Raw genomic sequence first — 144179 nt, 5'->3', positions numbered from 1 at the left:
TTGGGGCTGGGCGCGCTGGGAGCCTGGCTGTGCGTCACAGGCTCTGGCGTCGCAGCGCCCGACCCGATGCTGGTAACGCCAGGAGTGGAGGAAGGAGCGGAGGACGCGAGTGCCGTGGATGGGTGGGATGCGGTGGCCAAGCCCGCCTCAGTGGTGCTGCTTCGCTGCGGGCTGGGAGTCGCAGCTGAGGAGCCCGCAGGAGAGGAGGAGGAGGAGGAGTGGCTCGTCGCTGCTGAGCTGGGCGTGGGAGACAGGGAGGCAGCAGTGCCACTCGCTGTGCCCACGCCGGTGGCAGCGGCGTGAGGCCTCGTCGTTGGGAAGGCGGGGCTCGTCGCCTCGCTCCTGGCAGACACCCCGAGTGAGCTCCCTTCCTGAGTTGGCGTCGCCGGCGCAGTCTCCGTCCTCCGCCCTCCGCCCACCATCGTCGTCGTGGAGGGGGTCACCACCGATGTGGCAGGGAGGGAAAGGGACGTCTTGGCGTTGGGCTCAGCGGTTGCGCCGCTCCCCGTGCTCGTGGTGGGACGTTCGCCTTCGCTGGCAGGCGTCACGGCACGGGTAGCCGCAGAGGCCGTGTCCGCGGCAGGCGAGGGGCTCCCTGTGGAAGATGAAGTGGCCCCCGCCTCCGCCGTGGCCTGCCCCACCGTGAGGGGTCTGGAGGTGAGCCACGCTGCCTGTGTCTCCACACTGCTGGCCAGCGTGGAGGAAAGGCTGGCCTCGGTGCTACGTGAGGCGGGGGGCGTGCCGGAGGTGGATGCCGGTGGCTTGGGGCTGGGCGCGCTGGGAGCCTGGCTGTGCGTCACAGGCTCTGGCGTCGCAGCGCCCGACCCGATGCTGGTAACGCCAGGAGTGGAGGAAGGAGCGGAGGACGCGAGTGCCGTGGATGGGTGGGATGCGGTGGCCAAGCCCGCCTCAGTGGTGCTGCTTCGCTGCGGGCTGGGAGTCGCAGCTGAGGAGCCCGCAGGAGAGGAGGAGGAGGAGGAGTGGCTCGTCGCTGCCGAGCTGGGCGCGGGAGACAGGGAGGCAGCAGTGCCACTCGCTGTGCCCACGCCGGTGGCAGCGGCATGAGGCCTCGTCGTTGGGAAGGCGGGGCTCGTCGCCTCGCTCCTGGCAGACACCCCGAGTGAGCTCCCTTCCTGAGTTGGCGTCGCCGGCGCAGTCTCCGTCCTCCGCCCTCCGCCCACCATCGTCGTCGTGGAGGGGGTCACCACCGATGTGGCAGGGAGGGAAAGGGACGTCTTGGCGTTGGGCTCAGCGGTTGCGCCGCTCCCCGTGCTCGTGGTGGGACGTTCGCCTTCGCTGGCAGGCGTCACAGCACGGGTAGCCGCAGAGGCCGTGTCCGCGGCAGGCGAGGGGCTCCCTGTGGAAGATGAAGTGGCCCCCGCCTCCGCCGTGGCCTGCCCCACCGTGAGGGGTCTGGAGGTGAGCCACGCTGCCTGTGTCTCCACACTGCTGGCCAGCGTGGAGGAAAGGCTGGCCTCGGTGCTACGTGAGGCGGGGGCGTGCCGGAGGTGGATGCTGGTGGCTTGGGGCTGGGCGCGCTGGGAGCCTGGCTGTGCGTCACAGGCTCTGGCGTCGCAGCGCCCGACCCAATGCTGGTAACGCCAGGAGTGGAGGAAGGAGCGGAGGACGCGAGTGCCGTGGATGGGTGGGATGCGGTGGCCAAGCCCGCCTCAGTGGTGCTGCTTCGCTGCGGGCTGGGAGTCGCAGCTGAGGAGCCCGCAGGAGAGGAGGAGGAGGAGTGGCTCGTCGCTGCCGAGCTGGGCGCGGGAGACAGGGAGGCAGCAGTGCCACTCGCTGTGCCCACGCCGGTGGCAGCGGCGTGAGGCCTCGTCGTTGGGAAGGCGGGGCTCGTCGCCTCGCTCCTGGCAGACACCCCGAGTGAGCTCCCTTCCTGAGTTGGCGTCGCCGGCGCAGTCTCCGTCCTCCGCCCTCCGCCCACCATCGTCGTCGTGGAGGGGGTCACCACCGATGTGGCAGGGAGGGAAAGGGACGTCTTGGCGTTGGGCTCAGCGGTTGCGCCGCTCCCCGTGCTCATGGTGGGACGTTCGCCTTCGCTGGCAGGCGTCACAGCACGGGTAGCCGCAGAGGCCGTGTCCGCGGCAGGCGAGGGGCTCCCTGTGGAAGATGAAGTGGCCCCCGCCTCCGCCGTGGCCTGCCCCACCGTGAGGGGTCTGGAGGTGAGCCACGCTGCCTGCGTCTCCACACTGCTGGCCAGCGTGGAGGAAAGGCTGGCCTCGGTGCTACGTGAGGCGGGGGGCGTGCCGGAGGTGGATGCCGGTGGCTTGGGGCTGGGCGCGCTGGGAGCCTGGCTGTGCGTCACAGGCTCTGGCGTCGCAGCGCCCGACCCGATGCTGGTAACGCCAGGAGTGGAGGAAGGAGCGGAGGACGCGAGTGCCGTGGATGGGTGGGATGCGGTGGCCAAGCCCGCCTCAGTGGTGCTGCTTCGCTGCGGGCTGGGAGTCGCAGCTGAGGAGCCCGCAGGAGAGGAGGAGGAGGAGGAGTGGCTCGTCGCTGCCGAGCTGGGCGCGGGAGACAGGGAGGCAGCAGTGCCACTCGCTGTGCCCACGCTGGTGGCAGCGGCGTGAGGCCTCGTCGTTGGGAAGGCGGGGCTCGTCGCCTCGCTCCTGGCAGACACCCCGAGTGAGCTCCCTTCCTGAGTTGGCGTCGCCGGCGCAGTCTCCGTCCTCCGCCCTCCGCCCACCATCGTCGTCGTGGAGGGGGTCACCACCGATGTGGCAGGGAGGGAAAGGGACGTCTTGGCGTTGGGCTCAGCGGTTGCGCCGCTCCCCGTGCTCGTGGTGGGACGTTCACCTTCGCTGGCAGGCGTCACGGCACGGGTAGCCGCAGAGGCCGTGTCCGCGGCAGGCGAGGGGCTCCCTGTGGAAGATGAAGTGGCCCCCGCCTCCGCCGTGGCCTGCCCCACTGTGAGGGGTCTGGAGGTGAGCCACGCTGCCTGTGTCTCCACACTGCTGGCCAGCGTGGAGGAAAGGCTGGCCTCGGTGCTACGTGAGGCGGGGGGCGTGCCGGAGGTGGATGCCGGTGGCTTGGGGCCGGGCGCGCTGGGAGCCTGGCTGTGCGTCACAGGCTCTGGCGTCGCAGCGCCCGACCCGATGCTGGTAACGCCAGGAGTGGAGGAAGGAGCGGAGGACGCGAGTGCCGTGGATGGGTGGGATGCGGTGGCCAAGCCCGCCTCAGTGGTGCTGCTTCGCTGCGGGCTGGGAGTCGCAGCTGAGGAGCCCGCAGGAGAGGAGGAGGAGGAGGAGTGGCTCGTCGCTGCCGAGCTGGGCGCGGGAGACAGGGAGGCAGCAGTGCCACTCGCTGTGCCCACGCCGGTGGCAGCGGCGTGAGGCCTCGTCGTTGGGAAGGCGGGGCTCGTCGCCTCGCTCCTGGCAGACACCCCGAGTGAGCTCCCTTCCTGAGTTGGCGTCGCCGGCGCAGTCTCCGTCCTCCGCCCTCCGCCCACCATCGTCGTCGTGGAGGGGGTCACCACCGATGTGGCAGGGAGGGAAAGGGACGTCTTGGCGTTGGGCTCAGCAGTTGCGCCGCTCCCCGTGCTCGTGGTGGGACGTTCGCCTTCGCTGGCAGGCGTCACAGCACGGGTAGCCGCAGAGGCCGTGTCCGCGGCAGGCGAGGGGCTCCCTGTGGAAGATGAAGTGGCCCCCGCCTCCGCCGTGGCCTGCCCCACCGTGAGGGGTCTGGAGGTGAGCCACGCTGCCTGTGTCTCCACACTGCTGGCCAGCGTGGAGGAAAGGCTGGCCTCGGTGCTACGTGAGGCGGGGGGCGTGCCGGAGGTGGATGCTGGTGGCTTGGGGCTGGGCGCGCTGGGAGCCTGGCTGTGCGTCACAGGCTCTGGCGTCGCAGCGCCCGACCCAATGCTGGTAACGCCAGGAGTGGAGGAAGGAGCGGAGGACGCGAGTGCCGTGGATGGGTGGGATGCGGTGGCCAAGCCCGCCTCAGTGGTGCTGCTTCGCTGCGGGCTGGGAGTCGCAGCTGAGGAGCCCGCAGGAGAGGAGGAGGAGGAGTGGCTCGTCGCTGCCGAGCTGGGCGCGGGAGACAGGGAGGCAGCAGTGCCACTCGCTGTGCCCACGCCGGTGGCAGCGGCGTGAGGCCTCGTCGTTGGGAAGGCGGGGCTCGTCGCCTCGCTCCTGGCAGACACCCCGAGTGAGCTCCCTTCCTGAGTTGGCGTCGCCGGCGCAGTCTCCGTCCTCCGCCCTCCGCCCACCATCGTCGTCGTGGAGGGGGTCACCACCGATGTGGCAGGGAGGGAAAGGGACGTCTTGGCGTTGGGCTCAGCGGTTGCGCCGCTCCCCGTGCTCATGGTGGGACGTTCGCCTTCGCTGGCAGGCGTCACAGCACGGGTAGCCGCAGAGGCCGTGTCCGCGGCAGGCGAGGGGCTCCCTGTGGAAGATGAAGTGGCCCCCGCCTCCGCCGTGGCCTGCCCCACCGTGAGGGGTCTGGAGGTGAGCCACGCTGCCTGCGTCTCCACACTGCTGGCCAGCGTGGAGGAAAGGCTGGCCTCGGTGCTACGTGAGGCGGGGGCGTGCCGGAGGTGGATGCCGGTGGCTTGGGGCTGGGCGCGCTGGGAGCCTGGCTGTGCGTCACAGGCTCTGGCGTCGCAGCGCCCGACCCGATGCTGGTAACGCCAGGAGTGGAGGAAGGAGCGGAGGACGCGAGTGCCGTGGATGGGTGGGATGCGGTGGCCAAGCCCGCCTCAGTGGTGCTGCTTCGCTGCGGGCTGGGAGTTGCAGCTGAGGAGCCCGCAGGAGAGGAGGAGGAGGAGGAGTGGCTCGTCGCTGCCGAGCTGGGCGCGGGAGACAGGGAGGCAGCAGTGCCACTCGCTGTGCCCACGCTGGTGGCAGCGGCGTGAGGCCTCGTCGTTGGGAAGGCGGGGCTCGTCGCCTCGCTCCTGGCAGACACCCCGAGTGAGCTCCCTTCCTGAGTTGGCGTCGCCGGCGCAGTCTCCGTCCTCCGCCCTCCGCCCACCATCGTCGTCGTGGAGGGGGTCACCACCGATGTGGCAGGGAGGGAAAGGGACGTCTTGGCGTTGGGCTCAGCGGTTGCGCCGCTCCCCGTGCTCGTGGTGGGACGTTCACCTTCGCTGGCAGGCGTCACGGCACGGGTAGCCGCAGAGGCCGTGTCCGCGGCAGGCGAGGGGCTCCCTGTGGAAGATGAAGTGGCCCCCGCCTCCGCCGTGGCCTGCCCCACTGTGAGGGGTCTGGAGGTGAGCCACGCTGCCTGTGTCTCCACACTGCTGGCCAGCGTGGAGGAAAGGCTGGCCTCGGTGCTACGTGAGGCGGGGGGCGTGCCGGAGGTGGATGCCGGTGGCTTGGGGCCGGGCGCGCTGGGAGCCTGGCTGTGCGTCACAGGCTCTGGCGTCGCAGCGCCCGACCCGATGCTGGTAACGCCAGGAGTGGAGGAAGGAGCGGAGGACGCGAGTGCCGTGGATGGGTGGGATGCGGTGGCCAAGCCCGCCTCAGTGGTGCTGCTTCGCTGCGGGCTGGGAGTCGCAGCTGAGGAGCCCGCAGGAGAGGAGGAGGAGGAGGAGTGGCTCGTCGCTGCCGAGCTGGGCGCGGGAGACAGGGAGGCAGCAGTGCCACTCGCTGTGCCCACGCCGGTGGCAGCGGCGTGAGGCCTCGTCGTTGGGAAGGCGGGGCTCGTCGCCTCGCTCCTGGCAGACACCCCGAGTGAGCTCCCTTCCTGAGTTGGCGTCGCCGGCGCAGTCTCCGTCCTCCGCCCTCCGCCCACCATCGTCGTCGTGGAGGGGGTCACCACCGATGTGGCAGGGAGGGAAAGGGACGTCTTGGCGTTGGGCTCAGCAGTTGCGCCGCTCCCCGTGCTCGTGGTGGGACGTTCGCCTTCGCTGGCAGGCGTCACAGCACGGGTAGCCGCAGAGGCCGTGTCCGCGGCAGGCGAGGGGCTCCCTGTGGAAGATGAAGTGGCCCCCGCCTCCGCCGTGGCCTGCCCCACCGTGAGGGGTCTGGAGGTGAGCCACGCTGCCTGTGTCTCCACACTGCTGGCCAGCGTGGAGGAAAGGCTGGCCTCGGTGCTACGTGAGGCGGGGGGCATGCCGGAGGTGGATGCCGGTGGCTTGGGGCTGGGTGCGCTGGGAGCCTGGCTGTGCGTCACAGGCTCTGGCGTCGCAGCGCCCGACCCGATGCTGGTAACGCCAGGAGTGGAGGAAGGAGCGGAGGACGCGAGTGCCGTGGATGGGTGGGATGCGGTGGCCAAGCCCGCCTCAGTGGTGCTGCTTCGCTGCGGGCTGGGAGTCGCAGCTGAGGAGCCCGCAGGAGAGGAGGAGGAGGAGGAGTGGCTCATCGCTGCTGAGCTGGTCGCGGGAGACAGGGAGGTAGCAGTGCCACTCGCTGTGCCCACGCCGGTGGCAGCGGCGTGAGGCTTCGTCGTTGGGAAGGCGGGGCTCGTCGCCTCGCTCCTGGCAGACACCCCGAGTGAGCTCCCTTCCTGAGTTGGCGTCGCCGGCGCAGTCTCCGTCCTCCGCCCTCCGCCCACCGTCCTCGTCGTGGAGGGGGTCACCACCGATGTGGCAGGGAGGGAAAGGGACGTCTTGGCGTTGGGCTCAGCGTTTGCGCCGCTCCCCGTGCTCGTGGTGGGACGTTCGCCTTCGCTGGCAGGCATCATGGCACGGGTAGCTGCAGAGGCTGTGTCCACGGCAGGCAAGGGGCTCCCTGTGGAAGATGAAGTGGCCCCCGCCTCCGCCGTGGCCTGCCCCACCGTGAGGGGTCTGGAGGTGAGCCACGCTGCCTGCGTCTCCACACTGCTGGCCAGCGTGGAGGAAAGGCTGGCCTCGATGCTACGTGAGGCGGGGGACGTGCCATAGGTGGATGCCGGTGGCTTGGGGCCGGGCGCGCTGGGTGCCTGGCTGTGCGTCACGGGCTCTGGCGTCACAGCGCCTGACCCGATGCTGGTAACGCCAGGAATGGAGGAAGGAGCGGAGGACGCGAGTGCCGTGGATGGGTGGGATGTGGTGGCCAAGCCCGCCTCAGTGGTGCTGCTTCGCTGCGGGCTGGTAGTCGGAGCTGAGGAGTCTGCATGAGAGGAGGAGGAGGAGTGGCTTGGCATTATTGTGGTGGCAAACACCTTGATTTTAGAATTTATGTTTGTGTATATTTGCCCTGTTATTTTTTGCAATACTTTCATACTCTACCATGGATACTTTTTTTCTTCTTCAAAGTTTTGGTTTATCTGTCTAATCTTAATTTTTTTGTCTTCCCTCCTTATTTTCATTTACATACTTTATTTGCTTATTCTTAACTTCCATGAGAGTTCTCTGCTATTTCCTTTTGCATTTGTGTAGGTTTAAGGAGCTCTTTACCTTACTGATTTCCCGATAATAGTTTTTTTTTCCTGTGTCATTTTGGAGATTCAAGTTACCTTATTGTATGTTTTGCTCATACTAGTCCAGATAGTGTTTCATTTTTCATTTTCTTTTCTTGCTTTAAATATGATTTCTTTTGCACTTAGTGACATGGTTTATTGGTGGATTTGGCAGTTTCTGTTTATGGTTGAACTCAGTGATCTTAAAGATCTTTTCGAACCTAAGTGATTCTGTAATTCCTTGAAACTATGATCTCTCTAAACTAAAATTTCTAGAGAATTATCAAGAAAAATTAATAAGCAACAGAATGCATTTTTTCAGCATCATTTTCTCCTCAGCTCTTTGTATATATTTAATTTTTTTATTTTTCAAGTCAATTATGTCTTTCTTATTTACTGCCTCTTTGGCAGCAGAGAAAGCTTTTTCTGTGCATATCTTTATGTTGATGTCCTAAATCATAATATTCATGGAAGATAATTAATTTCTTTCCTGTGTTTACCTGTATTTCAACTATGAATATACCATAACTACTTTAGTTCACAAGTATGAAGATGACAACTTTTCTAACACTCCCGAAATTTCTTTAAAGGGAAATCTAATCCTTTTTCCATTGTGATTAAATACTCGGGCTAATTCGGCCTCATTCCATTTACTTGCTCAAGTAGTTTAACTTTGATTTTCAGGAGCGGTTTTGTTCCTACTAAAACCACAGACATAGTCTTCTGTCTCATGTTAATATTACTCCTTAGCAACACTTAGTTATTTTCCTGGGTCTTTGGTTTGGGCTATAAAACGTAGTTATAAAACTTTGGTTATAAAACTTAAAGGATTCTCAGATAGGGTATACTGGAGTAGCTCTATCAAATTCTTAAGAACAACATTAATTAACTTCTTTTGACTCTACTTACCTGTAAAACCAAAGTGGTATTTTCATATCATTTGGTGTATACATAAAAGCTTGTAATATAACAATACATATATTGCAAAATTCCTCCTACAGACTGATCCATTTTCTGCACCCCAATACAGGTTGTATTGTAAGACCGTGTGCTTGCATCCCTTGGAATATTAACAGCAAGTACTGATCGCTCAAGAAACTTACATTCATCTGCATTGAATTACTTGAAACTAGACAGTAAGAACAGAATAAAGCAGCACTCTGAATTTCTAGATATCGTTTCAAAAAATTCTTGCAGTACAGTGAGAACCGATCATAATTAATACAACCTAGTCCATGCTTTCTTATGAGTCTTTTCCTAAAGAGTCTCTCATGGGAGAAAAATTGGCAAAATAGATCATTAATTAGTCTCATAACTAAGCTTAAGGCTAAAAAAAGTCATAAAATCTAGTCAGACACTGCATGTTTCATCTTTTAGATGAGAGTTTTTCAAATACTTTGCTCTCATTCTTTTATCTACTTACAGCTTCGTGTCCCTAATAAAATACCTGCTGAAATACTATGCATTCAAGAGAAATTAAAAAAAAATTTTTTTTCATTGTAAATATTACATGTTATTGCAATTTACCCTGATTTTTAGCCATCCAGGCCCCCCTCCCCAGATTACCGTTTCAAATGTACCTCAAGGACACCATCTAAATATATAGCAATGGTAAATAATCAAATAGATTTTAACTTACACAGAAAAAAAGAGAAAATGAAATGCCAACAGTAATTCCAAGTCCCCATGTTGAGTTTTCACCTCCTTGCAGTACTCTTTCCATTTGTGAAACTGACATTTTGAATTGAAGACTTCAGTAATTTAAACAGGGGTGAGGCTGCATTGTTACGTCTCAGCCTCAGCTAATGCCTCACACAAGTGGGATCACAGCCAATGTAATGAAATTCTCACACCTGGCCTGCACTATAATAAATTCCAACGTTTTCTTTTGAAGTATGCTTGCTTTTCTTTAATGGAACAAAGTCCATTAAATGTGATCCAACTGCTAGTGAGTCAAAAGGAAAGACAGACAGAATTCAGTGAGCAAGGCATCACACCTGAACATCTTTTTGTTCAGGATATTCAATAAGCAAAATATTTTAACAACCTTGGGCCTGGGCAATGCATGACTAAGATACGGAACCGAGGAGACTTGAGTCCAAAAGTCTTGCCCTAATCAGGAGATACAACTTTTTTCCTCCACATTTTCTTGTATTATTAATTATTTAGGAGTAAATGTTTAAGTATTCAGTTTTAACTTTTATTTTTATTGTATTAGAAAGACAAATTGCTAGAAATGCACCTAACAGACATCAGCCTTTGGTTCTCCAATACTGTGAAGAAGATGGAGTGGTTGTAAATCTCTGCTACTTCACCTCTTTGAACTAGGTGGAAAATACTGGATAACCAGGCCTCTCATTCTTAGCTCAGTTTATCCACATTTTCTTCAGCAGATAAGCTCCTGCTAAATATAGGCAGTTGATACAGACAGTCACTGCTGTTTGCCTGCTTTGGGTGACAATTTTACCCCAATGATACCATACCCATCTTCCTTCTCTTCAGTGACAAATGATCATAGAAACTCCAGGCCTCTGGGTGCCTATGGGCTCATCAATGACTTAAACATTTACACTATGTCATATTTTTAACACCCTTTCCTGCCTGAGGTTTATGCTGATAAAAGCCGTCATTAAATCATTTTCAGTGAGATTTTTTTTCAGCCACACTGTGTGCAGAGGAATGCTGCTAAACACACAGAGCACTTGTGGTCCTTTGCAAAGGAAAAGGGCTCCCTCTTACTCTGCAGCACACCAGGAGTGCTCGCACAGCAAGAGCAGTCAATGTACTTAAATTTCCTGCACTCCCTGTCTGGAGTGGAGTGAGGTGGACTGAAGGGGAGCAGAGTAAGGCCTGAAGAAGGAAGACCATTACTTATCTGAAGTTTTTTCAAGTTTTTTGTAGATATGCCAAGACCTGGCGTATCTATAACTATATGAATTCTAGATTTTGCTCCAGCAGTTATGTTTTCTAAAATTGGTTTCCTTTTGGTTTTACTCTGACAGGGAAGTAAGATGAAGGTAAATAGTCCTTAAAATGAACCCAAGAAAGGGTATTGTTATTCTCTGGTGTCAGGTAGCAGATTTCAGCTTTGTGCTTTGTTTGATGTAAGAACTCCTGATGCAGTCAGATGTTTTCTTAGCAATCACTTGTTTACAGCTTTAACTGAAATGTTTAAAGGCGGCATATGAGCTATTTCTTCTTGCATAAATCACTGGAAATCCCATCTTCCTTTTACTCAGGAGGTCAACGTCTTCAGGCTCCTCTCTCTCTTGGATTCCCATTAGCCTAACACCAGTCTTTAACTCATACTCAGCTTGGGTACTTCTGGTGGTACCATTCCACACACGTGGGTAGTGTTCTGGACCTAATCCCCTCTCATGACCTCTGCAGGTCCTACTCATCTGTGAGCAATGTACGAGTATCAGTGCTCTTGCGAACCAGAGCCTTCTGTCCCTATCAAGGAAAGTGCGGGATATGCCACTCCCTACCTTTCTTAACCACAATCATCATCTATGAAATGACAGCCATAGAAAATTGGCTGCAAAGTCTATTAAGTCAGGTTTTTAACTACCGTAGAAGAAGCACTACTGTTTTTCAGTGTACAATGATGCTTAACTTGTATGAAAGAAGTCTTTTATGAACCAAAAGAACAAACCGAGTTCAAAGTTAGTAGCATAAGCCCATTTTTATTAACATACAGCAATGACATATTAACTTAAAAAAAAAACACAAAACACACCAACTTCTCTTTTTTCAGGGGAATGGATACAGTAAGGTGGCTGGTTGTTTCATTACAGCCTGTCACCAGAGCTGAGGTTCAGGTAAGCCTCTTTGTTAGGCAGCCTTGATTCCACAGTTTCTCTTTTTACACCTATGACAATCTATGCCCCAAAAGCAAACTAACTTCTGATTCAGCTTGCCATGTATTTTACCATAAAAGTTGCTTTCTGGCAAATGCAGAACAAGTTTTACCACATGCCTTAAAGATATGAGGGTTCCCAGCATCAAATTGGTGACCCTTTTCAAATTTCTTAAATGCCTTTTGACTCATCTCACCAACCTATAAACTCAAGATTTGACTGACAACCTACTTCTTACATGTATCTTTCAAAGCTTGTGAGGAAACTCAGGTTACACCTAGAGGTAGGAGGTGAAGATACAAAAGGAAATAACAAGATAGAAATGCCATATAGTTCACTTGGTAAAACCTTGGCATTCCTTTGGGATGCTCAAAGACTCTGGACTTTACATTGCAAAAAAAACCTTAAGATATTAATTTCCATCTGCTTAAGAACATGTTGTTAAAAGACCATGTTTACCAAGGCCTTAGCTTCTCAAAAAAAAAGGACAAAGCTGAAAGAAATACAGAGGGCAGGTGAAATGGCAAAGGCAGTATCTTTTATTAAGTCAAAGAATACGATGTGGAGAAAAACAAAACTCTTGTGGGCATCTAAGCCTCTCAGCCAACCTGAATCACAAGCAGCAAATATTGGGGAGAAATGCTAGTTACTTCACAGCTAAAAGACAAACAACCCATTTTGAGGTACTCTGTTTTCTAAGGCTCCCTCCTGCCAGCCATCACCAAACACTTCCAGACTCTCACTTGCCCATTTATTAGTCAAAGATGGAATTTCCTGGGGAAATCACAATTCAGGGGAAGAGGATAATACTGGTTTTAACTTCTTTTATCATGTTATAGCAGCAAACTAACATACATAAGAACCTCCAAAAACATATCAGTACCGTCAGTGAGGATGTCTATTGCTCTGTGGGTGTTGGGAGTAAAAGAAAAAGGTTTTTTTAGGTAGGAACTGTACTTTCCACGTGTATAAGAATGTCTGTGAGGCCACGTAACTGTCATCATTGTTAAAAATCAAAATCTGTTCCACCATCTTAGAATAACACAAAAGGAGCTCTGTAATCAACTTGTTCCCATACACTAATGCCTGTAATTGAAACAGCCTTAGTTAGAAGCAGAATGTACCTGCACTGTTACAAAGTGCATCCACAATATGGATTTCAGACATTCAAACCCTCCTGCCTTCTGTGATGACTCCAGAGATTTTTGCTAGAGGGAGAGATTTTTTTTTTTTTTTTTTTTTTAAATACTAGCTGTGGATCAGTGACATTTCCAGCTGACATTCTGTATCATTTACAACTACACTTGCATAAATGTCCTATCACTGAATTTTCTCTTCAATTACTTAATGTGTGAACCTCATTTCAGAGAGTATAGCCCACCTGAACAACGTAAAGCTGTATTATTCAGAGGAAATCACTGAGTTTGTTCCAGTATCAACCCATCATATATTAACTTAGGACTGTCACTTATGTTTTTATTTTTTGTTTGCCTTGTCATTAATCATGAACAGAAGTGAGGTTCTTCCTTGTCCAGAACTGCTTCCAGAAGAACTACCTTCTCATTTTGTAATTTTAGTGTCAGAGAGAATGGGTTTTTTCCAACAATTCTCATTTGCAACTGATTCATGCATTTCTAATTCAGCGTGATTCCAAATAGCACAGATATGACATGTATTTTCTACTTGTCACAAAAGTCCAAAAACATTCAAAAGTGTATCGGTTTAAACGTGCACTCAAAATTGGCCATGAGGCTTTAAAGTGTTCCAGAGAAAAAGTAATGCTGAGGAGCATTAAAAGTTAATCAGATATAAGGAAATTACATTATATTAGCACTAGGCATTCAAATAGTATAAGCTGTCTTGGCCAGAGACCTAAACAGCACACCATGTTCCATCAGGGTCCCTGCTCCCATGTCATCCATACTGAAGACCGGGTTAAAACAAGCTGGATTTCCCCCTTGCCTCTTAATATTTGTTGAGAAAGCAATCTGAGGGAGGTACAGGAGTATTACTGTCCCTCACCCCAATAGGAAATCAGTGTACAGGGGGCATTTAATGGAACATGGGAGCCATGTATCTCCCCCACTATAGATATTGTGCACATGGGTACTGAGACAATGCTGAGAAACTACTTGCTTTTTAGCACACCATGTGAGCTATGTGTTGCAGAACCTCTCTTGTATATGAACAAACTGAGGGCTGGGGGCATTTATTTATTCACAGCATGATTAAGATAAAAATTTCCTAACTGGCAAGCGCCTGAACAATCCAGTTGGATAAGAAGGAAGGAAATTTTTCCTTTGTGCTACACAGGACTTACAGATACCTTTAGAAGGTTCCTGTTCACTAAGGCTCACCTATACTTCACTAAAGACACGCCTGGGCCTGCTGGCCTCCTGCTCACGCGTGGAGGAACTACAGAAAAAGTCATTTATGAGCCCTCGTGCCATAAACCATCCTACCATTTCTGAACTGATCAGTCAATACTCCTTGGTAACGAATCACAGCGGGCTTTATGCACAGCCCACATCCATATTACATAGATGGTGGGACAATTCTAAAGTATGCTTTGTGAAGACAAAGACCCACTAAAAAGCAGCTTATTGCATGCATCTTGGCCATTTGGGGCTCAGTGCAATATGGAGGGAGGGAAGGGGAAGGACACTGCCAGGTTGCTAATACTCTTTTATGGCCCCCTGACCACAAAATCACAAAAAAATTAACTAATTCAGAGAAACAATTCACAGGAGCCTTGAACTCTTCTGACTTCCACCTCCCTATGCCTAACTAGCCAAAGCTCAGCCCAATCAGGCTAAGGAAAATCATGATTTTGACTTGTAAAAAAAAAAAAAGAGAGAGAGAAACAAACAGGAAACAAACAAGGGCAAGAGGGTTTTTTGCCTCCTAGATTTGGGGAACTTTAAAGTTCATGTTAAGATACTTTTTGCTGCATTATAATGATTGGAAATTTAGGACAGAAGAACTAGGAATGCTGAAGCCCTATATTCCTATGGGAGCTTGAGGCTTTAAAAAAAGAAGTGTCATCAAACAAGAAGTGTCAGGCTTGCAGTGAAAGAAAATAGGTTTCCTAGAAACTATTCCTGCTTAAAGTTGGCAAAGCATAGTCCCTTTTGTGGAGGGCTAATGAGGCATGGTGTTGAGTAGAGAGCCGCAGAGGTAATGAGCGTGCTTTAACTAGCTCTGATGAGATGAAACACATTTTCCTTCCCAAACTTGCATTGCATTATCCTGGGAAGAACAAACGGAAGAGAAATTAAGTACAAAATACCAGGACAATAGCGAAGAGCACAGATAAAGAATCAGAGATACAGCTGAAACAAATCAATACCCAGAGTTCACAATCTAACTTGGAAAATCTGCAGCTTCCAAACAGACATCTCACGGATTTGTCAAAATGCTCTACTCTGGAAATAAGCATAGCAGAAAATAGAGAGAAGCTTTCTGTGCAGGAGAGCAGGTATGTCTTCTGGAAGAGGGGAGGTATGTTCTGCATTTGGGCAGGGCACATAAAAACAAAAGCACACCATCACCAGAGACTCTGTCTACCTCACTCGGTAGCACTTCACAGAGAGATCCCTGAGATAGGACCAGCCAAGGTGGCTCTAGAACCAGAATCAGGAAAGCCCAACTAATCTTGATGTTCAACTACAGATAATTAGTCCTGAAAAAAAAAGGTAGCACTATAATACTAACAAGACTATGCTGCTTCTGTGACTTCATTAGCAAGTTTTCTTGACTTTCTTCTGTGCTGTGCAGATGCATCAGTTTGGTTATAGCTATATCAGGGAATTTCTAACACAGTACTGCATAAAGCTGTGTAGAAAAACTGTCCCCATAGGCCTGGAAAGGAAAAGGAGGAAGAGAAGATTACTCCAAACCCGAAAGTCCAGTTCTCCACCAAGCAGCATCAATGACACAGCATTTGCTTCAGAAACACATTCAAATAGCCCACTGCCAGAGAAAAAATATCCATGTTAATCATAAACTACAAATGAGAAAAGAAATTAGCTGTGGGTTCCAGGGCAGAATTCAAAAGACAGCACTCAGCCAGGGATTATTGCCAACAATAACAATATAACTTCATTACATAGAGCAGATATCCAAAACAGTGACTCCCAGGGAAGATCCTCCTGTCTTGGAGGCTTGCTGCATGAGATCTAACGCCTTTCTCACATCTAACAGAAATATGATGGTAGACAGAGAGATCGGGCTGCTGTCAGTGTGGCTACTGCCACCCATTGCTCCGACAGCTCTGTTTCCTTCTTCACGTTTCATTCTCCTAATTCTGAAATATTTTCTTTTTTCTCCATAATAGGACTTCCTAGCATCACTGAAATGTTTCCCATGTGTAGAAGATCTACATTCTGTAGCATAACAGCTGTAACTCTATGTAGCATGTCAAACCTCCTACAAACGCAGAGACATAGCTGTCATGGAGAACCTCAGAACCACCTCTTGATTAAAACATCACACTGGCCCTCTTTGAAAACAGATTATTTTCCAGGTCTGCCACAACCATCTTTTGAGACCCTGAACGTATTGTCTCATCCTCTATTTGCAAAATGAAGATTTACTTTCTTTACATGGGCTATTTAAATTGCTATTCTTTGAAGAAAAGACAGCTGCTGGGACTAATGCTTACATGAATCATAGAATCGTTAAGGTTGGAAAAGACCTTTAATATCATGGAGTCCAACCATTAACGTAGCACTGCCAAGTCCACCACTAAACCATGTCCTCGAGCACCACGTCTACCCATCTTTTAAATACCGCCAGGGATAGAGACTCAACCACTTCCCTGGGCAGCCTGTTCCAATGCCTGACTGCCCTTTTGGTGAAGAATTTTTTCCTAATATCCAACCTAAACTTCCCCTGGCGCAGCTTGAGGCCATTTCCTCTTGTCCTATCACTTGTTACTAGGGAGAAGAGACCGACCCCCGCCTCGCCACAACGTCCTTTCAGGTAGTTGTAGAGAGCGATAAGGTCTCCCCTCAGCCTCCTCTTCTCCAGACTAAACAACCCCAGCTTCCTCAGCCACTGCTCATAAGACTTGTGCTCTAGACCCTTCACCAACTTCGTTGCCCTTCTTTGGACACGCTCCAGCACCTCGATGTCCTTCTTGTAGTGAGGGGCCCAAAACTGAACACAGTATTCGAGGTGCAGCCTCACCAGTGCTGAGTACAGGGGCACTATCACCTCCCTGGTCCTGCTGGCCACGCTATTCCTGATACAAGCCAGGATGCCATTGGCCCTCTTGGCCACCTGAACACACTGGTGGGCTCATGTTCAGGCGGCTGTCAACCAACACTCCCAGGTCCTTTTCAGCCAGGCAGCTCTCCAGCCACTCCTCCCCAAGCCTGTCACATTGCATGGGGTTGTTGTGACCCAAGTGCAGGACCCGGCACTTGGCCTTGTTGAATGTCATACAGCTGGCCCCAGCCCAATGATCCAGCCTGTCCAGATCCCTCTGCAGGGCCTTCCTACTCTCCAGCAGATCGACACTCCTGCCCAACTTGGTGTCATCTGCAAACTTACTGAGGGTGCACTCAATCCCCTCATCCAGATCATCAGTAAAGATTTTGAACAGGACCGGCCCCAATACCGAGCTCTAGGGAACACCACTTGTGACTGGCCACCAACTGGATTTGACTTCATTCACCACCACTCTCTGGGCTCGGCCGTCCAGCCAGTTTTTAACCCAGCACAGACTGCACTTATCCAAGCCATGAGCAGCCAGCTTCTCCAGGAGAATGCTGTGAAGGACAGTGTCAAAGGCCTTACTAAAGTCCAAGTAGACAACATCCACAGCCTTCCCCTCATCCACTGAGCAGGTCACCTTGTCATAGAAGAAGATCAGGTTAGTGAAGCAGGACCTCCCTTTCATAAACCCATGCTGGCTGGGCCTGATCCCCCAGTTGTCCCGCACGTGCCACGTAATGGCACTCAAGATGATCTGCTCCATGAACATGTATATGTTCATATGCTCTATGAACATGTATACATCCTAAGCTTGTGGCTTACCACTCATTGGGGAGCAGTTGTTTTATGCTGCTAAGATTAGCAAACAGAGAGGAGATTGCTTACATTTAGCCTGTGGTTCAATGCTACAGCAAAGCTGAAACTACTGCTGAAAGGGGCTGTATGCTCCCCTGCTGATTTTGCATTAGTTGAATAATGCAGCCACAAGAGGGAGTTGACCAAGTTAGTTAATCTATCAGAAAGCTCCTTTTCACAATTTTTCATCTTTTTTGAAGGATCCATTTTAGCAGCTGAACTGACTCTCCATCAGGCCACAGAATCTCAGAATTTGAAACAACTGCTGGGCATATAAGGCATATGGCTAGAGAAGAAGGTGGGATGGCCCTTCTTGGCAGCTGCCGAGACAGGGCTGTCATGTCATGTTGTGGCTTCAGTGTCTTCTGTGAAACAAATCTTGGTGTAAAACCAGCAACTGTGCAGAAACATTTTGAGCTAGTTCTAATTGTTCCACCAACATAGACCAAAATCAGAACTCTGATACTCTATATATCTAGCCCCATGATCAATTCTTTTATTTCACCTACTGCATATTGGAACAAAGAACTCTTTCAATAAGCACCTTTTTGCTACAGATAGTGTTTCACAATGTTTTTAAGAAGGGTATTTTATAATTCACTTTCTCCTCTTGCCAGCCTTATTGCATAGAAGTCAGCCACACAATTTTGAAAAGTCTTTGGGCTCAGCATTTCCAAAAGTGCCAGCAGACATGAGAAACACAGGAATGTCTGTGTTGTTTTGAGACTTTGAATTTTTACTTCATATTGACTCATGACTCAAAATGTTACCTCTTTCCAGAAAACTTGTGATACAAAGTGTACTGAAGAAAAAATTTCAGTCTTAAGGAAACTTTTGATTGCAGTAAGGCCGAATGGTTTTGTTTTGACTCTGATAAGAGTTTAAACACTTTGATTTCCCAACTGTATTAAGTTGCAATGTTATCTAAAATGCAAAATTATAAAGGCAAAATAAAACTGATTTGACAGTATTTTAGAAAGAAGGGTTGTGATAACTTCTCCCTGGTAATTTCAGTAAAATTAGCACACTTCTCAGGGAGAGCTTCTTTCCACATAAACAGAGGTTTTTTCAACAGTTCTGTTCTAAAACCAGCAAAAAAAAGTTAAAGACCTTTCAGTGGAGCAGTATTTTTGCCAGGGACTCCTCTATGCTGATCATTTTCTTTTACATAACTTCAGTAATGACTGTGCAAGAAAACCTTGCTCCATCTTAGCTTACCCTTTTTCATACCTACACACCTTTCATTAGAAAGCATTAGCTCTGCTACAAAACAACGCAGAGAATACCAGCATGGCCAGGATCAGGATTCCAGCCTTCCATTGCCTTTTTCCTAAAGAGCTGTGATTAGCTTCATGTTGCTGCACAGAAGGCACAAGGTCAAGGTTTTGCAGCAAACGAGTCTGTTTTTCTAGAAACAAGAAGTGAAAAAGAAAGAGAGGTGCCAAAAGATCACCATCAACACAAATATTGCTGAATAGAAGCTATGGGCTGCTCCTAGACCCCAAGGCCAGAGGCAACAGCTGGCTCAAAATTACACTGCTTAGAGCTCATCCCTCTAAAACAGATTTGTCTTGGAGAGAACCAGGGTGTGAGCTAACAATTAAGTACTGTGAAGGATCAGAGGTTTAGTGAGTCGACTCTCTCCCTGACCCACTTTTATGTAGAAGCATAGATGTCACTGGTGAAAATGTGTTATCTCTTTTTGTCCAGAGAAGATGTTTGTGGAAGCTTTTCTCTGATTTTTGCAGGGAAAGGCTCCAATCATGCCTTTTTCATTGTCTCACCGACATGTGCAAGATCTAGAAGATTTCAGGGCCAGAATCAGAAGATGAGACCATAATGAGTAAAACATACTCATGCTAAGGGTATGAGGGGATTTCTTTTGCCTGAGGACTAAATGCTGACCATTAATTAGTTGCCATGTTACATAAGTGATTTCTTTCCAAGAAGTCACTCTATACCTTTGGCTTAACCAACTGTGCATAGCAGCTAAATATTCCCTGTTTGAACACCCCTGGAATTCAGCTGAGTTCTTACAGTCTGGGTTGGATCCTGCCACACAGATAGCTGCATGGAGCTGCTCCCTGCTAAACATTCAGGTAGAGTGACTGACACTAGTCCAGCCTGTAGAGGAATCCACAGGCTGTTAGTTTAAATTTTCTTTCACTAGTTTAATTTTTCTTTCACAAAGAATTATTACTTTTGCTCACTAGCAACAAGACAGATACAGCCTTTTTTTCTAGACAAGTAGTCCTTATATAGAAATCATGCCAGGGAAAATCTCTGCTCCTTCCTCCTTATCTACAGTAAGTAAATGAAGGCATAGATCAGGTAAATGACAACATAATGAACATCTTCAAAGGAGTGAGCATATGCAAAAATAAGTGATTCATATCATTATATGAATATAAATATTACATGCATTATAGCATGTGTTACCCTGAAGGTGTGCACAACATCTATATAAATATACTGTATGATTCTCCCATCTCTCTGCCTATTCTCAGTACCACAACAGAATGTCAATGCCAATTACTATAATTAGTGACAAAGTTAATTCCATGAGTATGTGGATTATTGAATGCTTCCAGCTGCTTTTTTACGCCCTATGAAATAACAGTCCCAAGCTTTGTGGATTTTGAAAAAAATTAATTGCCTGTAATGACTGCTCAATGTACCTGGCATGGCAGCACAATCCCTTTTTGTACTCCAGAGCTACACAAAAAATGACCCTATGCAACACAGCTGTGGGAACAAGAAGTCAGTGACATTTGTGAATAGGATACAGATAACTTAAACAGCCTTGGCTTGCTACCATCCCAACCAGGACAATTTTTTAGTGCCCTGCATAAGTTCATGAAGGACAATTTAGCTTAAGGAATTACTTTTGATTTGCCTGCGATGTTGCTCTGGGGCAACTCAAAGCTGTCAAGGTCCTTTCTAGGTTAATATAACTGCAAGGCAAGGGCAGCTAGGCTTCCGCTATTTGGGAGGAACCATTTTGAAAGCCAGATATGACAACAGCAAGGGCTTAGCTGGAATGCAGATTACTCTTCTGGGGCCTGCCAGAATTAATGGGAGGAGGATGGGACTCATATTCTTGGTTTGTTTAGTTTCAGGATTGAATATAATGGAAGGCTTTGTTTCCTTGTTATCGTCTTCCTCTGTAGACTCCAGCAGGAGATCAATGACTAAGATTTGTCCATTGCCGTTATTGCTTTGTTTCTCAGTTATTTAGAGTGCTCTTGTCTTTGCTCACTTCCTTTAATTTGGTCTCATTTGCTTTCCAGAGGAATATTAATTTAATAAATTTCTAGCCTACCTTCTGACTTTGGAGATCTTCTCCTCCACCAGCCTCATCTGTCGATAGCTTTCAAAATACACATATAACAGGCTAGCATCTTTATCTGGCAAGGATATTCCCAGAAACAGTTGATGCTGTAAAGGGATCTTATTCTAAGCAAATTTAGTTAATGATCCTTCTCTAAAGCATCAATTCTTTCAAAAAATTTCTTCAAATTCCTATATGAGCCATGCAAAGGAAATAAGCCTGAGAAACTACAAACCAAACATCAGACACAATACCTGAAACTTTTCTTCCGATTGCATTTTTGAATCTAGTTATGGCTACAGACCTCCTCTTGAATCCCTCAAATATTTAAGCATTTTGCTCCTTTTTGAAACACTGGTACATTAGCAGAAATACTGAATGCCCTGTGCTCACTGTTATTGCTAGGACTTCGAAAAGTCATACCAGTTTACTGATAATGCCACAGCCACTTCACGGACCTAGATAACCTGCATGGCAAGACATTGCTGATAGTGAGGATCACAGCTTAGCAAGGCACTGGAGTGTTTAAGTAAGGAGGAAAGGCTATAAGCACGTGTTTACAATCAAGCAAGTACTGCTGGATTACAGCTTGACAACAGAGAACTGAGTCAGGAAAACATTTCAAGTGTAGAATGCACAGGATAACAAGAGTATCTGTGATCACCAGCAAATAAAACAATATTAAAATCATTAAAAATATTAACAATTAGCAGAGCAAACTCTAAGCCCTCCAAGCCAGTGCTGACATTGGCAAAGTCATTTGACTTCAATGCCTAAGGACTGTGAAACACAACCTTAAAGTTTGCATCTCTCTAGCACCTGCCATTTGATATTTTCAGAATGTTTTACAAACATGATTTGGCTACATTTCACAATGCATCTGCCCCAAGGGTTTCTCTAAGCTTCATTTCCCTGATTTTATTAACAGAGAAACTGGGTGGTTAGATATCTGGCTCAAAGTACTTACACAAAAGAATTCCTGAAGACTATGAATACCACTACTTAGAGGCTAGAAATCTGTCCACTTCTGCCAAGGATAGCTTTCAAACGAATGAGTACAGCAGAGTAATTAGTACTACAAGAGGTGAAGAACTGCTATGTTGAAATTTCAAACACTTGGAATACTTACCATTTCCCTGAAGAAAGCTTAAAAGCCAAATACATTTAAGTGATTAAACAATGTGAGGATATGTATCCTGTTTGTTTACTTCTACAATAGGAACACAAGTTGAGGAGAGCTGTAGGTAGAAATTCTTACTATGTGGTGGGTGAACAGAAATAGAGAAGCTTTGGGAATAATACTATATTCCTATATTAAGAAAATCCTGTTTGGTTTTCAGAAGAAAGCTGCAACACTTCCTGATGATTTATGCGTTATAGTCATGTGACTTAATAAGAAGTTCTGACAACTGCCTTTCACTAAAGACTCTGAGATGAACCCCTCCTCTCCAGATGGATTAAAAAGGGAGTGATGTACCTATAGGGGGAATGAATCATAAATGCTCCCTCAAGAAAGGAAGAAAAGGTTACCTACTGATAACTAGAGTACTTCAAGATGCATTGTCCATGCATACATTTATTACTCATTCTCCACCATCTGTCTCTCTGATCAACAGGTTTCTGCAGGTGAACAGAAACCAGACTGTGTAAAATAGATTGGGTGGAGGGCGGTGTATGCCCCTTTGTGTGGAACGTAAGGGGAGGTGGGCCCAGAAGTTGCTGAAATGGAAACGCCTCAGTGCTAAGGTCTTTACGGCATATGGCATGTGTGTCTTTACAGTATGCAAGTACATAGGAAATATATAAATATATGCACATATGAAATAGAAACCACAAACACTAGCTATTGATAAGTAACTTCATTTTCTATGATGTGACATATATTACTGTATGGGACACATTACTGTATGGCTTAAAAATAAACATAAATCTTTTTTAGATCAGGGACTGGGTATTTTGTCTAACATTTATTTCTTCCACTGTCACTTTTTACACTGAAACCTCTTTGGAGAAGGGACAGTCATGTCTTACAAAGTGTCAGCACCAAGCACAGCGACTCTACAGCCAATCTGGCCTCCTTGCTCTACTGTAACACAAATTAGTAAAAAAAATTGTTTACATTTCTATCAACCTTTTCTTCTAGTTACTGTTGAAGACACAGGAACTGTGAACTCAGTCTCAAGAAGCAAACAGTGGCTGCACAAACCAGATGATTCTGAATTAGTCTTGCAACAAGCTGCTGACAGCTCCCTGTTCAGCTCTGCTAAGTAACAGGGGTGGGGAAATTTACACTGGTGGGTGAGGTGAAACGGAACGGGGAGACAAGCCAAGGAAGGAGCCTCTCCTTCACTGTATAATCCTGTGTGTACACCTGACTTTACAGTGCTAATAGTGAGGTGGAAACTGCCTTCTAACCTCCACTTATCCTGTTAGCAACTCAAACAACATGTGAAAAAAATTCACGGAGAAAAGAGTTATATACAAGTGTAAAAGAAAAGTACACACCCAGAGTATTTAAAGAAATACAATAATACAAGTACTCTTGAAGTATACTTCTTCATAGGTTTTTTCGTTAACTGCAGGATTTTCTGGCTGAGTGAAAGTATTTTTATAAACCTGACTCCAATTTTCACTATATGGGCTGTCCAAGTAAGCAACACTACCTGAAAGTTAATGTCAAATCTACAAAATTAACCTACAAAAGTCAGAACCTGCATTCATTTAAGGAGAAAAAAAATGTAGGTGCCAGTTCCGATCTTATCATTGCAAATCTGTGTTTGTTTTTTCTTCAGTGCATTCTTTTCTACTTGCTCTTGGAGCTGAGATGTCCCTCATGGCATAGCTTGACAGCAGGATTGTTGAGGGCTTTTCCCATCATCCATTACTATGGTGGTGTGTTGTGGCTGACTGCACTTCATTGACACAAGGTACACGAGGGAGGAAGGAGAGGACCAAGACTGCATTACCTGAGAGGAAGTTTGGGAAGAAACCATGGCTCAGTCACAGCCCAACTCCTCCAAGTACAAGAGGGTAGATCTCGACTAGGGACAAAACATGCCCCACTGGCATGTTCGGATCACGTGTGTTCTCTAGAAAGTGGTATCAAGCAAGACAACATCATTCTCTACCTCTTCCCTCCAAGTGTTACCAGACACCAAGCTAAAAGGTGTCACAGCACTGTACTACAGACAAAACCCTGAAACTATGCCCGAGTGCTAAAATTTGTCTTTGCTCTAGCGTCCTGGTTTTGGCTGGGATGAAGTTAATTTTCTTCCTAGTAGCTGGTATAGTGCTGTGGTTTGGATTTAGGTTGAGAATAATGTTAATGACACACTGATGTTGTAGTTGTTGCTAAGTAGTGCTTACACCAGTCAAGGACTTTCCAGCTTCCCATGCCCTGCCCGGCGCACAAGAAGCTGGGAGGGGGCACAGCCAGGACAGCTGACCCAGCCTGGCCAAAGGGGCTATTCCATACTGTATGATGTCATGCTCAGTATATAAACCAGGGGGAGTCGGCCGGGCAGATCGCTGCTTGGGGACGGGCTGGGCATCAGTCAACGGGTAGTGAGCAATTGCATCATGCATTACTTGCTTTGTATATTGTTATTACTACTACTACTACTACTATTATTATTATTTTACTTTATTTCAATTATTAAACTGTTCTTATCTCAACCCCTGAGTTTTCTCATTTTTACTCTTCCGATTCTCTCCCCCATCCCACCGGGACAGGGGGAAGTGAGCAAGTGGCTGTGTGGTGCTTAGTTGCTGCCTGGGTTAAACCATGACAGTCATTTTTGGTGCCCAACATGGGGCACAAAGGGTTTGAGATAATAACAGATTAACCAGAGTGTATTAAGAAATGTATATCTGTTAACAGTTGCCAGTCACAATATTGATTCCTCTGTTCTCAATATTAGCATCTGATCTGCACCACGCTCTTGTTTTTGCTGTACATGTTAAAGATTGGTGCTGTTTTTTGCAGTTTGCTGTGCTCTGCAGCAATTAGTGATATTTTGGCTGGGAGATTTGTTATTAAAACAATGACCTTGAGCTTTATCCAGTATTTGGGTTTTGTACTGAAGCCATTACTGTACTGCGGGTACCGCCTCACGGAGACAATTAGAAACTATACTTCTTCCTCTTAGACATTTTTTATGGAGTAACCACAGAATGGCACCTTTGCTACCTTCTTCCTTCATTACAAGAACTTTTCAGTATCTTGAACATCCTTGGGTAATTAAGATAAACCTGTTGGTATGGCTTGGGAATACTGTTTTGGTTTTGTTTAAGGTTAATAAGCAATTTATGAATATCATCCAGAGATGTGCCCCAAGGCTGGATAGTTATGAGTGGCAGGGCATGTGGGATAGCATGGGCAAACGCCTAGGACAGTGGGCCACTCCAGTATTTTGGAACTGCACCCCTGAACAAGTGCAGAATCCTGAAAAATTAGTAGAATATTTAGAAAGAGTATGCTCTCACCCTGGCAATTCTAGGGAGACACAAATCACTGCAACATGCTGGGGCCTGGCCCATGCCTACCAAGCCCTGTTCAACACTATTCAGTACCCTCAAGGGGAAGAGAAGGTCTCGACCTGACAACAAAATGAGAGGCACTGCAGCTACTCCAGCCCTGGCGAGAGGTGCTGTGGCTGAACCAGAGAACCAACCTGTGCCAGCATTAGTCATCGCTATACACAAGAATACACAAGAAAATCAGCTCATTTAGTAAGGGATGAAGATGAACCAGTGCCATCACAAGAACAGGAGGAGGAAGAGACAGAACCCATAAATGAGATGGTAACTACCTGATCCCTGTCCCTGAGTGAGTTGCAAGATACACAGAATGATTTCAGCAGTCATCCAGGTGAGCACATCGTCACCTGGCTGCTCTGATGCCAGGAGAGTGGGGCCAGTAGCCTGGAATTAGAGGGTAGGGAAGCCAAGCAGCTGGGATCCCTTTCTAGGGAAGAGGGCATTGAGAAAGCAATTGGAAAAGGGGCACAAGCTCTCAGGCTCTGGAGAGAACTCCTGTCAGGTGTGAAGGAAAGGTATCCCTTCAGGGAAGATGTTATATGCCACCCAGGCAAGTGGCCCACCACGGAGAGAGGTATCCAGTACCTGAGGGAATTAGCTGTGCTGGAGGTGATTTATGATAACCTGAACAACAAGCAGTTCTCCAAACATCCAGATGAAGTCAGGTGCACACAGCCCACATGGTGGAAGTTTGTACAGAGAGCACCATCGTCACATGCAAACTCATTGGCAGTAATCACATGGAAAGACAAAGAGGAACAGACAGTGGATGAATTGGCTGTCCAACTCCAGCAATACGAAGAAAGTCTCTCTTCCTCCTTACGGGCCTGCATCTCAGCTGTGGAGAAACTGGCAGACATGCTAGCCAAGAAACTATCCTGGGAGTTCTAGTGATTCAGAGAGGATATGTCCTGCTCCCCACCTGTATGACCCTGTATCTCAGCTATTAGGAGTAAGTGTTCCTCTGCTCAAGAGAGGATATAGCGGGTACACACCACGGGCCACCCAGTGGTTTTACCTGTGTGACCACAGAGAGGACATGAAGTGGGATGGAAAATCTACCTTGACCCTAGAGGCACAGGTACATGAGTTGCAAGGAAAAACAATCACAAAAGGCAGTTCTTCCAGGAAAATTGCTCCTCCGGTTTCCAGTGAGCAGTTCCCCAGACAGAGTAGAAGGGCTGATTTTGCTTCTGGTCTTAATAAAGGGACTTTTCATTCGCATTTACAAGAAGTGAGTAACAAATACCATAACCAGGAATAGAGGGGCCCTGGGACTAGACAACATCTAGTCACAATATAAGCACTTTGTTTTGTACTCTGATGTTCGGACACTTAAAAGCATCCTTTCCCTCTCCAAAATGTTACTCTGTAAAACCCCTTCTCCTCATTACTGCACATGCAGGCAGGAAGTTGTGCTTTGGATCACTGTCACAGCTGGTTGCAGGGGACAGGTAAGCAGATCAGTTCCCAGGACTAGCAGATCTCTTGGTAAGCAGGGCAAATCAGTCTCTAGGCTTATGAAAGCAGCACAGCAGGCCTCCACAAGGTCAGGTTGGCAAAGAGGTTCAGTGGACCAAGCATTTAGGAATGAGGCCTGCAACTCTCTGGAACAGAAGTTCTGAGTATAATATGTTCACACACTGCCCTAGAGTGCATTCCCCACAGCTCTGTAGACAGTGCTTTGGTTTGCGTGCTTCAGGCAGGGAAAGGGAGATTGAAACTGTGTCATTCTGTGCTGCTGGAAGACATTGGCCTGGTCTGTGCTTTGTTCTTGTACTGACAAAGGATGTCAACTCAGGGTGTCCCTTTTTTAACCAAGAGAGATGTACTTGGATAGTCTACAGTGCAAATGTGCAAGTTAGATGAACATGAAGCTGCCATAAGCTGGAAAAGCTTCTGCCCTTTCCGATTCAGCTCACTCATTCTAGTCTGCGTGCATCCTGGACAGGGGGCTCCTCCTTTCACTACTCCAATACAAAGAAAGATGACAATACTAGTACATAGAAAAGGGGCATTTCTGTGTTTAGGGAAGGCAGGGAGCCTTAGTGGGTGTCTTCACTAAGACAGTCAAAAGTTCTGGGAAATGGGTGATTGCTATTCAGAAACAACTATGTGGCCTCTGCTGTTTCCCAGACACCATTACTCTCCAACTGGACATGTTTTTGTGAAATCCACTCACCCTTCCTTCCTCCCTGTTCCCCCATGATTGCCTGTGACCAGCACTGGAGTGAAAGTCATGCCTACTCACACAAAGAGCCTGTGAGAAAAGATGTGAACAGCACAAAGATTAGGTAAGGTGCAACAACAACAACAAAAAAATCTATTCTTCTGGATCAGTCAGTGCATGCATGTACTCATATTTCTTCCTTATTTGTTTAGAAACCATCTATTTGATTTGGTGTGTTAAAACAGATAGCTTAATCCACACTGGCACTGATTAGTCCATGCTGATTTATATTGCTGTTTGCATATAAATTTATTCTTTACAGGACAATTAGCTGTCTATATGTATAGACAGGCTTCTGGTTTTGCTTGTTTCCTGCATACTAGCACTGGGAAGCAACACTTACCCAAACTGTATATTAATATCGCTGCCAACACAGAAATAGAGGGGGATGGGGGGGGGGGGGGGCGGGTTAGAGGCTCATTTTCTGATTGGAAAAGCAGGTTTTCTTTCTTAGGCTGGTCTTCTCTCTACTGAGTTATTCATTCAAAGACATCCTCTCATAGGATCCCAGAAAGGACCCACTCTTACGCCATGAAGCCTGAGATTTGACTCATTTTGGTTGGCTCCCCTAACATCCCAAAGCTTTTCTCCCTTTCTACAAGTAAGTAAAATCTTTGCTTTTCCAAGCTTCTCTCTGCGGATGAGAGAACAAAACCATGGAGGGTTCAGGTGAGATTTACCACCCAAAATGTGGTCTCTTGCCACCATGGGTGGGTTCATTTGGCTGGTGTAGTGAATTTACTTGCTATACCCCAGCCTTTCCAGAAGTTCAATATTCTAGTTTTTCAAAGCATTTTCAGCCAAACTACTGTTGGCTGAAGGGGGAGAGGAGTCTGTCCACTCCAAGAGAAAAGGGGGAAGAGGAGAAAGGGGAGAGCTTCAAATCAGGAATGAGAAAGCAGTTTTCAATAATGATGCAATCACATGGCAAGATACCTCAAGAAGGTAGAACTATAAATGCATTCCAGTTTTAATTAAGAAAGTTCCTGCTCACCTTCTAGCTGGTCAAAACTGGAAAAAAATGAGCAGGTGTAGGACAGAACTAATGACACACCTAATCTTGATGTTGGTTCACTCATACCTCTCCTTGGCTTGTTCTCCTAACCTGGGGAAATTCCCTGTAACAACGTGAGTAGACAGTTAACAGCTTTGCCAGATGGTTATCAACAGAGAAGTGGAACTATAAAATGAGTCATTTTGTCATCTCTAAAGATCAGTGAGAAGTGTTTGATTGCATATAAATATGGGAACGTGCAAGATACATACTCATCCATATACGTGAATGCAGTAGTTGGAAAAGCGAAAATATTGCAAGCATGCATCAGGCCTCAAACCCTCTTTAGGCCACAGGATGCTTTCCAGAGAGGTCACGGGCAGATGAGCAGGAAACACACCCAAGAGCACAGCAGAGGCAAAGCTACATGAAGGAAGGCTCACGCTACCCCTGCCCTCCAAACTTTAGGCCTTCACTTCTACCAGAGGTCATACTGTGTACTAGAGGGCTGCATTTCCCCTTTGATTTCAACCCATCTGACCATAAATGCTCAGATTGTGCCACTGGCTGCAGTAAGAGAAGAGTTATTTGAGTGACTTAAAGCTATAGAACAGGATCGGTATTACGGAAGCTATTTCCATTTGAAGAAGCATAGAAATGCTTCAGTATCCAGTTCTGTAAAGAAATTATATGGCCTTTGATCTGTATGGCCTTGTGTAGAGTGCATCATTTGCCACAGAACAAAAAAAAAAGAGAAAGCCTTAATAGGCATTGTGTATATGTATATATATGAGACAAAAAGTACACAGCAAGCAGCAACAAACTGCAAACAACTAAATTATGATATCTGTTGCTATTTTAAAGGGAGAGGTCGAGAAAGGTGTGGAGGAATGAGTGAGAAAATTCTTTCCTGAGGTCAGAACCACTGGCACAGACTTAAGAGGTCGTTACAGATTAGGCAGCTAGGGAAAAAGCTCTTTACATGTTTTGTGTGTGACCTCTGTATCACACATGGATTATCAATAATGAATTTCTTGTGCATGGCTCTGCAAATCCCTTTGTCAGCTAAAACCACACATTGAGAATTTACATATATTTGTGGTACAAAAGAATGTGACATATATTATGCAGTAATAAATGCATCCTGCTAAGACATGCCAAGTCATTAAAGCTTTAAAGTCTGCCAGAAAATATAAGACTTTAAGTAGTTTGTATTGGAAATACTAAATATGTTCACAACAGAAAAAACAATTTTTTGTTTACCTGTAAAGAATGTGGTAACCTGTGGTATTCTTAGCATCTATACCTAGTACCTACTCAGCAATACAGCAGGAATATGCATGCAGGGACTAAGCACTTCCTGGGACCTGAGTTAATGTAAAGATTGTGAGAACACTCACAGTTTCCCTGTCAACAGTTACCAAGTGAGCTTTAGAGGCAGTTGGCGCTGGTTTTGACAGTCTTATTCCATGCCTTTTAGGATTAATTAGCAAACATCTCATTAAGAGTGTGCCCCATTTTATCAGGTCATACAAAAGCAGAGCAGATAGTCCCTTTCTAGTAAGTATACATGTATCTAGCAGACAGAGCTTTTAGTAGGTGTGCAGCTTTCTCACAAGAATTCTTCCGTACTCAGCCTTGGTGATTATTAAGTGTAATGCAGAAAGTGACTCGGTTAGAAATGGGAAGATCAATTTCTCTGACAAAGGTCTGCTTTGCTTAGTATTAAATATTACAGTATTTCTATTAATTCATTTATCCATCATCCATATCTCATAGTCAGGAAATAAAACATGCATTGATTCATATATCTGGGACATGGCTTCAAACTACTTTGAACAGTTAGTTACATGTCTGCTGCTTAGCAGATAAACAGGAATAATGTGCTAAATCACTAGAAAGTTCTCACTACAGAATGAAATACTGTAGTGAGAATGAAACAATACTTTCATTTCAGATACTGAACAGCTTCCACCTTCTGCTGGGAAGGAAAATCCATCAGTGCAAAATCATGCAGCAAGGAAGTAACGTGACAAAAGCACTTTCTCTACACATAACTTGTCACTGGCTTACCTTAGCATGTGTAGTACAATTGTCTCCCCCTGGTTCTGTAATTATGAATTCTGGAAAAGAAAAGGAGGCAGCTGACTTTGCAGTGTTACACAGTAGGGTAAGAATTAAACATAAAATCAGAGACAAGCTTTCAGGCTTGTTTGCACACCTGCTGCTATGAAGGGGAAATTTAAATGCTTTCCACACCAGCCTTTCTCAGCTGAAGAAGTTTATCTTGCTAATGCAAGGTTACTACTTTAACAGCCCCACCAAACTTTAACTACAACTTTGGGTTAATGCAGCCTCAGAGATGTCGCCTTGCTAACTTGTTTGAAACATGCTTATTAAGGTATCCTGCAAGTGGGATTAGGCACGGTGATGAGAACCATCATCACTATCTCCTCCTCCTTGTCTAGCCACTTTCTATGAAAAATAGCATGATCAGATCAGAGGTGCTTAGCTGCAATTAGAGACACCAGAGTCTGCATGCTGAGTGGATGGAGGATCCTCATACCAAGTGCCAACACAGATAACCAAGCTGCAGAGAATCATAGAATGCTTTGGGATGGAAGGGACCTTTAAAGGTCAAGAAGGCAGGAGCTCATACCAGTTTCTTCATATTACTTGGTTACAGGCTCTAGGCCTTGCTCAGCATATGAGCCTCTTGCATTTTCCTCTGAAGGGACTGAAGAGGGAATTTAAGACCTGCCAGAGGTGGTATGGTATGATTTATCCTGCCAGCAATGGATACATATATTTTAGGACTTGTGACAATAACACCAGGCACCTGGGCAGTCCACATCGTCTGCTACATCGTAATGAGCACTGGTAAAATCTGTCCCTGGAATGGAATGAAGAAGTTGTTGTTCAAGTAAAGGGATGTAAGATACAAAATTCCACACAGAATCCCATACTGTAAATTTCACATTTCTGTGGGCACGGCCCTGACAAGGTGCAGCATTCGTGGTGGAGCAGACAGTTGGAAAGAGAAACCCTCAAGTCCAGGGGGAACCTCACAGACCGCCAAGGCTGCCTCCACCCTGCCTGCGGTCTCGGGCCTCTCCCCATCCCTGCCTCTCAGTGAGCCAGGCAATTCCTGCTACAAAACCCTCGCTACTCTTCTCCTCCACTGGCCCTGCCTCCAGCAAGGGGGGAGGTCCCCAAAAAGGTCTCCCAAGTCCTCAGAGTGGAGACAAAAAAGATCTTTTTGTGTCCGTCCTGCCCCAGGCCAGCAGCCCCTCACATCTCGTACTCCGGGCCTCCACAGGCACTTCACAGCAAACAGTGAGCAGACAGCCTCCAAGCAAGCTGGCAGAGCCACCTGGCCAGGCCTTGGCCTCCCCAGCAGCTCACCCACCCTCTCTGCCCACCTTGGGTGCTCCCCCAACCGCTGGCACCAGCGCACGGCAAAGCAATGGCCCCTGAGTCCCAGCCTAGGAAGGAGGCAATGGTCCCAGCCCCTGCAGGACCCCTACGGCTGGTCTGGTCGCTGCAGGAACAGCCCGAGGGCAGAGCTCAGCAGGGACACTGACCCCTGCTGCTCGCATGAGGGCCCCTTGTCGGGGTGAGGCGCCTCCCGCACCATCTGAGGAGGATGGGCCACCCCGGGCTCAGGGCTGGACCCCGAGGCCATCGACAGCCATCAGTGCTCAGGGCAGGGCTGGAAGGCAAGTGGGGGCTGAAAAGGCAGGAGGGCAGCTGTGCCACTGCCGGGGTTCACTTTGGGGTGAGGTTGGGGTGAGGCCACAGGCAGGGACACCAGTGTGGTGTGAATCATCTGCCAGTGCCAGTCCGTGGCTTTCATCCAGACACTGCGGCGAGGAGGAGCAGCTGCTTGACTGGCCTGGCTCGGGTATGGCCCGCATCAGGCAAGCTCCTGTCAGCCGGTCTCCTTGTCCTTCTGCTACATGCCCAGTGATTGGCACCAAACCACTCAGATTGTCTGGCAAGGCGCTGCTCTGTAAAGCAAGTCATGGTTTTCTTCCTCCATTTTCAGAGCAAGATGTTGTATCAGTGCCAGACTCCCGGTCTATGCCCGTTTGAATCCCTCTGTGTATCTTAGGTTCAAAACAGGTGCATACAACTGTACAGCTGTGAGGAGCTGCTTCTCATGACTCTGTTAAATTGTCTCCTAGCAAAGCAGAGGCCAAAGGCACCCGGGAGAGAGCACAGAGAAAGGGGAAACAGGTACAAAACATTAATTCACCCAGTCATGCTGAGTGTATTAGTCAAGGCTGCGTTCACAGGATAAGGAGGACCCTGGGAACTACTGACCTGTCACCCTCACCTCTGTGCCTGGGAAGATCATGGAACAGATCCTCCTGGAATCTATGCTAAGGCACATGGAGGACAGGGAGGTGATTTGGGACAGTCAGCACGGCTTCACCAAGGGCAAGTCCTGCCTTTCCAACCTAGTGGCCTTCTGTTGTGGAGTAACTACATCAGTGGACGAGGGAAGAGCTACAGATGTCATCTACCTGGACTTCTGTAAGGCCTTTGACACGGTCCCCCACAATACCCTCCTCTCTAAATTGGAAGGATATGGATTTGATGGGTGGACTGTTCGGTGGATAAGGAATTGACTGGATGTTCACATCCAGAGGGTAATGGTCAATGGCTTGATGTCCAGATGGAGAACAGTGACGAGTGGTGTCCCTCAGGGGTCCGTTCTGGGGCCAGTGCTGTTCAATATCTTCGTCAATGACATAGACAGCGGGATCAAGTGCACCCTCAGCAAGTTTGCAGATGACACCAAGCTGAGTGGTGCAGTCGACACGCCTGAGGGACGGGATGCCATCCAGAGGGATCTGGACAGGTTGGAGAGGTGGCCTGTGTGAACCTCGTGAGGTTCAACAAGGACAAGTGCAGGGTCCTGCACTTGGGTCGGGGCAATCCCCGGTATCAGTACAGGCTGGGGGATGAAGGGATTGTGTGCAGCCCTGCCGAGAAGGACTTGGGGGTACTGATAGATGAAAAGCTGGACATGAGCCAGCAATGTGCTCTCGCAGCCCAGAAGGCCAACCGTATCCTGGGCTGCATCAAAAGAAGTGTGGCCAGCAGGTCGAGGGAGGTGATTCTGCCCCTCTGCTCTGCTCTGGTGAGACCTCACCTGCAGTGCTGCATCCAGCTCTGGGGTCCTCAGTACAAGAAGGACATGGACCTGTTGGAGAGGGTCCAGAGGAGGGCCACAAAAATGATCAGAGGAATGGAGCACCTCTCTTATGAGGAAAGGCTGAGAGAGTTGGGGTTGTTCAGCCTGGAGAAGAGAAGGCTGTGGGGTGACCTTATTGCAGCCTTTCAGTACTTAAAGGGGGCTTATAAGAAAGATGGGGACAGACTTTTTAGCAGCGCCTGTTGCAACAGGACAAGCAGTAATGGTTTTAAACTAAAAGAGGGTAGATTTAGACTAGATATAAGGAAGAAATCTTTTACAATGAGGGTGGTGAAACACTGGATCAGGTTGCCCAGGGAGGTGATGGATGCCCCATCCTTGGAAACATTCAAGAACAGGCTGGATGGGGCTCTGAGCAACCTGATCTAGTTGTAGATGTCCCTGCTCATTGCAGGGGGTTGGACTAGATGACCTTTAAAGGTGCCTTCCATCCCAAAGCATTCTATGATTCTATGATTCTATGAAAAATGCAGTAAAACTTTCCATGAGATTTTACGCAGATATAATATTAATGTAAGGTTGGTTTTTGAGGGCACCGTGAAGCACTCTTAACTACAGCAGCTGTAATCGCAGATTTTGTGTGTAACTAGATACATACAAGTAGCTAAACCTGTGTCACTAGATGTTCAGAGTGTGGCTAAGTGATTCTGTCAGAAGTAGGTTAGCAGGGTCCACCTTACTCCCTGAGGAAGCTCTAAAAGAAAAGGCAGCTCTGTTTGTATCTTAATGGGGACTGGGGAAGAAAACAACCTCCTAGCAAGTGCTCTTAGAGCACAGATACATTTTGTTCAGCTGACAGTCACTGACATGTGTTTCTTAACAAAGGAAAAATAAGCCATACAATCACAGAAAGAATTTAAGGGCTTGTTCCGTCCTTTATCAGATCTCCTGCTTCATCCATCATCTTCCAAATGCAGCAGGAACTCCAGTAAGAACCTGACATGCAGACTTACCTAAAATATCAGGAACTTGCACAAAGACGGGTTGTATTTTTACTCAGCATTTCTTACTCTTAATTTCTAATTTAATTTGCCCCCATGAAATAATTAAGCAGATGCCTGCATAGGCCTGAATGAAGGCTTCTGCGAGGCAATATATGTCACATTTTGTTCTCAGTGAGAACTGGCTGAGGCAGTCACAGCAGCTGAATGAATATGAATGGCACTGCTGCTTTGCTGGGGAATTGAAAGCAGTAAAAGCAAAGATGCACCATACCAAGACATGGTACAAATATCGGTTGCTCGTATCAATGGGAAGACACTACCATTTGTGGTTACAACAAAGGAAAGCAGTAAGTCAATAGCACAGGACATCTCAGGTGTTCCTTTCTCTGATATGTATGGCTTTACTCCATGAAAATACCAATATCAGTTTAAGAAACAAATTTTGAGGGAAGTGCTAGAAATAACCAAGCTGGAAGTTACTAAACATTTATCTTTCCAGGGAGGCCATGCAGCCTCCAATGGTCTGTATTAGGGAGTACCAGAAGAGCGATAGTATGTTGTCTTCAGTAGTACTGTCTCATAAGAGAAGTCCAGGATATAGGACATCCAAGACATAGGACAAGGACCACAGCCTGGACATCCTGGCATACTGACTTTGGCTTTCGTAGAAGTCGGGTGAGAGTTAGATGTCATTTCAGGGGAGAGACTGAACTTTACACGGTGGTGCTTCTCATCCACCTGTAAGACAACAGAGGTGCCTTCCTCCTGTTTAAGAATAAGATGTCACAGCTGTAGCCAAAGAAGTGAAAAGGAGAACAGGTAGACAAATAAATGCTGAGATACTCAAGAAATTGGCAGCAGTATCTAGTATCTCCTGAGAATAAGTCAGCTGATTTTTAAATGGACTGCAAAATGTAGCCTAAAACAACCTATCAGCTGAAAATTTTTCTGGGACATAAAGAAAACACCTCCAGAAGCCAATAGCATCTTGTTCAACTGTATTCTTGACTTATGCCTTACTGACATAGACAAGAGCTGTGGCATTTGGTTTGGTCCTGTGCTCTGCAAAAGCTGTTCTGTAAAAATTAAAAGTTGGATTCAGTAAACATCCCATTCCAAATTCCAGGTCAGCCATATTTTCACATTCTTTGCTGAGTAACTCAGTGGACGACATTACGTTCTCACTGAGCAGGTACGATACAGGGCACAATTAAATATACTAGACTAAGCTTAAGAAAGCTATTCATATATAACACTCAGTAATTAGTCTCTCAAGGTTGGCACTAGAACAAACACAAGACCCTTCTGTCTCCATGTACTAGTAATAGCCATATTTGTTCAAAACATTGATGTGAAGCACTTCCTTCATCCTTTCAAATTGCCATATGCCAAAGGCAGCTAATAAATGGGAGCATTGTTCATGGCCAGCATTTCACATCAAAGCTCTAGACAGTATAAGAGGCAAAGCCAGACATTTCCTGAGTGGATTTGAAGAGTTGAAGTATTACTGAATGTAAGCCATGAAGAACCCACAGTGTCAACAGTGTTATTAGCTGCCAGCACATTCCTAAGGATATAGTGATATTGTTTGCTGGAAAGATTTTACCTAAATGAAAATTCTACCCAAATGTGTCTGTCAGAAAGGCAGTCTCTTCTTGGTATTCAGAGTCGCCTTTACAATCCTGGAGAGAGCAAGGTTTCTTGGTGCTTTGGGATGGATTTGTGTCAGCCTGCTACCCCATAACCTACTGCACCACGCCTGATCCACTTCCAAATATCAGTGAAAATAGCTCCATAATGCCACCATACTTAGAGTTCCCCAACACTCCTCAATACTTATATCAAGCTTTCCTATTTTTGCCTTGGATTTTCCCAAAGGCTCCATCCAGGTGAGGAATGAGTAAAATGTCCCATGTAGCAAGGTGCTGAATAGTCACTGCACCATCACTAAACTAACTGGGGCATATTTTCTCTTCTTGTCCTTAGGTTCTGATCCTCCTCAGAGTTATCGGTAGCAAGAGCAGACACGTAACAGTCAAAGAAAAGCAACTGTGTCCTGGTTTCAGCTGGGATAGAGTTAATTTTCTTCCTAGTATCTGGTATAGTGCTGTGTTTTGGATTTAGGATGAGAATAATGTTGATAACACACTGATGTTGTAGTTGTTACTGAGTAGTGCTTACACTAGTCAAGGACTTTTTCAGCTTCCCATGCTCTGCCAGGTGCACAAGAAGATGGGAGGGAGCACAGCTGATCCAAACTGGCCAAAGGGATATTCCACACCATATGACATGCTCAGTATATAAACTGGGGGGGAGCTGGCCAGGGGGCTGTGATTGCTGCTTGGGGATGGGCTGGGCATCGGTCGGTGGGTGGTGAGTGGTTGCATCACTTGTTTTTCCTGGGTTTTGTTTCTCTCTCTCTCTCTCTCTCTCTCTCGTTGTTTTCCTTTTCATTATAATTTTTATTATTTTTTCCTATTATTATTGTATTTTATTTCAGTTATTAAACTGTTCTTATCTCAACCCATGAGTTTTCTCACTTTTGCTCTTCTGATTCTTTCCCCCATCCCACCAGGGGGGAGGGCTCGCAAGTAGCATTGCGAGCACTACCCCAGGATTTTATTACTGACACTTCCATACAGCATTTGAACTTCATTGTTTTGGTCCTTTACTGCTCTTTTCCTTGCCATCTCCTAATGTTCTGGCTTCTTCTCTATTCCTCTTTTATACTTAGGATTGTTTTTTAGTGTACAAGTCTTTGTGTCTGCATTAAGTCTCTGAAACTCTTCTTTCTGTGGATTTCAGAAGAAAAAATCTCTGTTTTGGGGAAGAAGGGCAGGAGAGGCAGAGTGCATTTTCAATGGAATTTGTTACATTTGAAAGATACCGCATTGACAAGTCTCCTGTGTTACCCCCTGGCAAGCAGTGTCACATCCAGACCATGTACCCAAGAGTGTCTTTAGCACAAGGTGATAGCTGTCCACACAGCCAGAGGGAGGTGAGTTGAAGAAACAGGCAGAGATTCCCTGAAAACTCTAGGCTGACATACTGCCTGCACCAGGCAGGAGACAGCAAGGAGAGAAGAGAAATCTGAAAAAAAAAAGAGGGGTCTTGAAGAAAGGTAGTACCTCTACAGAGAGGATACTACTCAGTTGTAGGTCTGCCACAAGCCCTGCAGGACAGACCCCCAGGCAGAGTAGATGTTACAGAGCAAATCAAAGAAGCCATTAGGCGACTGTGCTCTAGGCTATCTATCAGATTGTAACCAACATCATGTTTTCAGATCAATTGCAGTTAAACATTTTCCGTTCCTTTAACTTGTTTCCTTCCGCAGCCTACAAGGAAACTTTCCAAACACGCATTAAAAAGTCAGCTGCTTTATTTTTTAATAGACAAGGAAATTTTCCATTTGTCTCAGCTTTTTCCCAACCCTGCTGGGACCAGAGTTTGGCAATGTTATGAGAGAAAGGAATAACGATGAGTGTTTTGCATCAGGTGTCAGCAGTATTGTGTTCTCAGTGAACAATAGGGACATCAAGCACGCATACCACTGGTCTAAAGTGCTTCTTAGGAAACAATGTAAGAGGTCAAAACTAAATCTTCATTTCTACATATTTTTCATCCATTGTCTCAATTAATTATCTAGAGCCAGTGCTTCATTAACAGAACAAAAGGTGGGCAACACCAGACTGGAAAGGGGAGATGGTTGGTGCTGCTTCTATAGAAGATCTCATTGGTCTCAGAACGACTTGTTTGGTGAAATTGCCTGATCACTGATGTGGGGAACTGACCACAGCAGTCTAAAACGAGCCCTCCAAAGCCATCAAAACTTGTCTGAGCAGCAGACAGGGTGAAATGGTAGAGACTGATAGATCCTACTGCACCTCATACAGTTCCTCCTTCACAGGAAGCACCTGTGAAATGCCTCAAAGGAATTAGGGTGTGTTCCTCTATAAAGGTGACATGGTCAATAGCCCAACTCACATGCCTCTATACCAATGCACACAGCATGGGTAACAAACAGGAGGAGTTGGAAGCCACTGTGCAGCTAGCAAGCTATGATCTAATCATTATCACTGAAATGTGGTGAAATGAATCGCATGACTGGAGCACTGCAATCGATGGCTATAAAATATTCAGAAGGGACTGGCAGAAAAGGAGGGGTGAGGGGGTTGCCCTCTTTCTTTGTAAAAAAATTGATTGACTGCACACACCTGCCTTTGAAAAACAACAATGAACAGGTTGAGAGCTTATAGGGAAGAATTAGGGGCCAAGGCAACAAAGGAAACCTTGCAGTTGGTGTTTACTCCCCAATCAAGGGGAGTCTGACAAAGCATTTTTGCTTCGTACTTGCAGGCTCTGATCCTGATGGGAGACTTCAATCACCCTGACATCAGCTGGAAAAGCAGCACATCAAGCTGTAAGCAATTCGGGAGACTCTTGGAGTGCACCAAGGATAATATCTTAATCCAGGTGATAGACAGTCCAACCAGGGGAGAAGCATTACTAGACCTGTTGCTTACCAACATGGGTGAACTAAACAGAGAGGTCAAGATTGGCAGCAGCCTGGGCTGCAGTGATCATGCCCTGGTGGACCTCAGTCTTCAGGTATATGGGCCAGGTGAAGAGTAGAGTCCAGACACTGAATTTTAGGACAGCAAACTTTCAGTTGTTTAAGGAATTAGTGGATAGGACCCCCTGGGCAACTGCTCTCAGGGATAAAGGAGTTGAATAGAGCTGGCTGCTCTTTAAGGACATATTTCTTAGAGCACAAGAGCTCTCAGTTCCCATGTGTAAGAAATCAGGAAAGGAAGTCAGGAGACCAGCATGGCTGAGTAAGGACCTCCCGGTCAAACTAAACTGTAAGAAGGAAATGCACGGGGAGTGGAACCAGGGACGTGTATCCTGGGAAGAATATAGGGATGATGCCCAGATGTGTAGGGATGGGATCAGGAAAGCTAAGGCACAGTTGGAGCTGAATTTAGCAAGGAATGATAAGAATAAGGGCTTCCACAGATACGTTGGTCAGAAAAGGAAGATTAAAGAAAATGTGTCACTCCCCCCCCCCCCCCGCCCCGCCCCGCCCCGATAAATAAGACAGAAAAACTAGTGACAACTGTCATGGATAAGACTGAGATACTCAACAATTTTTTTGCCTTAATTTTCAATGGTAATCTCTCTTCCCACATCTTTCAAGACCCTGAATGTCAAGGCAGGGACTGAGGGAATGAAGTCCCTCCCATCAAAAGTGAAGATCAGGTTTGAGACCACCTGAGGAGCCTGAATATATGTATGTCCATGGGACACAACAAGATGCATCCCAGGGTCCTGAGGGAATTGGCTGATGTAGCTGCCAAGCCACTCTCCATCATATTTGAAGAGTCATGGCAATCAGGTGAACTCCCCAGTGACTGGAGAAAAAGAAACATCACACCCATTTTTAAAAAGGGTAAAAAAGAGGATGTGGGGAACTAGTGACCAGTCAGCCTCACCGCTGTGCCCAGTAAGACCATGGAACAGATCTTCCTGGAAGACATGTTGAAACATAGGGAAGACAGGGAGGTGATTAGAGACAGCTGACATGGCTTCACCAAGGGCAAATCATGCCTGACTAATCTAGTGGCCTTCTATGATAGAATGGCTGCACCAGTGGACAAGGGAAGAGCTACGGATGTCATCTACCGGGAGCTATGTAAGGCCTTTGATATGGTCCTCCACAATATTCTTGCCACTAAATTGGTGAGATATGGGTTTGACAGATGGACTGTTAGATGGATAAGGAATTAGCTGGATGGCCGTGTCCAATGAGTTACAGTCAATGGCTCAATGTCTGAATGGAAACCAGTAACAAGTGGTGTCTCTCAAGGGTCTGTACTGGGACCAATACTGTTTATGTCTTCATCAATGACAGAGACAGTGGGATTGAGGGCACCCTCAGCAAGTTTGCAGATGACACCAAGCTGAGTGGTGCAGTTGATTCACCAGAGGGAAGGGTTGCCATCCAGAGGGACCTTGACAGGCTTAAGAAGTGGGCCCATGTGAACCTCATGAAGTCCAACAAGGCCAAGTGCAAGCTCCTGCACCTGTGTCAGAGCGATCCCCAATATCAATACAGACTGGGGTATGAATGGATTGAGAGCAGCCCTGCAGAGAAGGACTTGGGGATATTCGTGGATGAAAAATGGGATATGAGCTGGCAACGCACACTTGCAGCCTAGAAAGCCAATTGTATCCTGGACTGCATAAAAAGAAGTGGCCAGCAGGTCAAGGGAGGTGATTGTCCCGCTCTACTCCACTCTCGTGAGACCCCGCCTGGAGTACTGCATCCCATTCTGGGGTCCTCAGTACAAGAAAGACATGGATCTGTTAGAGCAGGTCCAGAGGAGGGTCACAAAAATGATCAATCAGCTGGAATACCTCTCCTATGAAGAAAGGCTGAGACATAGGTTTGTTCAGCCTGGAGAAGGGAAGGCCCCAGGGACACCTTATTGTAGCCTTTCAATATATAAAGGGGGCTTATAAGAAAGACAGAAAGAGACTTTTTATGAAGGCCTGTAGTGACAGGACAAGGCACAATGGTTTTAAACTGAAAGAGGGTTGATTTAGATATTGAATATAAGGAAGAAATTTTTTACGATGAGGGTAGTGAGGCACTGGAACAGGTTGTCCAGCGAAGTTGTGTATGCCCTGTCCCTGGAAGCATTTAAGGTCAAGTTGGATGGGACTTTGAGCAACCTGCTGTAGTGAAAGATGTCCCTGCCCATGGCAGGGGGGTTAGACTAGATGATCTTTAAAGATCCCTTCCAACCGAAACCATTCTGTGTTTCTATGATACTTTAGCTGAACAATCTGTTCTGTGCCTCAGCATGAAAAGGAGACAAAAAAAGGACACAGTGCTGAGAAAATAGTGACTGCTAGCCACTGAAACATAGCACAGAAAAAAATGACAAAGAAAATGGGTGGCAGCTGTGCAACACTTTTGCACAGGGATGAGAAGGAAGCATCTGGAGCAAGTGCTGGTGCTCTTCCCTGCTTTTCACACTCAGTCCAGACAAGTCCACTAATGCCCTCAGGGTAAGCTTCATTGAGGGTAAGTTCTGAATATGCTGCTTTTGCAGCAGCTGTCAGAACTGTACAAATCAAATGCCCAGGGAGGCTGGTGTGAAACTAGTTTCAGACTGAATCACCGCATTGCTGCAATTGAACTATTATTGGATGGGGAATGTTGAATACTCCTTTGGTTGTCTTTGCTGCAAAGCATAAAACTACAAATATGTTTCTCCTTTGTAATGTTGAAGAAAGAGACCCTTAGTAAGTGTACATACATAGTTGTTGGTAATCGCAGTCCATTGATCTTTGGATAATGTCATGTATTGTGTTTTGAGTGATGTTTGAACACTATACTGATACTTGAACAGTTCTTCAGAAGCTGCCACATCCACTCAATGCAAATCGTAATACCTGTGACTAAATCATAAAAGGAAAATATAACAGTACAAAAGTCAACAGTAAGTTACAAGAGTGCTTTTATTAAGACACCAAAACTCCGCTAAACAGACTCAGTCACAATAGCAGTTTCTGCTGAGCATGCAAGGTATCAAATGCAAGCTACTGTTTTGTGTTTCATCCTGAAGACTAGTGCTCAGCTTCTGTAAATGACATAGCTTCACTGTAATCAATGGGCAAATCTCTAGTCCTGTCACTTTCAAGCAGTTCAGGATTGTAAGTACTAAAAACTAGAAAAAGATTTATAGTGAAATAGTTTTTCCTTTCACTGTGTGCCAAAGGCAAACACATTATATATTTGAGAGCAAACTGAGCAAAAGTTAAGAGACTCCTACATAATAAAAAGCTAATGGTTTTGTTCATCAGACTCTAAGATTACAAAGTCCTTTACCCAGTAATCTTATTACCTAACAGAAATTGGACTAGTGGGATAGAAAAGCAGCTTTCCAATGCTGTTCTGTACCAAAAAATCAGTACCTAAATGCTATGCCTACTAAGAGTTCAAGTTAATGAACAATTTCCACTAAGAGTTATTTATAATGGTGTCCACTGAGCTTAAAGAGGAATTAGCTTGTTCACTGTAAATTACTGAATTACATGTGACCCAGACACAGCAGACTATCACTGTGTAGGAGGCATGCATGAAGCAATCAGAACCAAGGGGTGGTGGGGACAAGTTAGCACACTGCTTTACTCTCCCTTTTCTAACACGCTCACTGAAGTGGAGGTTTGGGGCAGCAGAGTAAAGAAGAGCACCCTGGGAAAGAGTCCTGCAGGGGGTGCTTACTATGTGCAAAAGATTTCTGTTCCAGTTTATCCAGCTGAACAGACTGTTGTTGTACCCAATGGAGCATGTAAACTAAGCCTTTGCTGCTGTACTAATGGTAGGGTCTTGCAGCCAGGCAAAATTCAGCTCAAATTTATAACTATTCTGTTGCAACTGGAGTGCTCTCACTTAGGTGGGCAGCAAGCATACTCTGTGGCTTGACTGCACAGTCATTGTGGTCTAATTAAACAGAATATGTAGGTACCAATTGACTTATCTGGAAAACCATGGGCTGCCAGTAGCAAAAGTAGTTTCTTTTTTCTTTCTTTTTTTTTCACTGAGTCCTTGTTGATTAAAGAATTTACAATCAAATCTCAAAACTCACGCTGAAGAACAGTCTGAGTAGGTTAAGCCCCAGATTCGTGGTGCCTTTTCTTTATTTGGTGGCAAATCAAATACTTGCTCTCCAGCTACTGTATACTTAAGGCGTTACACAATTAGGTCTTCAACATTGCTGCAGCAATGAGTTTCAACCTCACCTTAAGTAAATAGTGAATTACCAACTGAAAAGGAGATCTCTGTAAGGGTTTGCTGAGTTACTTCCTGGAATAATTATAGAAACATGCAGCTTGTCAATAGTGATGGCACAAGTGATGCTAAGATGAGCACATAGCAATGTGGCACAGTGGGAGAGCCAAATCCTGGAACTTGACTAGAGAACCATGAAGTCTTTTTTTCCCTTCTATTTTATCCATGGAAGAAACTGCCAAAATTCATTACAACCTGGAGCTGCAGTCACAAATAGTTCTTAGGACACTGGGAAGAGCCAGATTGCTAAAAAAAAAAAAAAAAAAAAAAAAAAAGGGGATAGAAGCCTTTTATATGCGACATTAATTTGGAAGAGTCAGTGTTGCAGTCATGACCATCGAAATGCTGAGTGAAAACAAGCTTCAGTTCTCCATGTGATGAGACATGATCCAACTAGAAAAAATGAAAACCAAACTAATCATGATTGAGAAAAGTAATTAACTACCTTCCAAAGAAAGTAAATACATAGGAAAGAGCTGAGTAGCTCCAGCATCTATAAAGAGCCATTAGCTGAGACTCCAACATGATGTATAAGCATTATGAGCCTGACAATATCCTTTATTCTACAACCTCATTGCACACCTCCAGAATTCCCATTACTATCAAATATTGCAATCACCTGTGACCACTCATGAGAGCAGAGTGATGAATGAAGACAAGCCATTCTTCTCTTTGTGCAGAGATTCAGAGGCTTCATATACAGGTTTTAATTTAATGGACCTAGATACGCCCTTTCTGCTGGATTATGGCTCCCTAGTGGGACCTGTGTCACAGATGCAACTGTACAGCTAGTGGAGCTGTACCAAGGAGCGCTGGGTACCTTCCCATTGGGCTCCCGACAGGCAGCCCTGCCCAGCCTTTGGGAAGCAATCAGAGCATCACCCTCACCTACAGTAATCTCCTAGGAGCTGTCCATAGACGACTACAGAGGGTGGTCTCCATAATGTAAGACTAGGGGAAATAGAGCTAATAGTGACTATTTAAGACTTTACAAGTAAATAGCTGGGATACAGTCTTCCCTGTCTTTTCTCTGTGATATATATTATGTGTTATTGTACTTAGTGAAGCAAACTAAATTATCTGTAGATACCATCATGATGAGCCTAGTGAATTTACTGTGGTCATAGCAGCTGCATTGTCATATATGAGGCCTCCATCAGGAAAGTTACTGACTAACTCTGGTAACAATGTCAAATAAGCCTATTCCCAGGAATGAAATTCAATCAGATCTGCAGTAAACATCCTTGAGTTGTGAAGCAATGTTAGGTATTCTTTTTCAGCAAGCCATTTTTCTCACCTATCTCTCTTCCTCTTAAAGGAACAAACATACAAATGGTGGTGAGCAGCTAGAGCACACTCATTTTACAGAAAAAGTGCTGAATCCTATGGTATTCTGGTAAACTGTTAAATTCCCAAGTTGCAGAAACAGAGCATGTGGCATTGGTTAACACTCCTCAGAGCTGCCTTTTCAGATTCTCTGCATGCACTTGTAAGCACTGCTTATGCATTATCAATATTTCAAGCTCAAGGTCTAACACCCCACTATTTTCTTGAAAAACACCCCCTCCAAAAAAAAAAAAAATTAAACCCAAGCTTTTGCAGAAGGGGATAACTTCTGAAGCAAATTAGCTGCTGAATTATAAAGAGTGGTAAAGTTTCTCTCCTTTATTATACTAATCCATGATCAAAAAGTGATATGCTTTTTCTGGAAATGGTTATTGGTGTTCTTCTAAAGTGGTGTGTCATTCACTCTGACTGAGACCGAAGCCATGAAAGAAGATGAAGAAGAGAAGTCTGTCTTCCTCCTCTGTAGTCTGCAGCATTTGAAAACAGGCAAGAATACTGGGAATTTCGTTCTTACTTCTATGACCTTCACCCACAGCGAACAGGACAGAAGGTTCAAATACCCTTAAATAGAGGATACTCATCTGCAAGTATTTAACCATTTCAGGAAGAGATAAATAGCTAAAAAAAGTAACTGATTGTAACTCAGTACTTACATCTGGTAACCTGGAAATCACTAATCATAGAACACTTGGTAGCTGAAGTTGTCAGACTTGATTCTGAAGTTGTATCTTCCCATCTTTCGCTGGTACTGGAAAATGAGAAGGCTCACAACTCCCAGCACAAAACCAAACACAGCAAAGGCAATAAGGATGATATATCCAGCTCCCATCCCAGCCTCCTTCTCTCTCTTCATATCAGATGCTAAAAAAAGCAAGAGGTGAAAGAAAAAAGCTTTGAAATTCCTAAATCTTCTCCTGGGGTAAGAAACAAGCCTTGCCTACAAATTAGCGAATGTGCATGTTGAAGCACAGAGCTGTGATATGGAAGTGAATCAGCCTTTTGGGGAGGGTAATTCTCATGGAAAGGTCTGTGAGCCACAGTCCAAGTTCTCTTTTTACATGCAAGTGCAGACCCCCTGCAGACAGGCTACAGCAGTGTTGCATAATATATTTAGCCTTGTTTCTGAATTTCAGTATGAAACAAAGAAATAAAAAAGAAGATGCACAGTGGAAATGGCAGCCTGTAGCCAGACACAGACAGAACAGGCCTTCCTGAGGACATGTATCAGTGGTCTTTGCTATAGCATGTGGCCAAGCAGTACAAGCAGAGCAGTTAAAGCTCTTTTCATGTTTCACTGCAGCAGCTTACCTGACATCATAATTCATGTTGCCTCCTTCAACACAGAGATGCATATCGCTGTCTAGGTCTAGCCTCATGCTTAAAATGCAATGTGAGTATCCAAATTGGAAATAAGAAACAACATCTAGTAGTGCCACCTTTGCCTAGGAGTCGATGTAGTACAACCCAAATAAAGCTCCCCTCACCAGAGTTCCTTTTGTGCAATGACCATTTTTCAATATTAGAAATGCATTGGGGTCTCCAGTGAAAACGGGAGTGAGATCTACTTGATGTAAGTGCAGTACAAAGAAAGCTGTATTAATTGCTAAGTTTTAAAAAAAGAACTAATTCAGAAATGAACACTGAAGGCCTATTCTAACAGACTAATACTTGCATATAATGGAAGAAAAATACAATATGCTAAGTCAGAGCCAGTTTCTAGGTCCGAAAGAACATTGTGACTGTGACAGCAGGGGAGAAAAAAATATCCTAAACTCACTAACAGTCCAGCATTAACTTATCACCACAGTCAAAAGAGCATTAAGTGACTGGAAAAACAGGCAACCAGCAGGAGGAAAGGGGGTGACTTCCGTCTATTCACAGTAGCCATGTGTTAAAACTCTGATATTGGTGTGTACAAACAACACTCTCAATGAGTGTTTTATGCTAATAAGGTAAGAATGCAAATGGCTGGAGGAGGCCAAATGACTGAAAATGTTAGAGGCCGCAGGTGCCCTTGAAAACATCACTCGGGGTAAATGCAGAAGAGGCAGAGGCATAACAAATTAGACCTTGCTTGTACACAGTGCTGGTGATCGCTCTCTATTAACCTGTACTGTACCACTCCACCAGATTAACCAAGGTGCTATGCATCAGCTGTGCTCTGCCACTTTCCCTCACGGTAGTAATGAAGTCAATACCAGGGAGTCTAAGGAAACACAGCAATACAGTCTCTTATCTCCTCTGATTTCGGACTTAAGAGCTCAATATAATTACAGTCTAACAACAGTGTAGAGTAAACACTTGAAAAACTGATTGCAATCTAAAAGATTCAAGCTGCTTTCACACTTTACAATTGTAATAACTGTTTGATTTTGTGGCTGTTGTACTTGCTACCCTGTGCAAATAGCTACAAGAAGCACTTTATCCTCTTCCTTTCTACATCCTCTTGACAATCTGACAGTCACTTCACCAAGAAGGGCACATGCTTTTCCACACTGCCACATGACTTCAGTAAGAACACCTGCTCCTCAGAAAAATATGCAGAGGGGCATGAAAACCTTGTGTCACAGGTCTTCAGGTTCCTTTGCCAGTGAAAAAGTCTTGAAATGATAGTTACTCTGTGTCCCCTTTCTGTAAGCATCTATTCATAACTCACCAGCCGATTTACATAGGGGTCCCCAGGATGTTCTGTACGTAGTGATGGTTTCACCAGTCTTCAGGGATCGAACTGCATGGCATCTCTGCAACAATCAATTCAAACTCCAACAAGTGATATGGCTTACTAATTAAAAATACAAAGCTTTCTGATGATTATGTGAAAGCCCAATGCTATTCTTATTCATTGGGGTTTTGTTTCTTAATGTTATGCTTTGTTAAACTGAAATAAGCACCAAATGGAAGTCCAAAAGAAATGGCATTAGGGCAACATCAGTATAAAATCTGTAATTAGTCACACCGGAAAACACTGCCGTGAACAGACATTTCACAAAGACAATCTCTTTCTTTTCATTAAGTTTCTGTTTGTTTTAGGGAAGCCTTATGGGAGAATAAAATTCTCACTATTTCTATATGCCAGGGTTTTGCAAACCTTTTCATTTGGATGTTTCTACACAGCACAGCAGATACTACAACCAGCACCAGAAACTTTCAGCCCCTGCCAAGCTGTGTGTCATTTTGAAGCAATGCACAAATCTGGAGAGACATGTGAACTACTAATCTGGGAGCTACTAGTTTGAAAGCCCTGCCCTGTGAAATATTGGGGATTAGCTGCTTTAGCTTTGTGTGAGCAGCAGTTGCAGAACACACAGCACACTCATCTTCTGTACCCTTCCTTTGTAGCACCGTTCAGTCTGTTTGCTACCTTTTTGTTTTAAGTTTCAACCTAAAGGTCTCTGATGGGAACTGTAGCCTCTTGAGTTTATCCAAAAGATACTGTAGCTCTCCTGGAAGTACACATAAAAACAGAGAAACTGCAGTACCATACTATAATCAGCAAAAGAAAGAAGGGAAGTGCAAGGGTTACCAGCTTGTCTATACAAGAATGCTCACCAGTGTTACTGTTATCAGGGGCCTCAGACAACGATAATTAGTTCCAGGAAATAGAATGAATATGTATAGTAATTCCGGGAAATTCAATGCATGTGTATGTAACAGGGGGATATAAGCTTTGACTGATGCAACATACAGCATGCATGTTAGGTGGAACTATCCCCCGTGCATCCAATGCTGCAATAAAGAGAATGCCTGCTTCTTAATGCTACATTGGTATTAAGAGGTTTATTCCTGATTTCGGTGACGTTACCAGCCTGGTTACACTGAAAAACCTCTACAGTCCACTGTCACCAATAGTGTCTTCTCCTGGGTCAGCCCCCAGAAAAACACCCATGTAGCTGCGACTTTGGCCTTCCCTCGAATAGCTTTCCCAGCTGCTCCCTGATGTCAATGATTTTTTGGTTCCACATGGCCATGGAGCAGCCACTTTCCACCAAAGATATGCCTGGTGGTGGCACATTGCTCCTCTTCCCATTCGAAGTCATGTTTCTTACTCATTTCTTACTACATTGCTCCTCAGCCTATCTATTTTTTTCAGCTCTAAACTTTAGAGCACCTTACTCTCTTCTGCGAAGAAAACAAGGAATAAAAGACAGGGTAAGAAGAAATAATACATGACATAAGTCTCAATTTTGTGGGCAAAGAGCTGAAGCAAATCTGCCCAGATGCAAGTCAGTATTCTCCAGAGTAGTAAACAGATCAGAGGATCAGATCCCAGACCCTGGGCACTTTCCCAGCCATCTCACAAGTATACTCTGTTCTTGCTCCAATTTTCCTTGATCTTTGCACGTCCTGCAGCTCCCCCCTCCCTTCTTTGTAAAAGCCATTGTCATCCTGTGTAGATATGCCTAGTACTTGCCGCCTCCGCATAACATTTTAATCTCAGTCTAAGATACTGAATTCACTAACTTTTCATAGGGGGTAAATTTTGCATAGGAGAAAGAACTCTATATCTCATATATATATATATGAATAATGTAGAAATTAATAATATAGAATATATGAAAGAAGAGGGCCTCACTGATTAACTCTGTTGTGCCTTGTTTATTGCAGATCTCAATCTCAATCAAACCTCATCTTGGGCTACCAGAATTACCCCATCACGGATCCCTGTCCGTGATCAAAGATCAAAGCCAGTCCTTTAGCTAACCATGTTCCTAAACTCTAATCCATACAGCTAAAGCCTGCTCTAGCAGCAAACCCAGCAGCTCCTAGCAAAGCAACTGTTTGATTCCCTACAGCAGCCATACCAGCCCACACACTCCCTGTCCTGCCCACCCCTCCTATTCCCCTGCCTTGCACCCACCACCATGTCCCTCCTCAGCTGTGCAGAGGACACAGTGAACTCAGGGAGGGCACCACCTCCTCCAAAGGAGGGCATAGGCTGGGGGTTGCTGAAGCACTGATTTTTAACACGCAAATTCAGCTGTGAAAACTGGAGCCATCTTTCCATCTGTCAGTTGTGTTTCCCGTTCCTACTTTTTTTTTTTTTTTTAATCTGGAGGAAGCTTTTTACTTTGAGAAAGGAAACAAGTATCTTCTGCTAGCCATTTTTAATCTTTTAGGAAGAGACTGTTTGCTTTATAATGGGCTTAAACTGAGTTATTTAGAGCTAGAGGAAAGCGTTAAACAATGGAGAAACACCAAACTGCTAATGAAAACATCCTTGATAGAAAAAGAGCCAGGAAGGCTGGGAGAGGGAGAGCAGAATTCCTGTGTTTCTGCTATAAAGAAAAAAAAAAAAAAAGCCACTGGCAAAACCTATTTTTTCTTATTTCTATGGTAGCAACATGTTTTTAGATGAAACAGTGTGTATCACTTAATTAGAAGCAAAAAGAAACAAAGCAATGCTTTGGAGCACAGACAATTAAAAACTGAAGTTGTTATCAGAACATTGCTTGGTTTATTGCTTTGAAAAGCAATAGGGTTTTAAAAAGCAGCAATAAACTCTCTTAGAGTCACAACCCTAGAATCTTAATGCCACTGAGCTTCCTTTCCTGGCACCTGAACTCTCACCTGGATAAGCAAATCTCTAGGGGAAAAAAAAGGACAGAAAAACATCCAAATCAATTTACTCAGACTTTCCTGCTGACACTGTCAAGATGGGTGCTCCCTTTTTTGTGACATGTCCATCTGAGCTGACACATTTCTGAACAGCCTGTCTCATTGTGACTTCTGTTCATTGCCTTATAGCCACCCCTATGCAGAGGCATAAGATTCAGTCCTCAGGTTCCCCAACTTTGATTTCCTCATTTCTGTGCAAGCTCCGTGCTTTTAACTACAAGGATGAGGAACAGGAAGAAAGGTGGACACTTCCATATGGTTGTAGTTCTTTCCCATTCCTTCCTGATCTCAGCACAGAATGAAGGAAAACTTCAAGAGCTATTTTAAACCCTGTTTGGAAACATTACTACTTCAATTCCATACCAGGACTGCATATGGCATGTCAGAGAAAAACAGCATATCAGAGCAAAATATTTACCGTCCTGCAGGTGCTTCCTGGTGTCTCCATACAAATACGTATTTTGCAGTGGAGGTAAACCACAGAATTGTTGACAAAGGAAAAAATTTTCATCTTAAACTGTGCTTTGCTTGAATTCCCATTCTCTAGCAGTGTGGTGTACGTATTTGGGATGGGACAGCTGAAAAGGAAGAGAGAAAACATACCTAGCAGCTAGGGCTATAGAAGGCGTGTTGTGGTTATAGCACATAACTCAGGTTGTAAGGCTCCTTCAAAAAGCTGCAGCCAGACCCACCACGAAGCAACTCTCCAGCAGCGCAGGGGTGATAAGGGACTATTTGCTGCTTTATTCTCACAGTATTCAAATAGAACAGGAGATTTGAGACGTGGTTGGAGAGTTGGAAAAGAAGGGGAAGAGTGACAGAAAGAAGGATTTAAACTTAACTTTACCAAACACAAAGTGAAAGAACATCACATTAAAAGGAATAGCTGTTGTTACCGAGCAAACGGACTAGCCTGTATTTTAAGGTGGCGGTTGCGGCCAGGGAATATGACATCAGGGTGAGATCAGGGATCCGGACAGGAACAAAACTCCTCTTTTACCAGAGGCTGCATTAATATTGTCTGTGAGTTACAACACATAGGAATCAACTAACCTACACCTTCATTGATGAGACTCACATAAGCTCTTGGTAATATCTGAACCACAGAGAAACAGATAAAGCACACACTTTTCAATGTTCTTTCACTATTAACTGCCAAACCCACCTGTTTCTTCAGGTCAAAAGAACAGTTCCTTTACAAAACTATGGGCAAGAGAACCAAACTCAAGTAACTACCACATTACCCTTTGAAAACATTTTCTTTTCATACCTACCTTCCTTGTTCAAAGAAGGTGTGACCAGTCAGAATGGTAAGGGACAGTGTATGTGAATGATGAGAACACACATAAAGGCATTTAAAACATAACACATTAGTAGTCAGCACCACGGAAGATCTAAGGTATGGCACATGCTAATTGCAAGTGGCATTGCTGTACCTGTTGCTGATAAAAGCAAATGAGAGGGGATCCACTGAATTATTAGTTGGAGTCGCCCAGCAGTCAGTGAGGACCACCTTGAGCTTGCTGTCTGCTCTCTGGATCCCCACTTCAATCAGTACATCATCACTGGCAGAGACACTGAAATTTTTTGGTATTGGGGAGTTTCCAATAAACAACTGCATTTCTGTTCTGAAGTGTCCAGATCCATGCAAATCCTCAAAGATGGTGTAAAGTCTGAAACAACAATTAACCTCCTTTAAAGACTACAAATTTGACTATGTGTTTCTATAAATCAGTGCCTGTTTCTCCACCTCTTGCACATTTAAGTAGTGAAGAGTTATCTGCAGTCCAGGGCACTGTTCAAGAGGAAAGGGTGAAAATGCATCAAGTTTTTAATTGGGAAAGTAGGGAGCATGGAAATGCAAGTAGGAAAATCCAAAGGGTGGAATGCCTTTGCAATACAAATAGAGCCAAGAGAGATATTTGAGTGGAGCTGAAGGGGAACAAGACTATAAGCTGTCTTAAAGTTCAAAATAAGGAGAGTAAAAGCTTAGTGAAGAAGAGAAGAGCCAAAAAAAATTAAGGAGAAGGAACAAATCTGAACAGTAAGTGAGGGACATGAGAAAATTATAGAGCTCAGAGAGAAGGGGCCTGACAAAGACTTTGTGGGGGGATAGAAAGGAAAATACAATGTCTGGAGAGTTAGGAAACAGAAAGTGGATTTGGTGATGATAGCTTAAGCATGATGCTAGGCAAGAGAGAGGAGGTGCACTTGTACAAAGGGAGAACTTTCTCCATCAGAGGAAAGCTTGCGCTGCCACCTTTTCTGTGAGTGTGGGTTTGATTTTCTGTGAACAGTGGATTAGATTCCATTTTACTTGAAGATGGAGCCTTCCATAAAAAAGTATTTGCATTACGTACCTTCTCTTTGTTCCAAGTTGATCAAATAAGGATTTGTGGGGTTAAAAATTGCCAGCCTTAGCACCCACAGAGCAGTCTGCATGCCTACATCAGTTGCAAAGATACATCATTATTATGTTCCAAAAGCAGGAAAATACTGTTATTGCTACACGTGACTGCCCAGGAAGGCAAAGAGTCGGGAATTCTGGCTCCCGAACCTGCACCAGTAGCTCCCAAAGGTTTATTTTCATTTATGGTTTAGCCAGGCAATTGCCAGTCTTGTTGGCTGCTGGATCTATTGACACATTAGATGGAGTAGGAGAGAAGCCCATAGCAGGGACCACCTGAGCACAGGACTCACAGGATGGCAGACTACTTGGCATAGCAAGTACTGCCACTGGAGACAGCTAAGGTCCCCAGGGATTTTTCTGATGCAGCAGCACTCAGCCACACAACATTTCAAAGCAGAGAGAGTTGTTACTTACCCTTCTGCAGTGTATCCAGAGGAAGTCAAGAGATTGTTTTGAAACACACAGTGAATGGGACTGGCAACTTTTAAATGGTGGATTACTCCCTGAGCAGAAACATCATTCCGAAGGATGGTTTTCGCTACGGTATTAGTCATGTTCTGGAACACAGAAAGAGGAAAACGCAACTTGTGAACATCAGTGTATCTAGGGATATAACAGAGCTGCAGGCTTACTAGCGTCAAGTGCTTAAGAATTCTCCGTTCTCCTGGATGCAAAAATCAAACAGATTAAACCTCTAGTATCTTATTTGCTGTACGGTCAGACAATGAAAATCCACCAGCCTTCCTCCTCTTCCTCAGTCTTCTCCACAAGGGAATTTCTGTACTTTGGCATGGCCTGAGCATAGCGTTTTGTTTGGGATCCAAAGAGATAGCCATCACTCTTTGTTCCCCTTACTGGCAGCAATTGAGGTATTTGTCTAACCATGATAATGAAATTGCTTTTAAGAAAAGAGAAGCTTCTGACAGGTGCAGAGAAAACCCAGAGAAACATGGAAAGTGACTTCAGTTTGGAGAAGTCCTTGAGTTTTGCTGTCTGACCTCAAAGATTCCCCTTCTCTTTCTTGCTTGCCCTCCTCCCCAAACAACGAGGTAACTTTCCGCTCACAGGAAGAGGTTTTCGTCCTCCAAAGAAATTTCTTTGTCCAACATTTCAGCAACTAATAGACTGTACTCCTAGGTAAATATCTGCCATTGCCCCCCTCCTCACCCCACTCGCAAGACCAAAAAAAAATATTGCATTGGTTCCTCGCATTCACCAGCTCAGGGGACTCACAGTCTCTACTTCAGTGCCACAGTCGCTCCAGCCTGCCTGCAGCACAACGTGAGTGCCGTTACTGATGCTCACGTTGCAGTGAGGCTCCCCCAGGTACAGGGAGCTTTCCGGGATAGACTGCTGCAGTAAAAATCTCTTCTGGACAGCAAGGACGATCTTCTCGATTTCACAGAACACTGTCACTGCATCTTTAATGGAAACCTCCTGGGCAGGTTTAACGAGGGGGACCGGAGATGCTTGAGGAGAAACATCGGGAGTTGACACAGGATCCATGGTGAGAGGAGGCAGCACCTTGCTGGAGAGCGTGGTGTCCTCCACAGCTTTGTGCTCAGCAGTAGAGAAGTCCAATGAAGCAGAGGAGGAAACATGAGTTGAAGTTTGCAAAGATGTTGAAGGTAAAACTGTGGTGTGTACAGGTTTCTTATCTGGCAGTGTTGCCTCTTGGCTGATAGGAAATGCTGAAGAGTGCAAAAAAAATAAAGGTTCTGTTGTAATTTACAGACTCAAATTGATTTTATAAGGTAAAAGCAAACCTTTAGGAAGAAACTCACAGTTACTGGCAGGAAACTCGCTTCTTTTGGTTTTTTTAACCTGCTCTACTTACTGCCAAAGCTGTGGCCTTTTTTTAAGAAAGAGCCCAAGAGATGCATAAAGTCCCTGTCAGTAAAGCTGAAGTCCTTAATTTCCTGAGAGCTGCAATAATTAGTGTGCTCATGTAAAACACATGCATACAGCTTTTGGAAGATCAGTGCTTGCAAGAGATCCCCAGCTGTAACCTGCTCAGCAAGTGTTCATATTTTTTTTTGCCTAGTACTGTAGGAGACTGCACACTTCTGGATGTGGGGTATAAACAGGAGCAGAGTTTGTAAAAAACCTGGCCCCATTTGTGACCAGTTGGTACCCAAAAGATATGACCCTGAGCGCTTTGGAAAACCCATTTTGGGGAAAGTGCAAGACAAACCTCATATAGGAGGCCCACATTGCACATGTGTGTCCTGGGAGTTGAACAAATGTGTTAGTAGCAATCTTTAATGGTTTCAGGAAGAAAGCAAGCAAGGGAAAAGAGGAAGCACAGGTTGAGATCAATGTGTATGTCGAACACCCCACATCCAGCACAGGCTCTGGGGTTACCCCATGGCTCTTTGCTGGTAGAAACAACCAAAGTATTCATCCACCACTGACTTAGAGAGCACCAAGATAATAAACTCCACTTGCGGTGAAACACAAAGGATGTGTCTCATCGCACAAAACCTCTCTTAAATAATTTTAATGGGTTGTACATACAAATAGCATCTATTTCCCAAGCAACATAGAAAATCTGTACATATATATATCTCCTTCTGGAACTCCCCAGCTGTCGGAAATGCCCCAAATTAAAAAGTTGATGATTTGAACCTAAGAGGAACAAAAAGAGAAGTCTAAGCTCTTTCAGAGATTAATTTCTCAAAAGCTCATTATCATAATGCTAAATACCTTGGTTAAATAAAACTGAGCAAAGGTTGGTATCAGTTGACAAGTCATTGTGACTTCAGCCACAGAGTAGCTTATCATTGTGGTTACAAGAACAAATATAAATTACTGAAGAAGCCTAAAAGAATTTAGGAGCTTAAAGACCCATCATACGTCAGCTAACAAATGATTTAAGGAAAGAGAGAAGCTAGATGAATTGACTCATACAAAAAAGTAGTTTGTAATACCAACATTTCATCCCTGCTGCCATACAGAGGTCAAACCACGTACCTAGTGCTTTCTGTTACCTTCTCTATTACCTCTGCTGTCCCCTCTGCTACTGCTAATGAAAACAACTAACAATCTTGACAATCCTATCTAATTTTAATGGCAAATATAAGAAAACAGAACTGTTAAAAGAACCTTACAAAGACAGCATTAAATATTAATATAGTAAACTCTTATGACAGAGTATTACAGTCAGAAATACTTAAAGTCTACTGAAAGATTTTTCCTATTAGGATCCAGCTGAAAACAACAAATCAAATTCATCCCTGGCAAAATTTCAAGACCTGTGGCAAGCGTGACCATGATTCAGTAAAGATCTGATCACTAAGCATTGTTAGCCACTAGATAATAATTTTTTTTTTTGCCTTCACAGCTTCTTCCAGGCCTTTCTGGATGCACGTCAGCAAATCCTTCATTGCAGCTGCACTGGTAAAACCCAAGTGTGTTATGGCATGATGCATCCGGGGAGCAGTCATCTTCTTCACTGTTGCACTCATCATAATCTGTTGGGTATATTAAAGCAAAAGGCAGAGGTGGACAGTGTATAAATGAAAATGTGATGGTTCTGAAACTGGAGCATGGTCATATCATCATGATATCATGGTGGGATTACACCTCTTAGGTGTGATACGCTACCATACGTGTCAGGCAGCTGCTGGGTCTAGAAGAGGTGGGACAGTGGAAGCACAGCCTAGAGGGCTAATTGCAAGGCACTGACAAAACCCTCCAGGAGCTGTGCTACCAATGATGCTCAGCAGATACTTAAATGTAGGCACCCTGCTGCAGAGCTCCTGTCCTCCTAAACTGATCAATAGCCTGAGGGGATGCTTCTATCCCCAGGGGCTTCCTCAGCTGCCTCCCCCATTCCACACTCCTGAGGAGATGGTTAGTAAACACCCAGCATGAGTGAAGCAGGAGGTTTGTGTGACTGGCCCAAGTTTCAGTCTAGTTGCTTTCTTAATTTTTACCTGGCCCAAATTTTCACTTTTGAAAGTAAAAATATGCTTTACTTCCCTTTCTCTTCCCAAGGTCTAATTGTAACTGTGCAAATAAGGACATAACACCATAAGTGGGAGTCAGAAAGCAGCACCAACCACCTGCTGTATGGGGACCTGTCCCTGAAACAAACCATTTGTTTTAGCACAGGTTTGAGGGGGGCACGCACTCTACAAAACACTACCATGAGATAGTTGTGATCTTACTAATTAACAGGATACGTAATTTTCCAGATTCACAGCTGTAAGATCAACAGGCAAAGAGAATGTACAGGGCAGACCATATACATGCCTCTGAAGTCATTTTGCATGAGATTCTAATTGACAGCTTATAAAATTATTCTTTGGACAAATGTATCATGTTAAGGATATAGAATTTGCTATTTTTTCCAGAGATGACACATCAACTTGTGAAACAGAATTCAACGTCAGTTAGTCAGGAGACTAATGTTTCTTATTAATGACTTAAATTACATATAAAGGAAAAGAAGTTGTACAATCGGCCATTGTGCTGGTCTTGGTAAGGTGTGGACTTTCATCTGAACTCCCTACCCACAGGTGTGTGAGGTAAACATACTCCCAGTGCAGAAGAATTCACATGTTCATTTATTTGTTTCTTGAGGTTTCTATCACATGCAGAATTATCAGTGCAAAGCAGAGGGTAATGGATTTTAAATAGAGCTAGTTATGTCTGTGTACAGGCACCTGTTTCCATTGGTAGCTTATAAAACCCTCAATTTGTGATCACTGTTTCTAATGTCTCCCTATCTTCTTCTCTATAAAATTAATGCTAGCTATAGGCAAAAAGAGCAGTTGGTTTTGTCCTTTCGAATCAGGAGTACCTCACTTCTTATTTCACCTTTTGATGTTCTCTGAAAAAGCTTATTAGATGGATAAGCAGGAGCAATATAAGGAGAGAGAATGGCTTTTCATCCACCTATACAGCTACCTTCACCTCAAAAAATAGATTAATAATAGGCTTTATAACCTTTCTAGTTCTGAAGAACTACTGGGATACAAGCTGCTCCTTACCATTTATGGAGAGATTGCTCTTGTCAACTGTGAAATAGGAGCTGTGTTCAAAAGCATCGCGAAAAGTGGTGATGATGTAGTAGATATTCACATCCTCTGCAATCAGTAGATTGAAACTTACCACTGTGCTCCCATTAGTAATACCCGTTATCAACACTTTAATCAGACCAGCATCCATCTGCTGAAGAACCTCAAGGGGCAGAGATTTATGTACCTGGAATAAAAACAAAATGCATGTGGAGATGGACAGATAGAAGCAATTACATTTTAGGCTTTGTACACTGCCAGAAGAGAGCATTATGTATTACAGTTGTGCTTCATACTCTGGAGGGAAGCAGCAGCAAATTGACCTTTTGCTTTATAACGTTTCCACTCTACAGCAGCTGAAGGATATCGTATATATTTAACCATGAATATTAAACGATCTAAGCAATTAAGATACCTCATCTGTCATTTGGCACAGGTCCTTGCCTCTGATAACAGCAAGGGAGGGAGGAGACTGCAGGGAAACTCACATGTTCTGCCTCCTAAAATGCCTCCAGGGAGAGGGGCAACCCAATACGAGGAGGAGCTGCCAGTGGAAGTGGAGAGGTGTCCTGACACTCCACGCTGCATATATGTCTTGGAGGGCTCCCTTAGCTCAAGTGTGTTACAGCTTAGAGCAGACCACCCTCAAGCCTTTCTTCACAGATGATTTCTCACCAGAACCAAGCAAATAAGCAAAATTCTCCTGCTTCTCATTGACTGTAAACTTCCCTCTTTTTAAATGCCCGGACCAGGGTAAAGAAAACAGAGAGGTGTTTCATGCCATCAGCACTGCTACACAACTCAACCTCTCATCAAGTCAGTCCTCAATTTGATTTCAGAAATACTTCATTAAAGACTTTCCTGAGGAATATCATATTTTTTCTGCAAATTCTGACTGTCATTGGGGCACACAGCCCCTACTCACGGTCCTCCCTGAGAGGCCAAGAACAGGGCTAGGAGGTGGCTCTGAACTATTTTGAACAGGAACTGTCACCCTCAAAGTACTGCAGCACCAAATCACAGCTGAACTTAGGGCAATCTAGAGAAATCAATAAAATAAATGTCACGGTCTGTACACAGTGACCTTGGAATTCAATAGCTGACTAAGAAAGAAAATGCCACCTTTTTCAATGCGCACTGAGCCTTATTCACGATAGTCCCCGAAGCATCCTCCTTTACCACACTGAAGAGCAGGATGGTCTGCTTTCTGTGGGATGGGAAAACACAACGCTGTGTGAAGTTTTGTATCATCAGCTGGGCTGCTCAGCCTCTCTGCCATCCAGCTCAGATGGAGACACCAACCCCTCTCCAAAGAGATAAACAGACTGGAGCTGCATGTTCAACCTCTTCCCCTTCCACTCTCCAGGGCTGTGTGGTACCTCTGGAGGGCAGCTGCCTGTGGGAACATCTCCCTCTCTTCCCACAGGAGGGCAGCCCGTGGGGTAGGGCACCCAGGCATACACAGGAACCCGGGGGAACATACAACAGTTTTCGCATTTCCAGCACCATTCTCCTTCATCTCCAGGCCCAGCACCAGCCACAGGAGGAGCAGACACAGGTCAGATAGCATCATCTCATGGGACCAACCCCAGACAAGACACAAGGCTAATATTAATTCAGCTTTAAAGAATATATTGAGAAAACTTTATACACAGAAATACAGACCTATTTCTGAGAAACTCACCACAAAGAGAAACTGGTAAACATCCACAAGTGCTCCCCTCAGTCCTTTTCCTCTAGTCGCCCAAACAAGGGGTTCGATAAGACTGTGCTGGACTCCCTGTCTACCTGCATGGCCCAAGGGAAAGCAGGGCAGACACACACACAGAGGTTTGCATGCCAGGTCTTGCCCCAACATCTAACCACAATGCAGGCAGAGTGCATACCTGAAGACTAGATGCCAGGATAAGCACACGCTGTGCAATACCATCCATCAACGTCCTGAATTTTCCCATTAAAATTGTATATTTTTTCCCTTTCTCCATGAGATGCTCACAGATCCCCTGTATTTCTTAGTATCTTTCACGTGTGTCTGAGAAGTCTTTTTAAATTCTTCCACACAAATAAAACGCGCAGCAACAGAAAGCATGGGACATAACTCTCAAGCCTGCCTCAGGCAGGTAGTACAGGCTGTTCTGAGCTATTGGTATTAAAATTGCACCTAGCAACTGCCAGCAAAAGTGCAACAGGAGACTGTCCATGGTAAGACAGCAGCTCCCAGCAGCACACAAAGGACAAATCCCATGCCGTCCCTGTCAATCCTCCTGAACCTGCGATACACACAGCTTCCTTCTACATAGCAGTCACTAGCTTCAATGCAGGACACAGAGAGATGGAAATAGACACAGAAACACCTAAATTTTTGTGATTTCTCAGCATACTTGCTCTTTGCCTTCACCCTCCTATGGATGTCAGGCGCCCAGGAGATGCCAGAGGAGAGGAAGGCACAGAGCAGGAGACCAGCCGCACCGTAAGGGCCAGATGAGCAGCACTTGGCCCAGGTGAGAGCTGGCACATCGCTGCCCTGTGCAGGAGAGTCGCACCTCTTTCCCAGCACCTTGCCCTGCTTTAGGCCCTCTCTTTAGGGTAGATCGCTCACTTCCTTCCCTCGTTCAACTTCCCAGAGAATTAAGGGGGCAGGCAGTGGCTACGTTGCAGTCACCTCCAACCCCTTCTTCCTCTACACATCCCCTGCAGGAAATATCTGGAGCAGCAGGGCTGGATTTCAGCCATGAGTTTAAGGCAGAGCTTGTGTCAGTGGTGGAATGCTCAGGGATGCAGGCAGTGACTCCTACCAGGGAGAGCCCAGGGAAAAGACAAGGCAAGGATCAGTGGTGGGAGCCAGTGGGAGAAGCAGCCTCATTTCTCTTGCACCCACACACAGAGCTTATGCATTTTCTGCTGGATTCTCCCAGGTGACCACAGCTCTTGCGAACCTATGTGCCAAGCCTGACTTACCTGCCTGCAGTGTGTTATCTAGCCCCTACTTACTTGCCTGCTATGTATTATCCAGCCCTGCAGATGGCCCCAGATTTTGCAGACATGCTGCAGCTCTTTTCTGAGTTGCCAGAACTGATGTGTGTTGCATGTTCTTGGTAGCAAGGTAACATTGCACAGAGCAAACCCCCTGCATGCACCTGGAAAGGGCTCCCACGCGCCTGGAAGTCCCACAGAGCATACCTTGCAGTGCCCCACGGGGCACACAGACAGAGCCAGGAGGATGGGAAGAGCTAACTTCGCTACGAAAGCCTGGGCAGACCATAGACTGTCCTTGTCAGCCCCAAAATCTCCTATTTCACCAAGCCAGGGGGGTCTTGGGCCCCTTCTCCTCTCTCTTTCAGCTGTTTCACAAGCATGTACTGAAAAGTTGGAGGTTAGCCCTAAGATTTCATCTTTCATAGTTTTTGTCTGAACTTCTGGACATTAAATACACATGCCTTTGACATCCTCTTAGCCCATCCCTATGTCACCAGTATACCCTTCTCATCTATCTCCTGAAGATTTTATTTTATTGGTGCTTCTTTTTACCTAAGGCTTGGGAATTTTTTTTTGTCTGGGGTTTTTTTTTTTTTTTGGTTGGTTGGTTTGTTTCTGTCCTTATTCATATTTTTCCTCACAAAGCAGCATTCAGAGCTTGAAGAGTGTCAGGGGAGATTCCCTGTGTATGTATTTAGCCACTAGATGACACTACAAAACCCTTTATCCAGAAGCCTACGTGATTCCACGACAGGTACCACACCCTAGGTTAACAAAATAATGGTTGATGAAGTGGGGCTAGAAAAAAAGGAAAAGAAAGAGTGAACTTTTTAGAAGGAAATATTCAATATATAATACCCTTGAGTATGAGGCGTTTTTCTTACTAGACAAATGAATTATCTTGGGATCCATTATTGTATCTACAATTTCTGTAGCACACAAAGGAAACACTAGCAATGCCAGACCAGGAGAAGTTGGTATGCCAGAAGAAGAGCCACAAGAAAGGGAGACAACATGAGCAAAGTTAACACCAGCATTGAGGGAAGGGAACGTCCCTTGCTCAGGCAAGAAAACAGGAGGCAGATAAAGTCCAAGTTCAGGACCAGATGGAAGCCACGCTAAAACCTATTTAAGGGGATGGCAAAGGCCGATAGGTTTTTTGAGCAAAAGGAAAGTGGCAGGCTCAGGCAGCCAGGCTCACCCACCCTATGGGTGGCTGTGGCACATTTGGTGGGTTTTCTGGGTCCACCCCTCCATAAGGCCCAGGCAAAATGTCAACAGCTTGTTGGAGCTATTGTGGGTACCTGGACAGGAGCTTGTGTGGCCAGCAGAGCAGGGAACATACTGGCAGTCTGGAAACTGGAAGTAAGTAGTAAAAGGTACATTAATTTGAACAGAACCCTGCATGAAGCCTGTTTTTTTCACTCAAAGAGAAAAAAAAAACATCCCCGCTGTCTGTGCTTTGGCTGCACATTCAGACAGAAGGTACTAGAGCACACATCTGCCCAGCCACCATCACCAGCAGCTTTAAGGATGTCCCAAATTGGGGATAGACTCAAATTAACAAAAGGGGTGAAATTGCACTGGAATAATGAAACTGCCTTAATCCCTGTATCAACACTCATTCCACATTCAGATAGCTTTAACTGCAATCATTTTAAGTGTACTAAGCTACATCAAAGGCTATGTCACTTCCAAAATGAGGGGGTCACCTTGATAAGGCAATATCATTTATTAGTTTCACACCTTTTGTCAATCAGCTAAGTTTAAGACACCCAAATTCAAAACAATCTTTTCCACTCAGGAATTTAATGCATCTCAGTGAATGCATTTTCAATGCAAACCTTTTGTTTTGCTGATTCATTTTCTTGAGGACAAGCCCTAGCTGACATGATATTCTTCTTGACTGTTGCAAAAGACAGGCTGAGCAAAACCCAAGAAGACTAAAGTACCCTCTCACCCTTCACTATGTTGTTTTTCAGTTGCATTGCAAGGAGGATGGTGAAACTAGCCTGGACAATGACAGTGCAAGTTGTCACATCAAGTTTTTATCTCATTCTCATCTACACATTATTTAAAGGACGGTATTTCCATTTGCTGTGCTGCCAATTTAACCACACGGCACTTAAGTGCTGGGGCAGCTCTACGCTAAAGAACATTATACACATTAGGATTTATAAATCCCCTGAATTGTAGATGGTGACTCCAAAGAGGTTTAAAAAAAAAATCTCTGGCAAAGTTTATTTAACTGGAACCTGATAGTGCTTTTAAAGCCCATGAAACTTTCCTCACTTACTTTAAAGGATGAATTTCTGGCCCTTATAACCTGAAAAGAAAACATACAGATCTTTTTGCTTTCCTAAACTTCCTTTTCTTTGGCATCTAGAAACATAACGTTTGTAATAAAACACTCGCAACATGTTTTGTCGTGTACAGTACCTATGATACTATAGCCTATATACAGTGGCTCAGAGGCAGAAGGAATCAACGCAAACACATCTCGCTGGCTGATCCACAAAACCGGTGTGCTAGAAAAAGGAGTTAGTTCCTTATAATCACAAGTGATCATTTTCTACCTGAAACTTTGAGAACTCAGTAAAACTGACACAAACTTACTTTAGTTCCTTTATGTAACCATTTTACAAATTTTCCAAATATATTTCTATTGATGATTTTCTGGATTAAGGTACCTGACTGAATAGCCCATGAAGAAAATATATTCATTTTAGTCCATTTTAATACTATGCTATTCCAAAATAGCCTCGGGCAGAGAGTGATGCTGAATGAGAGTGAGGTCAGTGGAGAATTGTTCCCTTTTCACTTTGCTAATCATGTCACTCTCATTTTGTGACTGCTTTTCCGATGTGACAGCTTGGGGCCAAAACAACTCCAAGAAAGCTGTGCTCCACTAACACATCCAGAAAGGTGCAAACCAGTAACGACCAGTGGGAAACTTATTTGATATCCAAGAAAACATCTTGCACAGCTAGACGGATCACGCTTTTTCCTCCTTGCAGTCATCTCTAACTCCACGCTGGCCTGACTGCTGCCCAAACACACGTCGTTGTCAGTGCGCAGGTTGTACAGATTGTAACTCTGTACACAGTGAGAGTTTGGGGAGGCTTCTGCAGGATTTGAAAATTCATATGATTGATTGTCAGAGATGGATTTATCATGACAGTTATCAAGGCCTCTAAAAACACAGACAGTTAAGGGGAGATAGGGAAGGCAATAAAGAGCTCAGCCTAACCAGTGGTTTTCCAAGCACAGGTGTGTTTGAGTAAACACCAGCAGGAACAAACTTCTGATAAATTCACTAAGAAATTAGGAGAGTAATACTGTCAAAGGCAATGCCTGACAATTATGAGAGCATTAAAGGCGCAGCTGATATCACAGTGTGCTTTGATATCCTGCGCTCTAATTAGAAGTGAGGGCAGAGGTGACTTACCAAGAAACCACACCCTTTCCAGATACAGGGCTACAAAAACAAGGACGATTATAAGAAATCTCAGCCTTAAGGTACTATGACAAGGGGTAATAGCAATCATACAGTTCATTAATATACTGCTGTGCAGGGCAAGGATATCAGAGCACTTTCCAAATATCCATTAACTTTTCACCACATCCCTGGAGGAAATCAATAAGCCAGTACAAGCAGGTCTGAGAAGCAGAGGAAATGGAGGCACCAGAGAATCGCCAAATCCTGATCTCACTCTAAAACATGTCTGCATGCTTATGCTGCAGTCTCAGACAGTCAGGGGGACTCAGACCTTACAGGTGTGTCAAGGAATGCACATGTGGCATACAGCCTTCATGGGAAAAAGATTGTACATATGGTTTCATTGAGACCAGTAACAGGTCACGTCCTTCTTAGCCACTTACTTACTTCATCAACAAAGAGCTGTGCAAAGGTTTGGTATTCCTCACTGCTTGTATTACTAAAGCCTGGAGAGTATTTCACATTTGTTATCCGTACTGTGCCACTAAGTTTCTGGACAGCTGCAAAGTAAGAAAAAGACAATTTAAATAATTTTAAATTTAAATACATGTTCCATAGACTGTAGTCCATGGACAAGTGTGTGACAGTCACTGGCATGCCTGGCCACACAGGGTATGCATCAATTCGTAACAGCAGAAGGCCAGCCCTCTGAAATGTAGCCAAAAACCCAAATACCTAAACATAGGTATCCAGCACCTTAGTCTGCCCTCTCTGGCCCCTGGATGCTTCTCAAGAAGGACACAGACCTCCTGTAGGTCTTATATCTGACAGCTCCATCTTGGATGTTCCGGGGCATCTGAAATGTTGCTCTATGGCTACGTTCAGGCACCTGAATTGCTCTCCTAGACTCAGCTAGCTGTCCCAGCTCCATCTACACGCAATGGGGCAAGACCAGTCCCTCCAGAGGGCAAGTCATTCCAGCACCAAGGTCTTCCTTCCAGCCTCAGAGGAAGGCTAAACTGCTGCCTGAAGTTAGACATCTACATTTCAGGCAGCTACTGTAAGATGAGATGAATCCCAACAGGGTGTGTGCTTCCTCCCTGAAGTTGTATCTGCTGAATCACACTGAGGCAGTTTCAAATGTTTTAGGTCATTTCTCACTATCACTGGTTTTGGCATTGTTACTACAGACACTGAAGGTGATCACAAGCAGGAGAGAAAGGGCTTCTCAAGACATGATTCATACCCGTAGCATCCTTCTAGTGGCTAGCCAGGCAAGCTGACTGCCATCACCCAATACTGTGACCATTGCCAGCCAATTATCTTCACACCACCTTCCAGCTGCTAATAGATCATCACTCCTAGCATATCAAGATTTAAAGTTTCAATGTTTTATATGAATATAGGATAGTCTTCACCAAAGACTTCAAGAACTCTATCATCTAGCTAAGGATTCGGTTTACAATTGTTTCCAGATCAAGTTACCAGTCTTTACTTTCTGGTGTACCAGCCTGCTTTCTTCCCTACACACATCTGTCCTGATTTCAACAGTATATAAGGCACCAGGTTCCAGCTCTGAGACTGTCAGACTCCTATACTGTGTTTTAGTCTCCCATATTAGCGGCTTTTTCTGAAGCAGCAAGAATTGAAAAGCAGGACTCTGCATAAACTCTGTGGGCCATATTACATCAAAGTTGGTTCTTGTCACATTGGGGACAATAATCCTTTGTGCTGGGACAGGTACTAGAAGAAAAGAAATAGTCATCAAGTAAAGCTTTGCAGGGGAGAGAAGAAAGTCATGTCTGCTTAAAGCAGCCACCGAAGCAGGCTTTCTTTATTCCAGCATACTTCTGATCCCAAAGGAACCCTCACCACCAGTGGTCAGATCAAAGAACTTGGGCTTGCTTTTTGCTATGGCTTGTCCTGTCATGTGAACATAGGTATTTAGGAGATAAACCACATTCTGTTTGATGGTGAGAGGGGAAAATATTCTGAACAATTTTCGAACAACAAAAAAAAGTCTGTATTTAAAAGACATGACAGACTATGAAGAGTTGGCTTAGGTTGACCCTCCAGGTCAGAGATGTTGCCACAAGGAGGAGCTATATATTAAACTTCACCAAACATGGACTTTTGCCCTCTGAATTTCCTGCTCTGGGCTAGTGAGACATCACTATGGTGGCTCTTCCTCGTGTTCCCCAGGCATAATCCCTTCATAAGCTTCTTTCCCAGCAAAAGCACTTGGCTGAATATTTGATTCATCAGAAAAAGAAAACAAGTTTTTATAAACTGAAGCTGTTTGTGTAGAATTCTTCAATTTGTTTTCTAGTTGGAAGAAAACAACCTTTGGTTTTTGTCAGTTAAAATTAGCTATTTTGATATTTTTTTAAAAATTAACGTTTTCGTTTTCATTAAAAAAAAAAAACAAACCACATTTTTTTACTCTTCCCTACATTGAAAGGGGGCAGAGGGAACACAAGGCAAAGCAGTAAATGAAGCTTTTCAATTCAGGTCAACATGTTGTTTGGTCCAAAATTTTTTGTTTCCTCCTTTTGGCCACCGGAGTCCCAAATCAGTTATTTGCCCGGCTCTGTTCCCAGGTCTCACCAATGCCAGGCAGAGTGAAGGATACAACATGAAGAAGAGAAGACAAAAGCTGAACAGGGGTATCGGCATGGCTGCCCAGAGCTTAGCAGGACTGGAGAAGTGGACACTGTGGCACTGGTGCTCAGGACTGGTGGTACAAGAGAGGCTGGAGAAACAGCAGAGCTGGCCTTACATGGCTGAAAAAGAGGTTTTCCAGGGAGAAAGGAATGAGGGAGAACGAGAAGTGGGGCTGGATGAGTGGAGACCCCCAGGAACAGGAATCATAGGGGAGGCAAAGAGAAAAGAGCAGAGGTGAGTGGGTTTGGGATCAGAGAGATGTGAAAGGCATAAGAGGCAGAGTAAAGACAAGCAGAAACAAAACTAAAATAGGTATCACTAACTAACACACTAAAGAAAAAATACTTTTAGTGATGGGCAGAGACAGCAGCATTCCTATCCCAAACAAAACCATAATTTAAAGACCAAATCTGATACTAACCTTGAAATATGATTCAGCTCCAATCAACAGAAAAATCCCCTAATTAGCTGCAATACATCTGCCCAAACCCAAATGGATGAAGCCCTCCCCACCAGCCTAATTACTCTCAATTACGGCTTTTGTAAAAGTGGCTCACAGGTTTCCACGCTGCTCCTAACCCACAAGGGATTTGTGGGGCTCTGCCTAATCCATCCTCTGTTGAGAGGAATAGCAAGGCAGGTCATTTGCCTTCCCAGGTCTCTAAGGTAACTCTACAGGCAGCTGCTGCTGCAGTACCCTGGTGGCAGAGCATGCAGGAGAAATCAAGATGTGTGGCAAGAGGACAAGCAGCATATGTTTTGATGAGCCATGCTCAGTGCACTGTATGATTTGCTTCATCTACTTTGAGATGAAGAAATGTAACATCGATAAAACTAACTGGCAAATTACCAGAAAAAGAAATTATTTTCACATGCTGATTTAGAAAAAGTGCCAATTCATGCAAGAAAATAATTTTAACATAGACAAACTAGTTTCAGGCGCCTTCATCCCAGACCACTGATTCCAACTATGTATCTCTGGACTCTGAGTGAGGCTTTGCTTCTCATGCAGCTGAGTTACCCTGCGTGTAGGCCCCTGCCGGATGCGTACTCACTGCGGTCCATGGCTGGGCCTGGCATTGGGCTGGGAGCTGGAGAGATGCCTGGCAGAGCTGGTGACCCCAGGGCTCCAGCGTATTTCTTGGCCCAAGTGCTGTTCTCTCTTGCCGTCTCTATATGTGCTCTGAGAGTGGTGTTGAGGGTGGGAACGCCAGCATCTCCTGTGGCCAGCAGAGCTGTACCAGGACCACCTTGAGAGCTGGCTTGAGGCACAGCAAAAGCTGTGTGACTTCTAGTGGTAGCAAAGGCCGTTTGATTTGGAAACACCAGAAACAGTGAACTGAGTTGCTCTTGCCCAGCTGTGCCCATGGGTGCATTTGTGAGAGCAGCCACTCGCTGAGATGCACCGGGGGAAGCATCTGCCACAGAGCTTTGCTGCGATGGACTTACGGCTGCCCGCCAGTCTGCGCTCACAGCCAGTTCCTTGCTGGCTGCAACCCCTGTGGCTGTGGGGCTGTTGTCCCTGCCGAAGCCCATCTGCATTGCCAGGCCTTTTCTCCAAGGGGCTGGAGGAGTGCTGGTGGGAGAATGATCGTGGGGCACTTGCTTGTCACCCAGAGGCCATGCAGCAGGAAGGTGTACGATGGTGTTCATCTCAGAGCGTACAGCAGTCACCATCTCGGTGGTAGCAGGGGAAGAAGGGGCTGCAGGGCTTCCTTCTTCAGGAGCAAACTCTGTGCTGTTTGTTACTTCAGGAGCCGTCGTTTCAGTGAGAGGGTCCACAATCTCACCTGCAACACAGCAAATGCACATTGAAATAGGACCTGAAACTGGATGAGGAGGCACCAGGGTCTGACCTGAAAACGGGGCTGAGACCACTCAGCCACATGTAATAGCGTTACAGAAACAGGTCTTGGATATTTCATTAACACGTTGTAGCACTTGTGATTTTATGGTGTTGAATCTGGTTTGTGTCTACAAAAAGAAGCAGATTTGATTCCTGGGTCTCCTCTTCTGGTTGGGAGGGCATTGATCATTACAGTGGGAGAAAACTAGCCACAGACATACCAAAAGAGGAAAAAGTATGTGTCATGTTTCTCAGCAGTCCATCATTAGGCTAATCAAGAAGGATCTCAGAGAGATTTAATCTGAAGACACATTAAGATTCACCTTCATGTTCAGAGGCAGATCACATATATGCCTTCAGCCAGAGACTGCAAAGGTGCATCTATATACACGTTGCGTGCTATATAAACAGTTGCAATAAAAGCAGAGGTAGAAAAACACAACTTATTCCAACCTTTCATGGCGAAGAAAAACTACATGCCAGTCTTTTGCTCACCCTCACAGTTTCTTCCAGGTCGGGATGGATTAGTATCCATGGTTGTCTTGCATCTGCACAGATACGAGCCCATCAAATTGATGCACTCCGCAAACACAGAGCAGTCATTCTCGGCATGAGAAGCACATTCATCCCAGTCTGTAAGACCAAAACCAGAACATCAGTCAGACTTCCTCCATTCTGGCTGCAGTAAGCTAGAAATAATCATAAAGTAGTCCTTTCTTCAGTTTTTGAATTTATGAATTGTGGTCTTCCTTTTTCATCGTTTACCTGACAGCCAGGCTCTGAGTGATGCAGAACACTATCTGTGGTGTTATGCTCTCACATAAAAATCAACCTTTGTCCTCGTATTCCGAAAAATATTTTCTGCAGGTAAAGACTTCTTTAATAATATTTTTTAGAAGTAAACATTTATTTGAAGTGAAAAAAATATTGTAGGTTTGTACTATAGGTATATCAAAAGCATACATTATACCAAGTTCTGCATACATTACCTCCAGATACATCAGGTAATGAATAGATCTCTTACCACAAGCTACCAGTAGATAGAATATTAAATAGACACTTAATCCAAATAATTTTCTGCTTCAAACAAAAGGTAAATGCAAGTAACTCCCACAAGAATCACTCTTCAGTTCTTAACAGAGGAAGCGCTAAGGGGAAAAACTCTTTTTAGAAAAGATTTCTTCTCAAAAGTAATACTGTAAAACCGTGACCCTCTTTCCAGTAGTCTCAGAAAAGAGATCCTGGTTCATCAATGCAGGAATATGCTCTAAGGGTGTTCCTTATGTCTAATTTCAGCTGCTTTGAATCAGTTAGAGATGCTTCTTTCATGGAGTTATAGACCTATTTTATTGCTGAGTCTCTTCACTCTTGAGGGATTTAGATCTGAAGTCTTATATTACCATTCGCACCCTGTTCCAGCAAACATGGAAAGGCCAAGTTAATGCTTTGGAAATGAATAATCTCAGTGAATCCCATGCGAGCCCTCCCTGTGTGCACTCCCTTGTGCATACAGCTTCACTGCCTCAGGGCCGTAAGTGAGGGAGAGCAGAAAACTAGATTGAAACCTGTGCCTTGGGACAAATAATTCTGATGAGAGGCTAGAAAATGGTTTTGAACAATGCATTATCATAAGTGCTTGTTCTCCAACACGCAGAGGTTAATCACTGTGATTATTTCTTCGAAACAAAGGAAAGTCCCATTCTAGAAACAGAAAGTACAGAGCAGGCGTGTGCATGCACACACATGCGTTCATCTTTCTGCTTGCAGACAGCCTTCTCCTTTTACTTCCTTCCAGCTAATATTTCAATTCTTTTTCCTTTCTTCCTCATTAGATAATTGTTGCATCCATGATTGTTTCCATTAGGCGATTTCATGTGCCTATGGCCAGCATCTGCCTATTATGTTACAGCCTAAGCCACCTAGAGGGAATACAGAAGTATGCAGGATTGACTGAAGCACCAGCAATGAAAGTGCTCTCATTAATGCCTTACTGTGCTATGAGGTAATTGTGACTCTCAATGGCTTCAAACACCATCTGAGAGATGCTACCGTGCTAATTGCCAAATAACTTACATTCACTGGCTCCATTGTCTCTGAGGGTTTCCTTTCTCATCACTTAGCATGGCTTTTTAAGCAAATTCCTTCACCTCTGATGGCCACATTCAATCACGTGTCAGGCCAAAATACTTACGTTCTCTTCTCAGTGCTCACTGGCGCTAGTACATCACTCATGCACATACATGCACACACACACTGCACTTTTTTCCTCTATAACCATTACATCTCAGCCAAGGTGTGCTCTGTGCTCTCTTTCTGCACTCTTGGCATCTCTCTGGCCTTTCACGTTTGGCAAGTGCCTTCCCCACACACACACCTCAACCAATAGTCCTACTCCAAGAATTATAAAAGAAACACCTTTGTGTTCACTCTGATTACCCATTATACCTGTAAGAGGTACATGCAATGGGTAAAAATCTGTGAAATTCCTTGCCTAATGATGTTGCAGATGCTAAAGGTTTGCATGACTTCACGGGGTGCCCATGGAGGAGAAACTCAAAGAAATAACTTTGGATTCAGGGAGTCCTGGAGCTGAAAATAGTTGGTGGATAAGAGTTTTAGTGAGAGGAATCATCTACCCTTGCTGTATTCTTACACTTCTCCAGGAATTGGCTCCTGGCTGCTACTGAGGATGTGATATTGTGCTAGATGAATCTTGGACCTGACTCAGCACACATCCCTTTCTCTTTCCTTACCATGCCTCACAGAACAGACAGCCATTTTAGTGTCTCTATTAATCATGGCAGTAAACGTAATAATTTATGAGTCTACAAAGAGAGGTGTAATTGCTCCACTGCCTTCATTTGTGCTATCCCTTCTGACTTCTCCTCCTTGCTGTTTCAAAGCTCTGCCACTGTCACTGAACCAAGCACGTAGCCTTTTGGTGGCCTGGCTCCACAGAGGATCCAGGTGGCATTGCTCCATTGGTGCAAGAGGAGCTGTGCGGGCTTACTGCCAAAGGGCACGTCCCAGGGCTCTCAGGGGTCAGGAAGCCACACAGCCCATTATACAAACCTTTCCTTCATATGCTGCACTCCTTTGCCTTACGTTCCACATTTGTCTCTAGGAAACTATTGTCAGACAAATGCCTGTTTGGGCAGAGCTAAGAAATAGACCCCTTTTCTCTATCCCTAAGGAGGAGTTGGCTGTGCTCCTGGCTAAGAGTGGTGCTACTGGAAGCCACCTGGCTTTCTGAACATAAAGTAAGAGTCCAGAGCTATTGCCTTCTTCCCCCCCACTGTTTTGGTCTCAGGATCAATAACATTTGTAAAGTATTTTGGCACACATCAGCATCTTGCAATTCAGTATCTGCTACCACTGTAGTCATTTGTAGGCTTTGGGTGCAATTTGTCTCTTCTGTTGTCTTCCTGTCTTGTTCCCCTTAATTTCCATATGCTCTGCAACTCTAAAGGGAGTTTTCCCTGATCACAGTAAATAAGTTTTTAAAGACTTAATGCACTGGGGGAGAAGTATAACCCATTCTGTTGGCTTTGGCAACTCTCTGAACTCTGGCTGGCTCTGCCAGCTGGGAAACCTGAAGCCAGAATTTAGTCCTTTGAAGATAAAAATGGTGATTATTGAAGATGAAACAGAGGCCTAGTTTAACATAAATTCCATACGTGTTTCTTTAGTCCTGTTCACTGAGAGGACATTTGGGAATTTCTCTGACTGGATTTCTATAATGAAGATGTTAGATTTCTTTTCTTAAACCCTGGCCCAAATGCAGCCCCACAGCCTTGAAGCACAAAACTGTCTAGAGGGCATGTGTGTGCTAAAGGCTACAAATATTCCACAGTAATCCTATCCACAATTCAATGCGAGAAAGATATGGCAAACTTCCAACTGCTCACAAGGAGGAGAGAGGAAAATTAATAGGGAAATCAAGGGCTCCACTCCTCCTTAAACACAGCAGAGGGAAGCAGTGCCTGCAGGTACTTGGGGACAGCCAATGCTCCTTCTTCTGATCCCTTCTGGGCTTGTGGATAAAAGCCCACGGAGGAGTTCTCATGTTGTGGTTTCCCCTCCAACAAGCCACTGTAAGCTCCACATACTTTGTCTCTCTATAAAGTATTTTTCATGAAGAATGCTGGTGATACTGTGTGTAATCAAAATACAAACCCCATTTTGTTGTTTGGAAAATTTTTTTTTTTAAATTACCTTCTACTGTAGTGTTTTGCTGATCCACCAAAAGCGCAGAGCCATTGTACAGGTAAGAAAGCACCAGGGCAAATGTGGAGGCATCGACTGGGAACTCAGGGTCCTGCACAGTGATTCTGAGCCTTGCAATGATACTTCCAGCTTGCAGGGATTCAGTCTGCACTTTCAGCTTCCCAGATTTATATAAAGCAGAAATGTTGTCTGGAAATGAATTTTCAAGCTGAGCAAAGAGAGAGAAGCATCAACAATTAGGAACCCAACAGGAATAGCTCCTTTTAAGACTGAACTGTGGTGGTACCATTTTAATGATTTATATATGCACAACATAGAAAATGTTGTAAAAAGAAAAGTTTCAAAGTGTTTCAGAAATCTTACTTTTCAGAGATTATTGAGGCACAGAGAAGTGTGAGTCTCCTTGGTGCACCTAGGTACCCTTGAAAATGGTACCCATCTGACCACTGGTCTTCTTACGAAACAAATTTCATTTTGGCTCAAGGGAGCAGAATTCCTTCTGCCCCTGTTTGCATGCAACACAGCTGAATTGGCCTGGTAAGTCTGCATGTGTCAGACCCTTGAGGTTAGCTCTGTATGTCACGTAAGATTTTTGTCCCAAGCCTCCTATATATTCACCCCTGGACTCCCAGACACTGGAACGTGGTCATCTCCACTGTTGCTGGAGCAGACTCTGGCTTGATTTTGGCTGCTACCAGCTAGCAGTCCCCTGGCAGTACCCAGGTAGAGTTTGACACTTAGCATCGGCCAGGGGCCAGTCCCAACAGGCAATCTGAATGTGACCACTGTACTTTGAAATACCCAGCTGCACGGATGCAGGCTGGTTTGTGCTGGCTGTTGTCAGTGTCAGCAAATGGTTCAGGATGTTTCATTTACCAGCATGGGCATAGCTTTAGCTCCCAATGGTTATTTGAAACTCACCAGTCCAACTCCAGCCTGCAGCCGAGTCTAATGACAAAGAAATCTCAGGATGAGAGACAAGGAAAATGGGGGTGGATAACTTCAAGAAAATGTGTTTGAGACAGCACAGCTTCAAGGCAATATCACAGCTATGGTTGATTATCAATCTGGTAAGTAGACACATCAGTTGAACAAATGCTGTTACTCTGAACATTAAAGCTGGCATACTGCTCTCAGTATTAGAGCTGTGCAGGAGCTGGCAGTTTTGCCTTACATCTCTAGAAGGTATCTCCGTGCTTGAGCCTTTTGTTCTTATGTACAGCTCAAAGCATGCCTTTGAGCATGCAATGCAGCACCATAAATCAACACAGCTTTGCTCCCGTTCAGCCAGAGTTTGCTCCAAAAATTCCTACAAACAAGCTGTTTAACTGGTCTAATTTCAGATCAAGGTGGGGTGGCATGAAAAACGGAGAAGAGAAGAAGTGAGAGAGGGATGTTGTGCTCCCAAACACCCAAGGAGGCAGAAGAAACACAGATGGGCAACGCTCTTTTTCCTTCCCAACCTCATGATGCCAATTAGATCTGCATTAGTCTCAGAGGAGATTCAGTGACAAAAGTCCTCCTGCACAACAAAAGCAAACAATTTGCAGCTATGGGAAACAAAACCATGTCAGGAGGTTCAACTTGCAACTTCTTGTGAGCAAACGCTTCTTCTCTGCTGCCTTTGAAAGTATAGCTCCATTATTGTTTTTTTTTCTCAGATTTATATACACATGTGTTTATGAGTACCCCTTTGTTTTGGGAAAGTCTAATTTCGGATGGAGATTCCAATTCCTCTGTATGGGCCCTGTTTTCTGCAGCAAAACTGTAAGAGATTGCTGCATCTGAAATGTCTTCCCTGTTTGGGAAGCTGAGAGCTGGTAACAGACTTCATAACTTAAGTTATGGCTGGTTACACCTGAGCATGGACAGTGACTACATGTGCACATGCAATGAATGGGGCTGGAGAAGAAAGCCTGACCCAGTCACTTTTCCTTAAGAAGAGCGAGCTTTGAAAGCAGCCAGGCATTTACTGAGGAGACAGCACTGAAATGAATGCCAGCAATGTCATTTCAATAACCCATTAAAAACCCTCAAGTCAATTTCATGTGAGTTTATTTCCAAACTAAAGATCCAAGGAAAGGAGCCCCTGTGGTATGTCTGCATTTTTAATTCCTTTACTCTTCTGCAGGGGAAAATTCTGATTGACTCCATTGCTAATAAGGCCAAGGGCTTGATCTGTTTAGTCAGTTGCATTTTGTTTTAATTATAAAGAAAGGTCACAGGAAACAGTATGATGATTTTTAAGGGATATTTCAGGCAGGCATAAAATCCTCTATTACATTAAATAAATTCTAAATTGAAAAAAAATATATACACAGATATTTTAGCATTACCTCTGTAAGCAACAGTCTTGAAAATTCTTCATATGCTAAGCTGCTGGCATTATGGAAATCATCAGTGAAGTTGTAGTTGAGAATCCTCATAGTAACACTGAATATCTTGGCCTCTGTAGGACACAGTATTAAAACACACACTGACAAAGCAGAAGAGGAAAAGATTCAGTCAAAACTGATGTACCCAGACCAAAATCTCAGATGATGGAGGGAGAAGGGGGGGAGAAGGTTGAGAGAGTTTGGTATTTAACCAAGAAAATAAAGCCAATACTCTGCTACAAGCTTCCTATACATTGAGAAGATGCACTTATATCAGGTCCATAAAGATATTTAGGTGCTTAATTACAACTGCATGAGAACTGGGTATACGCATATCCTTGTGGACGTGACCCTACATAACTCCTGTGTTTGAGTTACATCCAGGGTTGAATTGCCTGTGAGCTCATCTCTGGTCCACCAGTCACAACTATTATTTTTTTTCCTGATTTAGATGGCATGGCTGGTATGACTGAAAATAACAAAAAACAGTGCATGCCATTTCTCTGTCTGGTAAACCCTGGCAGGTAACATACAGAGTATGTATGTGAGCCAAAACCCAGAGCCAGGGAATCTATTAACCACTTCAACCTATATAAAAAATCTGAGGCTGTTACTCTTTGGACTGATCTTTGGAAAACTTTTCTTTTTCTCAAGGACTCCAACTTCTTACTCTGAAGTTCAGCCCCCTGTTTCTGTAACCACTAGACCTCCTACTTTGCCTCTGTAAAGGGAGTAGTGTCCTTCTGACCCTAACTGGAATCATCCCCCATCTGATCAAAGGGAAGGCTCTTATGGATAAACATAAACAGCAGCATTCTCACTGTGGCTGCTATTGAATAGTTCAGTGCCTGTTTTTTGAAGAAAATGTGGAGAGATTTATTTCTTTATTTGCATGAAGGCTTAGGAAATAATTTAAGGATAAAGGAAAGGCAAAATTATGCTTGATCTCATATATGCTTGAGATCTAGGGTCTCAGGGAGTTAGCATCACTAGCTAATTGAACAAAATTATGCAGGTATTCTGCAAGCTTTCTTACACAATTCTTGTTATTTCCTTTAATCCTGGTCACTCACAAATATTCAACCAAGTCTGACCTTCGTCTGGGCACTCTAGTTAGCTCAGCTGAGCCCTTGACAAACCAGTTGACTGGATTTCTCACTGGCCACAGCTGTCGACCAGGAAAAGTGGGGCCTGATGGAAGATGGGTGGCAGCAGAATGCAGTGCCACACACACACACACACACACACACACACACACACACACACACAAAAAGTATTCTAGCTTAGTCTGATATCTGTAATAGTCTGAGTCAGCTCCAGCACTGCTTTATCAACTAAGGCTGGAGTTCTGCTGCCTGATAGTCTGGATTGCATAAATGCTGGGGTAGAGGAGAGAAGAAGTGCTGAAGGAGGTGGAAAATGGAGTTCAGGGAGGATCAAACGGATCATTGCTGAACTGCAAGTGAGTGGAGAGAGAGAGAGAGAGAGAATTTTTTTTTTTTTAAAGTGGCTATTTACCTGTTTTAACATTTTTATGGGAGATGCTGGTTTTTCCACAGGTTTCATAGCTGATCTCTACTGAATACATCACACCTGCTTCCAGTCCAGACACGTCCATTTTCATTTCCTCTGTCTTCAAGTTTCGTATAATCTCTTTGCCCTTGAACACTTGGACTTGGAAAGTATGGTTCAGAGTAGAAGTGACACGCCAGGACATTTCAAAACTGTTGCTGGTAACGCTGAAGATTCGGTGGTTTCTAACTGCAGAGGGATCTATTGCAGTCCCAGGAAGAGTCATCACAGAAAAATCAACATTTCATGGTTAAAGCATTGTGCTACTCTAAATCCATTATAGACAAGCACTTTGACAACCAGTAGGGGAAGCTCCTTTTACATTACATCAGCAGAGATTCTGCCCCCCTCACAGTACCAGGTACCCTCATCCATGAACCATCCCATTAGGGTGATTATTTGGGTGCTTACTCTTTCTATTTCCTTTTGCTGTACCTATTTGTGTTGAGTCTCTAGTAACACTAATAATCAGCCAGTGAGCTACAGGTTCAAGCAACATAAATAAGTTTGGAATAGTGAATCTCTATACTCTACATATGTTGACACCTGCTGTGCCTCTTGTCACTTTAGCACCTCTTCTGGCAAAGGCTGCCTTGATTTATGCCTGGAAAAACCCCACAGGCCCCAGCTTTTACAGGCTAGGGGCAGAGTGGTGGGCAGCATTTCACCTATTCATGCCACTCTAGTCCAGTGCAATCATTGTCATGTCAATGGCAATAGACAGGAACCTTCAGAGATGATTCCTCTCCTCAAAGGAGGAGGAGGAGGTGTCTAAATTGGGTAGGATGAATTGCCCTCCAGCAAAGCCTATCTGTCTCCACCAACTAGAGAGCGAGTCCAGACCAGACATCTCTCCTGTAGACAGCTGGGGTCAGGTGAGATGAACATCACCCTCCATGCTAACCTAGAGACCATCACTTGCTGCTGCTGCAACTTAAATTCTTTCATGCTAATGGTTAGCCCGAGAAAAAAGTTCATTTTCTTAAATTGTTTCAATTGGACACAATTGTTTCCGGGCCTCTGAGACAGGTGGCTGCCGAACACCCCGAAAGCCATACCGCCCCTGCTCTAGAGGGACTTTGGTTTAATTCCTCTAGCCTCAGCTTGGATCATGAGTTGTGGATGAAGATCAAGAATATCCAGCCTGTCTCTCTGAACTAGGCAAAGAACTACTTAAAGCTATTTCCTCCCACAAGAAGAACAGGATGTTGCTATAAAAACATTGTGATAGCTCTCACCTTGAAAGGGCTGAAGGCACCCATATAAAGACAAATCTACTGTCCCTCAGACAGCTATCATGTCTAGGAGGAAGAGTATTCACAAAGGCTAAATCCAGTGTAGAATAGCTTTGGTCAACCTCCCTGACTCATGTCTCCCACCAACATCTTCACAGACTCGAAAGCAAGAGGCCCACATCCCAGTGGCTGCAGCCAGGAGGACCTCCTGTGGTAGGTAGCAGATTGTCCCATACCTTGTTCCAGGACAAGCCTGGGACATGCAGTGAGCTGGGCCCAGGGCGAGCGAGTGGTGCTTGCCTTGCACAGCCCTCACTGGCATGCTTCTTGTGCTGGAGGATTGTCCAGCACAAGCCCTGTGATGGGACCTGCACTTGAATGGTTCACCAGGCACAAGTGGCTTAAGAAGCCAGCACGGCCACCTCCACTTCCAGGAGGCCAGTTCCCTTCAGTAGCCATGTGGGCTTCTCCAGTGGTCACAGCACTACAGACCTCAATTCAAATGTCCCTCTCTCTTTCCATTTCCATAGGTGGACATTCATTCCAAATCTATTACCAGCTTCTGTGAACACCCTCCTGTAACTCAACCAGCCCCAGTACAAAGGGATCAAAGAGTGGCTGAATTAAAAGCAAGACAATATTCATTCAAATCCAAGGTTACTTACAGCAGCCAGCATCTGTAGCTTGGTTAGTCACGGACAAGAGACTTGAATTACTTCTAGACGGAGAACTATTGCTAGTGTTCATGAGATCCAACACTGAACCTGGAGTAGATGCTGCCATGCCTAGGGGAAAAAGAGTATTATCAAAAAGTTAAAGCATTCCTAACAAAGCAAATCCAAAATAATATCACTCATGCTTTCCACAGCTGAAAAGCAGCAATAGAATATAAATAGAACTGAAAATAAACATATTATCATATCACAAAAGCATAAAAGCAATACATTATCTTAATTTTTGAGATTAAAGGATTGTAAAATTGTTTTCTAACTAAAGCATTGAATCTGCAAGCACTTATTTATCTCATCATTATCTTTAAGCCTGTTAGCAGGCCTATTGATGTCTGTGGGCTGTAAGTACATGCCTCTATATTTTGCTGAACTGGTACTGCAAAGTATTATTTCACCATTGCCAAACTCCATATGCCTCCAGCAGAGGACCCTGTGTAATCCAGAGTGGGATTATACAACCGCTGAGTCCTAGCTGCAGTCACGCAGTCAAAATGGGAAGGAGAGTTCATGTACAAACAGCGTCACTAATGGCATTTCCCCAGGAGGCTGAGGAGGTGTGCTGACACCAAGTGACTTGCTCTGAGAAGCAGTCACGGTCTGAAGCTAGACGGTTTGGCAGGTGAGTGAGGACAGCTGAGGCAGAAGAAACTGCCAGGTACTGTGGAATATATACACTGCATTTCAATCAGAAATAGCTAACAGCTGCAGCATCTTCTCCCAACAGGAGGAGAAGGGGCACTGTGCGCTCTGGAAATCTTTGCCTTGCAGGTGGCTCCTCCAATAGACCACAAAGTCCTTCAGAAGTGTTCTCAGTATTTCCCAAGGTGAGACTTACATTTCTTACCTTCCTCTCTTGGGCTCAGCTGGTGAGGGTTGACATCTGCATGTCCGTGCTGAGGGTCGCAACTGTAATAACCCTCCAGATTTACACAGGTGTTTTTCTCAGGACAAGTATTGAATTCAACATAGGAACATTCATTGACATCTAAGAAGAAGAACACACCTTGCATAGATATTGATAGCAGCGTCAAGATTGATCTGCAATGTGTGTAGATCAGGCTCTGGATATGATAAATTCAGTGTAAATCTGCAGTAACTCTGCTGAAGCAATTCTGGGTGCATATGGGTGCAATGAAATCAGAATGCTGCCCTTCCCCGAAACTAGCCCCCATTCAGTTATAACCCTATCACTTTTTACTCCAGTTCGTTGGAATAAGAGGACAGTTAGTGGCAGCTCTTGCTGACAGTTGCAGGGTGTCATCCAAACCTAAAAGATGTCAGCAGCAGGGAAAAGGAAATCTACTCAGTGATTTCACTGAAAGTTGGACTGAGTTTTCAAAAGCAAACACAGAATAAGAAGTGATGACAACAGTGCTTATGGATGTGAAATGTTCAGATAACTACACATTAATAAGTAGATTAAAATAATTTAAACTAAATATATTCAAATGTTTACCTAACATTTAAAAAGTAGGTAGCAATACGCTGTAGTAATTAACAGGCTATAAATACTCCTTGTTTCATGCAAGCTACTGGAAGTAATACATATCTATAAAAACAGGCTGTATCTGCTTCCCAAGAATACTTCAAACACTTTTTTTAAGAGCCTGTTTAATATAACTAATGATTGTGCCACAAATTTTGAAGAAGACCATCTTTTTTGTATGAAGATGGTCTATGCTATGCTATTAGGAGAAAATAAATTTCATTGAGGAAGCAGGAGTATTCCCCTCTAAACTATTCACTCCAAAATAAATATTAACTATCTACAACCCTCTCCATCCTATAACGGATAGGTTAGGGCCACATTTGCAAAGTTTACAAGATTCACTGTGCTATTTTTGAAAGCAAATTGATAGTCATATAGATGAAATCCCAAGTGAAGATGGATAAAGCCCCCTGAAAAAGCTTCCCCCGTGACAGGATTATAATAATTAACCTTGCACTTTTGTGTCAATCACTTCATACACACGCTTCACAATGTCCTTCAAGGAAGAAGAAACCTCTGCTAGCGGAGCTGGCTGATGCAGTCCAATGAGAACCTGGGAGGCCACTGTTCCAGCGTATACTTCTGCATGGTTACTCTGGATATGGTGCACAGAGGCATTCAAGGGCTGTAATGCACCAGTAATCTGGAAAACAGGGGAACAAACACTTTGGTATCTCATTTCTTTATCAGCACAACTGTATGCCAACGAGGCGTAACCTACCTGATGATTATCATCATAATGTGAGTGTAGAAAACACCAATTCAGAAACCATAGCAAAGTGGCAACATTTAGGGCTGTATTTATGCAAGGTGAGCTCTTCTTATTATCACATTTCACAACAGAGTTACAGGACAGTAATGCCAAGCTAAGGGAGGCGTGGAGCTTCATGTCAGATCTCAAATGCTTAGGCAGGAGGATGCAACCCAGGAAAATAATGAAAAAGTCTCTCTGGCTTGTAATGCTTAAACATCAAAATCTCAATAGACAGAATATACTTCAGACATGCTATTACAATTCATCTGCAATAAAGCTGTCCAACACTTCTTCCTTTAAGCAACTAAAAAGACTGCTGGCAAAGGGAATAGAAAGAAAAAGAAGAAAATCAAGAGGCTGAGCAAGAAGGCTGGGACTAAGAGCCACAGAGAGACCCCAGGACTCTCCAAGTCATCACAACTGCAAGTCAGGGATCAGAGAAGGAACATAATGGTGGGCTAGGTAATAGGAGTCAGCGGAGCAGACAGGGCCTGGAAGACATTCCTCTGAGTAGTAGCTCATTGCAAAGCTTCAGTTTCTACTTCCTATTTTTTGAGCGTTTGGCTTTGCCATATCTTGCTTCAGACCAAGATATGAAAGTCTTGGTAGATCGTTGCCCTCTGTTCCTTACTATACAGTCACAGGACCAGGATTTCTCACTTTTTTAGGACACAAGAAGGGTGAATTCAGGTAGGAGGAAGAAGTAAATTCTTGCAACATCCCCATGCTACTGCTACTTTCTATTCTTCTGCCCGTCAGTGCTAGTTGATGATGGGAGAAGGGTTTCCTTTGCTACTAGCCCACTCCTAGGTGGAAACTGGGGAGGAGTAGAAATAAAAATAGAGAGAAATAGGGAACTGTCCTCTTGGGTACCTTTCAAAGGCCACATCCAAGCCTGGTTTTCTCCATGGCATGGTGATACGTACTAGGGAAACGCTTCAGGTTTATGGCCTGGAGGGTCTTTGCCATCAATCCATTTCCTAAATATCACTTAGAGGACAGAGCGACCCCACGTCTGAGCGCGGCTTTAGTTTGCAGCCTGGTTCTTCCTGCAGACCCTCCTTTCGGGAAGCGTGCCTCACGCCTCTGCTAGGGCTGTGTTTTTCTTGGTTGCCTCGGACTCTTCCCACCTGCCATGTCGGGGATAGGCAGAGGTACACTGTGCTGCTGTCGCGTGGCCGTGCGCGCTGTGTTGCCAATGCCCCTGCTAATCCATGCACGAGGGAGAGCCTCGGTCCTGCAGCGAAAGCAACACTCTGCTGTCTCCCCCAGCACTGCTTCTGTGGCAAGAATGACAATAAAACACCCTTGACCCAGACACAGTCCTCTGCTGTAATCCTGGGGTTTCACAGTGAAACTTCTAGCACTGCTGAGTCCACCTGCCATGTAGTTCCCAGTGCTGTAGATCAGGTTAGTCCCTTGAAAGGTTTAACTCAAAACTCCTTATCAGAAAACTTCATGCTTTGCAGGTCTTGAAATCCAGACCCTGTTGGTCATAGACCCAAAACTGAACTGAGCCGGAGCTGGAGCAAGCAATTCTTAAGCAGGAAAACCCCCTATATTTCAGAATGTCTTTAAATTGCCCTCAGAAGAGACCTGAAAAACCTACTAAAGAAGCTGATAAATAAATGTTACTAGAGCTCCTTGAGGATGAGGCTGACATTCACCAGTTAGGGATAAATTAGGGCCCCAAACAATTACCTGGTGGAACAAAAGGGGAGCGACTGACTGGCAAGGTTATGCCCAGCACAGAGGACTATGAGATCCCTCCTGGGCTGCAGCAAGTGGTGGTTACTGAGTAACAGAAACACGGCCCAACGAGCAACACATGGGAGTGTTTGTGTTTGTACATACCATGGAGTGCAAAAGGCGTGAATGATTCAGAAGGTGGGAATCCACTCTGATTAATTCATCAAAATCCATTTTCACAAGCACTGTTACGTTGTACCAGAATGTTCTTCCTGAAGCATACAAAATAAAAGAGCCAAGTCATCTCAGGTCTGATGCTATAGAAAGCAACAGAGCTATAGGAAGGCTCTGAGAAACTGAAGCAAGCTTTAACTTGGCAAATATGAAGGGCCCACGTACAGCCATCAGCTACAGCCTTGCTCGCCATATGCCACAGGCAGCGGCGCTAGAGAAGAAGAAAAACCTGAGCAAGGTCCACCGGACCTGCAGCACCTGCGGTTCAGCACTCATGGGTGCAAGTACTGAAAATGAATATCCTGGAATTGATCCAAGGCAGATTCATGTATTTGTTTTATGAAGAACTGTGGTAACAGTTTTCCTACCCACTCCCACCCTTAGAAGGAAAAATGAAGTGTATTTCTATTAGAAGCAGTCTTGAGTTTATCAGTAACATACCCTCTGGCATTGGATCCACACAGCCTGCTCCTTTGGATGAGTTGCAGCATTTTTTAAGCCCTGGACATTCAGTATCGAACGTGCAAGGATAATCAGATGTTTCCATATTCTCCACTGGACAAATACCAGGTCTTGAGGCAAATACACTGGATCTATTGAGTGCTAAGTAATAAAAACATTTTTGAGAACAAATATATAGAAAATTATTTCCATAAAATTGTGCTATTTAATTTACAGCAAACACCTCCTCCTCATTTTAGAAGTGTGTCTGTTCTGAGGTTTTCATGGGGAGAAAATAGCAGCCTGAAATACCATTATTTCATTTCAAGAGTGTGAATGTTCTCAGATTCTTCTCTCGTTCATGACATTTCTGTTACAGAAATTTTGAATTGATAATTTTCCATTAATAATTAAGGATGGATAGATAGATAGACAGATAGACAGACAGATAGATAGATAGATGGGTAGATAGATAGATAGATAGTTTCTGAATGTAGAGACATTGAAGCACTGCAAAACAGAAAATGTGCCTGATGTCAGCTATGACTAATCCAAATAATATATAATGATCAAAGGAAACAAGTAATGTCTAAGCTAGAAATCAGGAGTTTTCATTTAACCTTTTGTTGCAACAAAGTTAACCTTTAGCTATAGTAATTGATGTTATGTGAGAGCAGAGACAAAACACTGTTCTTGGGTACAGTTCAATGGGTTACAGAGAGGGGCAGAAGATCAGAACTGAGCCCGTGGTCTGCAGCCTGGCAGTGCCCACTCCGTATCAGCCAGCAAGCCATCCTGGCAGGTGGGTAGCCCATGCCAGACAGCCCTGCAGAGAGGGCAGCTAAGGCAGAAGGTTACTGCATCCCAAGCCAAGGGCAGACAGTGGTCCTGCCTCAATGCCAGCACATACTCTTCTCTGGAGGAGAAGAGAAAATATTTCTAAGCTCTACGAACATTGCTTTCACCCACAGTCTCAAACATAGCTCCAAGCAATGCTCAGCTCTCATCTTTCCAATCAACCTAAAAGATTTCTCTTTCGATTCATTTCGTGCCTACAGGTTTTTGGTCCTACAAACTCTTGATCCATTACTGGGCAATTAAAGTCATCCACTGCGCATGCAGTCATATTTGCATAAAGAAATAGCCTATTAAGACCAGTGGTTTTAAGACTATGGTCTGTGTCTTTTTGGGGGCCCAAAGTATGCTTGTCAAGGGTCTCTGAAAGGTCATTAAGAAAAGTCAGCACAGCTTAATGATGGGGGTCCACACCTCCGCTGAAAAACCTGCCAAAAGCCACAAGCTGGAGAACAGTTGAGACCTCTCAGCAGCATGCAGGTTACTTGCAGGTGTAATTTCAAAGATTTGCATGCAGAATACATGGCACAGCACTTTCCCACACTCTTTTATATTGTATTTGATACATTGTGTGTGTATACTTTGTGTGCACACAGTCAATGAGCACAAGCTTTAGCAGGGCTGTGAGCATTTTTCAAGTAGAGTTGGTGTTAGACCCACACAAGCTCTGGGCAGCAAATTAGGAAACTCTGCCCCTACCCCTGACCCCAGTGAATGGCTGACTGCCCTACAGGGAGCAAGATTTGTCCTGCTACCTAATGCAACCTAGTGTGGGCCCCTTCATACCTGCAAACCATGGACCCTTGCCCTCCTTAGTCTTCCCCAGGACCAGCTCTGCCTCCAAAGTTCATTTTGAGTCATAGGCCTATGTTTGCAGTGGAGGACGATAAAAAAAATCAACCCTGTGCAATCTTACTTAAGTTAATTCTGGGTCCAGCAAGCCCCAGTAGTCTTACTCTGCTTCCCAGCATGGACCAGAAACCTCTGCTTCTGGCTCTGGGGCTGGCACTATGGGCCATTCCCCCAAACAGGTCCTACTGCTAGAAAGCCTCTTCCCGATTTCTAGTCTAAAGTCACAATAATGTGTGATACAACCTCAGTTGCCCTTCGATGAGTCCTCCACACATTCCCAGTCTCACATGATCGCTCCATCCCAGCCTCCTGCACAGAGAGGCTAAGCAGCCTCTCACACTGGGAGCTTGCACAGACACGAGCACCAAGGGATTTCCCTGTGTTAGTACGTCACCATTGCTCCTTACTATTCAAACCAGGTGGATCTTGGTAAGCTTGGCACAAGCATCTAAATCCCTCCAGCTCTGAGATTCAGGTGCAGTTCAAGCAGGTTTGAAGTTCAAAGTGGCTTTTTCCGCCTGGATCTTTTCTTGGCATGTTTAACTGCGGTGTAAAAGATTTAATGAGTCACATGCAATCTCAGAAAACACTACTGAATCCTGGCCGAGTGCCACACTAGCCACTTATCTAAAATCTAAAGGTCATCATTTTTGCATCAGCGGAAACAGATGGATTCACATCACATTTCTGCCTAATTGTACAGATGCACTTTGAAAATTCATTTTACACTCTCCACTTCAATCATCTTGGGGACAGTCACCTACCAAGCAACACTGCCAGCACCGGGGAGCAAGCCAGCCAACTCCTCTGTCAGTCGGATAAAGTATAGCCTTTTCTCAGTTATTTGCACAAATGTACAGAAGCAGAAATGCAGCACCCAGTGCTTAGCAACGAAATCTCAGTTACCAGACTGCCCACGTGAGAGCTGCTGGGTCTGCTGCGACCGCAGGATGGGGGAGATAGATGCTGAGGGACACCATTAGCTCCCCTGTAATGGGACCAAAACCCTGCATCCGTCTCAGGCATCAGAAGGCGGGGACAAATCTATGATATTAAAGAGCTCCTGGCAAAGTCTGTTACAAAAGCAGACTGACAGTTTTCATTGCATGACCCTGTTTTGGGGGTCTTTGAGCATTGCTAGACTTTACCTGCTCGCATGGATGCTTTCCATCCCAATTGCCTGTCCAGGGGTCAATCGGGATAGAGGGCATGCGCTGGTTCAGCATCTGACAAATATTTAATACCTTTCCCTGAAAAGACATATCATTCACTAGAACATATTCAGAAACCATGGGATGAAATTCAGCAAGGACGCAGCTGTTGGACAATGGAGGACCATGGCCTTTGAAGCACAAAATCAGTCTGTGCATGCTCAGAACAAACTTAATGAAATTAGCCACTGCCACCTCCAACAGGTTCATCCCACTGGCAGCACCGCGATGTGGCCATGCTCTGCCCCATCGGCACTCGCACTGGCAATCAGTGGAGAGTCGGCAGGGGTGCCGGGTGAGCCCATGACTTGGATGCGGCTCTGGGTACCCCTGCTTTCCTTGAGGCCTGCTGGCGACAGAGGGAATACACCTGTTTCAAAGGGGGAAAAGGATCTTTGCACAGGAGTTAGCAGGGCTTGTTGAAAGAGCTTTAAACTAGATTTGAAGGGGAAAAGGGACAAAACCAGGCTCGCTAGAGATAAGCCTGGGGGCAGCACGCCAATGTTTGAGGAACAGTGGCTAGTGAGATCCTTCAGTCTGCCATCTCAGTGGAGGCAGGGGATGGAGATCCATGTGGCAGCAAAGACACGGGGGCTATAGAAGTGTTAGAAACCACGGAAGCGCCTGAGAACAGTCACATAGGAATTATGGCTTCTCCCCCAAAAAAGGTGGCGGGATCAACAGCCCAACTGAAGTGCATCTGTACCAATGCATGCAGCATGGGCAACAAACAGGAGGAGCTGGAAGCCTTTGTGCGGCTCGAAAACTATGACATAGTTGCCATCACAGAAACATGGTGGGATGACTCGCACAACGGGAGTTCTGCAATGGATGGCGAGAAACTCTTCAGAAGGGATAGGCAAGGAAGAAGAGGTGGTGGGGTAGCCCTGTATGTTAGGGAGTGTTTTGACTGTCTAGAGCTTGATGACGGTGATGAAAGGGTCAAGTGTTCACAGGTAAGAATCAGGGGAAAGGCCAACAAGGCCACATGGTGGGAGTCTGTTATAGACCACCTAACCAGGACAAAGAGACGGAGGAAATATTCTGTAAGCGGCTGGGAGAAGTCTCACAATTGCTAGCCCTTGTTCTCGTGGGGACTTCAACTTCGGAGATGTCTGCTGGAAATACAATACAGCAGAGAGGAAACAGTCTAGGAGGTTCCTGGAGTGTGTGGAAGAGAACTTCCTGGCACAGTTAGTGAGTGAGCCAACGAGGGAAGGCACCTGCTGGACCTGTTGTTTGCTAACAGAGAAGGACGTGTGGGTGATGTGATGGTTGGAGGCCGTCTTGACTACAGTGATCATGAAATGATAGAGTTTTCGATTCTCAGAGAAGTAAGGAGGGGGGTCAGCAAAATTGCCACCCTGGACTTCCAGAGAAGCCTGGTTGACAGAGTCTCTTGGGAGGCAGTCCTGAAGGGCAAAGGAGTCCAGGAAGGCTGGACATTCTTCAAGAAGGAAATCTTAAAGGTGCCGTCCCTGTGTGCCAAAAGATGAGCCGGCAGGGGAGAAGACCAGCATGGCTGAACAGACAGCTTTGGCCGGAATTAAGTGCTCTCAGGTTAAGAACCTCCAGGATTAAGGTTGTCTGGGCCTTCTTATTTCAATGTATTTTTGTACACGTGTGCTTAAAACCAACATTCATCACGTGCTGATGCACTCTTTTGCTCTCTGGCTGGGGATCAAGCAGGGTTAGATGGCAAATAAGGAAGCTCTCTGGTTTCATCTCATGCAGTAAGCACGGCAGGCAGCAAACCAGTCACCGGGAGAAGTAACCATACCATTGATTCAAGCAGCTGGAAATTAGCCTGGAGAATTGGACCCAGTCTTTGCCTAAAAGAAATTCCTGCAAGATGCTGGGAAAGTCTTGTACAACACACTCGTAACAACTTTCGCAGGTCCAGGAACGTGACCTGCAGCCCTGGGACCTGCTTCGCAATCAGGGGACTGTTCACAGTCACCACTGAGGACATGAGGCTCTGCACTCCAACAACGCAAGTTGTTAAAGGCAGCGCTGAGCACTCTGAAAATCAAAATAAAAATAAATTAAAAAAAAAAAAATAAAACCACACCCTAGATGTCTGAGAGTGGGCACACAAAATGGTTTGATCTCAGTCTCTCTGCAGCTCAGTTGCCCAGCTGTGAAAGACAGAGAACCTCCCTCCCTTCCCACAGGCTTCATGAAGACAAATTGCTGTCTGTGAATCGCTCCAGGATTCACCTCAAGAGGTGATAAATAATTCTGTGTTCAGAGAGAGGCTCAACTGAATGCGGAATCCAGGATGATGTGCTGCTGGGAAGCTCCTTAGAGGGGCTCCATCGTCCCTGAGCACCACATGGAAACGTGGTCCTCGGGGTAAGGCAGTGCAGGATCAGGTAATTAAGAGAGTTTACTAATCTGCATGCATAGGCATAGAGGAAACAAATATTTTTTTTTTATTTAATTCTACCTTTATAATTAATTCTAGCACTTCATAACTTTTAGATACTTAACTTTGCAATTTTTATTTAAAAAAGGTTGAAGTCATTTGTGCGTGTGTGTGTAATACTATCCTAATGGATTGATGGGCAACTAGTGAGAACTGCCAGAGCAAGTTGACTAATGACATAAACATTTTTTTCCCCAACAGTAAAGAAATAAGAAAAGTGGGGCCTGCCGTATCCCAGGCAGGGGTAAATGTTTCCTTCTAGGAAGAAAAGGCAGGGAGTGGCCAGGAGCAGGTTACCGTGAAAGGTCATGGAGACCTTTCCACTCCTAGCAGGATGGAGAGCATGCCAGCATGGATAACATCAAGAAGAAAATAACAGTAGTTCAACAGCATGCTGTGCAGTAATTTCAGCAGCTCCAGTTTCTCTTTTCATCATTTATTTAAGACTGTGTCTAGACAGTGCATTACCATTCACAGAATTTATGACTAATGCCCTGAAAAGCAAAGATACCGGAATAATGAAAACACAGAAATCACCTAGAAGCCATACAAATCCTTTTACAGTTTAAAGTATTCCCAAATTAACTTTGACAGGAAAAAGAGTCAAGGTGACCACAGTATTTCATGGACAAACCTGCCCAGAGTGAGTGCTCATCAACAATGTGGCAAGGGCGAAGTGGAAATTCTGCAGCTAAGCTTTACAAGAGATTTATAGATTTGTTAATGTTAGTTGAAATAAACTCATCAACAGCTTTCAACCCTAAAATATCCCTAGAGATGCTTTTAAAAATCATAGAATTATACTGGCAAAAAATATTTAAAGTGCTACTAGGGTGCCTGTTTTCCCACCCAAGAAGATGGTCTTGATTTTCAGAAGTTCTGAAACACCTTGAAAATCCTGGTCACTCACAAGGGTTTCTTGTGCAAATAGAGACAACCATAACTAGCTAGTGACTCTGCAACATTTAGCTGACATAGCTATTTCTTTGTACTACAGAATTAAAAAGCAATTTTCTCTGATTGCTTCTCAGCCTTGTCATTTGATATATGTGTGCACACATGTATGCACATGCATGTATATCAAAAAGACCTTACTGAAGTGACTAATTAGATCTCCTAGAGATTTTCTCCAGCATGGAACTGCTGCTTGGAAAATACGTATTATCAACAGCGGGTCCATTGCCAATCATCTGAGAAGACTGCCTGGACATACTGTATCCTGCAGGTCAAATTTTGCCCTGACTGACACTCCACAACAGCCACAGAGCCAAACAATTGCAGGATACAATAAATAAGGGATGATGTGTATCTAATTATGCTTTCATTCCTCTTCTCTAGCAAATAATTTTAAGAACAAGTAAAACACAATGACCACTTCTGTGTTCCTGTCTTTCTGTTAAAGGAGTTTGCCTGCTAGACACAATATTCTACTAGTAACTGTTGAGAAAATACCTTGCAAAAATTGTTTGGAGGTTAATTTTCCAATGCTCTGAAGCAACTTAAAAGTAGGATGAACACATTGTTCTTTACACATCCCATGACAAGACATATGGCTCATACCCACTCATGTCACGTTATATGATCTGATGCAGGAGCAGGTTCAGGGACATTCCCATAGAAATGAGTCACCCAAGTCTTATGACCCAAAGCAAGGACCAGGGCTGCAATAGGACCTTTCCTTTTCAATCTTTTGTTACAGTGTTGAGACTATGTAAATTCCCAGGACAATAACTTGAAAAGGGGAAATGGAGAAAATGCAGTGTCATACTGAAAACAGGAGACAAAATTATGTCCTGCAGAACTTTTCTGGATGCTGCAACAGTTCAATGATGGCCTAGCTAATCCAAGATGCCTGTTCAGTTTACAAGCATGTGGCTTTACCCATTAAAAAAAAAAAAAAAAAAAGTTTCTTTTCCCCAAGGAATCCCTTCCACCTACGACTCAAGTTCTACTAAAAATTACCAGTTTCTTGTTGACAACTGGTAGCCCTGATGCGGGAATGGGAAAAAGCTTCCATCCTGAGTCATAGATGATTAAGTCTTCCCAAGAAGAGTCTTGTTAAAACACAGAAGTTAGATCAGACCCACCAAAAGGTTCACCAGTTTCCAGTCCTCCAACATAGCCCTAGGTAACCAAGGAAGCCCTGCAAAAATGGGCCCTAGTTTAATTTTGATCGGAAAGCGGTTGGTACCAACTTGTCCTGAGGTTACAGGTTGTCTTAAATTAACACCAAAACTGGGTTTGCATCCTGGGAACCGATGCTCCTCCAAATCAAAGGAGATGTTGTCCTAGTGCACCCTGAATTACTTTTAAGAAAGCTCCTACTGTAAATGCAAGCATACTCAGAGCAGACACAGCACCAGGCAAGGCTATGTGAGTTATTGGACTTCACCACAGATATTGGCCTGAACCAGGACAAGTAACGAGCCCTTGTAGGGGTAACAAGAAGGTGCCGCCTTCATGCTCACCTGAAACTTTAGTGAATTTGTGACTAAGAGTGCAAAGAGCAAGAATCAGGAGCATTAGTCTTTCATGTCTACTCCTTACCATGTTGGACCAAGTTTTCTGCAGATTTTTGCAGACTCACTGATGTCAGTGAACAGGAACCTATTGCCCAGAACTGAATTAAGCCTTTACATGTCTCAATTTAAGTGAATCGTCTTCCATCAGACATTTATTTCAACTATTAATCTGACTAAAACTTACCTAAAGAGCAGTAGAGTCCAACTTGCTCATATCCTTCACAGCAGTCTGTAAGAGTGATGGTTTCAGGGACTTCAACAGTATGATACTGTGTTTTATAGTACGTCCGGGGACACACCATCCATGGTATCCATCCTCCACAGGAAGTGCTTGTCTCATAGGACTTTTGGTAGGCAACCATTTTAAACACATTTTTGGTCAGGCTATAGTTGCACAGATGGTACCCTAGCAGAGAGAGACCTTTCTCTAGGGAGAAAAAAAAAAAAAACAACAAAACAAAAACAGGAAAGAAAGGGATCAGCACTAACTTGTCATCCCAGAGCATAAGTTCCCCACAGTATCTAGTTAAAAATACTGTTAAGAGAAAGCAGTGACAGAACTAACAAAGATGAATGATTTCCAGGAAGGCTGATGTTGGGAAGAGCATCACTTCAGAAAACGGACAGATGAAAGAATTAGTAGTGACTGCTTGTCATAGGCATCACTTCAGTCATAAAAGCATGCAGATTGGCAGAAAATTCAAAGGGCTCTGAGTGCCTTCAGGTGCAAAGCAGGAAAAGGGCAATTTAACTCAAGTAAGTATAAAGGAAATTAATATACATTAATAGAAATTAACAATAGAGCAAAGTAGGCACTTCCAGGGCAGAGTCATCCAAGTACTTTAGCTGTCCACTCCAGGCTCATGCTGCCAAAGTGTTCGTCTTTCTCCACTGACTATAAAGGGAATGAAGGGTGAGGAATTCATGGGTAGATGAGTCACATTAGATGTCTGGAATAAGACATCCTTCAGACATTGCCCTAGGCTAAAACTGGGTACTCCTGCATCATTGGGAAGGACTTTCAGGTATCTGACACAAAAGGTATTCCTGAAGCTCCTACGTTGCCTATCTGCATTTGTAGCAGACCATATTAGCCCAGGCCCTTTGAGAGCTACTGTGGTTCATTGACTTCAGTGTAAACGAAGTCAGTAATAAGTTCATTAACTACATAATTTCACGCAGGTCTGGGAATGTGACTCAGTTTCTGGAGTTCTGAAACCACTCATGATGAGAAGCAAACTTGTTACACACTTTACTTAAAACTGAAATACTTAAGCAGGAGCAGGAAAAAAAACACACCACAAAGAAACACAAACAACAACGACAACAGCAACAAAACCAGATGGAGTTTAAGAATTAGCAGTAAGCAACCTACAATCGTGACACAGACATCAGGCTGCCTCCTAATGAGATGTTGTAGAAGCCAGAGGGGCTGAGTCACCCTGTGTCCCATTTGGGAAATAGATGGGATAGAATTAAAATGCCCGTATCATCCTTTAGACAAAGCAAAAGAAACTTTAATAAAGATAAATATGAATTAGCTCCAGGGATTCAAGTATGGCAGCATTGTTATTTCTGAGAGCTCTGAGGGACCAGGGCCAGTCAACAAACAGACTGAAGCTAACATAGTATACACAACAAGCATATAATTAACATATTTACAGCTTATCTTATTTGTACAGCTTATCTCCTGCCTGAAAAGATGAATCATGTAAAAACCATTCAAGAAAAAAAACCCCAAAACTGTCAGGTTCTTAGGAATCATGTGCTTTTATCACATTTAGCTTTCCAGCTAAACAAAAGATATCTGTGCAATTTGAACAGGATTGGTAAAAGAGCTTTGAACAGGACAATCCATTTGTAGTGCAAGGACAATCCAGAAGAAAGCATGGGACAGATACCATAGGCCACAATACGTCCCTCAAGCTGGCTCAACCAAATCACCCAGAAGGTCTTCCACCAGCCCTAATCCTGACAACTGCTTGAATAAGAACAGCCTGAAAGATATCCCCTGCCTTAGATATTCAAAAGGCCATGAAGAAAAATGGATTTTCTTGGTGCAGTTCCCAAAGAGAGGCACAGACACCTCCCTGCAGACAAGGGCACTTTGGAAGAGCAGAAGAAAGGAGAGGGTAGCTGGGATTGACCATGGACTGCCCCCAGCCTTCCCTCTCGACTATAAATAACTCGTGCCTGACCAGACCCAGGGAGAGCATCAGGCCCCTGGGAGTCCAGCCCTGCTCTGCCTAACCCATCTGTGCCTTCATCCTGCAGCAAAATGCAGAGTTTGATGCCAGGGTGTGCTACAGAGGGTGCGTGTGAGAGCAAGAGACCTCCCAGCAGGCTCCAGGGAGTCCTGTGCTGCTGCTTAGAGCAGGTCAGCAGGAAAATACCAAGAATAAAGGCATACCTGGAAACCCCACTCCCTGCTTCCTTCTTCTCCCTAGCCTCTAAGCAGGGCACCTCTGTGTCCAGTCCCTGAAGTTAGCTCTAGAGACAGTAGCTGAAAGTCTTTCACATCACTAAAAAACACCAGGACTGTTCTTTGTCCTTAAGAAGAGAGGGAAAGGAGATGGTCTTGAGGGGCAGGAAGGAAGACACCCAGCCTGCCTCAAGCCGAGGGGCTGAAACCCATACCCTGCCTGACCCAGGAGAGGACCCCAATGACTGGGATAGAGGTCTGACCAGGACTGTGAAAGCCTGTACCCAGCCGTGGAACATAGGTTGCTGTGCAGGAGGGAACTGAAGGTGAAGTGAGCCAGAGAAAGTAAGGTGACCTCCCTCCCCTGGTTAAATTTAGGACATCCCCCTGTGAGAGGGGAAAAGAGCACAAATGTGGGTTCTGGAGCAGAAATCAGAGATCAAGGGCTGCTTTTTTTCCAGTGCATTTGATTGATTACCACTTCACATGAGGCACAAATGCCTCACAAGAAACAGGTAGTTGTCATCGCATTTTGTAAAGCATTCCTTTGCCACGTATTAGGAGTGCTCCAAGAACACCTACCCTGGCAAACACTTCTAGACATGTAGGCATGGGGGGGCAGGGTGGGAATCTTGTTTCAGCTTTTTTTTTTCCCATTAGTTTGGGACCTGAATGGCTAAATACCCAAAGTGGGATGAGAAGAGTACCTAAATCATTCTGGATCTAGCTTCTATCCAGAGAAAGTGCACAAACATCTATGGGTGATCAGGGAAGGTGGGGGGAGCAGGAAAAATTTTGTTCTATGGAAACAAAAAAAAGAAACTATTGCACTAAGGAATCACACTGTTACAGTATAAAATGACGTTAGAGGGCGGTAGGGCAGGTAAGGAAGAAGAGCTCAGCCTGGTTCCTTGTCACTATGATCCCTCCATTTCTCCAGAGCTCACGTATTAGCACAGCTAGAGCAAAGCAGACACTGGAAGAGAACAACCGAGTACAGACAGCACTGAAGCTTCGTGTTGTCCGTGCAGAGCTGCGGCTGCAGTGAGGACATAGCACTGGAAAGCTAAAAATTCCAGAGTCAGCTGAGCTGGCTTAGGCTCTACAGCAATGTGCAACATAAATACAGGTATGAAACCGAGAATAAAATGGTATAGAATTAGACGCAGTTTATAATTAGAAGCTACAGCTGTCAGAGCAGATATGAAATCATATTTCGTACTTAAACATTGATACTAGGTATAGAATGAGGCTGCCAAAGCCAAAAGAGAAGGTTTGAGATATGGCTATGGTGGTACAAAAAGATACCCCTCGCTGGAGGAGGTTAGACCAAAGGTGACAGGGAAGGTGCAGCACCACCAACCTTACCATCATCCATCACTTCCATGCAGTTTAAAACAAGCTTTGACACTCACAGAGTTCAATTATTTGCTGACAGCAGTTTCCTGCTGTGCAATGTGGCTTAGATCAATTTGGGCTATTTAGCAAGTTGGCTTTCTGCTACACCCATCTATGGGATTATGGCACTATTAAATGGAATTAAAATGAACTGGCTGTTGTTTCCAGCAACACAAATCTGAAGTCAATCGCAAAGCAAGAGAAGGCAGTCACCTGACATTAGTAGGGCTACGTTATACCTGTCATCTCCGGACTTCAGTTTTTTGTCTTAGCAATGACCAGCTTTCAGAACTGTCAGGGAAAGTATAAATTCTATTATGTCAAGCAAGAGCAGAAACAATTAAAGCAAATACTTTATTAATAGAAACAAATACTGAGAGGAAACGCTGAAAGAAAAGTCTGCGTAGGAGCAGGCTGCTTATAACTCAAGGTCAAACCCAGATCAGAACTGAGAGCATGATCAAAAAATAAGCAATAAAAAATGCTTGATAGCATTTATGCCACAGACTTAGCTGCAATTCTGGAAACTTCACTGCTCAAGTGCCAGAAAAGCCACTGTGAGCTGGGATCTGCAAAATCTTTTCTCGCTGGAGAACAGCAAGAGCCAAAGACAAGCCCCTTTCTTGTCTTGACGTAACCTTAAAAGTAATCCTTTGGAATAGGTTCACGGAGGGTAGATTCAAACTCAGTTTTAAAAGGCAAAGGCTCCAAAACATGAAGAAAAATGGATTAACGGCTCGATTTTTCTGGGTATTCCAAATTCTTTTTAAAGTCAACACCATTGACTTTAAATGGGACTAGAATGGGGGTTCTGCTGACCCCCAGTCCGTAGAAACCTCTTTTTCAGCTGTGACTTAGACAGAATAACAGAAAAGTCTGCAAGGCTTTAAGAAATATGGTTTGTATTTTAAATGAGACTTGCAAAATCACTTAAGTAAAAAAATACAACAAAAAGCAGCCAAAACTCACAATCTTTTCTCATCTAATAAATCAAACCAGAAATTAAGAGCAAGTTAGGATTTAATTTAGCAGTTACAACCTAGCAATTGGGTTAGGTTTTTCCAAATTACAGCCCATACCATAGATGAAAGTTAAACATGTCTTCTACAGCTTCATTTTATGCATCTCTAGGAATTTGCCAGGTACATTACTACATAATTTCCTCCAAAAGTTTATTTTAAAGACAATTTTCATAAAAATTTGCACATTACTGAACACAAAGCAGCAATCCTACTCATTCATTTCTGGCACAAAGGCAATGACAAGGCTTTTGCCTGGGGATGAAGAGTTGGGGACAAAGGTTGTATTTTGGCTTGGTTACATTTTCTTTGTTTAATTATCAACAGAGGATTCTTAAATAGTCGCCGAGATATTGCCAGTTCTCCCGAGAGTGGCCACTTTGGCGGGTTTATTTCAAATAAAGAGATATCCCACAACCAAACTAAGCTGTTCTACATAACAGCCGTGGTCCTCTGGCTAGGTTTGCATCGCTCACCTGTAATTTCATTTCCCCTTCCCTGCCGTGTGGCTGCCCAGAAAATGAGAACAGAAATAAGAGTGATCCTGGCCATTGTATCGCCCGTGCTGGATAAGCCCTTCTTATTGCTTCGTTTCCAAGGTGGTAGAGCTCGATAGTCCTTACATGCAGGCTTTTGGATTAGGGGGAAAGGTGCTCTCTTTCTTTACCTTTTGCAGGTGGGTGATAACTACTGGCAATGGAAACAAAGAAGCTCCGGTGGGAATTTTGCTGGTTCTCTCTCCTTTGTGCCCTCCCCAGGGAACCTGCCTCTTCTACCTGCTCAGCTTGGCCCCCCCTCCCTGCCTCATTTTGAGAAAAAGGCATTTTAAAATTGCTGGTTTAGTCCATATATATCCTTCTGAGCACTTATTCCCTCTCACACCTTGAACACCTGACAGCTAGGAGCCAGATTTACATACCTCGAATGTTAGGTATCTGCATCTTGAATTTTGTTTTTGTCCACACATCAGGTGATGCTATTTTTTAGGTCTTTAATTCTGTACTTCTTTGAAAACAAACTAAGAGTAAAAGCAAATGTCTGTGTCAATGGTTTTTCCTGAATTTAAGCTGTTTTAGTAGCTGCTCTCATTGTGCTCCTTATTTCATTGCAATTTCAGCATCACATAAATCAGAGCAATGCTAGGCAAACAAGAACCTTATTAGGCAGGGCATGAATCAGGAGATTTGAGAAACCAAAATCCCCTTCTTTTCATTATGTAAATCATGAAGGCATGGTCCCAAGATAGATGTGCCTGCAGCTTTACAACACAGGACAATAACTTTGGTGCAATATCTCTTGGCTCATGCAAAGAAAAGGAGTAAACATAATATGATAATTTATGAGGAGCTGACACTGAAGTATGGAAAATCACAGGTACAGTTCTTGGAGCTGAGGTAATATGTTCAGACCAGGACTTAAATATATATTACAGTATTACAGACAATTTCACGTGGATGAAAGAGCAAGATGCAAGGGAGCTGGAACCACAAACTCTCTCATTTTTCTGTGTTCAGAATATCAGTACTATTGCTTCTGTAAAACACTGTTGGGCCATCACTGTGTTAGCACTCACAAGGTAGGAGAGCTGGAGCCCTGGAGAACATGCGAGGCCAACAGGCGAGTTACTGGATGGTTCAGATACTCTGGCAGAGGGCAGAGCCAGGGCTCCATGTAGTGTCAAGGCACTTGTGAGCTGTTCTTCTAGTTTGGAAAATAAAATATCAAGCTCATCAGGAATTAAAAAAGAAAGAAGAAGTAAAAAAAAGAAAATTAAGGCTTGCCCTAACTTCAGTTGAAAATGTTTTTGCAGAAAATGGGAAAATGGGTAGAGGAGAACATTTCAACCAAAAAAACCAAAACCCAAAATATATTTTGGTTTGGAAATATTTCTGCTATGTACAAGAAGAATGTGTACCTTAGCACTCCTTCTCCTGCACGCACCAGGATGTCTAGTCAGGCTATATCCCCCAGGTGCACCGTTTACATCTCCTGTCAGCACAGGGAGGCAACAGGGAAACCCCGGCTGTAGGCTGTACAGAGGATGCCATCTGACTTAAAAACCCCACTAATAAATCAATAAATAAAAAAACGAAGAGGACCTGAGTCAGTGAAGTTCAATTTGCAAGTAGAAATATTTCTCTTCGTGGTCTATATTATTTTTTTCAACAATCTAAGTTTTCTGGAAAAAAAAAAATCTTGACTAAAATTTTTCAGCTAGCACTCCCAAAAAAGATCTTTAGCCCTTAGAAATTACTTGGCCCCTTCTGCAAGAAGTGTATGTCCTGGCCAAATTCAAAGACAGGTAATTCCAGAGTGGTGTCTGAATTGGATTGCATTTGGGATCTCCCACTTACAATCCTAAATTGCTGGGTAGGGTTGCCATGTGTCTTAAACAGCTGCTGCTTTCCAGAGTTAGCTATAAAACAAATGTCATCATCTTCACCGCTAAGGACTTCTATGACTGAAGTATGATCCTCCAAATTGCAATAAAAGACTAACATCCCCGTTCTAAAAGACTTAGGAGTATCATCCTTAGGAGTATTAAAAAACATGGATAAAACTTTGCATAGTTACAGCTCAATCTTATGGCTGGCAGCTGGAGCAGGCTTATGTTCAGGGTGAGGCAACTAACAGTGAGTTGCAACTTTATTACAGTAGTGAATGAAACAGTTCCTGATTATGGAATATGCAGAAACCCCCTCTCAATCAAAACTGTAAATAAAGTCAGTGGGTGTTTAATCCAAATAAAAAATAGATACGAAAGTCATATGTATTTCAGGATTTACCTTGTAATTTGCAAATTCTTTGAGGTTCTGATTCATATCTGCATTATTTCTTTAGCGTTACAAGCATTTAGGCACACAGCAACTTACCTTTTTAGCAATGCAGATATTGGAAGAGAGTCCTCTACAACCATTTTCACATCTTCCAGACATATTCTTGCACTGCATTAACTGCAGTAAGTTTAAGATGATGCCCTGCATCCCAAGCAGTAGCATCTGCTCTTTCTTCATATTACTGCAGTTGCTGTAACAAGTTGAGCTTACTCAGCACATGTCAATACAGAGTCTCCTGCAGGGAAAACAGATAGATTCATCATTCATTTTGGAAAACTCACCACCTGTACGTGCATGGCTGATTACATAAAATCATATTTTTAGTAACCATTGGTATATTTCATAGGTAAAGTTTTGGTCTTATATCCCTCATTCCTTTCAAGTAGGTCTTATCTTAGGACCCCAGTGCAAAATTTGCTCACTTTTGCTTTCATGGTGAGGAAGGTCAATGGAGAGGAACAGAGAAGGAGATGTTTGGTGGAATAAAAATTCTGGCTACGTGGTGCCAGTAGTGAGCTGTACTACACTCTGGAAGGAGCTCCTCACAGCCCTCCTGGCCCTGTCATCTGGAGCTGATCAGTTGTCCTGGCTCTGTTGTTTATATTTTCAGCAGTTACATTTGTAATGTCCAAATTGATCTAAAGTATGCAATTTATACAAAGAAGGGTTGTGCCAATGAAAGTCATGTCAAAATCCATTCATGGACAATTCTACAGAATCAAGAAGCAGATTTTTAGAGATGTGATTTGACTCTCCTAGATTGTACTATCAGTAACTGGAAAATTGTGGCTGACAGCTGGCTTTCTCATCATATTTTTTAAGCATTTATTTCTTTAGACGGATTCACTTTTGATTTAATTAGTCACTTAGAAGATCCTGATCTTCTTTAGGCTAGGGGTTTGACAGAGAAAGGTCAGTTGCTAGAGTATTTCTTTTTGCTTTGCATTACTTCATCTATGAAGGAGTCACTATTTCAGATGCCCAGAACGGTCATGACATTCCAAGACAGACTGGTCTGCATGCAGAAACAGGATTATGCATTTGGGCTCCATGGGAATCTAACAAAAGTTGTTCTGTGCTCCAGAAACCAGCATGCCTTCCCATAGATGTATAGGACCTAAAGTTTGAGAACCATTAAATCATATAACCTGACCTCTCAAAATCAGCTGTCAGTAAATTTCTCCCAGATATCTCTCCCAGACTCCCCCCATTTCAATCTGATTACAGCCTGAGAAAGCTCAGACTATGGCCACAGCAGACTGTGGGAATGGATGAAGGTGCCACCAGTCCTGAGGATCTCACAGTGGAAATAAACTGATCCAGGTCAGGAACGCACAGCTGAAACCATGCCGCTAGCTGCCAATGAAGGCGACAAGAAGTTCAGGTGGACCTGACTTCCACCTGATTTCTGCCCCACAATTGTGTTCCCTGCTGCCTGTGACTCCCACGCGAATTCATCATCAGGGCAGTCTTAAAAACTGCCCTTGCTGTAACATTTGAGATGTTTGGTAAGGGTTGAGCTCAAACCACAGCCTTTCCCTCAGTGGGGCATTGCTAAGGTTTCTTTCCTCTTCTCCGCTTCTGATCTTTGTGAAGCCTGCAGGATCTTAATTGCCTTTAAGCCTGCAGCTGCTCTGTCAAAACTGGCTTAAATCAGTCAGCAACGCCAGAAAGGTGTTAGAAGAGAGGAACAGGCTGACTTTTAGCCAGAAGTAACCTTTTTGCAGCTAAAGACAAAACAAAATACATCACTCCTGCCATCAGGATACAAACTTATTCCAGCTTCTGGAAAACAATACATATAATGGACACCTTAATATCTACTCCCTACAGAGGACTGAACTTCTCAGAAACTTTAATTACTCGGCTCTGAGTTAAAACACTAGTCCGCAATTTCAGGGACTTGAATTCCCTGCCCCTGCTGTGGACCTCTTGTGCAGCCACGAGCAAGTCACGCAGGTCAAATTTGCCACTGCAATGAAGTCACGGGGGTGGCAGAAAGCCCAGTATTTCAGACCTTGTGAAAGACATGGCTACAGTACTATAAATACGCTTTTGCTTATGTTACCTGAGAAGAAAGTACAATAGAAAAAGCACTGTTTTGCCAGCATATGCTAGGCCTATGTTAGGATGGACAACAGCTAAACTGGCAATTTCTTGAAGGGGTCCTGGTTTCCCTGAGCTTCAGACATATATCCAAAAAGTGGAATAGTAACACTTGCTTATTTTGCTGATGTGTTTCAGAGAACAATGCATTAAAGAAGAAGGGACACGCACAAATGACAGTAAAAACCATTCGCTTAAAGCCCTAAAAGTTAATTAGCTCAACTGTGCAGGCAGAACAGTCCCTGACTGTATTCAGTGATTTGTTCTGTCTCATCGACAAACTGTTCCTCAAGAAAATCTTCGGGTTTTGTTTTTTCCCTGAACACGCACAAACTGTTTTAAAGTGACTCATGAGGAAAAAGTTCTTATTGGTAACAGAAGGAAAAAATATGAGTCAGGCAGAGGTCATGCTGAACCTCTGCCTGGCCTTGCGCCTCCGACTGAGCACTGGTTGTGCAATCTCAGCACAGAGAAGCTCTTGTTTGCTCCAGTGCTTTGATGGCATTGTCCCATTCCCAATGCCGAGTTTGGTACCAGATGAGACTGTTGATCACACCTCATACATGATTTAGTAGTGCTGCAGGGAATTAAGTCCAATCTAAGAAATTTCATGGTGTGCTTCTTGTTTATAACTCCAAAAAACAGGCATTTTCAAAAGAAAGCAGTCTGGGCAGCAGGTATTGCCCTTTGCTATGAAGGCTTAATTGGAAGAAAAGTCAGAGGGTCTCCTGCTCAGCATCTCCCCATGGGGTACAAGGACCAAGTCCACCTGAAGGTCCTATTCAGCAAAGAGGATCATGTCTGGCTTGTGTCAGCACTTGGTGATGGGACCAGAGCCCCTTTTCACTCTGTCTTGCTGGCTGGACCATCGGCTCCCTGCAGCGAAGGGCTGGGAATGCAGCGCCAACACCGATCTCACGCTTTCTTGCTGACCCGATGCCACAGGGCTCAAGAACGGCCACGTCTTGCAAACACCAGCAACCAGCCCACAGATGTGGCCAGGCTTCACTGGTTTGTGCCACTGCCTGCAACCCATTTTTTACTGAAGGCGCCTGCTGCTCCTCTTGAAAGAAGGATGACTTCTCATTTCTTAATCCTCCTAAACCCATCCAACATACAGCCAGGATATGGATAGGAAGGACAGAGGACTGTGCATTCAAGTGGCAATTCCCTTCATGAATCCATTTCTTTCACACACATGGAAAATCTGCCCCTGTTAAGCAGATTTGAAGCACAAAATAAACCAGCCAAAATATACAATCTGTTTTTTGCTGTTAGTCAACATGAGATTTGGCCCTTATTTCCAGCTAAGAGATACAGAGATATACACACAGACCCAAGTACACGTTTCTGAGGAGAGATTTTTCTAAATTGTTGCAGAAGCTAATCTATAGTCCAAACCCCAGAAAATGTTTCACAATTCGTACAAGATCTTCTACTGATTGATAGATTTAAATGCTTATAGGAAGCTTCTCACTTTGAAGGACCTAAAGGCAAATTGTTTCCACATCCTCCTGAGCCAGCTCAATTAAAAGCAGAGAAGCCCATGAAGGAAGAGGAATCTTTCAAAGCAGAAACACTGGACTAAAGGAACCTACTATACAGACAGGGCAAGTTATGGCACCCCACTTCTGCTGTGTGAATATTGAGTAAGGACTTCAGGAAAGGTTTGCAGAAAACCAGCACATTTTAACCTGGTTAGAAGGTACCAATGCTTGAATAGATTTGTTTAGAAGAAGGAATGCAGTAAGTTGTTTTGGGGATGTGTATGACTTCTTTTTTTCCCCCTGTTAATACCTGTAATTGTGATCAACCCAGATGAACACTGGATTACTAAGTACAAAGGAAGCAGGGAGCTTTTTAAACAGGCAGAAAAACACTAAATGATTAAAAACAATATGGAGTGGAAGTTTGGGATAAAGGAAAGCTTGGGCTGCAAGAAAAAGAATAAGAGATTTAATCTTCATGCCAAAATATAATGACCAGAAAGTTATGAACCAAAATCTGTGTCTCTGAGGGAACCTGAACAAATTGAAAAGTCACCGGCAGTTTCAGAGATCTCACTGTATCCCGTGAGGAAATGCCTTTCTTTTTTCTTCTCTTTTTTTTTAAAAAGAAAATCCTGGCCTGCTGTCAAGTGTAGCTGTTTTTTTAAAGTTATTTCTGTTTTGAGATTGATACTAAATCATCAGTGTGATTAAAATCAAAGGATCTATGGGTTTTCCATGCCCTTCCTCATACCCTTCCCCCAAATAAAGATTACAAACCACTTGTAAGAACCCCTGCACCAGGTGTCTGTCAGAACCAAGCCAAGTCTGAACAAACATTCAAACTTGCCCAGAAGGCCCTACAGGGCTAAACCACCCTCTGAATTACTCAGCAGGAGGCTATTAGCGTCCTGCTCTAACTCTGCATTTTGGCACGTATACATTCACCATGGTTTCGCCCACCAAGTGACTTCTGTCATCTGAAGCAGCTGTTGAGTTCAAGCTTTCGCTTAAACAGAGGAGAGCAAAGCTCCAGCTTGCACAGTGTTTTCCAGCATGCTAGCATGATTTATTCCATCAGTACCTGTGAATTAAGTAATGGAAGAGTGGAAGTCTAATATTAGCTCACAGGTCTCTCGCAAGGGGGACGCTTTGCAGGGCTGTGCAATCAGAGGGAAGCCTCCATCCTCAGAGCATGAGTTTTACATTATACTGGGGAAGAACCTCGCTCCGTCTCAGTGGAGTTTCTCAGCACTGATATTTCCACTTCTGATGCCAGGAAAACCACTGCTCTTTCTACACCCTATCCTACATGCAGCCCCTGCCTCAGTTAGATAGCACTGTCTGCTTCTCCAGGCACTCAGGAAAACAAAATCATTCCTACCTCCTAACAGCATCAACTGCTGACATAAACATTGGCAGTTTCTCTACAATACCAGAGTGCTGAAAGGGGAAGTAGAAATCTAAATGCTTGGTTTGGAATAAAGATTATATTGCATCACTGGCTTGGTAATCCATAAAAGAAACAATCGATCGCCTTCTTTGCAAACCTAATCAAGAAAAAGAAGAGATGCCTGGCAGGGAGGTTCGGTGTTTGGAGCGCAAAGAGACTTCACACCACATTTTGGCATTCTCAGGTGAAGAGAAATACATGGTCATGCACTCTAAAATAGGAGGAAAATAATTTTCTTGATTTTTCTCTCCCTCCAGTTTTCAGACCACAAAAACCCCAACTAAAATTATCTCACTCTATTTAACTAAAAAGGAAAAAAAAAAAAAAACACATTCTGCCAGATATTGAGAGTTGATATTTAAAGCTCAAAAGAAGATGCTTTTCAAAATGTTTATTGGCTTGTGAAAACAGTGAGTTATTTACTGAATCTGTTCTGCACCCTTAATTAGCACAAATGCCAGTAGGGAAACTTCCTGCGTGCTTTCTCCCATGCTGACCTTCTGCATGAGAAAAATTCCCTAGTGAAAATAGATTTTAATTCCCTCCTTGAAATCAAACATCTGGCTTTGGTTAAGGGGGCACATAACCCTGTCCTTTGTGATATTTGGATTGCAAGTGCTCTGGGGCAGGGAGTATTTTCTTTGTTATTTGCTGCTGAAAATGCTAGGGCCTTCAGTTTATAGATATAATAATGATAATGCTACCACTGAAGGATGATGAGAACATTATTGTTGTCATGGTTAACATTCATTTATCATTCAAATGCCAAGTATAAATATCAGCATGCATATTCCCTCACTCTTCATCTTTGCAATTAAGTTCTGTCATATTCTAAAAACTACTGAATATTGTCCTACTCGAGAGACGGAGCTCATGAACTGATCTAATGCCTCAAATTCTCATTGAAAGGTGGGAGTCAAGGATGTGTCAGTCTCCCCAAAAAGGTAGAAGTGCTGATATGACTGCATGCATCAGTTACATCAGTTTAATGAGAGACACAAGAATGTGTGTGCACTTCTTAAAAAATGGGAGGCAAATGAAATAGGATTGCATCTAGCACATTTTCATTTATTTCACTGTTCTTTGCTTCTCAGAGATCTGATGGGATGGATGGACCAGGGCCCACTGGCAAAGTCAGAAAAGGCTTTAGGACAGTCTGCAAAACTTCCATGGCTTAGCTGCAAAGGCTTTAAGAAAGCAAAAGCTTAGCTGATGACAAGAGTAGATGAATGCTTTGCCTATGTGCCCCTGATTCTAAGCAATCGTGCACCTAAGAGGAAAAATATTGAAGGGCAACATCATTCCCTGCTTGCAAAAGATCTGTTTTTTATAGATCTTTTGTACTTCCAGAAGCGAGAGGGACAAGAATGCTTAACACAACTTTGGGCACTGGAAAAGTTCACATGATGAGCCACGAGGGCTTATAAACAGCAGCAGATGGGTAGACCCTTAATCATCAGTCTGAGAAAATCACCCTGATGTCAGTGCTGGAATTTGATGCTTCCTCTAGGATGTGGCGAGTATCTTGCCTTACCAGAAAGGTGGAAACCTTATGCTGTGGAAGGACACAGAAAAGTATCCTCATTGTAACAAGTACAACTTTATGATAACAAGGGTCCAGCAAGAAAGCATTTATTACATGGTCCACAACTAAAGCAGTATTTCCATGCCAAAAACGGCACGGCTGAGGCAGTTCTGCACTCTGAAGAGCTGCAGTGAGTGACAGAAAGCAGCCAAAAACTCACCAAATTGCCTGGAGTTTCATTTGGCACAAGGGTGATGTAGACCTGGAAAAATGGGCTCTATGTAATTCTCTGGTCCTTGGGGCAGAGAAAAGGAGGAATAGTCAGAACATTTTTGCCTTTAAGATGCTGCTGAAACACCCTCCAAGGGAGGTATGATCAAGAGGAGGCAAAGGCAAATTCCAACAATACTGGTATTCCCTTGCTTTTTGCTGTGCCAAGTACAAAAACGGGAGGCCTAGCTTCTTTTTTTAAAAGCAAACATCTGAATTTTGAAGAGTCATGTGCCTACATTATGCAACTACCTAACAAAATGGGCTGATTTTCAATCCAGGGTTGTCTAAAAATAAATTTGGGAGGACTGTTTTCCCAAAAGGGTAAGGGTTATGCACATAACTCAATGTCCACTTAGGAAAATCTTTTCTGCTTTCCTACAAACAGCACTAATGATTATCCAAGCAGAAAGGTCTTTTTAATCTAATTTACTTTTAGGTTCTCTTTTGTCTTTTCCTTTTTACACTTCTATCAGTCCGAATAGTAAATACAGATGAATGTTTTGCTTAGTTTTTTTTCTTATCATGATGTCTCTGCCATTATATACATTTAGTTTTATAAACATAAATGTTTATATTCACACACAAACATATGCACATGTATATATAAACAGATACATACAGCTACATGCATACATATATACACGTATATATACAAATATATACACGTGTATATACACATACATGAAAAGATAGAACCATTGCAAGAGGAATTCTATTTGATTCAACAATGTTAAAATTTAAATTAAAAATGATGGAACTACAGCCTGTTGAAACTTGATCTTACAAAACCCATTTTTCAGCCATGATTATTACACTCTTTAAGCATCACAATTTACACAGAAAGCAACTGTGACAATGAAGGACTGGTTCTGGCACAGGTAGACGAGACAAAGGAGGAAAAAAGAAATAGAAACAGCGGCTTGCATGACAGTCTCCGGCAACTGTGTGCAATCAGTGAGGAGGGAAATGCCTCCCTGCGCATTGGATGGTTGAGTTGGAGGTTGTAAACACCCTTTAGGAGCTTTTATCCATCAGTTTAGTTTAAGCCTCCGTCCTTAACAAGTCTTTACCTGCGCACCATAAAGGCAAGTCCCATAGCACCTTATTAACTTGTTTATTTTTTCCAGCTCTCTGCATTCAAGCTAACTCACATTATGCAATTAGCTGCTATGAAAACAAATGAAACGTGTTTTGGTTTTGTGTGTTTAAGGATCAGTTAAAAATCTGTTCTCTTCAAAAAGTATCTGATGGACTGACTTAGGATCAGTTTGATGTCTGAATTGTTTTGCTGTACTATGAAAAGAAGCTGCTGCTGAAGTTATGTTTAAAACCATTGAGATGGTGCAAAAAAATCTGTGACTTGAACAGTGAATTTTGATGATTTGGACAACTTCATCATTAAAAGAATAATTTTTAGGAGGAAGGTGTGAGAGGGTGGTCTTGACATGCCACAAAGTTCATATTCATATTAATATTTTTTCTGTTGAAAAGCCTTGCCTCCAGATTTCAGTGTTCAAGTGATTCAATTATTAGCAACTTCTTCTGGCAAACAAAAGGCAGCACATCTCAGCTATGCTACATGACATTTATTTGTATGGGAAAAGGAAAGAGACAGTTACCATGCAAACAAAAGGAAAACAAGAACAAAATCTCACTCATTCAGTTGAGCTCATCACCAGTGAAACCTAATTTTGATTAGCTCTCCCATCAACAGCAGGATCCACTCTAATAGAATTTACCATAAAAGGAGATTTGGGGGTTTACTGTTATCAGAGGGATTGACCAAATGTTAAAATACCAACGGCAAGAAGAAACTCAAACTATTTGAAACTGTTGATTTTAGCACGCATTTGTTTTCTAAATGTGTAATAGGTCCACCGTGGCTGTCATCAGAACAGCTCTGCATGATTTATTTCATGACCTTCTTCACAGAGTGAGTTCATACGAGCATATTTCCAGTATTAATGTATTCCCCCAAAAATGCAGATTGAAGGCATACACTGTGTGTATCCCAGGCCATAGGAAAAACTTATCCCAGCCCAAGAAACTAAGAAGGTTTTTGTCCTCCTCTTATCAGTATATTCCAGGAGAACGAAGACATTCAACTTCTCCTTTTTATTGTTGGCGGCTGAATTCAGTCACAGAAATGTCCCAGTCCTACAAGTGATGGTAAATACTGTTGTTCAGGGAGGTATGTAGCAGCTCACTTGCCTGAAACCTACTATGGATTTCGGGTCTTCGCATTCTTCTATCAAGCATAGGACACTGTGGGTGTATGAGGTTCCCTTTAAAGCAAATCATGCATATTGTATGGGTAATAAAATGTCATCTACAGATACATTAGAAAAATTCATAGTCCTCCTGGAAGAAAAGAGAAAAGAGTTTTGCATGCCATGTGAAGACAGGATTATTAAAAAAAAGTACATAAGAATAAACTAAAATTTAAATAATAAGCTCATAAGTTCAAGCTAATTCCCACTGAAAATAAGTGGAATGAATTTGAGAAAACACAAGGGTGTCTTTCAGTAAATATTTATGGAAATACAGAAAGAGGAACAGAAACTTGGTCATAAATTTGCCAAGATGAATAGAAGGTGTCATTAACATTTGCTCTCTCTGTATAAGCCATGGGTTCTTCCTCTTGGGGGAATCACAGTGGAAAATCGTAAACAAATTTTTCTGCACAGCATCATAAAATAAATTCCCAGTTCTGTATTCAGTGCCAGAGATATTGCCAGGCAACAGGAAATGATTTCTATATCATGAGAGAATGCCCTGAATTTATTATTTTTAGGTCATCCGTTAGTGACACAATGCAAAGTTTCACCTAGGTTTTCTTCCAACATGCCCATACTTGAAGCTAAACAGATGTCCAGAAATTTCAGCAGATTAAAAACCACAAATGAATCTCTTTAATTCACTAAAATCTGTAGCTATCAAGTGACAACAATCAGTATGCACTTTAGCAGCAATTAAGAGTTTGGCTATGCCCACTCAGCATTACCCTTCAGGCTGCCCCATTCAGAGCTTCAAGAAGACCTGTGAGGGCCACTTCCCTGCTGAAGCTTCCCCATGGGCACCCGACACATCGCCACACCTGCAGGAATATGCCGGGCACATGCATGGGCTGCGGCACAACCTCCACACAGGAACTTGGTCTTGATGACAGGGAAGCCACCATAACCCTTAGCAAATATTTCCAGTGGTTAATAATCCTTGCTGTTGAAATAACCCTGCCTTTTTCTTCTTTCTTCAAGTTACAGCTTCCAGTCCTGGAAACTTGTTGGGTTTTTTGCTAAAACATTAATTACCTTTTCTGCTCAAAACATTTTCAGAGGAAATGCTCCTTGCTTTCCTAATTTTTTTTTAATTGGAGAGGAGATGATTTCGAAAGGTTTAAGTCTTTCAAGCAAGCAGAAAAGGTAAAGCTCTACCAGAAGCTATAAATTCAGTGCAGTGTTAATGAAGGGCTTTGTGAACTATTTACATGCAGAGGTGTATTACATGATTGTAATAGTCCTCTTTAACTTCAGAATTTTAAAAACCCAAACAGAGAGTTCTGTGTAAGTAGTAATGACAAATGACTTCATTTTCAAATGTTTCCTTTAAAATGTAAATGCATACATCATCTTTGAACACAAATCTACTAACAATTTGGGATCATAGATGGCATTTTAAAATATTAAACACTTCGATGTTCATCATTCGTAGTGGTATTTTATTTTGTTCATCACAGGCTAAAAACATGTTTCCAGCCAGATTTTTCAGGTTAGGTGGCAAGCGGTCATCTGTTAAGCTACGGTTAACTAAAACACTTGCAGCAGCCTCTCCATACCAACCAGCTGCACCCAACGGACCTATGGAGATGCAAGTAGGTTGACCCCAGTTTTTAATCACTGTATGCAGAAGCTACTGCTGTCCTCGTGTTGGTACGCACCTGGGTGGAGGGCTGTTCTTGGTGGCTGAAGCACACCTTGGTGGGAAAAGGTCAGAGCGGGAAGAAAAGCAACCACGTCACCCTCTGTGCACTGGGACCTGCTGCTAAAAATGAGTAGTAATAACTGCTGACATAGTATCTGAAATACTCAGCAAATGTGCTGGTCCAGGACATCTCTTGACATCCTCTGCCTGCAAGGGGTTTTTGTAGATACCTGGCTGCACCTTAAACCAGCATAAAAAATCATAAGGACTTTCCTCTGAGCTAACTCATGGCTAAAGAAAACAAGTCACATTTTAGCAGCAGAGTGAGCAAAATCCTCCAGCTCACTCCCTGAAAAGCTGTAGTGCAGTAAAGACAAGAAGAAAGAAACCACCCGGGACTGAGGAAAGTGAGGAGGGGAGAGCGGGGAAAAAGGAGGGAGGGAGGAAGGAAGGAAGGAAGGAGGGAAGGAAGGAACAAAGCTGTATGTTGCTAGAAATAGCACTTGCCAATTCCATATAGACTGTAATGCCTCCAGAAGACCCAATTAAGGCAATGGAAATGCAGAAGCAGTAATGCAGAGATGAATCATCTGACCTACAACAGAGGGAATGCTGAAACATATAAGGGAAGACAGCGTGTCATTTCAGCTTTAACAGCAAAATAATTCCAGATACAATCTCTCAAAAATATTTGGCCAACAGAAACCAAAAGACAGTGTTGGTTACTATAGCTATCCAGGTACCGCAGAGAACTCATCTATTACAAACTATAGTTTGAAATGGACAGGTCTGCCCTTCTGCAGGTCTCGCACACAAAAGCTAAGGCAACACCCAAAGTACCACACATGCCAGCCAGTATCCAAGAGTGACACCGTCACTTAAGGATACAAAATAATCTAAAGATTAATTTATCAGCTTTTTAAAACAGGATGTCAAGTATGTCATGAGTTACAGAATCCCCTCTCACTTTCTCTCTTCCAGGTCAGTGTTGTACTAACAAATAAAACGAGATCACAAACTAACTCTCATCGCAATGTAGGTCTGCAGCAGTTCTGAAGCAATGGAGAAAAAGTTTCCAACACAGAGAGCCTGCACGTATTCCCAGAACTTTTACAACCCTAACTTAAATGAAAAAATGTCCAGCTGAAGGGGGAAAAAAACATATCCAGGCAGCTGAGCAGCCTGCCAGAGAGGAGAGGACAGAATTTCTGTTCCACATCACACATTTCTGCAGATTCCTGGGAACAAATACACTCCTTCAGTAACTCCAGAGTCCATTAACAAGACTGCAGGGGTCAGATTCCTCAATCACAGATGTCAGGATTTAAGACTGGCTCTAAATCATTCAAACCTACCCTCTTCTCTAGCCTGGAAAATGCTGAACTGATCTCCCCTGCGAGTGTGTCATGTTCCAGCAGCAATTCCCCCATATGCCATCCTGGCAGCATGGCACCCCCTGCCTTTTCCCACTTTGACTACCTCCATCATTCACATACAAAGGGAAATTTGTATTTTCACCAGGTTGTCTCCAGCAGGGAACTTCTCTTTTGTATTTAAAGACAACTTTAATACTACTTTGTGCTACTTTGGAAATAGGAGGAGACCTAAAGAGGAGAAAGAACGGCCACATACACTGAAATGCAATAGCTAGGTCCTTCTACGCCACTCTGAGACTCTCACTATTTTCTGTGCTTTAATTAGCCATCTGATAAGTGCCACCATCTTCTAATCCAGTGTCAAAATATACCTGCATCACCTTAAAGCCAATTTCAACCTAGGGGCCAATGTCAAGCTAAGATTTTTCTAGTCCGGAGCCATCAGATACCATAGCTAGTGAAATGTCTTCTAAGTGCAGTACAAACAATAATGCTTCAGACATACAAACATCACAAAGTACAAAAATTAAAAAGTTTAAAGACAGATTTGTTTGTGTATCTTCATCCTTTTTGCTATGATTCTGTTTAGCTTCAACATTTCTGCAGAAAAATATCTGATACTCAGTGTCTTGTGGCAACGCACGTCACATGCACTATAATGCTGAGGCTTCACTGCAGTCTGCCTGAAAGGACATTAATTGCAAGGTGGAAGTCCACAGTTTCACCAAAATTGACACTTAGATACTCTGCGCTGAGACACGTGTAGTCCATGTGCATTTGCACCACTATACAACCCTAGCTCAGACTGAAGAACTGAGGTACACTGCCTGAGGTCTTCCTTTCCGTCCTTTCCATCTCACTGACGCCGGCCCTTTCTAACTCTGCTGCCAAGTGAGGATTCTTGGTGAGAGAACTCCTGTTTAGCTAGCTGTGTAGGGACCTCCCTTAGGTCTTCAAACTTTAATTAAAACTCTGAGTAGTCTGGCCATTAAAACCCCTTCTTTTTAGAGTGCTGGGTTGTTTGGTTTTTTTCCAAGAAGTCCCATGACAACACCAAGGGAAGTGTTGTAAGAAGTCATCATACTGTGAAGAGTCTGGCAATCAAAGCAGTGCAGCTCATGTGTGTGATTTTACCACCAGAGTTGTTTTCAACCAGAAACACTTATCCTGTGGTTCTCCAGTAAGTATTCTAGTTGTACTGGTCATGTGCAGTCTGGAGCTATGATCTCTGCCAACACAACTAAGCAAATGACATTGGAGAGAGTAACGTGTGTATATTTGAGGGAGGGGAAGCCAACTGTGTAATGGCATGGCCAAATTTTGCCTCTTCACATTCAGCATTCAGAATGGCACATATGCGTAGCGCTGTGTAAACACATGCACCTACCGAATGCCTAGAATATAACACATTACAGCCAGTTAGGCCCCAAGCAAGACGCTTGTACTGGAGGGGCAATCAGCCTCTCTGTTGTCCACATATATAATTGGCTCATATATAATCAACTGCCACAGGGAACTGGGGGGAAGAGCGTCAAATTGACAGAGAAGCAGGTCAGGCGAAAAGGCCTCTTCCAGAGCACTGTTTCTGTACTTCAGACCTGTAAAGCAACATTTACTAAATAAATCCCCATTCTGTTTTGAGTCTGAACTCGTCATGCAAATAATGTAATTAGACAGTACAGAATTGACAATAATAAATTCAGCCAGCAGCATGAACATAAAGACATCAATAATTCGGTATCTTGGTTATTTTTGCTATGCCACTTGAACTTTCTACTCAATAATGAATAAATCAGTCAGTACAGAGATGACAACGGTAAGACTGCACAGGCCATAGAAGTGCAAAAGTTGACCCACAGTTATTACAGGGCAGTATTTCTGTATTCACAGCCTGAAAGAAAGTTTCAGTTCCTCATCTCAAATCATGATCATGTCTTCATAGTGCACAGAAAGGCATGAGAATAAGTTTAAAGTTGCTACAGATTGCAAGCTCTCCTCAGAACAGGCATTTTGTAGTCCTAGGACTAGCATGTTAACATCACATAGGAAATGACTGAGTGACACAACAGCACCCTCAGGTATAGTACATGCTCAAACAAAAAAATAGCTTTTTGGCTGCACAAACCAAAAAATACCATCTAGAAATAACATTTCTGGCACTATTTGATGAAACAAAGAAATGCAGATACAATTTTTCAGCAAGCCAATAGGCTTACTTCCTAACTTTTGCATTTTTTACTTGATGAGAACTTACCACAAATCACCTCTAACATTTGGATACAATTTTCTGAAAAGAAAAATAATCTACTCAACATACACGACATTTTTACAGCATCTTAGCAATGCGCAAACACAAATGCACTTGCTGCAACTCCGAAAATTGCTATCCATCTGTGTAATCTCTAACCCCAGAAGACTGTTGTTTGAGTCCAAACTGTCTGACTGATGCTGAAGGATTAAAGCATCAAGCTGACTTTTAAAATATACCATAGCACTAATAGCTCTGTTGCTCTCTCTGATTCACTTATATAAACCTTCTCGAGAACCAAGGCTGCAGTCACAGTGCTTTCGGCCAAGAAACTTGATCCCTAAAGCCACATTTACAGGAAAACAGGATGATAAACATAATTGTTGTACTAATGCAGATTTTCACACTATCATGCCATTTATTCTTCCTGAAAATAAATTTTGCTAAACATGAACAAAAGCATGAGCCTTCCCCTTTTTATAACAAGCATGAGACACTTAATTTTTCTTTGCTTTTCCTTGCTTGGAGTTAGCATACGGACAGAATTATAGAATATGCTTGCCGTATCATCCGTCTTTCCATTTGCTTTTTCCTGAATTTCTTTACATACAGTTTGTCTGAAATAAAGAGCCAGGATGTACACACTTGGAACTAGGAAATCAAAGCCACTTTTTAATATCGTCTTACACACTTCCACGGTAATCAGAATACTTAGGATTTTATTTTTAGAAGACTCAGACACTGAACTCCAGCTGAAGTTAATCAGAGCTGTGAAAACCGGTAACATGAAATTGTGCCCTATCTGCTGCACTGTGACAGACACTGTGTTTCAGTTGCTCCTGCAGCATTTTATCAAGGTGTTTTTTAAAGTACCCACGAACCGCTTACTAGTTGCAAATGAAGATACATTGTTCTTTTAAACAATCAAAGTACCATGACCGTCTGCCCGCTTAGAGAATACATGCGTTCGTACTTGTAGCATATTCTTCTCTGAATCATTGTCCGACCTGTGGAACTACTGCCTTTTTAAGTAGGTATGTGTTAACTACTATTTAGCAGTTTTCTAGGGTAATATTACTATCTAGCTTGTCGTTGTCTGGTAGCGTTTATCTGAAACCGTCCAAGCCGTTAGGCATGTGGATTCTGAGTGGAAAATATTAACTAGATTGTGCTGTTTGCAGAAGAATTAGGGTGACAGCTAAAAAAGCTCAAGGCTTGGCACTCAGAAACTGTAACACCAGGAATGAAGAGAGTTTTACATTATACTGTATTATAGTTATTTTCCTGGTAAGAAATTTAAATCTTCAGAAGGAGTCTTGCCTGTGTACCTTGTTTCACGCTGGTTACAGAAACACTGCGATTTTTGTAATATTCTCATCGTGTTTCTTACTGCGTGGTTGTCTCTCTGAATACTGATAAGTGTCCGTACTTTTGTGACAAGATAAGTGACAGGTTTTAACTAGAAAAAGTAAGATTTCTTTTTACCTGCTAGCATTTGTTATGGGAGGTTTCATACGAACGTATTAGACAAAGAAAGAAACAAAAATCCAGGCACCCTTTTCCATGCACAGCTGTCAGCAATGAGAAACTGGTAGAAAATTCTGTGTCTGTATTTTGGCAAGTCATTAAGTGACCTGTGTTTTGGCAGAATATTTGGAATCGATAAAGCTAGACCTCCAGTGTTTCCAGAAATACTTGCTGCACTCATCAGTGGCTGAAAGGAACCGGATCATTCAAGTGTTTTCTGTGATTACACGTAACAGCGCTTCACTTTTCAGAAGTTCTGGGATAGAAGCCGGCATCTGAAGGAACAGGGTAACGGCCACGTGTGTCCTGCAGCATTAGCATTTGCTCCACTGATAAGATTTCCAGGGCCAACTGAGCGAGGAGGCAGTTTCTTAGAGATTAATTATCTCCCTCTGCAATATGTCCTTGGCAATTGTAATGCCACAGTTTTTGGTGGGAAACAAGACGGATGTAACACTCCGGTCCTTGGGTACTGCATTTCTGCTATTACAGCAGCTACGGGAGAACCTTAGAGTTTGAAAAGCCGCGCTCCTAGGAGGAGGGGGTGCAGCAGCAGCATATACTCCTCAAGCTATCAAAGTACAGAACGGACCTCCCTATACGGACATAAGACTCGAAGAAAATTTACCAAGATGAAGAATTTTGGCATCTGTGCCTAGTCAAGGTTCCCCCACCTAAATGAAGTAAAATGAGACTGCATGACATTCCTTCTGAGGTGCGTTCTTCTTTCTTTAACCTCTCTCCTTCCCAAAACCAAGCTTTTCTCTGCAAAACTCTTTCTCAGCTGCTAATGGAGGGGTGCCTAAGGGTATCTGAGATACTTCTAAGGCTCTTTAAAAGAAAATAACCTGATGTCATTAGTTTTAAATTAATCACACAAGGTCCAAACCTTCACTGAAAAATTTTTAGGGGTCTATACATCAAAAAGGGCTGAAACTACAGATCTAGAAAAAGACAGCCTAGCTCCAGGATATGACTTTATTCCAATTATTTTTATATTGAAAATGAAACAAATGTTAGCATTAAAAAACTAAACTATTCAGAGTACACAAAGTGGCCCTATAGCACAATATTTGCATTACAAAAAATAGTAACTTCTCATACTTACACATACAACCAATGCAAGTGTCTTAGTTTTTACATGTAAATTTTCTCACAAAGTCCATGAATAATCATGCATATTTTAAAAATAGTTTGCTTTACATTCTACGTTTTGCAGGGGTTCAGTTTTTAACAAAATTCCAGTGATTAAGCTTGTTGGCAAGTATGACTGAAAGTTAGTCAGAGCAGCTATTGGATACTCTGAATGGAAAACAAACCTTATACTCAACAAACATGCACCTGGCAGTAACAGCTGCAGCCACATACATGTAGATGAAAAATACATCAAACTAAGCGCTCCATCAAAGCATTTTAAATGAGAAAAGTTTGAAAAAAATATTCATAAACAGGCTATTCCTGAAGAACGAGAAAGTATTCAAATAATTGTGAATGGTACATTTGACAAAATTAACCTACTTAGAGACAACTTAAACCCCAAATAATTCTACAGCATAAATTCCTTGCCTACATTTCATTAGAATCAAGAAAAATCTGATTTACAGGCAATTAAGGCATCCATACAACTCTAATAACATCAAGTCAATCACACTCAATCATGAAATACAGTCAGATTGAGTCTTATGTCCCTTCAAACCACAAAATCTTTGGAAATTACATTGAAACTGTTCTCAAATCATCTCCTTAAGGAGCGAGCTACAGAGAATAACTCCTGTCTGGTGCCAATATTATACAAGCCACTATATGGGCCTTATTCTAATGGCTGCACTTTCACTAGGGAAACTGACAAATTAAAAATACTGACAATAAATACCTGCACAGTAAGACATGCTTATACACATGTGTGCGTACAGCTTAAAGGACACGATTTTTTCAGCAGGGTAATTCCAGCACAGAGGTTCTCCATCTGTGACACAGGCCCTTTTGGAGAAGTGTGGATGAGAAAATAATTATGCAAGATCAGTTTGTTTCTGCTTGGCTAAGAAATAACTGGGTACATCTGAAAAAAGTTAGCAGGGCCTTGCCAGATTTACGAGCTAAGGTTAGTTTCACAAATGCTTCACTGGCAGCGCAGCCAGCGTCACTGCACAAACTGGTTTATGCGAACAGATCCAACTACTTTCCGAGTTGTTTGTTCCCATTACCACAGTAGGCCTGCTATTGTGCCGGAGCAGTTGTCTGCATACCCACGCAACGAACCAGAGCAAGGAACTATTCCAGATGAAACCAAGCAGCTCGTTTGGTTTTTGTGCTGGTTCATCACACAACCACACTCACGTCAGGACAGAAGTGGCAGTAGCACAAGTCTGTGAATGAAAAAATCCCCCCGTCCTTTTACAGGCATCGTAGCAAGCTTGAAAAACCACCAAGAGACAGCAATAGCAAAAAATGTGTCTGGAGAGGTGAGAGAGGAGCTGGACCCAGTGAGGTGCATTGCCATTTTTCTTACGTGGGGTTTAGCCCATTTGCAACAAACCCTTGGCAAAAGGGTTTAAATGCAGCACTAAACACATTACAGAGATTCTAGCAGCTGCTTCAGAGTATTTGTGACTTATGTGGAATATCTAAAAGCACTGTTGGAAAACGTGTATGCGGATTAGATGTTAATCTCTAGAATTCGAGCTGTCCTTAATGAAAAGATAATGGGTCAGATTAGCTTTCAACAAAAACAAGAGAAATCTTGTAACTCTAATTTCTATTTTAATACTTGGATTTTGACAGATAAAGCCCTATTCAGGTATTTAATTCAAAATGGATAATTTCAATGAGAAGCAAGCCTAAAGCAATGATAACGTCCATTATAATTTTTCAAATCACTTCAGGATGAACGAGCAGTTACAAAGGGTCCAAGCCAAAATCCACCAGCGCCCGGGCATACACTGGGGAACGGTGGACTGGCTCGCGAGGACGCCACGTGCGTACCATTAGAAACTGAGCTCCTTTGCAAACCGCGCTGGACCTTCCCCCCTACATTTTAGAAAACGATGGATTAAAATAAATAAATAAAAAAAAGAAACCACAACACCGCAGACTATTGAATTAGGAGAACTGCGAATGAACGCTGTCTGCAGAGGTTTCCCCCCCCCACAGACCCCCGCCGGCGGCACGCGCGGCCCAGGCCACGGAGGGGGTGCGGGTTCCCACAGCGGCACCCCGCCAAATCCCACTGCCGCTGTCACCGGCCCCGCCGTGACACGGGCCCCACAACGGTGGGGGTGCGCGGCGGGGCGGGGGACCTGCCCCCCCCCGGGGCCGCACACACACCACCGACCCCCCCGGGGCGGCCTCAGTTTCCCTCCCGCGCGCTCCAAGCCGTTAACGGGCGGTGGGGGGCGGAGGGTGGCGGCAGCCGGGGACGTGTCGGGGGACCCCGGCGTTTGGCGCCCTCCCCGCCACGCGGCGCCGGGCGCGAGAGGCGGGCGGCCCGCGCGCGCGTGAGGGCTGCCGCCCGCCGCGCTACCTGTGGGGGAGGGGCGGCGGGTGGGGGATCCCCGTAACCGTCCCTCACCGCCACCCTCCCAGCCGCGCCAGCGCCTCGCCCCCCGCTCCCCCGCCGGCCAATCGGAGCGCTGCGCACGTGACGAGCGTTCCCTTCGATGACCTCATCCCTGGTGTGGGATGACGTCAAATTCAAGATGGATGGAATCACGGCGGTGGCAGCAGCGCGCGCGGGCGAACCGTGAAAGGAGGCGCCGAGGGGGGCAGCAGGGGGGGGCGCGGCTGGCGGCGGAGAGGGTGAGTAACGGCCGCGTCTCGCGCCCGTTTCGGGGGCTGCCCGCGCCGTATGGGTCTCCCCGTGTACAAAGGCGTCTTTTCCTGACGTAACTCTGAGGTGGTTTTTTTTTTTTCCCCCACCGAGCGGGGCTGCGGTCCCCGAGCAGAGCGGTGCGCATGCGCCGGTTACGAAACTCGCCCCCCTCGCCTCCGCGCATGCTCCCTTTGCTGTGAGGAAACGGCTGGTGCCCGTTGCGCCGGCACACGCCCGCCACATCGCCCCGCCGGCCCGCCTGCTGCGCATGCCCCGCGCCCGCACGCCGCCCCAGCCGGCCCTCCTGCGCCTGTGCCGCGCTCCCCCCCCACCTCCACGCCCCCCCGGGCTGGGATCCCGCGGACCTGCGCCTGCGCGGCGGCCGGAGCGGGGGCAGCGCCTGCCGTCGCTCTCCCTCACGGCGCATGCGGAGCGGCGCCGTTGCCGGGCGGGGGCGCGGGGAGGGGGGAGAGGCGGGGCAGGAGCGGCGGCGCGTGGGGAGCAGCGCGGGGGGGTGCGCGCGCCTGCGCCCCGCGGAGGCGGGGCTGGGCGGGGTGGCGGGAAGGTGCGCGCGGCCCCGTGCCCGTGTGTCCCTACCTGCGCTGCGCCGCCTGAGGAGGCGGTTACCCCGCCCTGCCCCGCCCCGCCGCAACGGCCGCGGGAGGGACGGGGCGTCCTCGCTGGTAGCGGCACGCTTCCCCCTCCGCCTGCGGGGCCGCGGGAGCTGCGGCTCACGGTTCTCCCCGGGCAGGTAGCGGCTCTGGTCCGAACTGTAAAACATGACAGAGGATCCGGGCGGGCTGTGCCTCAGTGTCCTAGGTCCTCCCCGGTGTGTCTTGAAGGGAGAGCCACGCTAGCCTGCAAATTTCAGGGCGGAAAGCAATCCGGCAAGGTTCCTGCGACCTATAAGTACATGCAGGTATTAAGCGAAGTGTAGTTTTGCTAGTCCAAGCGCTCCTTGGCTCTATTATTCATGAGTAGGAAAAAGTACATCTCACAGTCTCGTGGAAAAATCCTCTGCACTGTGTACCAGCATGTGCTATGCATTTGCAGAAGGCTGTGGAAGGCATTTTACCCCATCACGGCTCTCGGAGAGAATTTTACTTTAATGCTCTTTAAAGTCCAAACTGTCATAATATGTCCAGATCGGATGCGGCTCATGTAAAGTATCAAACGTCTGGAAAACTTAATCTAAAGGAGTTACTATGAGACAGGAAATATTGTGGAATTCCATTGTGTACTGAGTAAGCTCTTCTTAATAAGTAAATGGCACTCGTTTTAAAAGATATTCATTTTTTTGTTGTTGTTGGACTCAGTGGAAGTAAGAGGTGGGTGGGCTGCAGGTATAAGAATTGTGATGAATTACATAATCACACAACTGTTTGTGAATACAGTGAAGATCTTGTACTTAAGTTATAGTTAATATTTTTATCCTTGGGTAAATGTTAATATGAAAATAGATTTTTTTTTTTTTTTAAAATGTATTTTGTACAACAAGGTTTTCAATATTAAATTGGGAGTAGTAAATATGTATTACAGGTAAATCTAGTACTGCTTTGTGTTTGTATTGCCTGAACACTGCCAATTATAGTGCTCTGTTCTGGCTTTGCTCAAACTGACAAACTAACTGCTTTGACTAAAATTTTCCACCAGGGTTATGCTGATGTTCTTCAGGGGAAGTTTTGAGAAAATTTTAGCAACTGTTTTTATAAACCTTGTTTGCAAAAAACAAATTACGTGGTCATCTCTTGGGTGGAAGGGGATCTGACATCCCTTTCTCTCAGAAATTTTATTATCCACATGCTATACAGTTGTAAGCTCATAAGAACATTAAGTTTACTTTACCTGTAGAAAATCCACCCAACCTGACTGAATTGTGAACATTTAAAGAGCTGTCATTTGCATGTTCTCAGTAGGGACTCGCAGGGACAAGTCACAAATTACAACTTCTGGAGTTTTCAGCTACGACGATGTGTGCCAGACCAGGATCGATCAGGGGTTTCTCCAGCGGTGAGCTCCCCTGAGCCTGCTGGAGCCAAGATAACCCCTGGGGATCAGAACTGAGAGCGAGTGACCATGTCTCTTGCTCTCAGTGGTTCTTGCTCCTTCACGAATTTCAACATTGCCCTGTGATCCAAAACAGGATCAAAGTCATAAGGAGTTGGGTGCTTTTTTAAGGCCTAAGGTAACTTACCCTTTAGTACGTATTAGCACTCTTATTTAATATAAAAAGGGGCAATAGTTTGTAGGAAGTTCCTCTTTGCGCTGTATGTTTAATGGTACACAAGTATGATAAATGTGAACGTTTGTGCTTCCTTTTCCTGCTGTGTAGGTTCCAAGTGGCAGTGTGATACCCTGTCAGCTGACTCAAACTCAACACGCTTCTCAGGCTGAGAACCCTCCAGATCACTAGCAGCTTGATATCACTAAGAGACTGGGGTTTTGTGAGCTCATGTTTTTTGTGTGTGTGATCCTAGAGAATACTGATACACACAGAATTAAATAGTTGGTGCTCTGATCATTTTCATAGTAATGGCTGACTATGCTTTCCTTAAAATTAGAGGCATGCCAACATTTGGGTTTAAAAGGACAACTTTACAGAAAGCTGTGAGCTTTCATACTGTATTGAAGTTGTTTCTTTTTGAACTTCAGTAGCTGTGAAGCAGTTACCATAAAAAACATCAAGTAATTTCCCATTATAGTTTTAAACGTTTTGAAAGTTGTTTCATCTGCAAAATAGTGATAACTACAGTCTATAAACAAGTATAGACTTACAGGGTAGAGGAAGGAGGAGCTGGGGAGAGGAAGTTGGGCTGTAACCACCATATGGTTTGTACTGCACTGGGAGGTGCTATGCTGTGAGTCACACACTACAGTTGCAGCTATTTCCAGCTCTCATTAAAAGAAATTCTCAACTTTTGAGCAAGTGAGCTGTTTCATAATGAATTCTGCTACATTTAATGATCTGAGATCCTCAGAAGGGAAGAAAAAAAAATCTTGAGAGGCAGCAAAATCATTTATTATTTATTGCAAGTGGAAAGACTGCAATACGTCCTGCTTTAAAATAGATACTCTGTGCAGAGGGAGTTGCTTTCCCCAAATATTTATGGGGTAGATTTAGTATTAGTCTATATACTGTAATCTTTTTTCTTATTTTTTCCTTAATGATAATATTTAAGATAGCGTTTCTCTTATACTTTCTTTCATTCAGCAGTGAAATAAAAAAAAAATCTGTTGTCTTTGCTTATTGGTTACTTTATGTATTATGTTGTTCTAGAATAGTTCAGGCATATTTTATGAACAAGAAAAGAAAGCGTTGAGCAATTCTTCTACCTTCCTAAACTTATTCTGCCTCCACCCCTACCACCATCAGTTCAGCAGTCTCACAGCCCATCCAAAATAAGAAAGTTTTAAAATCACCTGGTCCTGATTGTTGAGGGGGTTTTCCCTCTGAGATGCAGTGAAACACCACACCTTTGTTGTGCAAAATCTGTCCGTACAATCTGTGATGAAAAGACATGAAAAATCCTTTGGGCAAATAATTTCAAAAAAGTGTTGTGAAACTGTCGTAGTAATTCATATACAATTAAATTGCATTCTTCAGGAAAGGAAGAAGTACTTTTCCCTTTTTTCTCTTGGAGCGTTAATCTCCTTATGCGTGGTTATTCCTACATCAGCACTTAAGAGTGCGAGTAATCTTTAGGTTGCAATTCATTCTTAGTAATCTCTTGGATAAGGTGTGGTTAGCGCAGGGACAGTTCTTACATGGGGAACAGTCAGTGTCTCTGCCACCCCCTTGCCCCCCATCCCTCTGACTCACTGATTTCCCTCCAGCGCTCTGTGGCTCATGCATAGGCCAGCACCAAGCCTGATACCACAATACACTGAAACTAGGAGTGTACCAGTAGTTGCAGGGGGGTGGGTGCCCACCAGCTGAAAAACATCAGAGCTACTTTGGAGTGAACTATTTGACATTCTGGTCTGAATACATTTGTAAGTATCTTCAGAGAATTTTTCAAAAATAGTGTACTTGGTACAGTAAATATGCCTCACAAAAAATTTTAAAGTAAATGAAGAAACACGGAAGGAAAAGCAGCAGAATTACAGTGATTTCTAATCACTCTTTGCCACAACTTAATCTACCTGTCACAACCAAAAGGAATTAGTTTATTTTGTGCCAGGACATAACTCAGTCCTTCAGCTGTTGAGGTCAATGGGCAAATTCCCTGCAAGTTCAGTAAGAATAAGACCAGCTCCTTTCTCATAAGTACTTCTGAGGAATAAAGAAAAATTACGTAGTGTTCTTGTTCATGGAGGAGGATTTTTAAATTATTTTTTTTAAAAAAAGTATATGAGATGTTGCCTGCCTCCAAATGCACGTGGACTTTCAGCAAGCTGAAAATCTTCCACGTGCTATTCATCACCTCATAAATCTCTTACATAAAACTCATGTAAAATTGCTGTTGTCTTCCCCCTTTTACAGTATCCTGTATCGTCTTTCCAGTATCTTGCCCATAATTAATGATGGCTGAATGGCATTTTCTTTGGATCCCTTCAGCGGGTGGAAGATACCTGCTTTCCCTGAATCATAAGTTTCTCACTTGGCAATTTTTTAGGCTCAGCGTTTGTATTCTGCATGTTTCAGTTTAAGTGCATCTCTTGTTTTCTTATAGAAACCTCAGTGTAAATGCAATTCTGTTGATAGAAAAGTACCTTATATGGGTATAATTAGCTTTTCCTCCCATCTAAAATATACTATGCCTGTAAAAAGCACCTTTATATTCATAGAAATATGCCCACAATTAGGGTTTGTCATTTTCACTATACCAGGAAAATTAAAAGCAGTATATAGACAAGATTTTGTTGTGAATGGGGCCAGTTAAACAAAGGAAGACTTGCTCATATAGTAAAGCAGATGACTGAATATTACTCAATTTGGTAAGTATATCTCAGCATTACCAATAAAATAATAAAGTCAACCTGTAGACAATGTACAAGTGTACACATTTGGTATGTGTCTCCCCTTCTTCAAATTCTTGTTTTCATGCATCTCTTACCAAAAAAACATGAAATATTTCTGGGGATGAGGTTTTTGTAGGTGTTTCAATTGTATGGCCATCGAGCCTTTCGGTCTTGTCCCATCAGAGAGTTTAATGGCAGCGTTACAAAACTCAAGAGAATGAAAACTGAAGAACTCCGTCAGGAAAGGTATTTTTAAACTTTTTAGTCTGTTGACTTAGTTTGCAGCAATTTAGATGATGATTTACACACCTTTCAGTCCAGGCATTGAGGCCAGGACAAATATTTTATCAAACTGTGATGTGTTTTAATCTTCATGAACACTTTCAAGAAGAATCAGAAAAGCTCACAGACGGCGCACATTCCTGCCCTCTCCCTTACATCCAGTAGTTGTGCAATCCTGTGGTCAGCTGGATCAGGTTACTGATCTGACAGCAAGCTAGTGCTTCCTTAGTGGGGGAGGAGACACGGACTGCTCCTTGCAGGAGCAATCCCTAGTTAGAACGGACTGAGAGTAAGATGAAATTGCACCCTTAGCTGCTGCTTTTTGGTAAACAAGAATGAGAAGGACAAGCAGAGCTTTCTGGTGTTACTCTGACATTTTGTAGTTTGCTGCAAGTCAGGAGGAGCTATTTTGAGTGTCAGTTGGTGAAACTACGGGTATGATCTGAATGTGAAAAGTAGCGTCTTATTTCTAAGAAAATTTGCAGTCTGTATCAGGATAACTGCTAATTATTTGTCTCTAGTTGAGGGCAAAATAAAGAGACTGCAGAATATTATAGAATTTCTTCTTTTCCTCTCCCTAAATTTCTGTTTCGGTATGTGTGGAGGACAAATATTTGGAAATTAATACATCAATTTTACACACTAGCAAATGTATTATTTATGTGATTTTATGCCTGTCTTCATACCAGTGAGTCTCTCCTTGCTGCTGACCTATTGGAAATGAAAAACATTTGTCTTCATGGAGAAAGTTCACAGTATTGTCTGCAGTGGAAAACAGCGGTTTGTCCTGGTTTCAGCTGGGATAGAGTTAATTTTCTTCCTAGTAGCTGGTATAGTGCTGTGGTTTGGATTTAGGATGAGAGTAATGTTGATAACACACTGATATTGTAGTTGTTGCTGAGCAGTGCTTACACTAAGTCAGGGACTTTTCGGCTTCTCATAGTGCCCTGCCAGTGAGGAGGCTGGAGGTGCGCAAGAAGCTGGGAGGGGGCACAGCCAGGACAGCTGACCCAGACCGGCCAAAGGGATATGCCATACCATATGGCGTCATGCTGAACAAAAAACTGGGGGGAACTGGGCGGGGGGGGGGCGCAGCCGCTGCTCAGGAACTGGCTGGGCATTGGTCAGTGTGTAGCGAGCAATTGCGTTGTGCATCACTTGTTTTGTATATTCTTTTATCATTATTATTGTTTTCCCTTCCTTTTTCTGTCCTGTTAAATTATCTTTATCTCAACCCACGAGTTTTACCTTTTTTCCAGTTGTCTCCCCCATCCCACCGAGGGGGAGTGAGCAAACGGCTGTGTGGTGTTTAGCTGCCTGCCGGGTTAAACCACAACACAGTTGAAATCACATTTCATTAAATGCAGGAAGACAGAATCCCTGAACTTGCAGCAAGAGATTACTCAAATATTTAGTTAGAAAAAGACTGTAGAAGTGCAAACAATCTTGCTCTACAGGTTTGGAGCTTTTACATAGAGCTTTTAGGGGTGTAGGGGGTGTGTGTGTGTAAATATATATCGACTGTAGGAGAGTATGTATGTTGCAAAGGCTGTTGATGGGAGAAGAAGCATTTGATAAACTGTTGTCAAACTCAAATAATAAAATCCAGCATAGGATCCTTGAGTAGAAGTTTCAGCAGCATAGGTTTCTTTTCCATCTGGACTCTTGACGAGTAATGGGACTTTTTTTCCCCCTTGTGTCTGGAACAGCACATGAATTATCAGAGCCATCAAATCCTCTGCAAAGCACTCAGAACTGAGCGCAACATTGCTGCGTTTACCTGGGGATACCCCAGGGAGTAATTTGTATTTCTTGGCTGAGTTTTATAGTCCACGTTTCTTTGGTTTTTTTAGTGGGTTTGCGCCCACCACACTTCTTATGTATGTCTGTTTTCCCTGTTGAAGCCCCTGTTAAGTGTCTCTTGCTGCCTGTCTCCTCTGTGTGCGTTTCCTCCTCCTTCCTTGTGCTTCTAACTGCGGTTTCTCACAGCCCTGGTGGCTCCTTGCTGCAACGTTGCATCTCATTAAGTGTTTCAGAACCAGAACATCGTCTTTCCCACTGCCGCCCCACCATGCTATTAACATAGCTTTAGCTGACAGCTAGGTCATAATGGAAGTCAGCAGGCAACATCAACATCTTATTTTAGTTGCTTGTGTATTCGCAAGTGTAAGCTGCTATGCTGAAATTGTTCACACAAATATCTGCCTGATTCTGTTTGTGAAGTTTCAGCATTGGTGACTTCATTGTTTCTGAAAGTGAAGTTTCAGATGGGCAAAGCTGATTGAACAACTTGCTGAGAACGAATGGGTAGTTTCATGGCTCCTCTTGCTGCAACTCTAATGCTCATCTGACCTCTCAGTGAGCTGATTAAGCTCCTAACCTATAAAATAGCAAACGTATAAAATACTGGGTTGGTTTTGTTTGTTTATTTGTTTCCTGCTTCTTTTTAGTGAGCTGAATCAATTTCGTCAAGTGAGCAGCAGAGCTGGAGAAAGGAAGAGGGAGGGTACCACAGGGCTGGGAGGAGGAGATGTGAGAGCAGGGGACAGAGGAAAGGAAAGGGAACTACCACTTCAAAGGCAGGGAGCTGTTGAAGATGAATAAACTGCTGGGCTAAAGATTAAGCTTTTTCACCCTTTCCTTGTGAAGAGCTTTCCTGAATAGAGGTTTCCTTTTTGCAGAAAGTAATTTTGAAGTAGTAGAGGTATCTTTTTCTATCCTTGTTCAAAAAATAAAATAAAATAAATCTCATGCCAAATATGGTACTTAAGTCTCTGAAATGTAGTTTGCTGAGATCAGTAGAGGGCTGTTGAAGATTGACAGTAAAGTCTCCTCCTGGCTTCTCAAAGGAAGGCTGCAGGTGCTCCTGCTGCACTTACCCTTCCTGGGTCTGGAGCCTTGGTCCTTCTGAGGGCCAGTAGCCGCTCTAGCATGTAACACCTGGACACAGACGATGGGAAATTTTCTGATACGCTCCTGCTGTTTCCTTGATGTCACCCGGACATCATGGAGGAAAAGAGGAAACAGCTCTGTTTCCACTCAGTAGTGAAGACAGCTGGAAAAAATGGTTGGAGAGAATAGAAGCAGATTATCTGGAGGAAAGATCTTAGGTAGTTAATGGCAAAATCATCTTCAGCTGAGGAAGTATGAGTCCTCAAACACCTGGAATCAAATCTAGTGTTCCAAGGGACTGCCGTAGTTCTCTTATCTACACAATAGCTAGGCACACCTTTTGTGTCAGGGCTGAGTTCAGTCAGCCAAGCATGGGCTTTGATGGCGAACTGTTGTAAGGAGTTCCTGCCTTCCTGTAGCTGCTCCGCTGCCGCAGGTTGCTCCCTCTTCAGTTATGCCAATGCATTCGTTCTTGAGATTGTGCTTTAGTATAAAAATTGACCAGCATTTGAAAAGAAATATTATTTGGTTTTTATTTATTGTCTGGTCTGCTGTGTAATACAGACCTGCAAATATTTGTACTGGCACGGCTGAGGAAGGAGTGAACTGCAGTGTGCAGATAAGATGAACAAATGGAGCAGGAGTGTCTTGGATCAACTTCGTTACTGAGAAGTGTTCATGAAGTGAAATTTTAATACATTGTACATTGACTCTAGTGATCTTTGGGGTTTTTCTACCTTTAAGTATTTCAGGCTTTCAGATGGCCTGTGTAAATGTGTTAAAATGGTTCTGCAAACCAGTTCTGGCTTTGTTTCTTAACATATCATAGCTTGTTTTATTTCTGACTGTTGTTCTTAAAGGCTATTAAGCTGAAAGTCAAGCACTTGAATTAGGAAATACCAGGATTAAAGCTGCCTTTACAGGATTAATTTGGTCCCTTGCCATTTATGTATGTTGCAGCCTTGGTTACTGTTCAAGTGACAGAGTTACATGGCACCAGAGAGCTCTGCCTCCTTCACTGCACCGAAGAGACCCTGCTCTGAGAATGAAAGGGAGGATTGTAATAGGATGCTTATCTCTGTCTTGTTTCATGTAGTAAATTGAAGGTTCTCTATGAGTAAAAAAGGAGAATGCAGAAAGAAGGATGGGTGACTACTGGATTTTGCTTTAGACATGTAGATTTTACACCTGTCTCTACTAATAGCATTACTGTGTTACAATAGACAAAGGAACGCATAATATTACATGGTGCTTATTCTGCAAGTATCTTACACAAGACCCAAGGCCTGGGTAAAGCAGATTAAAGTGAAAGATTTGAAAATACTTCAAAACATTTGACTAATATACTCCTTTCCCACTGTATCCTTGAAATATGGCTTCTGCAGCAACTTCTATTGGGTGTCTCTATAATACTGTTTTAGTTCAAGTTTTCTTCATAAGCACACTGTTGATCTGTTACCTCCATATACCATGCTGCACCTTGCATCCAAGATGAATAATTTGAGTTTGCAAACTCAGTTTCTTTCATGTGAAACTAAAGGAAAAGATGCATTCTTGGAACACTTGTTCTAATAACACTCCAAGTGTTAACGGGTGCTCAGACCACGAGACTGGATTAGGGCCAGTCAGACTCCACCACTTTAAATTGCAGTGGCATCCACAAAGGAGAAAGGTAGCACAACTCCCCCAGACAGTACTTTTAAGCAAAACATACAAAGCAAAACGAAACAGATTGGTTTCTCAAATTAATAGAAGCTTGACTGCTCTGCTCTTTTTAGATGGAGGGGGGGCGGGATTATGCATTATAACTATCTGAGGTGAATTAAGGATAAATTAATGTTTCTATGAAACGACTCTGCAAGACACTGAAACAGTCAGTAAAGAGAGATCTGGCGAGGAAACAGAATTCTGCTTTTGCTGTTGCCATGACACTATTAACTCATTCGGTAGTTTCAGGTTCTATGATATGATCAGTGCCCTGGGACATTGTATGTCTGACCCTTTGTATGGGTGTATGCAGCACCCTTTGATTCATTTCTCAAGAACTCCAATTTAGACTTCGATCACTTATTTGTATCCATTAGTTGTAAGATTTACCACCCCCATTTATTGATTATGGGCTAATGGATTCTTAATATTGTTTTCATTTTGATAAACTTTTCAGTATTGCTTGTAAGCTGATGAATAGTGAAACCTTTTTGTTGTAGTAGCATACATCATAAATATCTAAAGAGTAGTTTCTTAACTCAGCTGTAAAAGGAAGAGAATTCTTTTTAACAGGCACATCATTGACTTGTTTTACTACCACTATAGAGGAAGGTAGTGTAAAATTCCTACAGTTTAACTTGAACAGAATTGTAAGAGTGTCCATGAAAAAAAAAGAAAATTGGATATTGCTGATTTCTCTGTGTGTGTGCATGTACACAGATATATAAATTACAATTCATGCCACAGAAGTTCTTTGTTTAAACTGACTTAAAACCTGATTCTCTTCTTTTGTTAAGATCTGATCAGGAGCAGTCTATTGAGTTATTGAGACATCCTGCAGTACGGAGTGGGCTGTGTTTTGAAGCATATGGAACATGGGGATTTCTGCACTGCGGTTTAATTTGTACTTATTGTACTCTGGGATGCACCTGAGGGTAACCATTCCTCAAGTATATGGGTTGTGGGCATAAAGTGCTCTTATACTAATGAATAAACTAGAGACTTCAGTTCTCTGATTGCTTTTAAGCTAGAAGACAGCTATGCAGGGGTACTTCAATTATAATTGTGAAATTTCCAAGAAACCAGATCCTGTCAGTGCAGTTATAAGTGACACACATTTGATAGCTAGAAGTATACATTAACAACACTTATTAAACCTAAGCAAACATGATGAATTAATCTAGATTACAGACAATAATCATGCTGCCTTCTCTCTTCTCAGTGTTAATGCCCTTTCCATCGTCCTATTAAAAATGACAACAAAACCCCGTTAATTTGTTTAGTCAGCAGGAGACTGTCAGGGTTGCTTAGCCTCAAAAAGGTGACTCAGCATAACTAAGCTTTAGGTATCTGATTCAAGAGTTTATCAGTGCAGTTGTCAAGATAGATCTTCATAAAGCTAAAGCGGAGAAAAGATGATCAAGAGGGAAATGATTGAACTCTTCCTTCACGTGGACAGGTGTATTGCAGCAAGAGAACACAGCCCCTCTGCCCCCAGTTAGTTAGGTGTAATATTCTTGGTGTAAGATCAGCTGTTTGCAGTGTATGTGAAAGTGGGCACATGAGCTGGTTCTTCTCGTGCCTGTGCATCTGTTGGAGCTAACAGTATTGTTTTAATTCCCATACCTTTCCTCCAAACAAGCTGTTTTCTTCAGCATTGTTGATGGTGGTTTAGCCAGTTTATGAATTACAGAGGGATTAGGTGTGTTTACGTTATCTCTAACAACAGTTCACATAAGGCAACCTACAACTTTTTTTTTGTTGTTGCTCTTTTTCAGAAACATCAGAATCATGGAGGGGCTCTTGCATTACATAAATCCAGCACATGCCATTTCACTTCTAAGTGCACTGAATGAGGAGCGTCTAAAGGGACAGCTGTGTGATGTTGTTCTTATAGTAGGAGATCAGAAATTTCGAGCTCATAAAAATGTTCTGGCTGCCAGCAGCGAATACTTCCAGACTCTGTTCACAAATAAGGAGAATGAGTCCCAGTCAGTGTTTCAGCTCGACTTTTGTGAACCAGATGCTTTTGATAATGTGTTAAACTACATTTATTCTTCATCCTTGTTCATTGAGAAAGGCAGTCTTGCAGCTGTGCAAGAACTGGGCTACAGTCTTGGAATATCCTTTCTTACAAACATTGTTTCTAAGAGTCCTCAAGCTCCTTTTCCAGCTTGCCCTATTAAGAAAATACTGTATCAAGATGAAGATGAAAGTAGTTCTCAGAAGAGAAGTGTCATTGTCTGTCAGAACAGAATTGAAGCGCAAGCGAAAAGTATAAATCAAACACAACATGATTTAAGCCATACTTCTAAACCTTCACCCTCTGTTGCTGTCAAAACTAGCAGTAGACCACAAGTAACAAAACCAACTGAAACCCTTCACAACTTATCACTGACTGAAAGGAGATGGCTGAAGGAAAGCCCTGTGAGCTATACCAAGCTTCATGAAACTTCTGGAACTGTGGAGGATCAGAGCAGAGGTGGTTTAGTGAAAAGGAACACAGTACTGCCTCAAATGCCTTTAGCAGAGAAAGAAATTGCAAGCGATGAACCAGGAAGTAGTGGTCAGCTTTTAAGAGGAAAGGCCGCAGAGATGTCATTAAAAAGACCACGTCCACCAGTCTTGTCTCTGCGTGGCACATCAGAATCTACATTTTTGTTGCGAGAGGCAGGAAAAGGAAGTGGCCAAGGTGAAGACAGGAATTTGCTATACTACTCGAAGTTAGGGCTAGTAATCCCATCTAGTGGATCTGGTCCAGAACACCAAAGTATTGACAGAAGTGGGCCACTTGTAAAAAGTCTGCTTCGAAGGTCACTGTCCATGGACAGCCAGGTTCCTATTTACTCACCTTCCGTTGACCTAAAACCTTCACAGGTATCATCCTCCTCCTCACCAGGAACCAATGATTCCCAGAAGACATTTAATGTTTTATCTCAAAAGTCATCCTTGAAAGAGTCGTCGGAGAAGTTAGTCTTAGATGAAAAACCACAGGTAATACACCCACATCGCCTTAGGTCTTTCAGTGCCTCTCAGTCAACTGATAGGGAGGTTGCTTCCCCTCTCACAGAGGTGCGAATAAAAACTGAACCTAGCAGTCCACTTTCAGATCCTGCCGAAATAATAAGAGTTACAGTGGGTGATGCTTCAGCATCAACAAATAAAGACTTTCCTTTTAAAACCGAGGATGATCATAAGGAACCAAGCAGACTTCCAGCAAAAAGGAGATTTCAAGCTGATAGAAGACTACCGTTTAAGAAACTGAAGGCAGATGAGCAGGATTCTCCTGGGTCAGAAGATAACTTTGAGGAAGGCTCAAGCCCTACGCACCTTGATGCTGATTTTCCTGATTCTGATGTCAGTAAAGATGAATACAGTGAGATGGAAGAAGCAAGACCAAATAAAAAATTTAAATGCAAGCACTGCCTTAAAATTTTCCGATCAACAGCAGGTCTTCATCGTCATGTTAACATGTATCATAATCCAGAGAAGCCCTATGCTTGTGACATATGTCACAAGAGATTTCACACAAATTTCAAAGTGTGGACACACTGCCAGACACAACATGGAATTGTGAAGAATCCCTCACCTGCTTCCAGTTCACATGCTGTTTTGGATGAAAAATTCCAAAGAAAACTGATTGATATAGTGAGAGAGAGAGAAATTAAAAAAGCTCTAATAGTTAAACTAAGACGTGGCAAGCAAGGTTTTCAGGGACAGTCTGCCTCACAAGCACAACAAGTCATCAAAAGGAATTTAAGATCGAGAACCAAAGGAGCCTATATTTGTACCTACTGTGGGAAAGCGTATCGTTTCCTCTCACAATTTAAACAGCACATAAAAATGCACCCAGGGGAGAAACCAATTGGAGGAAATAAGGCTCCTAAGCAGAAAGATCACATTCATATTGAAAGCCCAGTAGAAAACAAAGAGGTTTATCAGTGCCGTCTCTGCAATGCTAAGCTCTCTTCGCTTATTGAACAGGGAAATCATGAGCGACTCTGTAGAAATGCTACTGTCTGTCCTTACTGCAGCCTTAGATTTTCCTCTCCAGAGCTGAAGCATGAGCATGAAAGCAAGTGTGAATACAAGAAGCTTACTTGTCTTGAGTGTATGCGTACCTTTAAATCATCCTTTAGTATTTGGCGTCATCAGGTTGAAGTTCACAATCAAAACACAATGGCTCCGTCAGAGAACTTTTCTTTACCTATCCTGGATCACAATGGAGAAATAAGTAGTTCATCAAGATTGCCTCCTCAGTCAGAATCCAATAAAATGAACAATTTTGTTGCTGCAAAGGAAGATGGTGTATTCAGTGATTCATCAGAACAAATAAATTTTGATTCTGAAGATTCCTCATGCCTACCTGAAGACTTAAGTGTTTCCAAGCAGTTTAAAATTCAAATTAAAGAAGAGCCGGCAGATGATATGGAGGATGAGGTCACTGAAACTAGCAGAGAACCTAAGGAAGTAGTCTCCAACAAAGATGCTGGTTTGTGGCCCTGTGAAAAGTGTGGGAAGATTTTCACTGTACGCAAACAGCTGGAGCGTCACCAAGAGCTCTTATGCTCTGTGAAGCCATTTATTTGTCACGTGTGTAACAAGGCCTTCCGAACCAATTTCCGCCTGTGGAGTCACTTCCAGTCTCATATGTCACAGGCTGCAGAGGAGTCCACAAATAAGGAGCCTGAGATATGTCCACCAGCTAATTCCCCATCACCACCACCCTTACCTCCACCCCCACCCCTCCCCAAAATCCAGCCTTTGGAGCCTGATAGTCCAACAGGCGTGTCTGAAAGCTCCACTACTACTGAAAAATTATTTGTACCACAGGAGTCAGATACACTCTTCTATCATGCTCCACCACTCTCAGCAATCACATTCAAAAGACAATACATGTGTAAACTCTGTCACAGGACTTTCAAGACAGCTTTTAGTCTTTGGAGCCATGAACAGACACACAATTAGCTTTAACAGATACCTTAAAAAGCTGGTTCAGTGGAGGCTGTGTTCACGATCTCAGATGTATGCCATATAACCTAGAAATCTAAAAGGATCAAAACAACGACGACGAAAAAAAATTTGGAATTTGTGATGCTGCTTGGATTTGAAGATTAAGGTAAATTAACTTGGTTAGTAGGTAGAAAGCAGAGTAATTTAAAATACTGTGGTCTGGGATCTAATAGTAACAGAATAATTTTTGTTTCATTTAACACTGAAATACGATCACATCTGGATTGTATGCATGGATCTTCATCCTGTGATGTTGGTGTGTGCGTGTGTATTATATATAAAATTATATATTAAATGAAAGAGCAACAACAATTTGGATTCTAACTGTGAGTTTATAGTAGTGAAATACTGTAACCAACTTCATTAATTTTTTTTAAAAGAAACCAACACACAAGCTCCATATAAATAGTTGCCATGCACTTGCAGTTAGGGAGGAAGCAGATGGAGTGTCTTGCTGTATTGACTTAGGTCTTAGAAACCTTTAGCAATAACAAATAAACCTCAAGTTTGAGTAATCCTGATGTTATCAGATACGAATGTTTGATATTTTAAGGGAACATAGAATTGTTTTGTTGTTATATGGAACTTGTGCAAATTAAAATAGAATCTAAAGTCAGCAATATTATTACTAAGATTTTATATAAAAATTAGCAGCAAGCCTGCTTTCAGCCATTTAATTATAAGTTTCTAAGGAAAATTGGGGGAGGGGGTACTTTGCTTTATATAATGTCCCAAAGACTAATTTACTATAGATACTTCAGTAGCTAAAGACATTGTATTAACAGCCATCATAATGCAAATGGTACTGTTTATAATATGAACTAAGATTGAATGGATGTCGGACAAGTTTCATAATTTTGTTTCCACTATTTGTACAACTGTTTGTAATTTTAACTACAAAGGAATGTATAACTATTAAATCAAAAAAAGAAGAGCTTATTAAGGGACAGAAGATGAGTTGTGTTCCTACACATAGTAATAAGCTTGGCCATGAGTACAAAGATATGTTTTAACAAAACCTAAAAATGTAAATATTTATATAGACACCTGTATAAATGAAGAAGTATGTATTTGCAATTTGTATTAAGCATACATATCCAGCTCAAAGCAGAGGAAAAACCATCACACTACAATCACTGCATTTTATGAATACAATGCATAGAATATTTCTTTCTGCCGCTTTCTATAATTTGTGATACTGTGTTGCAATTTTCTAATTTGTTGAAAATCGTGGTAATAATGGGCTGCAGATATTCTGTGCAGTTCCATTATTTTACCTCAAATCACAACTGGAGCATTTAGTGTAAGTAGGATCATAGGTATTTACCAGAAGCTATAGTAAGGGTCCAAAATTATTCTGTAAGTAAAAGAAATATTTACCCAGAAGTAGGTGGTAAACTAACAGTGAAAAATTCTTCTACTAGAATTTAAGCTTAATGGAGTGGTGATGGATTAAAATGAGCGTAAATGATGCAAACAGTATTGCTGAAAGCAACAGGAGTTCGGTCACCAGTTTCAGGGGGAGCAGGAGGGAGGCTTTAATTGTGTATGTAACAATTTTTTTTTCAGCATCCCAAACTCAAAAGTAAAAAGAATTGCAAAGTGACACTAAGATTTAGCAAAATAAAGCACAAGTGTTAACTCCTAAGAATCGGAGGATGGGCATCCTTAGTTAGGCACACACAGGAGTAGACTTCTCTCAGTGCAAGCCCAAGTGTGCCACCATTTTTTCCAACAGATTTGTTACTATTATTATTTTTCCTTTTGAGTTAAGTTTAAAAGAATTGGCTCAGGATGGACCACTGACTTTTTTCCAGCTACGACAAAAATTGCAATGTTAGTTTCAAGCCTCTTCTGTTTCATTTTTGATTAAAATCTAAAATTGTTACTAAACACTTCTAATAGTAACGTGTTGTCCTTTTTTGTCCTCTTTCAGCCAAATTGTATCTGAATATGATTACGCTAATTTGTTAGAATATCAGTTAAAGTCTTTTGGTAACATTGCAATTAAAACACGGTACTTGTTTAATAGTGACATTTCTAGTTATTGACTTTTTTATTCCACCTAATAAGACTAAATTTCTTTCATACCAGAAGCAATTTCGAAATAAAATGGTTATTGCACTTAACCTGGTTTAACAAAATCAGAAAAACATAAAGCTTTGCTAAGGATCCTTTAAATGTATTTAAGAAATCTGTGCATATAAAATATGAACATGTTTTTGTAAAATGGCTCCTAAGTTTTCACTAATGATTCTGCTACACAACAGTCTGAAAGTTTATATGTAGCCTTTTAAAAATCAGCGTGCTTTCTAAAGGAAGATGGCAACTAGTTCAGCTATGTCATAGTCATCTAACTTCCAACTGGGATTCTGCTATGTGATATGATGATAAATTCCACACACTTGAAATCAAAAGTTTGTGCAACATCTTTGAAGAAACCTTGACCTTTTTCCTAGGATAATATGTATTATAAAAAATCCATAGAATATTTTTGGTCTAAATAGCCTCCTTCTAAGTTTTTCTTTGGTTGTTGGGGGTTTTTTGTTTGGTTGGTTTTTTTAAGTTTTGTTCTTAACTTTGAGGGTGTTCTGTGTTTTTTTTTTTTTTAAATTCAGTTCCTGTTGTTTAGTAAAGGAATTCAGGATCTCTGAAGTTTAAATATGAGATGTTTATATAGCAGTTCTGGTTTTCTATTAGCTTTTATACAGTACCTTAAAAAGCCCTTGATAGAAGTGTTTATTTTGGAGGATACGGAATAAATATGCTTCCACTTATATAACTTTAATATATGTTTTAAAAGTTAAATTATGGAAAAATGTTAGTTGCTTGTTTATAAATAAAGGTCTTTTGTAGAGTGTCTAGTCTGGCCACAGCCAAAATAAAAGGCAAATTTATTGATACAAAAAACTGTCTTCATCATATTTTGTTTAATTTTGTAGCTGTGTACTGAAGTGACACAAAGTTAGAGGTCTTGTTAAATATAAAAAGTGTTTTGCTTTTTTTTCTTAAAATTTGTGACAGGAATGTGCAGATGTTTTAATATATAGACTAGAATCTTTAATTCTTTCTTTTTTTTTCTATTTTTATAATCTGTCAGATAAATATCAGAGAAATATCCTGCTTCAGTGGAAGTACAGTGGAAACTTCCATTGCATTTAAGAGGAGCAGGGTTGATCCATGAAATGTATTTTGTTTTGGGACTTTTTTTCCTTTCAGGCACTGTGTTCCCAAAGTGTCTAAAAGCCTCTGGTTAAGTTCCATTGAGATCAGTCTTAATTATTTTTAAACATGTGCTTAAGTTCTTGGCTAAATTGGGACCATGATCAACCATTGAAAGTGAGCAATGGCAGAAAAATGCATACAGATTTTTTTTTTTTTTAAGTCCCAGAACCAAAAGTTAAGATTAATTTTCCTCTACCTAAAAACTGCATATACAGCTAGGGTATAATTCTGTAGTTTCAAAACAACAAAGGAAGTGAACCAGTAATAATACCGTCTCTACTTCTTGTATCTGCGCTTTTTCTTTTTCTTTTTTTTTGATAAGGGGGGGAGTGAAACACCCTGTGACAGCTGACTGAGCAGATAACGGGCTAAAGTAGTAGGTGACACTAGAGTTTGTCTTGTGTATTTCAGAATGGAAATGTAGCCTTATCCGTGAACCAAAACACAGCTGTAAGAGACTTGCTCCTGCATTTCCTATTTAGGCAGGCCTTCTAGTGACATCCAGTAGATTTTTTGTCTGATGTTGTTTGTTTGTTTTCCCCCCAAGTAGGGCATGCGGGTTTGGTCTGAAGCTAGACATACTCTGGTTTTGTTCCAAGCTTCCAGTGATAAAACTAGAAGTTCCTCACAGGGGATAAGAACAGACTATGCCTACCTTCTTGGCACTAACAGTGAGGGTGCAAATATATGGCATGAGCCTGTAATCTGGCATGTGCCTATACTGTTCAATAAAATTGTTTACATTTTCCTATCAGAAGATTTAGATAAAAATCAAAGCAAGCTTAGGGTTTGGTTTTTTTTTTAATGTTGCTGTTAATGAATCAGTGTTAAAATCTTGGTTTTGTTTTTGTTGAACACAGCCTGATAGTATTTTTTAATGTCATTGATTCTTGTTTATTTAAAATGACTTGTGAAAAACTGTGCTGTAACTGTTGTACATAAAGGGACACTATCAAGAGAAGGTTGTATACAGTAAATGTACTTACCTGTATTAAGAAAACTTGATATTAATAAAATCAAAGAATTTAAAAACATGAATTGAGTCATAACACTTGAGCTGCTTGGGCATGAAAATGCCTATTAAGGGCATCCTCAGTTGTTGAAGGATGTCTGAAAAATGTGTCTGAATTCTGCGGGCTGAGCTTATTTTTCATGTTGCTTTTTCTCTCACTATTCCAGAATAAAGGACTCAATCCATTTTTCGTTTTCCAGTTTATCAGCGATACATATTACCTTTTAAAGACACAAACTTCCCACTATTGCAGCAGCATGTTTAATTAAAATATGTACATAAAACCAGAACAAACTATCTTTTGCAGTGTAACATGCAAAATACATATAAAGTACACATTTTAAGGCTTATTCTTGACAGTGTCCCTTTTTAAAAAGCAGAAAAATGGGATCACTTTTAGTGCGTGGGTACAGGGCAATAGTTTCCTACAGTTTCTAGAAATTGGAAATATCCAATATATTTGCTATAGAATTTTCCAGTTAGTTACACAAAATCACTTGTCATTTTAAAGGATTATAGAGGTAAGACAAAAGAAGCTGGTTTTATAATCCTGTATACCTTATAGTCATTGTATATCAGTTCGATATGGCAGTGTTGAATTTTAATTAAGGATGGGTTTTTACTTTTTTTAGTACTGAGACTTAATTGCTTAGGGTAACTTTTTCTTTAATGTAATGTAAATCCATTGCTGCTTTGTACAACTTTTTCTACTGTGTGTTTTCTTTACTTAGATCTTGACTAAGAAATATTGGCGTCCAATAAACTTACACTTTGTTTCTTTTGAATTACTGTGTCTTATACTGGAATCTCTTGGCAAAGTGTGATGTTATTGTACATAACCATTGTGTCTGTGGGCTGGGAATTTTGTTTATAAAAAAGCATCTTTTGATCTATTTGTTGGATGTAAGTCATAGTTTTTACATTACTAAAATAATGACTTTTTGTTTGTTTTAGTCAGTGCCCCACTGAATTTTTTTACTGGAAAATACAAGAAAACCAGCTGCTCTAGACGATCTCTTACAAGCTTGAGCACAGCCCAAATTCTGCTTCCTGTGCAATCGGTGATTAAAATGGGACTTTGTGGAAGCAGTGTTACATCAACTGAGTATCTCTTTCATCTAAAACTGGATTGAACCAGACGTTTGAAAATACACTGTCAGGAATGTTTATGGTATTTTGCAGTGCTCTCATCTAAAGCAGTTTTGCTGCATGTATTTCCCTCTTCAAAAAGCCCTGTGTAGGAATGTACTTGTGTGGATTCCCATGATGCAGAAAATGATCTCTGTCTTTTGGGAACAGGGTTTACTAGGCTCCTCTCTTCAAAGTAGATGAGACCTATCTGTGAAAACTCTTAGGCCAGTTTTCTCAGCTTCTTGGACTCCACATTTGCTGTCCTTTGCCATTTTTAATTTGTGCAGTTTGGTTGAAGCTGTTGACCAGTTTCACTCACATTTAGAGGAGACAAGATCTCAAGAGTTAATCTCCAACAAGTTTCATAAACATCACTGACTGGGTAGCAAAGAATGGTCTTAATGGGAAGGATAAGATTTGCAGCAAGAGCATGTGCTGAAGAGTTATCTCTGCTTTTTACCCTAGTGCTTGTCACTGTGTGCATGTGTACTGTCTTGTCAGAGTAAGTGGGGCAATAGGTAGGTGAAACATACGGCAGAGCTGAAGTAACAGGTCTGCCAAATGGTCAGAATTAAGGGTTGAAAGGGCACTCCAAGGTCAAGAGGATTTGGGCCTTTGATGCTCCGTAAATCTCTTTGAAAACAGGGACAAAGGGCTCCTGGCTTGTCCCTCCGTGGAGCATCCCTGCACATCAGAAGTTAGGTGAGCTGTGGAAAAGGTAAGGAGAGGGGGGAGAGCTGCTCCCTGACTCGTTCACAGAGTGGTAGATCACCAAAGGTTTGGCTCCCTCTTTCTCCTTTCAGCGTGAGGAACTCCTCCAGCTCTTTCTGCATCCAGTTAAGATCTTTATACAGTCTTCTCTCTGTTACTGTTTTTAAGCAGTCTAACATCTGCTTAAATGCTTCACAGAAAATGTCTGCTCTAGAGACCATACAACCTATATTTGACATAAAAGTCAAGAAGCAAACCAAAATGGTAAGAAGTTACTCATCATGCCATGAGCATTGCGCCTGTTTTCATAGTTATTTTTTGTTCTAATTCCAGCCATCCGCTTCTAAGACAGTTGCTCTGCAAACAAAGCCAGTAACTTTTACTTACTCTTCCATTCATAGAATGTTTCCAGTTATCACTCTCTTTTTAATACACAAACACCAACAGGATAATTTTTACTATTAGACCTACATGGATAATATTTCTGTTTCCAGTCCTGAAATACTCTGGCAATGGAAATTTTAAAGGTGTTGGCCGCAATGAAGCAACATACACAACTTACATTTCCCCTTCATTTTACATGCGTTGAAAGAGTACATGGAATGCAAAGCCAGCTTCTCTTCAGAAAGAATTTGCTTTAAATTGCCTCTGCCGTTTTGATACAACCCTTAACAATTTCTTACTGTCTTGTCAGTGCAGGACCTAAGATGGATACAGTTCTTTGATGTCACGGAGCCCTGGCTGTAATCATTAGCTTAAGCTGATATTTTAGGGCACACGTGCTCATCCAGCAACATGTATCTCTCCAATGAAGTGCACTGGTGTTAAAAATGAGGCAGTGATGAAGCAGCATGACCTGCTGGGATTACAAGCAGCCAGGGATGCTTCTCCTGGAAGGAAGAGACCATACTGAGATTTGCAGGCTCCACAGGCAGGTGGCTGGAGGAAAAAAGGGCAACGAGCCAGAAGAGGTGGGAGAGAGTAGGATGACAACAGCAGCAGAACATAAGATACAGAAGAGAGCACGCTGTTGCCCTGCCAAAACAAGAAAAAAAATCAGCCTCTGTTTTAAGGTGTCATTTGTGATGAATATGGCTCTTTGTTTCCCGCTTTTTCCTTTCTTCCCTAATGAACAGGTAGGAGTCCCTGGGGTTTGACACCTTCTAACCCCTTTTGCCTGATAAGAAACTGCATCCGTTCCTCTATGCTATAAAGTCTATGAAAGAGTTTCAGGGAAGAAACCCTCCCAAAAGATTGTTTAATAATATTTCCCCTACAATATTGCATTGGGGGAAGTTAAGGTCCTCTTGGAACAGGCTTTGAAAACTGCAACATCCTGAGGGCTTCACTAGGTGTGGCAGATATACCTGTGGAGATACATTCGCAGTTTCTCCACCTCACCACCTGCACCTGTGGGTCCTAAAAAGAGGGGGATCTAAAACCAGAGGAAAACCTATAGAACAGTAAGTACAGCTCTGTTGACCACCATCCTACTTACTCCTTCCTCAGCTGGCTGGTCCTTGGCTTCATGTCCATCTCTTGCTCTGCGGGGCACCCTGTGTGGAGTCCAGTGAATGTCAGAACAGACACAGCTGTGCCCACCCACAGGGGGAAAGGTAAAGGCTTCCTCTCTGCCTTGCAGCCCAGGGCTGTGATTAACAAGGCGGCTGCTATTTGGTGCTGCCTCTTCTTCGCTCATCAGTCAACTGAGCAGCCAAATGCCACAAGAAGGAAACTTAGCTTTGTTAGCTTGCATTCAGATTACTTGTTTCAGGAGAAATTTGACTGAGGCATGTAAATGCATTTTTTTAAGAGCATGAGAAAAAAACGTGTAAAAATACCAAACTGTCACTCTGAATAAGTCTGGAGGAGAATCACTGATATTAAAAATGAGATTTGAAATTGGGTATTTTTTTAGCAAGTATTACTACAAGGCTCAAGAGGGAAAGAACCACATAGAACCTTCATTTTATGGAGATGATCCTATGATCTATTACGTGCCTCCAACACTGTGTACAGGCATTAGGATGAGCCAGAAAAAAGACGGCAACATCACACCCACCTGAAGAGCCACACTGGAAAGCACCACACAGAAGGTGAACCCCTCTTTCTACATATATGTATGTATATAAAAATGCATGTGACTGTGTTTAAATATGGCTCTGTTACACAGCAATTGCTGAGTTTGGAGAAAATTCCCTGTTAGGTCAAAGTCATGTTATAATACACTTTTGTCTAAAAGGTGTCTTCTCCAGTATTATTTCCTTCACTAAGCAGCATGGTTTCTGCCTAACTGATAGCTGGGAGCAGAGAGACGAGTTGCATCTCCAGACTCTTCGATCCTTGGCTCCCTATTGAGACTGCCAAGGAGGAGGCCAGCCTATCCCAATGGTTTCTGCAGCACGGACAGTTGTCTAAGAATAATGCAAGAGGATTAGTTGTAGTTTAACACCTATTATGATAACATAAAGTCAACACACTTGAACATAATGCGAACTCATGACTGAGGAGTTAAAAGCTTTTTACCCTTTGCCTGTGCCGTAACACATTGCATTCTCCTTCAAGGCACTGGCAGGATTTGCCTAACCGTATTGTGAGTGAGCCCATGCCCACGCGCTCCAAACTCTTAAGTGTTTTAGCCTTAGCGCAGTACCCATGGGGGTGTGCTCTGGGATGACAGGCAACACAGAATTGCTACATGCCCTTGGATTTTCTTAGGGCTTTAGCTGAGTTGGAGCATTTTTACTGTTCTTCTAGAAGGTGTGGGTTCTGAGATTTTTCGCAAGCCTTTTTTATTTCATACTCTTGCTATTAATTTCCTGCAACATTGCTTGAAATGCCTTTGCTCTCAGTCTGAAACGTGAAGATCTCTTTTACTACTTACCAAGTCCTTTCTTCCTTCTGATGCCCGACGTTCCTGAAGCCAGTTGGTCTTATGGTCCTCAAGCATGTGTCTGAGGAGCATGTGAGTGTTTGTACTGCGTGGGAGAAGCACACGTCCCTGGGAAGTCAGCATCTCCTGGGCTGGAGCCCAAGATTCAGGAGAGGCAGGAATCTCTCCAGTCGTTTGTCAGGAGATTCTTCAGCTCTATCTTGGACATGGGAAGCCTTAACCATTTGGGCACAATGTTAACTCTGAGCCTAAATTAACCCACAGGCATGAAACTTCACGTAGCTGGAATCAGCCATCACGTCTAGGCTGCCGTCCTTGAGGAAGGCAGCTCACAGTCCTGCTTAGAGTACCGCCATCTCTCCCTCCCAGCACCATCACCTCTGGTGATACTTGCGCTCTCTGGTGGAGAGAACATGAGTGGCTCCAGCAGGTGAAAATAGAGAAAAAAATACAAGAAGCTTGTCTGTCATGTTTTAGTTTGTGAAAACTCACGGTATTTTACTGAAGTCTAGTAAATATATTTTTGAAGAGTCATCATCATAGAAAAATTAATACTCTCAAACATATTTTTCCTTCCTCCATTGCGGTGCCAGATACAAGTAGTAAACAAAACAATCAGCGATTCCAGACAAAATGTCTGTTATTAGCCTTTGTTCCTTTTGCAAGGTTGTGACCACTTAGGAATAGATTATTTACCGGATATTGGAGAGTTGGAAAAGTGTGGTTCTACAGAGAAAAGCAAAATAGTTGTAATATGACAAAATCATAAGAGACTTATAAAATTAATGGGTGAAATACTGATGTGTTACAATGAATACAAACACCATGGTGCTGTTATTTGTGCGCTTTCTCATGTTGTTTTCTTTTTTCCTTGATTGATAGGCTGTTTTTTGTGCATGAATGGCTTCAAAAGAAAGTAGAAGTAAAAGAAAGTGCAGATATTCAAGGTGTACCAAGTTGGGTCCATGGTTGCTCTAATAGGATTGAAACATGGCTTTGCAGTTTTGTTTTATATCTGAATACATAACTTGAAATTATATTTGGTCAAAATAAAACATTGTGACCCATTTGTTTTGAAACTTAGCCAATTTGTCAACATTTATATTTATGGGGCATAGTTGTTTTTTCAAAGTTTTTTTTTTCAGGACCATGCCTATATGTTAATAACATATATAATAACAAAGCTATACAAGCAATTTTCTGATCTAATGAAAAACTCAGCTCCTGGCAGTATGCCTTCTTAAGCACTTAAGAGATGGAGGCATTTGGGCAAGGAAGAATGAAGGGACCTAAATGAATTGAAGTTTTTCTGCTATGAGGTCATGGTGGATACATTACCTTTTTTTCAATAGAGATTGGTGCTTGGATAGATCAGATATCTCCTGATTTTGCAAGAGGACCAAAAATAACAGTAATTAGTCAAAGTGAAGGTCTAATGATATCATCATCTTTGAGCCTTTTTTGCATGGAGCAGGACTCCTTCATTAAGAAGAGGATGTTCTCTGGAAGACATGAGGCAGGGGGAGTTATCCCAGATCAAGAGCCAGCCCAGCGCTGGCCTCCTTGCCCCCATGCTACCTCTTAGTTATGAAAGCTTTCTTAATGGCACCTCCTTTGGTGCCAGA

At 43.6% G+C, this 144179-nt stretch overlaps 2 protein-coding genes across 5 annotated transcripts; one reads left to right on the top strand and one right to left on the bottom strand.

Annotated features, from left to right (window-relative positions):
* Positions 1-42038: 42038 nt before the first annotated feature.
* On the bottom strand, positions 42039-99212 carry UMODL1 (uromodulin like 1). Its single transcript, XM_087758906.1, has 22 exons — positions 99039-99212; positions 91511-91753; positions 83459-83620; positions 82949-83055; positions 80791-80983; positions 79687-79836; positions 78786-78905; positions 76832-77086; positions 75275-75387; positions 72927-73146; positions 69207-69344; positions 67921-68655; positions 64649-64761; positions 57760-57973; positions 56098-56235; positions 53996-54453; positions 53177-53319; positions 51789-52025; positions 50771-50930; positions 47393-47477; positions 45390-45597; positions 42039-43782 (listed from the first exon to the last, which is right to left on the bottom strand). The coding sequence occupies exons 2-21, from the start codon at positions 91686-91688 to the stop codon at positions 45410-45412; spliced, it is 4107 nt and encodes a 1368-aa protein (XP_087615032.1). The 5' UTR covers positions 91689-91753; positions 99039-99212; the 3' UTR covers positions 42039-43782; positions 45390-45409.
* Positions 99213-117681: 18469 nt separating this feature from the next.
* Positions 117682-143646, top strand: ZBTB21 (zinc finger and BTB domain containing 21). Of its 4 annotated transcripts, XR_015704779.1 has the most exons (4): positions 117682-118713; positions 130348-133688; positions 138774-140797; positions 141171-143645. XR_015704779.1 is itself a non-coding variant. In XM_087757798.1 (2 exons), exon 2 carries the CDS (start codon positions 130361-130363, stop codon positions 133535-133537), a length of 3177 nt encoding a protein of 1058 aa, XP_087613924.1. In that variant the 5' UTR covers positions 117682-118713; positions 130348-130360; the 3' UTR covers positions 133538-138765. The 4 variants fall into 4 exon arrangements, 2 of the variants coding, with proteins under 2 accessions (XP_087613924.1, XP_087613925.1); XR_015704778.1 differs by having other exon boundaries at positions 138774-143646; XM_087757798.1 differs by lacking the exons at positions 138774-140797; positions 141171-143645 and having other exon boundaries at positions 130348-138765.
* Positions 143647-144179: the final 533 nt, after the last annotated feature.

Source organism: Nipponia nippon, unplaced genomic scaffold, assembly GCF_047370975.1.
Source record: "Nipponia nippon isolate SJK-2023a ecotype South Korea unplaced genomic scaffold, ASM4737097v1 scaffold_2, whole genome shotgun sequence".
NCBI classification, from domain to species: Eukaryota; Metazoa; Chordata; class Aves; order Pelecaniformes; family Threskiornithidae; genus Nipponia; species Nipponia nippon.
The sequence above is the reverse complement of the archived record's forward strand: the minus strand, read 5'-3'. Positions and strand labels throughout refer to the sequence as shown.

What these genes read in the sequence shown, in the direction of transcription:
- UMODL1 (XM_087758906.1), bottom strand. Translation starts at nt 91,688, where the DNA reads ATGGTTGCCTACCAAAAGTCCTATGAGACAAGCACTTCCTGTGGAGGA. An exon ending in AAGAGAGGAAGGTAAGAAAT is followed by an intron (nt 78,906 to 79,686) that starts GTAAGTCTCACC and finishes TTTTTCCCCTAG; the next exon opens with GCATGGCAGCATCTACTCCA. An exon ending in CAGGAAGCACCTGCAGGACG is followed by an intron (nt 47,478 to 50,770) that starts GTAAATATTTTG and finishes TGATTGTTGCAG; the next exon opens with AGATGCCATGCAGTTCGATC.
- ZBTB21 (XM_087757798.1), top strand. Translation starts at nt 130,361, where the DNA reads ATGGAGGGGCTCTTGCATTACATAAATCCAGCACATGCCATTTCACTT.